Genomic DNA, 119,628 nt, shown 5'->3' with positions numbered 1-119,628 from the left:
GTTCTGTTGTTCATCACCCGTCAGGCTTGGTCAACTCATCGTCCAAAGTAGGACCCTTTCAAGCAAAAATATCAGCTTCCTGCAGTACTTAATGAGCTTTATATATCTCGCAAATGCCAAACATAATTAAGGGTAAATAGGCTAGCCTCGAATGTTACAAACTTAAGCAACATCAGGGGCCAAAAGCACCTTACCTGGTGGTGCTAAGAGATCTGTAATTGGAACCAATTTGGCCGCTTCTAACGATAACGCTAGGATAAATGGTAGGTGATGTTCTGATGCCTCCACCCTTAAAGGCAACCTCTCATCCACAAATTTCAGTTTTTGGTATTAAATGCGTCAGCCCTGACTGTTTGGTTGGATGGATGGTCCTTGTTTAGCACTTGTCATTTAAGTCAGTGCCTTGAGATTGCAATTGTGTGATCGGCTTTATGGATTATTAACAGTCTTTTGTTTCCATTTATGTTATGTGCCAAAAACTAGCTACATGCCTAAAATAGAAACAGAAGACCTTGAGAAGCAATCACCCAATACTTTGTTACAGCGTGAAAATTAAATAGTTTAATTAAACGTGCCAGTCAATGAATTTAATGACCTTATACCTGTTAATCAATAAAATTTCAAGACAAACAATTCTAACGAACACTTAACTTTGTGTGAGAAGTTAGAATAACAAGTTCTCATCGGCTTATCAATAAATAACATCTCGTTAGTTAAAAAAAGTATAGGTATTGTTATGGTCCTGGCGGCGTTGCAGTCCGCAAACTTGTACCTGGATCATAAGTTTTTAGTTCTTGGTAGATTGTCTTCATACGTGGCCACAACAACCCTTGGGAATAGGACCTTTCAGTAGACAACACTAACCTTGACCTTCATCCATATATGACCTTGACCTTCAATGTCAAAAGTCCAAATTTTGCTTGTTCTTGCTATTATTGGCTGTAACTTTATTTTTGAATGGATTGTCTTCAAACTTAAAAAAATAATAATCTTCAAGGATATCCCTTAAAAATAATCAGACAGATCATGACCTTTACTCATAAATGACCTTGGCTTTGAAGGTCAAAGTATTGAAATTTTCATTTTTTGGCTATTATGTTTAAAATGGAACATAGATTTAAGCATTCAGTGGGTACCACGTGAGCATAATCAGATAGCAGACGACATAAGTAAAATATATAGTTCAGATGAGTGGGAGGTTACTACCGAATTTTTCAATTTTATTGATCAAATGTGGGGTCCTCATGAAGTAGATAGGTTTGCCAGCTTCAAAAATCGCAAATTAAATCGGTTTAACTCTTTGTTTTATGAATATAAGTCTGAGGCAATCGATGCTTTTACACAGTATTGGTCAGACTGCAATAACTGGCTTGTGCCACCTATATATCTTGTTTCTAGAACTATATTTCACCTTCTAGCATGTAAAGGGAAAGGCACTCTGATAGTTCCTAAATGGCCCAGTTCGTCATTTTGGCCAATTTTGTTTAAAAACAATGGCGTCAAGCAAGATTTTATCAAAGATATTCTAGAGTTTAAAGCAGGTCAAAATATTTTCATGAACAAAAATTGCATTAACTGTATTTTTGATTCCAGAAGATTTAATAGTAAAGTTTTAGCTATTCGCTTAGAATAAGAAAACACGAAGTTTTGTTAGTTGTTGATCTATTTGCAAGTTAAACTGAATAAATCTATTTTGAACGAAGTTTTATTTTTGTAATAAGTATTTCAGATTAACAGCATTACATTTTTTCTCGTTTACTTATCATCATGTCCCCCTCCTTTAATACATGCATATATACTGGTGTACATTGGTGTACATAAATTCTGTACATGTCTGTCTTGCGTCGTAGACAGACAACATCGTACTTGAATGATAGCAGCGGGGTTTTTATTCTTCTTACACGACTGTTTTTGTTTTAATTAATACGTAGACGAAATTGTATTGTGTAAGTTGTTTAGTATGAATTGATGTACACTATTCTGTACATATCTGTCTGGCATCCTATGTAGACGAAGTATAGATCCGATCGATAAGAATGAGGTTTATGTACATAAATTCTGTACATGTCCGTCTAGCATCCTATGCAGACGAAGTATCGATCCGATCGATAAGAATGATGTTGATGTACACAAATTCTGTACATGTCCGTCTAGCATCCTATGTGGACGAAGTATCGAGAGGTTTATGTACATAAATTCTGTACATGTCCGTCTAGCATCCTATGCAGACGAAGTATCGATCCGATCGATAAGAATGATGTTGATGTACACAAATTCTGTACATGTCTGTATTTATATCTATTTATGTAGCAGAAGTCTCGGTCTGAATGATTTGCTGTTTGATATTGCCGTAAAGTGGACTGGGTTGTTATTATTGTTATGTTGCTTTAAATAGAAGTTTATTTTATACATTTCACAGACGTGTTAAAAGTTGGAGTATGGCGAAAGCTGGACCAGTTAAGATTACCACAACAATTACATGAAGAATATGTAAAGCTTAAAAAGTTCACATTAAAATCTAAAGCGGAAAATACGTTAAAGAAATATAAATGCTATTTTAAGTTGTTTTTGTACATGGTGTAAGAAATACAATTTCAGCTCTTTACCTGCGCTTGATGTACATGTAGCTTTATATTTGTCATCAGCTTTCACCTATGGTTCGTCAGAGTCAAAAAATAAACAGTATTTTGTATTCAATCTCTTGTGCTCATAAAATGGCCGGGTTAGAAGATCCGTGTTCTTCTGAATTTTGTGAAAAATATTAAATGTGGCATTTTAAGGGAGTGTGGTAAGCCGTCTAAGCCTAAAGAGCCTCTTTTGGCCGAAGATTTAGCTAAATTAGTTTTACATTTTAATTCAAATGTAAACTTAATGGATATGAGATTTATTACAATGTCTCTTCTTAGTTTTTCTGGATTCTTACGGTTTGCTGAAGTAATACAATTAAAACGATCTGATTTAGAAATTGATGATAGTCAGGTCAAAATAATGTTAGGATCTTCTAAAACAGATCAATTAAGGAAGGGAGCTACAGTAGTTATAGCAAGAACTAATAAGTTTACCTGTCCTGTTTACTGCCTTGGAGAAGTATTTAGAAATGGGGAAAATTAATATAGATTCGGGGAATACTTATTTAGGAAAGTAAGTTTTTGCAAGAAAAAAGGTGAATATGTTTTGAGAGGGGGTTCTCCTATTTCTTATACGCGTGCTAGAGAAATTCTCATAAAGAATTTAGCATCTATCGGTTTGAATACTAGAAATTTTGGTTTACATTCATTTAGATCAGGAGGTGCTACTTCGGCTAGTAATCAAGGAGTTTGTGAAAGATTGTTGCAAAAACATGGTAGATGGCAGTCTGAGACATCTAAAAATTTATACATTAGAGAAAGTGACGCAATTAAACGAAGTGTGTCTTTAAATCTGGGCATTTAGATCAATTATTCATCGACTTATGAAACGTATCCCGCTCTTTTTCTGTCGATAAAATTAAAGTGAACCTGTAGTAGCCACTCCTACATTGTCTTTCTTATTTATATTTTATCCTTGTAGGATATTAATTATGGAGTTAAATGATAAATTATTTATGTTTGGCTGAATGAAATGAAAGAAAAACATAAATTTATTTATCATTGGTCTTTAATATAATATATGTTTTTTCGGTCACTGTGGACAGCGCAGCTGTATTTCAGCTGTCCACCAAGCGTATCGATGCGTAAGACTGGTCAATATATAAGGTGTATGCACACGGGTATTTGACCATTCGAGGTACTATAGGTTCACTACACACAGACGCCCACCCACCCCGCCCTCGTTTTGAGATTACACTTAAGATTGTATATGTCATGCTGGACTTTGTAATGTCACAATAATGTTAAAAAAAAAAAAAATGTATACTCTAAGGTTTATCAATGGTATTGATTAATGTTTATTTAATATGGAAATTATCTTTGTTTTGTCTTTTTCAGAGTAGACAATTTTTTGTTGTCTTTTGATAACGTTGCAAGGATGGATGCTAAGTTTGAGTGAGTTTTGTGGTTCTGACTTTGAGGTAACACATTTGTGTGTATTAAGACATATTATTCCTCACAGTGCACTGGAATTACACGGAACCACAATTTTTGGAATGTTCGGATCGACGACATGGGACTTTTATATGAGCATATCATTGCATATGTTGTTATTGTTAAGTGCAGAGACACTCCTCACTAGTTTAAAGTGATTTTTTTTTTCAAGTGTCGTCGATGTGTATGAATGTATATTTATTTATTCGATAAAATTAAAGTGAACCTGTAGTAGCCACTCCTACATTGTCTTTCTTATTTATATTTTATCCTTGTAGGATATTAATTATGGAGTTAAATGATAAATTATTTATGTTTGGCTGAATGAAATGAAAGAAAACATAACTGTTAATCAATAAAATTTCAAGACAAACAATTCTAACGAACACTTAACTTTGTGTGAGAAGTTAGAATAACAAGTTCTCATCGGCTTATCAATAAATAACATCTCGTTAGTTAAAAAAAGTATAGGTATTGTTATGGTCCTGGCGGCGTTGCAGTCCGCAAACTTGTACCTGGATCATAACGTTTTTAGTTCTTGGTAGATTGTCTTCATACGTGGCCACAACAACCCTTGGGACAAGACCTTTCAGTAGACCACACTAACCTTGACATTCATCCATATATGACCTTGACCTTCAATGTCAAAAGTCCAAATTTTGCTTGTTCTTGCTATTATTGGCTGTAACTTTATTTTTGAATGGATTGTCTTCAAACTTAAAAAATAATAATCTTCAAGGATATCCCTTAAAAATAATCAGACAGATCATGACCTTAACTCATAAATGACCTTGACTTTGAAGGTCAAAGTATTGAAATTTTCATTTTTTGGCTATTATTGGCATGTAACTTTGTTATTTTTAAATGGATTGTCTTCAAATTTGAACATAATAATCTTCAAAGATAACCCTTAAAAAAAGCAGACAGACCTTGACCTTCACTCATAAATTTTCTTGACATTTTTGGCTGTAACTGGCTGTAACTTTGCTATTATTTTTTTTCCGTTAAACTTGTTTTAAGTCTTCAAGGTGCAGAAACTCTGATAAAATAAGCCTAGGACAAGTGCATATCGAGGAATCATATTTTCGTCTTTTCGAAAGTCCTAGTGTAGTCTTGCTAACAATTTGTTAAAATATCAAATAAAATAAAATTGTTACTTGTCTAAATAGTTTTGCCCAAAGTTTTGGCTCGTGTATTTTTTTCCAAATTTATTTGAAAGTGACATAAATATAATAAAATAATAGAATACGTTTGATAAATAAAAATAATTTTCTGTGCATGCATGATAGACCTTTAACATACTTATTTGAAACAGGTAGGAGAGTAAAGCATAAAATAAATAGCCAAAGTTCTCTCTACTTGAAAATTTGAAAATTGTAGATCCATCAATTCGGCATTGATTTGTCAAGTGATGTATTTAATAAAAAGATAAAACCAATTCTTTTATTTGGTTGTGATTTTTTTTTTTGCTCAAATAATCAAGTTTTTGAAAAAGAACAAATTTAATATCAATAACATCCTCGCCATCATACATGATATATATAGAGAAATAGGGATGAAAACACTACATATTTATGTTAATTCGAGAATAACTAAAATTTAGAGCACGTACTTACTTTTTAAGCGACGTATTATATTATAACTGGGTAGCATATTTCTACAAGGATTATGTATCGTATAGGGTGCGGGGAGGAGTAAATATGGTTGACCCCCTTCAACAAAGTCTAGATCACGTGCGATAACCGTTACATATACATGCATTTCTTGAAAATTGTATGGACAAAGGTTATGACACAATTTGTCTAAACCAATAACTCAGTCACAATCACATATTAAATTGCCGAGAACGCGGGTCATTGAAAGCCAAAAACACTGACCAAGCAAACGCCGAATTGGTAAAATTAGATCGCAATGTTATCAAAACAATTACAGTAAGACCAAGTGTTCTAGATACAATTTTACGAATTTGGCAAACTAGTTTTTATTACAGTAGATTATTCACAAGCTCAAGTGATCACCATATTCATACATTGTTACCCTCACAAATTCACGGAACTGATTCTTTATGATTATATCTGTATTTATGTGTCTTATGTTTGTGTATATATGAAAATGTGCAAACGGCATATATTGTCTGAAAAAAAAAAACTTGAAAAATAGCAAATTTGAACGAAACAATACAAAAAAAAACAACAAGCAAACAAAAATAAAAAATAAAACAGTTTATATATATATCATCGATGTCGCAAATCAAAAAATTGGTACAAAGTAAAACATTACAACACTACGTTTGATTATTGTTTTTTTTCCATACAGATATTCATTTTTTATAACAGACACGTTTTGTTACAGTATTTACATTTGATAAATATCCAAAGGTTTTGTTGACGAACCTAAAGCAAATCAGGACATCGCACTTTTGATTTTTGTTCTTCCGTGTAAAGTTTCCCAGATTATGGTATTTCAATTCATATGATAGTTAATAGATTATACAAATTGGCAACTAATTCAGACGTACCCTAATTTCCAATTGTTATAGTTTCACCATTTTAAGTGGGTTGGTCAACAAATTTTGCAATTATTTCTTTTCGTATTTCGAATATTGATAAAACAATTACAATGTATAGTGTAGACATTAGTATAAATCGTTCTGAAAAAAAAAGTTGATCGAGTTCTAAGAGCTTTTAGTAAAATAAAAATATATGATGAAAAATAATATCTAGTTATAGAGCAATTTATTATCATTATTATTATACATATATGATATCAGATAATGTATCTCAAGCTAACCGAAAACAATCATTATGATAACTAATTATTTCGTTGTTTATTGCCACATATTATACTTCATACTGTCAACAAAATTATCAATGGTTTGTTTAATCTTCAACAATGTACTATTTGACATTATATGATTGCCAACATTATGACTGTTATGAGATTTTATTAAATGGACTGATGGACAGCAAGTATAATTTATTGCCTGTACTTAAATTTCTGTTATCTCCCTTTGAACGTTTGTTCATGGTTTTCTGATTGAGGAACAAGTGTTCGCATTGAAAATCTACCATAAGGATCAACTTACAAAGCCCTAAAATTAGTAAATTAGTCAATTTTGACGATATCTAGAATTAAGCGCTGTCAACATGAAAATGTCAAAACAAGCGTTTAAAATATGGGGGTAAAGTAAAAATTCTAATTCTTTTTACACAAGTTAAATATTTTTACAAGATACAATCATTAAGCTCGATGAATGTAATGACAATTTAATTGAGAAAAGTGCAAATTTCGACAAAACCGTACACTAAATTTTGGTTAAGCCATAATTTAACAATGGTGTCATGTAGAACAAGTTTAAAAAACACAATTCGTCAATATCGATTAAATTGTTTATATTCTTATATTAACGTAGTCGGAAGCGTCCGTATTTAATTTCTTGGTATCTTTCAACTCCATGTATGTAGTTGGCCCAAGTGTTGCTGTATCAAGCCGTTCATATGCGCTGACAGTTGGTACATGAAGCTTATCATATACATTTATATCTCTCTTACTTGCATCGAAATCTGTGTATTCTGGTGAGACGTGACTTTTGGTTGTCGATATAACATGGCGACTGTCAGTGACACCTAAATCAACAGGCATTTGTGTAAAAAACAAACACATACTAATATATATGTATATTTAACAAAAATGGATAACATTCTAGATAAATTGTGCAAGTAATGTGGGTATCAATAGAATCAACGTTTCCCAAACATGTATTATAATGATTTAAAGAAAGCTTAGATAAAAAGATAAAAACAAGAAGCCCCAAACTAAACATAAAAACAAATACTTAACAAGTTATCGTATTATGTTAGAGCATTGATTTAAAACACATATGCACTTTTATTTTTCAATGTTATTTACCTGATGTATGACTTTTGCTACGAGAAAACACAAATTTCCTGAAATCAACCGTGTATAATTTGTTTTTAAGATTGTAAATTAGAATGACACAATGCAAACTAAACATCATAGTTACACCTTATTTTTTATGAGTAATAAAGGTGCTCAATAGGGCACGAAGTTTACTTATATGAATATATATTTAGAAAAGTGTTAGGAAACAAACAATCCTTTGAAATAATAAAATAGAAAACATTGAAATCGACCAAAAACTACAACATTTAAAATGTTGCAAGCTCGGTTTGATTGGATCAGTTAATGAAAGTCGGGTGTGGGGGGAGGGTGGGGTTGTAAGTGCAATCTACCGTCAGCGACCTTCAACATTCGCAGAAGTATTAACACGGTAATATTCACACAGCATATAAAATACCATGTTCGCGTCATTCCGTACAATGACTACATATCCTATAGCTTATAAACATGCCAGTACAATTAATGAAATACGAAACACACAATTATAATTTGTCACACAAATACGAAACCACAACAAAACGCCTTGTACGGTATTAACATATTTTCGCTGCTAGCTATTTCATAAAACAGGTTGAAGAAAAGGTATGCAGATATTTCAAAAAGATTGGTACATTTAAGAAACCTTATTTTTACCTTCTCTGAAGGAACAACACACCACCGACTATTACAACAACTATAACAACAGCAGATATACTCCCTGCTATAATACCACTTCTGTCTCCCGACTGTAATGTTGCTTCTGATGTGAAAGCTTCTGAAAAAGAAAATCAATTTGATTTAAAGAACCTCTTTACTTTAATAATTACAGAAGAACATTTAATATACATATGCTTTGTTTCCAAATAACATTAATTTTTAATTGTTTTTGAAAGAATTATTTATCTTTAACAAACGAAGCCTTAATTGTGAATTATTACACGTTTAATTGTAACATTCGTTGTGATCGAAATTAATTTTACAGTATTGAATCAGACATGTACCAAAGGTCAAAGATGAGCTGTATTTGTATTCAAATACACCTCTAAAGAATTCCATTTTATCTTTGTCACCAAGAAACGCTTATCTCTGATCATCCTCATTAAAATATGCATTTATCATGATATTCTTTAAAATATTTCATACACTTTTTCCTTTGAAATGTACCGATTTAGCATTGATATGTATTAGTGCGTGGACAAAACAAACAAAACAAACCATTTGTTCAAAAATGATTTGCAACTGTCCTATGCATAATGAAAATATAACAATTATGAATAGAATGGAGTTATAGATAAAAAGTACCTTGTTGCAATTAGCATATTCTAAATTAATATAAATTGTCATAATTATATTCCTATTTTTAATAACTTTGAATAAAATATAAATGTCTAACTTAACAGCTATGAGAATTATACTTGAATATATTAATTAATTCAAATGGCCTTTTTATTGTTTATATTTATGAAAAAGACAAAAACAAATTCCTAATTAATTTAATATATTTAACCGTTCTTTTTACATGTAAGAATGTGCATGTGTATGCTTGCGCGCGTGTATGACATAAAGTTCTGTAAAACTACTCTCACGATTATGTTCCCTTTAATATAATTATATCACACTTGCCTTTAGTTTTAAACCGAAGACGCTCTGTAAGATTTGAATATCCTTCCATGTTCTTTGAAAACATTTCAATTTCATACTCTGTCGAGCTGGTCAAATGATATAAAGTATAGTTCATGCTTTTATCACCATTATCTTTGGTTGATTTGTCCAACCATATATTTGCATTCTTCTTTCTGTAGATTATAACAAATATTTGTTGAAATCCCCCATTAAAACCTGGACTCCATGTCAATGTTACAGACCTGTCTGTTAGTGAGTCGTTAATGACACGAAAGTCCCGCGGTGTCTCCGGCGTATCTGTAAAATGTACATTTTTATGTTAATATATCAAGTTTAAATGTTATTTAATTAGCATAGTCGCCGCAACAAACTATTATAGAACCTACATTTTAAAAAAACATACCTTGACTAGTTTCCTACAAGTTAATTTTGACATTAAGATATAAATGTATTTGTGACATTTACATTTCCAAATAGATAAAAATATATCATCTATTCAGTATTCATCTGAATACATCCTAACATAAATTATCCAAATGTTAACATAGCGCAAAATTCACCAACTACAAAATGAATTTACCTGTTGCTTTCAGTTCATAAAAGTGAGTATACGTTCCTACTGAGTTTTGAACGTTTAATTTATAAAGCCCTAAATCTTGTTGAGTTGTGTTCCTAATTGTAATATTTGTTTGTAGTTCATTTGAATGAACCATGTATTTACTGTCGTTGTCGGGTATTGATACATTTTCCTTAAACCAACTGAAAACTGTTTCATTTGGTTTGTCAAGATAATTCCAAGCTACAAATTGTAGTTTTGCATCAATGAACAAAGCTGTGGACACTTTCTGAACGCTTGTGTCGTCAGAAGACGGTCTTGGCTGAGCTGCAAATTGAAATAATATTTCTAATGTGCATTTCTGTTATCAATAAACAGTACAAATATAACAAAAAGGTTCAAATTATCAAGTTTTACATTCGACAGCAGTTTTTTTTAATCCATTTATTATCACTTGAACGATATAAAGCAAAAAAATGCACCGTAAAACATTCAAATGTTAATTGAACTTATTATTTGATTACTTTTAAAGTCTTACTTCTAACGATAAGAATCAGCTTTGAACTTGTTGGTTGGCCACTTGTATAGTTGTTCCTTCCAGTGCATATATACTCTCCCGCATTTATATATGAAGCATTATGTATTGTATGGTGTGCAGTATTTTGCTTTGATACATCTGAAATTATATCACCCGCTGGGTCTTTAATAGACAAGTCCGACGGAGGATTTGCTACAGCAATACAGATAAATGATGTATTTTCTGTTCTGTTAATCACAACAATTTTCACCGAACTTGTTGTTGATACGGAAAACTTTATTATCTCAGATTGAACTGAAAGTAGAACGGTGAAAATAAGTTTATTTGCTTTTTCTGTGTTTTACTACGATTTTTAAACATATCTTGGTGGTCAGATACCGGTGATCAAGCCACATAACAGATTTTCATTGATAACAAACAAGTAATAGCCAATATCTACGCAAGTGACCGGCTAATGATCCTACCTGATTTCTAAATCAACGATCATTTGACTCAATGGACTAGATCAACGAATAATTACGCCTCGCCCGAGAATCAAACAAGTTGCCAATAAATTACTTTTTCTATGTTTGTCCATTTGAGCTTAGCGGGTGGACATGGACATTAAGTAAACGGTTGAAAATAATCCGTTATAAACTCAATAATTTGCCAATGTTCAATTTAAGAAATATTTTGCTCTTTATGTAACAAAGTGTCACTTAAAGTACAGACATATGTAGCTTAAAACTAGCTTAAAACTTTTTCTACAGTAATTATTATCTTATCTCATTTCAGCTGGCCTGGAGAAGTATCCTTCTTTTTTCAACTGCATATGTGTAATTTAAACGAAATGAACGTGTTATCAATGTGTTTTTAGACAGTTCTTTTTTCTAAAATATGACTAATATTACTTTCAACGCAATATGGAATTTCAACATTCAGTGAAGTTAAGGGATAATGCGTAAGATTTCCGATTTCAGCAATTCTTACCCGATAAAGTCCTGTTTAAGTTTCGTTCATATTGTAAACATTTCAGTCTAGTTTGAGACACTAACATTTTCTTACGTTACAAATGTTTACAATAGTCTTGAGAAACATGACATTATTGTAACAGTATCAAAATTTTGCAAACGTAATATTTGAATAAAAACTACTGACGAAATAAAAATAATACCACAGGAAGGGTAAAAATAGTTTAAATATGCATATATGTTGAAAGACGCGTTCCAACATATCTAACATTTTTGTTACGTTTAGCAGGCAAGTATTTGTGTTATGAAAATAACAAAATACAGGAATGTTATTTCCACTACATATCTTTCGTCAGTTGGTTTCCTATTTTAATTAACAAGAACAAATTAAATATATGCCAAGCATTGCTTTGTTACTGAAAAACTAATATGTTATGTTTCAGTGTTCCTAACATATTGTTTCAAAAACAAAAACAAAATATGCTCTCTCTCAATCAAAAGTTTCGAGAAAATGATTAAACAGGCGCTGACAAAGTAATAATTTACAATGATCCATAATATTCCGCATTACCCCATAAATGTAGCCTTACAGAAAACATTAAGATGAAACGAATTTTTTCTTTCAACTCTCAAAGGACTCCCGATGGTAGGAAACATCTCCGTTATTACACTACAACTGTAGACAGTGTCGTCTGCTCGTGAAACATTCTGAATATATAATGTTTGGTTCCATAATCTTTGATCGGTGCGTCTGGACCAAGTTGTGAAGTTTGGAGGATTCCCGTTTATAACAGGGCATGACAAAGACAACTGCGATCCCTCGGCAATACTTCTGTCTCCAGTAGGCATAATGATTGCTGGATCTAGACAAATATTTGTTTATTTATTTTCATTTTAACTTTTAAGTACATACAAACATACAATCGAATGTTATATATATATAAATGAAAAAGGTTTTAAAATCGAATATATGTTTACATCTATACTTCGTATTAACTGCTTGCTTTAATGTTACATAAGTGCTGAACATATGAGTTCTTATAGCTTCATATGCATTTAATAGTATTCTTACATAATACGTTTAAATGTATCGTTGACTTGTTTTTCCCTTCATCAATTTTGCCAAATGATCTCCTCATAACATTTCCTACTTTACATGTATACGACCCAGTTTCGTTTCGGGATATGTTCTGAAATGCCAATATATTCGTCGCATGTGTATTATCTGATCGATCACCCTCCCATGAGAATGTAGGTAATGGTTTGCTCTTCGAAAAACATGTCAAATGTATTCTGTCCGATTCAATAACAGTGACAATTGGTTCGTGAACTTGAATGGTTTCGTCGTTATTGTTTGAAATATTTATTGACGGAATGCTAGGTGGGTCTGAAACGGAAAAGTTTTAAAGCCATGTAAATGAAGACATGGAAGCGATTACATACTTGATACATTTTTTCAAGAAATGTGTCAATTAAAGCTTATTGTATAAGTTTGTCATTTTGCATGTGCATAAATATAGCGCAATATATTGCATTAGGTTGCAGAATGTTTCCTTTCTATATGCATATTCGTTTATAATACTGATGATTTCAAAATGCATTGTTCAGTTAATTTTTTTTGTATAATTTTTTAAAAATAATTGTAAAGGTAATGACATACAAAATACTTCAATTAAAAGTGAATTCGTCGACATTGCCCTCATTTCCAGTTCACTTGCAGTTTCTCTCATCACGTTTGTTGCTGTACATGTTCTATTTATGTCCGAGTAAACTGAGGAAATGTCTAAATTAGGACCTTGGTGTCCTGTATCCCACGTTACGTTAGGAGTAGGATTTCCTTTAACATCACAGTATATTGAAAATGCATCATTTCTCACTACTTTTAAGTTATTTGCTTCAATAACCTGACCTTTCATGCCTTCAAACCTAAACGTTGGAGTTCCGGAAAAATCTGTAACAAAAATTACACTTATGTAGTCATATAATAGTCTGCAGAAAAGGTTATCATAACGTTAAGGATGGAAATAATTATATTCAAATTTAAGAAAAAGATACGGAAACATCATTATATACAACGTTTTATAGCAACTTTTGCAATGTCATTTTATTGTTCTAGTCGTGTATTATATTTTAGTAACATGAACTATAGATGTGATCGTTGCAATCCTATTGAAATATAATTTTCCTCACTTACATAGAGTAGTTAAATTAAATGATGATCCATTGCTTCCGACTATGTAAGAATTGTCCATTCTTTCCATCTTATTGGACGCCTGGCATTTATATTCACCCTGATCCAAGATATTAACGCTTGCTATGTCTAATGTATAACCGACTTTATCAGATGTGCCTGGACCAGTCCAAAAGTAGTTAGAAGATGGGTTACTCTTGCTTTCGCAGATCACACGCAACGATTTATACCTTATAACACGAACTTCTTCAACAATAATAACGTGTCCAATCTTTATCGTCGGTTTTGCTGGAGGATCTTAAATATAGTTTAATAATTAGAATATCATAACACATAATACACTATATTTTTAATTAACGTAACAAGTCATATGAATATTTAAGTAACAAGTTAAATATTTCATATAACGCTAAGATAATTTGCAAAAGCAATTGCATGATAAAAAGTGTGTAAGTCCGATTTGGTTCAATAAAACGTTTCCGTATCCAAGAATTATCATTTAACGTACGTCTTCTGTTATTATGAAGACCTTTACATGAAAAATAAAAAAGATAAAATGAAAAAAAAAAAAAAAAAAAAAAAAAAAAAAAAAAAGGGAAATTACACTGTACGTTGAAAGTAACGTTTATTATTCTTTTCCAGTTGTCTATATGTTCTGATATGCAAGAGCATTTATTCTGATAACGATTCGCCTTCCAATTTACTGTGCTTGTTACACGATTGTTTTCATGGATATCATATGTCATGTAAGTGCTTCCAAAACAGTTCCATCTCAAAGACGCAGGTGGATTTCCACCGGTTATAGAACAGATAAATGTACCCGACTCTGATTCAATTACTGGCAAAATGCTGTTGGTATCGATTCCTTGTATTATTGGAAGATTTTCAGGGGGATCTGGAATTATTTACAATGTATTAAATTTGATTAATTACTTTAATGCATGTTAAAGATATACTTTGCTCATCTTAGAGTTAAAAGGAAAATATCAATATCAATTAAAAATAACAAATTTGAGCATTATAAATTATATCTTTTAGTTATCGTACATATATACGATTGGAAAGCTCAGTGCTTTGATTTTAATCGAAAGTTGTTAGAAACCTAATTATATGAAATAAGAAAAATGTATCATTTAGTATGAAACTGTATCCAATATTTTACTAACTGGTGATAACGAGGTAATTTCCTAATCATTCATTGTGAATTTATAAAGCCTAAATATATTGTTTCTGATGCATTGTTTCATTATCTTACAAGGAAGAGTTGAAAACAACTTTATAGATTTACAATGTAAATGTCCTTTACTCTCCTATATCTAATTGTTTTTGAAAGCAAGAGGTTATGATGTTTGTGTTATTAGAGTGTAGAAGCTTTTTGTGCCAACCGACTTTTGACAGACAATATTATAATAAATTCTATTTCAATACGACATATACTAGGTACATGCATACTTGATAGTAAACATTTTTCAGTCAAATTTACGTGCACATTTTTTGGAGTATCATGTTTGTTGACATATTGCAACTATTTTGGAAAGTAAATGTCAAATGGAAATAAAGTATTTTCCCTCTTCTTTAAAACAGTAATTCGTATCAGAAATAGAAGAGACTCTTTATTTAAGCATCAATAAAAATCCTCGGCATATCATTATATTTTATGGATCATATCTATGATCATGTCGTGTATGAAATAGAAACGATAGCAAACTTACAGGACACATTAACAGTTATCTCTTTGCTAGTTATATCTGCTTCCGAAGTTCTAGTCCAAACTTCACAATAAAGGCGCCATTCATTTATCGTTCTATTTGGCTTGAAGTTCAAAGTACTCACGACAGCGTTAAGATCATGATCCCCTGGTATAATTGTGCTGCTTGAAAATTGTGTGAGTTGATATTTATTATTTTCTCTAGGATTGCGTAGATACCATTTTACAATCGGATCTGGCCGGCCAGCAGAAGAGTTGCACGTGATCACTTGATTTTCATTTTCCTGCATATACTCCTGGTAAGGTTCTTGTAAAGAGACAGTTTTAACGGGAACTGTAAAATGTAAATTTATTAGCAACTGTGATATCGAAAATCCACATAAATATTAATAAAGAAATCAAGCAAGATGTATTAATCGGTACATCCAAAAATGTTATTATTAAATAATTTGCGTTTGATAGGCTGAAGGAAAAACAAATTACTATAAAATCAGAATAAATAATTTTTTTTAGATTGATAACTTTTATTATAGAATTTTATAGTTACTTTTAAGGAAAAGTGATATTTTATACTTTTAAATTCAATCAAATCCACCCTAATGAAGAGTAATTTAAAAGCCACATGTAAGAATATATGATATCTATAAATCGTTTGAAACATAATATAAATTAGTTATGTGTTTATAAATAGAACGATTGATAACGTTTGACATCATCAAAAGCGTAACTGATAAATTTCCTTACTGAATGTCGCTTTATGGAATATGGTTATCAGTCGTTGTGTTTTGACAAGATTTCATTTGTTGGCGTTGTAATTCTATACCAGCCTCATAAAATGTTTTAACGTCATTAGTCCACTTTACTTAATAGGCTAGAACTAATCGTTTAATCGCCATTTATTTGTTTTGAACATTTTAGTAACAAGTGCACAAGCATCTAATTTACATAATTCATTTCAAAAATTGAATAGGAGCTTTAAATGCTTTTCACTGTTTTATGTATAATAGATGCTGTCAGTTGACATACATCATACCATTTTTGCATCATAATAAGGTCATTGCTTATGTAATCGTATGATATATTTTAATTCAGGAAATGTGTATTGAAAACGTTGTTACTCTGCTTTAAATTACATGGTTGGTTTGTGTCTGTCAGATACATTACTTTTTCATTGTTCTGTTAATTAAGTCTAATACGAATTGAGGTATATATAGAGGATATTTAAATAAAATTTCATCTTACACAACAAACAAACAAATTTTCTTTTTATTTCATGCTAAAAAACAAGTTTAAACGAAATTTCCATAATATTAACATAAATATTAAAATCTGTTTCCCCATTGAGAGCCTCATTTCGTGCGAATTTCTCATTAAAAACAAGAAGTCTTGAGCTAAAAAATAAGTCCGACAATCAACATTAAATGACAGTGATATTATTTATTTTGTTTAAAAAATATGAATGATCGCTTGTTTTAATAATAAAAACAAACAATTCGTGTAGGAGAAAATTCCAACCATCCATCCATATTTCTGTTACTTACTGCGAATTTATATTAGACCTGGCTTTGTTAAATGTAAGCGGCAGCCATTTTTTAAAGTTGTGTATTTCACAGGAGGAAAATAATTGTGTTTGATTCAGAGGGATATCATTTGGAATTGTAAGTCATACACCTTTTTAAAAGAAAGAAAACATATTTGAGGATTGAAACAGACAAAAAATAAGTGTTGACAGATGTGAAAACATGAAAAAAGCAGCTATGAAAATGGATGACTTGGAACTTGCTCGGAATGCTGGGTGGTTTACTTGTTCTACGAGCTGTAGCTGTCATTGCTTTTCAATTTTTCATAAAGCATACGGCAGTTATTACTCGTAGGATACTTTAATATGAACAAATGTCATCAAGAGCAGTTTGCATGTGGAAGGAATGTATTTTTCAGACTGTAAAAATGAAACAAAAAATTTAGAGACGAAATTTGGTGAATGGAATTTGAATGAATAGAAGTAAGTTTTCTTCTTTTTATTACTTTTGACGTTTAAGGTATTTATCAATTTCAGCTTTGCTTTTTCTTTAAACAGCCTGACATTGTCAGAATTGTCAGCAAAAATAAAATTGAGGTACCACATGGGGAAAATCTTAAAAAAGTAGTTTCGTCATTGAAAAAAGTGAAATTATATTTTGATAATTTTCACTGTGAAATTACCAAATATAATTTTCACGGATAAATCAGTAATCCACTGAAAAGCATAAAATAAAACGTGTTATCTGTTGTCGTTGATTAGGTATCGTTTCTTTATTCAAATAGTCAAAACTGATTAACCGATAAATGCTCACAGAAACATAAAATCGTTTATCCCAATTTGAAAATGGCAAAAGAAATTATTACCTTTTACATTGATTGTCACTCCATTACTTCTGTCAAATAAGCTTCCACATTGCCATACTTGACCGTTTTGACTAGCCTCAACACGTAATATTTCCAAAGTAAAACTTCCATTTCCAAAACAATAAAATGCGTATAAATGTTTGCCTTCTGAGAGAAAGCCTGTAAATAACTGATAACTTTTGTTATTGTAACATTCTATTCTGTTCCACACATTAGGAGTGTTAGACCATCGAAATGTTGTGCCAGGAAGTGATACACTGCATGTTAACTTTATACTTTCATTTTCAAACACATCAACATGCTCTGGAGATAGATCCGGCGTTGAAATGGACTCATGACCTTGAAATAAAATTCAAAATTCAATACAACCAGAAGCTTAAATGTAGTAAAATGGATAGCATGAATCAAGAAATCAGAATTAAAATAACAATTATAATTTATCCCTTGTATATACAAACACGCCTCCACTATATTTTACATCATCTGCTTTTAAACTTTAAATACTAAATTTCTTAAAAAAAGATGTGATTGTAACGGAATGAGTGTATGGGTCAACTGGTAAACAAATTGTAGTCACGTTCATTTCGTACGTTACAGGGTTATATTTTTACGAGTGTCGAATGTACCTATAATTATTACCTATTTTTGAAAGCATTTACCTATGTGTGCATTTATTCATTCCTTTTTTAATTACATATACTTATATGATATCATTACAGCATGATTTTTGACTGGTGCACAAACAATAATAGGGCTGAGGTATATCAAATACTTCGCAAGTGGTTATTTTGAAAGATACACACAAAATAGCCGTATCTCTTATATACTGGATGTAGCTTTCAATTAATTTGTTTTATCAGCAATTGGATATATATGTTTTTTGAGGCATAGCTATATAACAGACATTTTTACATCTTTGACCTCATTTATCCTTGTAATCAGTCACAAAACAGTATGCACCATTTATCAATATCTGTAAGATTATGAACCTATAACCATCTTTACGTTGTATCATTAAAATACGATGCATTACCGGTACTTCATTACTTATCATCTTCGAAGTCATTGTGCAAATACAACACCAGGTTTTTGCGCAATGATAGAGGTGATTTATTCATCCGTATGTAATTAGTGACATTTAAAAACGCACAGTTATTTTTTAACTAAGCAGATAGTATGCCTACTTTTTAAAACACAAATTGCCAAAACTGTCAATCTATACGTCATCGCTGTGTTCCTGAAATATACCTGAAATAACAATATTAGGAAACAATAGTTTAAAAATATACGACTTAGTGAATAAATTAAAGCTTTGTACAAGTTTGAAAACAATCTTCACAATACCTGTTTAAAAGATATATGTTTTTAAGTTTCCTTAAAAGCAAATTATGCATGCACAAAATCAATGCTAAACGGTTATTATCCTCTTTTGTAAAATGTATTTTGTCTACCTTTTACAGTTATCATAATAATAATTATGTTCTAAATAAAAGAGGCATTTTATGTTACATTTCCATCGAAAACTGCCAATTAGATTCCGGGACAGCATTTAACTGTTTATAAATTATAAAACAATAACTAATTGGAATAAACAGTGCATAGACACTTTGGGTGTGGAGCTCAACTAGCCTTTAATATCCAAATAAAATGTGCATTTGTCAATCCCAGCACATGTACTGATCATATATATTAAAAAATATTATCAACCGTTTTGAAAAAAAAATCGTATTTCAACGTCTATATTTCAAGGGGGAGAATCACGCCGTTCGTCCCCAAACAAACAAGATGGCGGATGCAGCCAAAAAATAGGGTTTTCCCTTTTTTCTCTGAAATTCGTGATGTTCTAACGTAATGGTACTTATAACAACCTTCTCCACAATTTTCCTGGCACACAGGATTTATTTCATGATGTTTCGTCCCGTACTTCATCTGAAATGCGCGTCACCACATTCGAAGCGAGAGAATTTTACACCGGTTTGATCGTGGTAACGTACGGCTTTTTCTCTCAAATTCACTGTTTCTTTTACATAAAGTTGTAATATGTTGTCAAGTTAGCAATCATGCCCACTCTGGCTAGATTTACTGCTGTAAATATTAATATCGGGGCATTTTCCGGAAATGATAAGGTATGGCGCATAAAAATGTCAATGATAACGTACGGTGCATTTTACTATTTGGTGGATTTCTATTTGTCCAATCAGCTGATAATGAATTATTTTGATGTAGGAAATGATAGATATCTGAAAAAAATGTTGGTCAGGTCAGAAATAATTAAATGAACAATGCTAAACCATCGGATAATTAATATCTTTCTAGCTGGTGGCATAATAGATATCCGTGGTTAATATACCAATTAAAACACACGTGTATAGTTTGAGAATATTTTGTATAAAATGCAGAATGGAAAGCAAAGCATCCACTTTCAGAAAACATTTGTGTAGTTTTGTCTACACATTAAATTTCGCCAGTGTTGTGCGATAATTATGGTCTTATTCCCGTATCAGAAAGAAGAAACGCATTCAGCAGAGCAAAAATGTCTAAAAGGTACGGAAGGCTTGGTATATTTTCTTTTCCAAAGAAAAAGTCTAAAATCATTCCTAATAAATCTCTGATATCTTAAACATTTACAAAACGAATTGCTTACACCCAAATGAGATGAGCCTGTGTTTATTCAATCTGGTCGCTCATTGAAAGAAAAAAATACATAACCGAGAATAATGAATGAGTGTAGGCTGTATATTGAATTTATTGAATGAGTTAGAAAATAATGTTATCCGAGAAACTTCAATGACTTTAGTAAATAAGAAATTTTCTGTTTAATTGACGGGCGGTTAATATTGAAACGCTTCCATTTAGCGTGACATTGTGCCACTATGACGTCAGATACTCGTATATTTACGCGACATAGCCTAACAGTTTTTTTTTATTATAGCAGATAGTAGACATTTTATTTTATTCCAATAGGCTTTAAGGCTGATGAGAGGACATAAAACATGCACAATAACGAACAGTTCATATAAACATAATAATTATCAAAAATCATGAAAAAAGTTTGGAGTTAGATCCAAGATCAATTTTGATTGATAAAGTAAATACCAGCCGAAATTTTCTTAAGTAGTTACATAATGAACATTTCCATATCAAAATTGATGTTTTAACCAATAACTTATAGGTCTTACATTCACACATAAACATGTACACACATACAAAAAAAAACATACATTACATGAACCAATAATGCAAAATTGTTGTATATTAATTGACTTTAATACATATGCGCATACCATATGTTTATACACATATCCTAAAAAAAAATTAAGGTCCCTTCGCATCAATTGCTGATTTCATAATTATAAATGAAAGGAACGTCATAATTTGATCAAAACAATCATCAGCAAAAATAGAGTGACATTGGAATTTGCTCTTTAATTTCTAGTGTTAAATATAAAGTTTAAAATCGGATTTGGATTTCGATGCCAGACCGATCATGCGCTAAGATGACGTCATTATCTTTATGAAAGAACGGTTTTAAAAACAATTATGCTACTCTTAAACTAGTGTTTACCATGTATATGTTAGTGTTCATCCGTGTTGTTCTACAGAAATTAGAAACTTCGACGGCGGAGAATATTTCTTATTTCTGTAAAACAGTTACGGATGAATACAAACATACTTTGTGTCAAGCTTTATTTGGCTTCATTAATATTAACTTTATTTCGTCACTATACCTGTCCATTTGCACAAACGCGGTTCTATGAAGCACCATGAAAAATAGGAGGCTCCTATGAACGGACTTTGATATATCATCGACTTTTGTTCTTCTATGAAAATTTACACAAAGAATTTTTAAGAAATACAGCGCTTTCACTGAATGACAAATAAAGCTGAACACTAATATTATTTGTTCCTTTATTTGTTTCTACACATCCTCTTATGTCTTGTAAACATAACTTTCCTATTATTAAGAAAATCATTTAATCAGAAAAAATGCGCCGTACGTTATCATTGATATTTTGTGCGCCATACGTTATCATTTCCAGAAAATGCCCCGATATTAATATTTTCAGTGGTTATTCTAGCCAGAATGGGTATGAATGCTTAAATGACGACACGTTACATCTTTTTAAAATCCGTGGTTTCAGTTGATATACATATATGTAAACGAATCAGTGAATTTGAGAAAAAAGCCGTACGTTACCACGATCAAACCGGTGGAAAATTCTCTCGCTTCGAATCTGGTAACGCGCATTTTAGATGAAGTACTGGACGAAACATCATTAAATAAAATCCCGTGTGCCAGGAAAATTGTGGAGAAGGTTGTTATATGTACTTTTACATTAGAACATCACGAATTTCAGAGAAAAAAGGGAAAAAACCTAATTTTTGGCTGCATCCGCCATGTTGTTTATTTGGGTAACGAACGGCGTGATTCTCCCCCGTGTATTTATACACAAGATTAAAAAATGATCGCCGGAAAAAATCCGCACACCTACCGTCAAAACCACCGTGTATTTTTATTTCATTTCCAATATTTTCACTTAATCCTTTTGCCCATCGTCACAAATGATATTATTTTTTACTATGATGGTTAATTATAAACTTCAACACCAATATCAACAACGCAACAGGCGAAATAAAAAACATCAAGATTTTCGCCGTTTTCAAAATCCGTCGGCACCTAAGCTTTGCCGTATGAAAATGCACGCGCTTTGAAGGTGAGAACCAACATATTACCGAATAACTCCGACTTTAGCCGACTGGTTCTCATCATTAAAGCGCGCGAATTTGCATACGACAAAGCGGTTATAAAATTTATCTTGTGTATTATTATAGACGTTGAAATATGATTTTTTTCTTTTCAAAACGACTTACATTAAATTTATTTGATATATGTATGATCAGTACATGTGCTGGGATTGACAAATATACATTTTATTTGGATTTTTAAGGCGTTTTGAGCTCCTTGCCCAAGTGTCTGTGAAACAGTATACCCATTTACAGATAATATATATTATGGTTCGAGTCAGGCGTAACAGGACAGAACATAAACAGTCCATTATCTCAGCACTCTCCTACGCAGTGATCTCCCCTTACAGGATTAGATCTCTGCTATCACAACATTTTCGTCAAGATTTTTGACGGTACGAAATTTCACAATGTTTATATTTATTTTAAAAAGCAAACACAGTTTTGCTAATGTTTCAAGACCGATAGGTGTTAGATGTGAACTAAAATAAAAAATAATTTTGGAAACATAAATATTAGATTCTATGAAAATAATTTTTAAAAATTTTAATACCGCACCGTTTATTTCAAAAACAATGACCCCTCTGGAAAGAAAAATCATTCAAGTAATCATTAATTTTGACTCTTTCGACATTTTTTTTCAATTATATCGACATATTTGAGACCAGAGTTCAAGTTTTAATGTCGCTGTTTATTACAGATAAAACATTTTTCAACGATTTCATTGGCGTATACGCCATTTTTACACAAGCATGTGATAAGACACGTGAATTGTGTGAAGGCAGTGGTGACTGGCCGTATCGTAACCCGTGCGCGGAGTTTGGTATCTTAGTTGTTAGAGATGCGGAAACCTATTACAAGGACACCGGATATGAGTCTATACAAGTTTGCTGATACTTTATATCGTCCAATTGGGAACGTGATTCGATATAACTCCGAGTCAATTCTTCTCTGTTCGTATAAAAAGAAGAGTTTATCACTGTTTTGAAATCTTCATTGACTTAAAAGTTAATGTGTAAAAGGCCAGGTAAAGAGCTGCGGGCCGGATCCACACAGTGCTCCAACTGTGAAGTTAATTATCAAATAATTTTTAATTAAATGGACATCGAACAAACTATAAATTATTACAAGTAATACTCCGTGTAAATCCTTATTTGATATTAATTAATATTTGTTTGGGTCTGCATACATTTAGTTGCAATGAGCATACAAATTACATTTACACCTATATCTAATATTTATATTCGGCTAACGCCAAGTCAACTCACATTTAAAACATGTGTACTCGTCTCATTCACTGATTGATGTACTAAACGATGATTAATAACCTCAACATATTTAATATGTATATGTAATTAAAAAAGAACTCTACTTACCTAAAACAGTATTGAAATTGCGTGCAAGCATAGTCCATTTATGTGTAACCTCGTATATAAATTTGACACAGGTAAATTGCCTTCATATATTATGTGCATTAGTTTGCAAAACTTCCTGGTTTAGACATTTTGTGTAAACAATATCCTACACGTTCATAAAATAAAAACTGATAAAGAAAAACATGTATAACAGTTTTCTCTATGTAAAGTATTTAAATAAAAATAAAATTGATTTTTAACGAGACTCCTACTATTATCGTAGCTATTGTAAAAGATTAACACCATATTTTATTTGCTGCATTAAAGATAACTTATTATAACACATTCATTTAACTTTATAAAATATTGGCCTGAATTACTTTATTTATTTACTTTATTTTTTATGCATATTAGCTTGTTATGTTATCTAGAATTTATAATGTGATTGCCTATCGAGTTCTGTCTGAATCTAAATGATATTACCATAGTGGAAGACGGTTTAAACAAAATCGGGTACGATATCAATATACATTTGTTTGTTTTTTGTTGGTTTGTTTCATTTTACGCCTTTTCCAGTCATATAGGCGGGTAGTTTCCTAACCATCGTTCCTGGAGATTTACACCAGTATTAGACTACCTTCCTCCGCGCTAAACTACCAAAGCATCTCCCGGGGATCGAACCGGAGTCAGAGAGGTAACTGGATTAGAAGTCATCGACTCTAACCCCTCGACCACGGAGGCGGTATCAATATACATACGCATCCATCGAGGGGGTTGACATTTAACGATATATTCAATTATTTAAACAGTATATTCAAATTTTGTAGAAATCATATCATGTATTTGGTCAAGTGAGCTCAGTATTATACTCATTGATACTGGTTCTGTTATTAATTCCCTTCCACGAAAAGTTGATTAGAAGAATGGCCTCCGTTTGTCGGTCCGTCCTAGCCTGGGTTCCAGTCTGTCGATTTTTATGTGTTTCTGTTCGGCAAATCGACAGCCTGGGGAAACACGATTTTCGATCGAAGCGCCACCTAGTATTCACCCCGAAAATTACGGGTGTTATTTAAAGAACGATAACTCATGCAACGACAAACTAGTTGCTAAAAATAGAAATGGAATTTCCACGAAGTGACCCGAAGCTCAACGAACAGTTACGGAGCATCGCTTTCAAAACACCATTTCCGATTAAAATAACACTCGTTGACAAAGTTTATTGCATGATGAGTTATTTCGATCAACAGGTTTGATAAGTTAAATTGGATAAAGTTTGTTAGCATCAGATAATTTTGCTGGACGCAATTTATAATAGTAAATGGCGTCAAATTTTAAACATTCATATTCTTCGCCTCGATTTCGATTTAATCAGGTAAATTTGTTGGTCACGTGCTAATCGGTCTATTAATAGGATTATCATTAGTCGATAATTACATGGGAAACCCCGCAGGTTTCCCCAGGCGTTGATACTATCAAAACCAGATATGTTGTACGTTATCTATCACGATCGAGTATGAAATAGCGCGTATGTTATAGATAAGCAAAAAGTATCAACGCCTAAATCCCAGGCTTGGTCCGTCCGTCTGTCTGTCCGTAACACTTTTGTGTCCGCTCCATAACTTTTAAACTGCTGATTTTTTTTAAAATAACTTGGCACAAGTGATTACCATAATAAGACGATGTGCAAAGCGCAAAAATTGGGTTGCTACCCAAAGGTCAAGGTCACACTTAAAGGTCAAATGTTAAAATGTCTTCAGTTCATAATAAAAGTCTACATTTCGCTTCCGCTCCATAACTTTTAAACTGCTGAATTGTTTTTAAATAACTTGGCACAAGTGATCACCATAATGAGACAATGTGCAGAGCGCAATAATTGGGTTTGCTATCCCACAGGTCAAGGTCACACATAAAGATAAAATGTTAGAAAGTCTACATTTCGTGTCCGCACCATACCTTTTTAACCGCTGAAGTTTTTGAAAAATAACTTGGCACAAGTGATCACCATTATAAGAACATGTGCATAGCGTAAAACTTTGGTTTACACCCCCAATGTCAAGGTCACACTTAAAGGTCAAATGTATAAAAGTCTACATTTCTTTAAACCTCTGTTTCTTTTAAATAGCTTGGCACATGTCATCATTATTATGAGAACATGTTAAGAGCGAAATAATTGGGTTACTTTCCCCAATGTCAAAGTCACACTTAAAGGTCAAGTGTTAAAAGGTATACAATTCGTGTCCGCTCCATTAAATTAAAGCTGCTGAAAAGTTAAGCGATCACCATTACGGCACGATGTGCAGAGCGCAATAATTGAATTGCTACTTCCAAGGTCAAGGTCACACTTAAGGTCAAATGTTAGATAGTTTACATTTCGTGTCTATCCATAACATTTAAACCGCTGCAATGTTTTTAAGATAACTTGGCAGAAATGATTACCATTATGACACCATTGGCAGAGCACAAAAATCAAGTCACAACCCTGAAGGTCAGGGTCACACTCAAAGGTCCAATTTAAAAAACATCTTTTTTTTCATGTCCTCTCTATAACTTATTGACAATTCAAAGGTTTTAAAATAACTTGGCACAAATGATCACCACAATGCCACAATGTGCAGATTTCAACGTCCAGGTTGCTACCCCCAAGGTCAAGGTTATATGTTCTCAATAACATTTTTTACTTTATGGAAGATTTTAAATAACATGGCACATATAATCACCATCATGAGACTATGAGCTTATGATATGCATGGTATAACATCAAGGTCGTAGCTGGTAAAAGGTTAAGAAGTACACATCCATGTTCACTGCGGAAGGGGATTTAGCTGTCCTTCAGACTGCCTTGTTCAGGTTTGTAATCTAACAACATAAAATAAGGCAGTTATGTTATATATAAAGACACATATTAACAAATACATGATTGTATATATATTCATAACAAAGTTCATCAATTCGAGACTTCAGCGGCGGTACATTCCAATTATTGACATTAAAAACAATAAATATTTCAATATATTTGAAACAAACAACATCATTTTAATTCTATCGACAAACATAATCGTAAAATAATAAACAATCCGGGTACTGTTTGTAACATTAGTTTTATTGTCATTACCAATGCAAAGATGATATCAAAAAAAGTTCCCTCACAGAGAATATCAACTAATTGTCCATATGTATCTTATCTCTACATAAGCGTGATAATGATATATTAAGTGCCTAGTGTCTATCATATAATTACATTTGTAAATGTTAATTGATTATTTAATGTTTTGGTGAAACTACGACTGCTCCTTCTTTATTTGCTCCTGTAAAATAAATTTCTGCTCCATGGTTTTCCTGTTGACACTTATATTTGCAGCACTTGTGGCAGATTCAAAACCTTTGTAGTTTTAAATGATCATGAGAGAGTTGGTTTAGTTTATCTGATAAGCGTTCCCATGAACACTCATAAACCATTTTACATTTGGCGTTGGGCTACTATATGATGATTTTTTTTTGCATTGAAACAATTTAAAATGATCCATACTATTGTCACAGTGGTTTTGTTTTCGCTTGGTGTGCTTATTTCAACTATGTCCACAGAAACTGGAGAAAAACTCTTCTTTTTTTCAGTTGGTGTTCCAAAACACATTACGAAATATAGTGCAATATTACTACGTACTTGTTACCAGAGGGAATGACGAAAGGAAGAAAAACTTACTAACATTTGTCGTTTTGATGATTACATAATGTTTTCCTTACAATTGGAACTGATTTTATTCAATTATTATTTCTATATATACCAATACCTTTATAATTGAAAAAAGAAATTGTACAAATATGTTTCATTAGAAAACTAGAACACAAGAGGAAAAGGGTTTATTAATAGACTTCATTCGACTTAACACATTCATTTTTATTGCTCAACATATATTTGATATTACAAGGGCTTATTTCTTTTATTTAACTTTAAGACAATGATTTATGTAATAGTACACTAGGATTTAGAACTTCCAAATGCTACCACACAGTGTATTAGAATGTGCATACAGTATGCAAATATTTACATATATAAACTGTGAATCTACTCGTTAAATTTACCCTTGATATTGACAACTACTACGTTACTGACTGTAATTTTTTCCCTGCATACCCAAGTTTAACCATGTTCTGCTCTACTTGTTTCATGCATTGTTAATGACAAACTACCATATCTATAACAGACAAGGACATATTTCAAAGTGTCGCTATGGAAACCTAATGCTTGACACGTACTCTCTCGAAATGTATATATACGCCCAGACAGCCAAATTATCAAAGCGCCATGCTGTTGCATTGCCCAGCACTGTGCTCGTTAGTTTTAAACCACATCTACAGTCAACGGTGAGCGCGTCACTTCCTTCGCACCTAAACCTATGAAATACCGTAATTATACGTATCATACATTTGGGAAAAAAATGAATAATTTCAATTGAAAAATTATTTGATATTACACAACGCTTTCAAAGGTCTAGTTGTAAACAATCACGTATAGTGGCTTCGAACGTATTATACATGGTTGATTGGATTACAGGGTAAATATACCACCGCAGTTAATTTGAAAATTTAAGATTTAAAACTATCTTGTGCGTTTTTGAAAAAGATAAATATGGTTGTTATGTTGGGATAGTTGGTTGGTCGTGCACGTGAAATCGAGAAAGGATTGTCATTCATTTTTTTTTCTATTTCGATGTTGAAAAAATATGTTGAATTAACATAAGCTTATTTCAGTTGTGTTGCTAATTTATCAACATTGTAAATGTCAACTAAAGCACGTGGCATACTCCTATTATATTGTGCTGAATTTAAATAACTGATCGCAGAAATAAGGGACGCAGAAATTTCAAACCCATATTTGAGCAAAAGTAAGTACATATAAAGCTTTAGAATAAATACTATAAATTTAATGCAATATGGTATAAAGTGTTTTTCATGAGGAAGTTTGTACCAAAGTAACATAATTTAACATTGGCAAATGAAAACATATCCAAAAAGAGAAAGAAGCATACAAATCCTTTTAAAAAATATAATTTTGTGTCAGTTTTTTTTACAAAGTCTTGAAACCAGTTATTTTTCTTCAGGTAACTACGAAACGCGGATTTTATCTGCAATGAAAATGAATTTTGCTAGTTGGGAAATATTTTTTTTTTCATTTAGAATTCATTACAATTTCAAACTTATTTATTGTTGGCCATTGGCAGAAATATGGTTTAAGCTAATTTTTTCGGAGTTCGCGGTAATAAGGACAGGCAAGTAAAAATGAAACTCATTTTCCACTACATTCATTGTGCATAATTTACAAATACGTCGTTTAGCGGCGTGTTTCGATTAACAAGTTGTGTGAGAAAATTTTGAGAGGGAATTTTTGTATTTTGGCTCTAAAGGTCAAATTAAATATGGTTCGACTTTAAAACTATGTTTGAAGATGCAGTAAAACAGTAAAACGCGTGGAATTGTATATCGCTATATACCAGCGTTGTAAGAATGCGTCAAAGAGATACGTAGCTTAATCATTTGGGATGGAATGTTCACTTTTTGCCTCAGGACACTTATCAAGGACTTTTTTACAATCACTTGGTACTTGACAAAAACCAAAAAGTATTTATTCATTGAACGCCATCTTTCATTCTTGATCCTGTTAATCATATTCCAATCTTTACAAGAAAGAATTGTGTAAATGAAAACGACACAAGAAAGGTTTATTATTATATACTTGTGTCATAATGTTTATACATACTTGGTAAATCTTACCATATCAAAGACATAAGTTCGTAAAACTTTTATTTGTACATTTTTTTATTTGTTAATGAATTAAATGTTGTATAATTTTTCAATAAATATGCACACAATAATTTTTGTTGGACATATGCTATGTTCTAAAAAGTACTGTCCTAAAAGACATTATAAAATGATGCTTTATACTAGACAAACTCTGCCGACTAATACGTTTACGTATTGAAGAAACTCCAATGATGTCCAAAAGTCTAAAATTCATAAAAATTGAATTTCTTATGTAGATCATCTGGAGCACGTAAAACATAAAGTTTACAATAATACTCATACATTAGGTAAAAATCGTATTTTTATGCTATCCTTTGCCTGATTTGAATGAAAATCATTTCCACGCTTCTCAGTTTTGGGTCATTTGAAATAATCTTTATAGAAAAACGGATTAGGCGAATGATCTGAAATTTTGAACACAAGTTATAAGTCTATACCTCGATCAAACAGAAAGTTAATCTCGAAAAATCATTTCCAGTCGGGTTATGTCATAAAACTTATGTGGAGTCCATTTATATAACAAATAAGTAATAACAAACAATAAACAAAGCAATAACAAAATAATAGAAAAATAAAACGCATTATACATTTAGCATTTTGCCAGCAAGAAACTATATGTTTACATAGATATAACATAGGACACTTGTTCGCGATTTGCACCTAAATCGCTATATTTGCAAAAGTGATCATTCTAAAATAGGCCTTTGTGAAGTATTTACTATTGTTAAGTTAATACCTTAACATTAATTTAATTATGATTATTTTTTTTCCCAGCCTGTGCTTTTGATCAGAAGGTTGAAAATGGTAAAATACAGATTAGTACGCCTGGAGAAAACAAGTTCCTCGGCGTAGCTCTAGTAAAATGTGACAACGGATATGTTCCTAGTCAAGAAAAGGTGAAATGTGAGGTTTAAGGAAAATGGCAGCCTGCAACGTGCATGAAAGAAAAATGTAACGTATTTAAATATTGCTGTTTTTTCTTGTCTTAATAGTTCATCTAAATTAGACATGACGGTAGAATAAAAGTTGCCATACTGGCGATATGGTATTTCAAAACATTTACTTTGACACCTTAAATGCTTATGCAAATAAATTAAAATTTTATTATCTGAATATTCTTATATATAAACAGAAAGACAGAGTATATATTGGATTATGTCTTTTAGACAATTACAAGTTTGTATACTGGTCAAGCTATTAGTATTGTTTTTTATTCTCAATTGTTGATAATGAAGGATAATATTTCAAAAACAAGCAGGTACATTGGGACAATGATTGCTTTAGAATTAATACAGTATCTTTCAAACGGCATATTATTTGTTCTTAAATATGATAATTATTATAAACATGAAATAACTTTTAATTTATTAGATGATAAATGTCTTTTGTTTGCATACTTAAGCATATATTTCTATTAACATTGTATTTTATACAATGTGTTATTGTAAAGAAATGAAATAATAGTCTTTGACGACAGTTTTCCTGCCGGGAGTTTTGCCTACTCAATTACCTTACCTTTTAATACATCTTTTTATAATTTACATCATTTAACATGTACGTATACACGTAGAAATTGGATGAAGCCGGAAATTAAAACAGAATATGCACATTTGTGTACACATTCGTTGCCCTTTACACAAGACTTGTTTGGAGACGATGTATCCAAAACAGCAAAGGAGATAGTGGATTGTGGGCGGATTGAGAGGACGACCAAGTTACAGATTGCCCTACAGAGGGAATTTTAGGGGTCGTAGCACTTACCCTAGAGGTGTTTGCCGTGGAATGTTCCGAACTCTACAACCTGTTGGTTCATATGATCCAAAATACTACTCCCGTCGGAGAGTGGGGAAGGCACGCAGGTAGATAAGGTAAAAATTAATATTTTTAAAGCAGGCATATTGAGGTACTTTGTAAATGAATGGAGTAAATTGACAAGTGATAAAATTGTTTTGGATATGGTTCAACATTGTCATATTCAATTTAAACCAGAATTTTATGAATATAAACAAGAACACTGTCCACAATATTCTTTTAACTTGGAAGAATCACATATATTAAATAGTATTATATAAATAAATAATATTACAAGAAATAGATACGTTGTTAGAACTAGGTGTTATCAAACAAGTGAACCACGAGACGGGGCAATTTTTATCCCCAATATTTCTTAGGAAAAAGAAAAGTGGTGACTATAGAATGATTCTGAATTTGAAAAAAATTGAATACCTTCATACAATATCATCATTTTAAAAAGGACACCTTTGAATAACATTACAACTGATAAGAAAAGATATGGTTATGGCATCATTGAATTTAATCCATGCATATTACAGTGTACCTCAAGAACAGCTGAAATATTTTAGGTTTTCATTTGATTCAGAAATATACGAGTATCAGGTGTTTCCAAATGGTTTGGCTCCTTGTCCAAGGTTACATATTTACAAAGCTGTTAAAGCCCGTTTACTCAAAGTTGAGAGGGCTAGGTTATATTAATTCTGGATTTATAGACGACAGCCTCCTTTGCGGGGAAACTAAAGAAGAATGCACAGAAAATTTTGATGTCACAAAGAACATGTTTTTCAGTTTAGGTTTCATGTTAAATATGGAAAAATCAGTGTTCCAGCCATCTAATTGTTTTCTTGGAAAATGTGATAGATTCTGAAAAAATGTTTGTTTGTTTAACACAAGAAAAATGCTTACAGTAGAGATAGAATGTAAAAAGCTTTATCAAGCTAAAAAGGTTAAAATTCGTAATGTTGCTAAAGTTGTCGGTATTATTGTGTCAACATTTTCTGCTGTAGAATACGGTAAATTGCACTATCGAAATTTAGAAAAAGCCAAAACTATCGCATTGAAGGTTTACAAGGGTCATTTTGATTCAGAAATGACTATTTCTGAAAGTATGAAAATTGAACTTCATTGTTGGTTTTCAAATATAAGACATCAAGTCAGGTATATTAGTCATGGAAATCCAGAATTAATAATACAAACAGTCGCACGTCTGCAAGGATGGGGTTTTGTTTGAGAAACCGTTAAAGGTGGGGGTCGTTGGACATTAGAAGACTCAAAATGGCATATTAATAAGTTAGAATTAATGGCTGTGTTACATTGTTTAAAAGCGAGCTTAGAAAAAAATTCTGGCAAACTTATAAAAATTTTGTCAGATAGCTCAACAGCAGTATGTTACATAAACAATATGGGCGGAAGTAAATCAAAAGATTGTGATTTCGTGAGTAGGAAAATCTGTGTATTGATCATGATATTTGGTTGTCATGTGCCCATAAACCTGGTACAAATAATCAAGCTGATACTCCATCGAGAAAGTTCAAGGATCATTTAGAGTGGGAGCTAGATGATACAATATTTACAAATATTTGCACAAGAACCAAATTTCCAGATAATGATCTTTTTGCTTCACGTTTGAATGCTAAAATATCAGATTTTTGCTCCTGGAAGCCTAATCCAGGAGCCAAGTATGTAGATGCACTAACATTAGAATGGAGTAGTTTTTCATGTTATATTTTCCCACTTTTCAGTTTACTGGACCGCTGTATTCAAAAGATGACCATAGATATGGCAAGTTGCATAGTAATTGCTCCACTGTGGCCAACACAGACATGGTTTACAACGCTGATGAAATTGTAAATACAGGAACCGTTGATTTTTCCATCACAGAAAAATCTTCTATCACTCCCAAAAGGGGACAAAGTACATTCATTATTGGGGAAAATGGTTTAAATAGCTTGTCTTGTGTCGGGAAAGTCTTCAGAAACCGTGGCTATTCTTCAGAAGCAACCCAAATTATCATGTCTTCATGGAAGACTTGTATTAAAAGACAATATCAAACATATATATCATGATGGCTACGGTATTGTTGTGAACGACACATTAGTTCAATTTGAGTTACTATAGTGGATGTTATCAAGTTTTTCACAGGTTTGTTGCAAAGCAGTTTGAGATATAGTGCATTAAATACAGCACGAGGCGCTTTATCAGCTTTAGGACTTGTCATCGTGTTGGATCACATCCAGATATTATAAGATTTATGAAGGGAGTTTTTAATATACGACCAACGAGGTCAAAGTACATCAATACTTGGGATATTAAAAACACTGTGTTAATATTTCTACGCAAGTTAAGTCCAGGCAACATTTGTCTTTGAAAGATCTTACTATGAAATTTGTCATGCTTATAGCAATTACGAATGCAGCTAGAGCTTAAGATTATAAATTTGTTATCAGTTAACAACATGAAAAAGTTCAGTTCATAGTTTGTTTTTAAATTTGATGCGTTATTAAAACAGAGTCGGCCGGGAGCTGATTTTTCAACTTTTGTTCTTAAAGCATATCCTCCAAATAGGAGGCTTTGTGTTTATACTGTGTTGAAAGAATACTTGTCAAGAACCAAACCTGTTCGCTGTTAAACTAATAAACTGCTTCTAAGTTATGTGAAACCATACGGACCAATATCACGTGACACTGTATCAAGGTGGATAAAAACCTTTTCCTTATAACATGCATTAGTATAAGTCATGTAGTTGAAAGCTTTATTTATCGGAAGATTAATAAAACTGAAGGAAATGATCATGTACTGTATACTTTCAAAAGTGTTTGCTTGGAAAGGAAGATAACATTACTTAGAAGTTGTAAGAGCTGGATATGGGTAGTCTCCCCTGTGTATATAAAAAAATGTCAGTCTGATATAGTCGTTATTCGCAGAGATTGGTTTGACTTCCTGTAAACTTCACACGGGAGAACTGTATTAAAGCCGTATTACAATATATATCGATATTTTCTAGAAGGGTATTGCCAATTTTCTTTATAGCAGATGTGACATGCATATGTTTTTTATTAGCTTGCAACGTTAATAAAAAAAAAAGAAAAAGAAAAAAAAGACAACGGTAAAATACAGGTAAATATGCGGAATGAAAATAAGTTCCTAGACATTGTTTCATATATATAAATGCAAGTACTGCAATAATGGTCGGAGAAGAAATTATCAGGCACACTTTTTAATATTAATTTCAAAACTATGTTTTAGTATCTAGTTATCTCTATCAATAATTAAGCAGTTAGTTGTTATCAAGTTATATTCTCTGGGCTCCTTGACGATGGTCCTGTGCTGCTATGTCATGTGGGGGTTGCGTTCATTGAACGCCGCCTTTCCTTGATGATCTTGTGTTTCATATTTTGTACTGTTTTGTAAAAATGGTAAATATAATTCATGTCTTTTTTTTGCCGTTCAGTACTTATTTGTACTGTTGTATAATAAGAAATGAATATAAAGTCTCGGAGGAAAGGCCTTTGAAGCTGACTGATACAAAAAAATAAACCAATAAACTTTTTGTTACCACTTTTGATATTGTAAAAAACATTGTCTGGGTTGATGCTAGACGTTTTACGCCTATCCTCATTACACTGTGACGATATTTAAGTAATGAGTTTTGAATATCTTCAAATGGATAGGAACCACGGCTATTGCCAAGTATTTAAATATTGATTTGCAAGTACGGTAATTATGAGGGTTGATCCGTTAATATCGGAAATATGTATATACATCTAAGCCATCATGTTGTCTTTCATAATTCATACAATTGGTCAATCAAATCATATAAATTACCTTTAAATTATTGCTATCAAAAAATTTGTTGGTTCACCCTGAATAACCATTGTAACTTTACAGGGGCACAGCCCATAAAATATATAGTTCGTTCATTATGATAACCACAACCCAAACTTTACTCCATACTAACATATTATGTCAATATAAAACTTGATTTAAGCGTCAGCAATTTCTAAGGTTAAACATTACAACGTTTATCTATCAAAAATTGCGTCATCAAAGCGTCTGAAAATGATATGATAGTATAACCCTAAAAAGACATGCATGCCTATGTGAATGCCTACAACAATGGATATTATATTAAATTCTGGTTAAATATACATTTACACTAATTATCTAACAATATCGCTCCTGTAATGATATCATATTCACCCAAGAGGAGGGAGGGGGTGTACACCGACGATGATGATAATGATGTATTTCTACAATGGCAATTATTTTATAATTTTAGGAGCGTTGTTTGGCGTCGACGCTTATGAATATGTAAGCGCAAATACCTATGCTTACTCAAATGTATTCTTGAAGGTCACCATTTGCTAAAATAGTTATAGTTCTTTATTGTTTTGTAATTCTGCATTGTTATAGCGATATCTATATGTACGAATACTAATACTATGAGTTTGTGGCGTTACACCAGGTATTTCAGGGTCACCCCTCCTATTTCATTTGTTCGGCATCATAAGGTATCTATTACCGTTACAGGAAATTCTTATAAATAATTACGAAGGCAAACAAAACATCTAATTTACCACATGTTATGACTACATATGTAAAAAAGGGAATGTTGTTCTTTGTTAGAGGCATACTGTTGGGAAAATAGATTGTATCATATCGGAAGTGAGCTAATTGAATGAAACGGATAATTAGCCATTCTATATTTGATGTCTGATATACTAATTGACTTTCTCATTTTCGTCTTCATAGTCCATCAAGTACTTTTAGTTTAAATGATAATGTTTTGTTTTAAATTAAATCTCTATAGGATTATCCTTTATTTATTATATTTTTATCGGTTGTGTTTTCTCAGGCCTGAAATACATACAAGAATTAGCTAAACAGGGTGCTTCTGAGGTTCGTCTAGACATAACAAATAAGAATAACCGTAAAGGGTATGAGACTTTTCAGGAATTCAAATTAACAGATGGAACAAGTTATAAACTCAACATTTGGCCACGTGAGAGATGCAGGTATGAAATAAAAAACGATATGTTCCGTACCATAATTAAAAATATATTTCCAATCAAAATATATATGAAAATAACAAGGGTTTTTAAAATTTAAATTATGCAAAAGAGAATTATGGTTTAAATAGCTGAAAAAGGAAACAGCATAATTATATAAGGAAATTTATGTTGATGCTGTTAATATTTTTTTACCCATGCCGGGTTATCAATATGTGAAAAAGAGTTCAAGTTCTAAGGCAAAACTGTATTTCCTACAAGGGAAATAATATATTCATGAAGTATCAATTTGAGAAAAACATCTCGAGTTGTACACTGAGAAAATATTTAATATGCAAAAATGCAATGACTGATTGTGCCGCGCCATGACAAATCCAACATAATGCGTTTGCAATCAGCATGGATCCAGACCAGCCTACCCATCTGCGCAGTCTGATCAGGATCCATGCTGTTCGCTATCAGTTTCTCTACTTGTAACAGGGTTTGTAAGCGAACAGCATGGATCCTGATCAGACTGTGCAGATGCGCAGGCTGGTCTAGATCCATGCTGGTCACAAACGCATTGTGTTGGTTTTGTCATGGCGCGGCTCATTTTATTGCATACAAACAAATTTAAAGTCTGTCTTGGTAATCTCTCACTTGGCAAAAATAGAAAATTGAAAATAAACTAGAACAAGACAAACAGAATATAATTTGTTTATAACTTTTACAATCTGTATTATAAAACAGATTCTGTATTGAAAGGTCATCAGACCTCAATAAAAATGTTTGAATTTTAAATATATTGTCTTCTTTTCAAGTCAGTAGAAGTCCGGATTTTATACTTTTTTTTAACAGTCATATGTTTAATCAGTATATTTGAAACTTGCATACTAACAAAAAGTCTTAATCAGCAATAATAAGATAAAGATAAAGATGTAGATTCTTTCAAATGTGCCGAGTATATACTTTATACTATTCGACAACTTAAATATACCCCGCACCATTTATTTTTGTCATGTCAATGTGTTTTGCTAAAATACCCTTTTAAGTTTATTTTGTATATAGTTCTGCCCTTTAGCTTTTCTAAATGTTGGTTATATGTTATTCATAGATGAAGAAACAGTTTCATATAAATTACATATCAAAAGATTCGAGGTGTAAAGTAAAATATGCCGTCGGTAAAATACATAAGCAATAAGAAAACCTATTGATACCTCTAATCTACCTTTCCGTTTTCTAAATGTAAATAAATAAAGTCGATGATTCATTTACTTATCTTCTACTGTTACAAACAAACGTCATTGGCATTTTATAAATAGGTCTTTGGACGCTATTTTGGGAGTAGTCAGAGGTTCTGCTGAGTTAACATCGATGCCTAGAACCTTACTAGTCTTGAGCATCTAGACTCTATCCGTTATCCTTTTCTTTGTGATATCTTCTGTCTTGACGTGTAACTCCTCGCTAAATCTTTCCATTTTACCATCTGGTTTTGATTTCACTCTACTGTTTTTGGACTTGATCGATTTAGATAAAGAGCCTCTATTTCAATATAGTGTTCTACCTAAATTTTATTTTATAAGGTCTTCACCTTTCTCTGCTGCTAGCCGGACCTCAGCGGCAGTTTGATAATAGTCATTGAACGTGTATATTCTAGTACTTCTTTTCTTGTCACATCTTTCTGCTTTATATTGTATTGCAACTGTATGACTCCTTTATGTTCTCTAGACCAAGATTGAAGAAGTCTATGTTTTGTCGTTATCTTTTCTTCTATCAGATTTTGTAATCTTATCAATTATCTTACTGCCACGTTAAAGTGTTAGTGCTTCCTTGACAATGTCCCATGTCTAGAGATGCATTATCTTGGTATTAAGATACAGTGGGTTAGTTAATGTAAATAAATACGTTCTGTAAAGAGCTGAATTAGTTCATTTGTTGTTTTTTGTAAGCTTTTTACTTGTGTTGTATGAAGAGCAGTTTTATGTTGTTCTGTCTTTAAAATCTATCACAAAAATAAATATTTGTAAAAAGGCAGATCATAATACTCGATTGTACATATTATTGATACACTATTTTTCTGTTATTCACTGACACTGATGCTTGCATTTAAATTGGATTTAATTTGTTGTGTCACTCACTATATTATAAAAATGTTTTGTGTAAACCAAAGTGGCGGAAATAACAAAACTGCTTCAATTATATTTTGAATACATTTTAACGTGTTTAATAATTTAGATACCGCTCTGTTATCATACGCAATATTTTTTAAGTCACAGGTCAGCAGTTAGATGCTTTCCCGATTTAGCCCACTTTTTGCCAAATGTTTTTCTTTGAACAATTCCGATCCAGTCAATATTTCCTGCGTATTTGGGAATGACATGATCTCTCAATCGAGCAATACAATTAAAATTTGATGGATCATCCTAGCGTCAAATGAGAATTGTTTGTTTTGCTACCATTCGTGCATATCTGAAATAATCCCTCGATTCCATGAAATAATCGTTTAAAACTGGCTTCAAGAAAATTCGAATATAACATTAGCAAACATGTAAATATATGTATACAGAATAGGCGTTTGGCAGTGGATGACAAACGTATTAATGTATGTATACAGAATAGATGACAAAAAAGAATGTGCTTATATAATAATTTGTATTTTCCAAGTGTATTCTACTTTATTTTGTGATTATGATGCAATAAATGTTTCATACTCACCGTTAACAAAGTATTCGACTTATTCTTCACCATTAATCTTTTGTAGGTATTTTAGTTAATTTTCATTTTTTAATTATCTCGTAGGTTTACATGATTTCCTATTCCGAATGGTTCTTTGTTGAGCGGATGAGGGTGGGTTGCCTGTGTGCCCTATCCTGTTTGGTGTCTTGCGACAGTAACTGTGTTGGTTCTTCGAATTCTGTGTTGATCTTGTTAGATAATGTTGATAATATGAATATTATAATGGTCATTGTCATTGTGTTTTGACATTATTTGTATCATGTTGTTCTTATAATTATGATTATTGATTATTACCATGGATGTCAGGTATGAGACAGTTGACCCTGACCATAAAATACAAAATTCTTTGTAAGTCAGCGGGATCATCGAACGAAATGGTTGGCTTCTTTTTTTTCTGTTTCTGGTCATCTCACTGTAAATGGTGGGGGCGATGAACAAAGCAGTTTTTTTAAACGGTTGATACAGCTTTAGTAGCCGGGTTAAAATTACTTTTCGTTTTAGCACATTTATATTCCATTTATTATTTGAATATCTATGAATTTGACAGAAAGCATTTAAAATAATGCATGAATATGAATAAAAAAATAACAATAACAAAAATCAATTACAAAAACATGATTATTTCGACCTTATTTTAGATAAAGAAGTAAAAATTACATGTTCCATAATATAATAAATTACTAAGAGTGCATTTATATTCAACACTGTTTCAGGAAAGCTATAGAATTTTACTACTATTGTTTTTTTATGTATATTTAGTCTGCATGACTACCAAAACACCAAACTATAGTCGGACGTTTCTAGTAATGACGACAAACAACAGCTGATATTATACACTATCTATATGACCTCTCCAGTGTCAGTTTCACTATAAACCCAATATAACCCCTAAAAATAAAGATAGTAAACAGTGAAATTACTGTTGATAATTTTTGTTTAGATCATAGGGATATTTTGAACCGATCCAGTAAGATTGTGACCGAGATGATCGGCTCGGTCGAGTTCTTAGAAGGACGTCATTTTGCCGTAATGAATGAAGTTGTAAATTCACTCGCTACTTTTAGACAAAGATCTAAATGAAACTATTTCTTTTCGTAATTTCTTTCAAAATCACGGTCAATATGTCATTTGCTTGAAAAAGAATCTAACAACGGTTGTAGTAACAGCCACAGAGATCTTGTTTGGGGGGAACTGTTTAGTGGAGCCTCGTAAACAGTTACAATTGAGGGAGATGTTCAAGTATGTACCAGCAGCCGGTGTGAGATCCAAATGCTTGTTATTTCTATACAAATACCATACAACTAGTGTTTTTTTTGTTTTGTTTTTCGTTTGCAGTTTTGTGTTACGAATTTTCAATATACAAGGGCCACATATCCAGGATGCTTTATCAATCCGGAATGACGTTAGGTTAAAAAAGGAAGAATTACAAATTTCGAAAAATACCTTGCAATCGGAAGTTTTGTATGCACAAATTTGATGCCTACACGTGTAACTATGTACATGTACAGCAATTTCTGACAATTGTGTCATTAAGTCGAATATTTTTCTCAATGATCTAGAATATTGACTTTCATTGTTTGAAAGGCAGTGTTTGTCAGTTAAAATTAATATCCGGGAAGGAAACTTTCTGAAAAATTGGCACATTCTGTCATAATATTGACAATAATTTGTTAGAATAAAGAGAATGATTTTTTTTTGAAAATGAGACACATTTACATGTAGTTTTACGTTTTTACTCCATTTTATCACAGTTTTAATAAATGAAGTTACCCCTTGTCTATATAGACTTAAGTCACCATGCTGTGTGACCACACCGATGTAACTGACGATAATAACTTGATGGCTGACAGCCGCGAAAATTTATGTTGGCGTCCCGATTGTGGCGTTATCTAAATTTACTTTTAACTTGGATGAAAATAATTTTGCTGCACGTTATTTATTTGTTTGGGTCGTCAGACCAAAATAATGGTAGCGAAATGTCAGACCCTGATATGTTTATTTGCATATTCAAATCAGAAAGTAGTCCATCATGAATTCCTCGAAGCGATAGCTATCCTTTATAAGTACACTAACGCCGAAAAATAAGGGGAGATCACTGCGTAAGGATTATCAAATGACAGGCGCATTAATTTTCAAACCTCTGAGGGAAGAATAGTTCCCGATTGATCGAAGATCTCTTATGTTGTGTAATGCTTTAACATTTCCACAAATTACCGGTAATAGATTCAAATAATTTTGTTAATTTTGTTAAGCGAATAAATATCATTTACATGAAAATGCTCGGCTATTTCCGTTATCTTCGGATTATTGTATTTAGGACAATTATATTTTTAAAAAGATTTTACTAAATACGTACAACGAAAACCTATAAATATGACTCAAAGGGCGAGGCTTATTTTGACTCTATGGCTTTTAATTGAACAATCTGTGTAGAGTTTCACTACACAATGTTTCATGACAAATAAGAAAAACCTCTAGCCTTTGTCAAATCAGAGGCTAATATTTCAAGTTTATACTTCATAAAAATAAGGAAAATCTAGGCGAGACCAATTTTGACCCCATGAGAAAAATGTGAACACTTTTGGTGAAGACCTACCAATAACTGCCTTATGGAAAGTATCTATGACATTAACTTTTTCCCTTTTTTTACTGAGATTACTTCTTTGATTCTGCAGTATGACGTCGTCGGGCAGGAACAAGGCGCCATTGCAAAGTTTCAACTGACAGGGTCACCTTACAAAAAGGAGCACTTGGCTTGTGATGGTATCGGATCCGAAGAGATCATTAAAAATTATTGCCAACAACAAAGCTAGGACTATAAGACTTTAATGAACAGTTTGAATCTCAAGAAGAAAGTTTTGTTGAGATGTTAATAAAATGGTGGTGTTTTATAAAGAAGTCATTATACATTGTTAAGTACTATACATGTTTAAGATTCTGTTTGACTCGTACACCTATTAGAGGCCTATGATTTATTCAATAATTGCTGACTTTAATATCTTGTTAATGATTTAAAACGCAATGGCCTGCGTGTTTGTTAAAGTTATGATTTGAGATTTTAAAACATCATAATGGTACGTTTATGAACATAAAGAAGTCAGTATCTATCGGTTGATTTGAATAGTTTATTAAATAACAACATGTAAATCTTCTTTATCATGAACTGGTTAAAAGTCAATGTACTGCCATACCATGGCACATAAAAGCATGTATCACAATAATTGACACCTTTGACAATTTTAAGTATGAAAGTTATCATATGTACGTATTTTTTTTGTACCTAAAACAACAAAATTAAATAAATTAGAAAACCAAGATCACAGCTTTTTCTTTATGACAGTCTTTATCATATCTTTGTAATGAAAGGTCCTGTATGTTATATTTCAGGTTGTTACCACACTTGAGTGAAATTTTACACAGTATATGTATATGATTATGCTACTAAAACAATTTACAATACAATATTGATATATCTTCATTTGAGCATTACATTTATGATAAAAACCATAAAATATTGACGTACAGGATCTTTAAAGGATATTAAAATAGTAACAATTCTACAAGAAGGAATTACAGACAGTACAATTCCCCGCCAAAAAGGCGGAAATACATTTCAAAGGGGAAGGAACCCATACATACATGTAAAAATCCAAGTTATGACACTCGTGAAAATTTATGAAAAGTTACAGCCCAGACAAAATAAATCATGACAAAAATAACACTCCCATAAAAAAGACAAAGAAACAACAAAGAAGCATTAAGTGAACACTTCTGGTACTAATGCTTTGCTATTCACTTCTATTAAACATGTTCAATATAAAATTTGAAGTTTATATCACACAATCCTTTAGAAGTATGTTCCTTGCAAACTAATCAATGTGAATACAATATAACAATAACTCTAAAACTTGAGAGTTATCATTTTTACTACAAAGAGCTATTATTCTTGTGTTTTCTTGAGTATTCCTCCTCACTGAGATATATCCACAGTTGGTATCTAAAATATTTGTTCCAGCTATGCCTTGCTAAGATGTCCTGCCACGTTCTTCCTTACATCGCAATGTGGTTTATACCTTTTCCCATTTATTTAGGTCCGAGTGAAATCGAATCCGAGTGGGAGCATTTTCCATTTTTTATAAAAAGAATTAAGAAAAACTGACTTGAATACAAATATTTGAAACCAATCTAGAATACTGGATAAACATGACTCGGTTTATGTTCCGGTTCGTTAATAATCAAGAAGTTGTTCAAGCTTATTTCTTATATGTTTAGGGAAAAGCTCGAGTGGGAGCATTCAGAGAAAAACACTTATCCCGTTTTCAGGCCTTAGCCAGACAATAAATCTATAAACGTTTTTTTACAATGATCTCAAGTACTATAGCCATTCTTTGGTGCGCTGCATGATTTTTTGATACTCTCACATTTTCTTATAATAAAATAGTATTTTACCTTCGAGTCGAGGGAATTTATACAAAAAAATGGTCCGAGTGGGAGCATTCAGCAGGTGCGCAATAACGTAGTATCCTACCATTGAATGACATGTTACTTTTTTTATGTAGACACGTTTAAGGTTTAAGAATATTTTATTGTATAAATATACACTCAATATACAATTTCATAATTTTACAGATATAATCAAGTGTACATACAAAAGAGTTGGGCGAAAAGTTCTAACAAAATTATCGTGGGCCCTTCCCATGAAGACACTAGAATAATAAATACCCGACGGTTTCCAAACAATTTTCTGATCAATTTTATTTTATAGGCTATCAAAGCACCAATTAAAAGTATGACATTTAAAATGATTAACAGTTTTAATTATATATAAATAATTTATATTTTGGAAAATGCAATACTCAAAAGACACTAAAGCTATCAACAAAATGAATAATCAATGAATAATTCTCTTGTGTAACCAATGGGACAGTGCTTTAGGAATTCAACACTAACGGTTCTCGAGCTCAGATGCAAATCCTCTATGGAAAATTGTAATATAAATTCCATATACAAATTTTTAATAAGGACAATTAATTGTTATAAATATCAAAAATGTGTTTATCAGGTCTTTGAACGCGAGCTAGCTAGAAGATCGACATTCAAAGGTAAATAAAAGATGAATTTCGAGCTGGAGATAAATTTCAAGCAAGCTCGAATAACCAAATTCAAAATTTTCAAAACGCGAATTTCGAGCTGGAGTTGAATTACGAGCCAGCTCAAAGATCGAAAATCAAAGTTTCCAGAGCCGAATTTTGAGCTGGAGTTTCATTTCGAGTCAGCACGAAAATCGGAAAATCAAAATTTGAAAAAAGTCGAATTTCGAGCTGGATTTGAATTTCCAGGCAGCTCAAAGATCGATATTCAAAATTTTTAACCGCAGATTTCGAACTGGAGTTAAATTTCGAGCCAGCTCGAAGATTGAAATTCAAAAGTATCAAAACCCGAATTTCCAGCGGGAATTATGTTTCGTTCTAACCAGCTCGAAGACCGAAATACAAAATTTAAAAAGAAGCCGAATTTCTAAGCTGAAGAGGAATCTCGGGCCACCTCGAAGACCGAAATTCAAGTTTTTTAAAAACAAAATTTCAAGATGAAACTGAATTTCGATCAAGTTTGGAGATCGAAATTCAAAATTTTCAAAAGCCAAATCAAGCTGGAAAGGTATTTCGAGCAAGCTCTTAGATCGAAATTCAAAATTCTCAAAACCCGAAATTCCAGCTGAAATTGAATTTCGATCTAACCAGCTCGAAGATCGAAATACAAAATTTGAAAAAAAAAGCGAATTTCTAGCTGGAGAGGAATTTCGAGCCACCTCGAAGACCGAAATTCATTTTTTTTTAAAAAACCAAATTTCAAGATGAAACTGAATATCGAATCAGTTCGAAGATCGAAATTCAAAATTTTCTAAAGCCGAATTTCGAGCTGGAAAGAAATTTCGAGCAAGCTCTAGGATCAAAATTCAAAATTTGTTAAACCTAAATTTCGAGCTAGAGTTGAATTTCGAGCCAGCTCCGAGAAAAAAAATCTAAATTTTTGAAACCCAAATTTCGAGTTGAATTTAAGACAGAAATATGAACATGTATATGATTATTATATATTTAAATTAGATGAGAGTTTTGTTACAGAAACATATGTCTTCCACAACTAGGTAAAGCAATGATCATTCTTGTGATACTTGGTCGTAACCCCGCTGTAGTTTGATCTCTGGTGGACATTTCGTGCAGCGATGGCGAAATGCACAATTAGGGATATAACTGATAATTCCTGTGAAGTTTTGGCAAAATCCTGTCAATATTGTTTGATCTGTGAAAGTCGGACACTATTTTTTCTATAAATCGCTTTGATGGCAATTTCGGGCAGCGAAGAGGAAAGTATGCTGGCGATATGCACAACCATGTATGGCACTGATCACTCCTGTGAAATTTATTGAAACACGCTAGCAATTTGATCTGTAAAAGCTTAATGCCGACGGATGGATGGACAGAAATGCAGACGTACAGGCCTGAGCACATATACGAGGGATGATCAAAAATAAACCGGACTGTGACTGGCAATTGAAGAATTTTCATCCTATCACTTATTGTTATATATCACACTTAATCGGAAAACAATACCTGTAAACTGATGCTATATCTAACCTGATATCGCAAGTAGCTTGTCCGTTACAGCGAATTCAAAAACCATGGTAACGCACACCCGGCGCAGTGCGTAAATTCGTCTTGACATGAGGCGCTTTATGCTGCGTGTATTTTACAATATGGCACATTTAGATTTCAAAATACGCCAAAACGTCATGTACCATATCTTTGACGTTGTCAGTAAAAATGACTTCATTTAAGCCATATTTATATTTACAATCACAATTCAAACGTCACATGTTAATGAAATACTCGCGTTAAAACTATGTCGTCGGAATGTCTCGAAAATCGATCAATAGGAAACATTTGTCAAATGTAAGACGAGAAACTGTTTAAAACGTAGAAAAAGATTATGGCTATCAAGGGAAAAGTTCCAGAAAGCCACAGCATATTTTTTGATTAGCTTAAAAGATTAAGAAAGGATAATAGAGAAATAGAAACAAGTAAGGGAGAGACAGAAAAAAGATATTTTCAAGGACGTTGGTGACGTCAATCGCCAGGACGTTAAAAAATGACGGTTGATTGACTGCGGACATTGTCAACGATGTTCGACAGTAACTACGGGACGGTGCAGTCAACTCTGAGGATCTTAAAATGATAATAGTTAATACATTAATTACATGTATTGTATTCTTGGTTTACAATTGTATCAATTATTTTCTTATTTTACGCAGTAGTCTTATGGAGAAATTGTGTCATCAATTTAACAGCCACTGTTCAAATTGGCTATGCGTTTAATTTATTTTCAAATAATGACAATTTTGATCATAGTTGTATTATTCTGTTATTTTTTCGTATGTATGATACATTATCATTCAGCAACATTACTTTACATTATTTGTAATACATAATATAGTTAATTGCATGTGCGATTTTTTCAACAATCAAGTTACAGAAGGAAATAACGAAAGTTTGCGTCATTACAGGAGCTCCTTATCACCATTCATTATATTACAATACAATATGATACCCACTTGTACAGAAATATATATAGGCAGGGGATCCGCAGCATCAATAACATGACTGTACCACATATTGGCCTACTCCGTGAATGAGTAAAAATCTGCTCTGTTAAGGACAATACGCTTGTGACGTCGTTAACGTCAATTTTAAAGTTATACCGTGCGCCGCATTGCTTTACATGTGCATGCCAATAATAACATATCTTTTTTCTTTGTTAATATTTCTTGTTGATATTTTTTGTATCATTTAGGGGATAGATTCCGATTTATTTTCCGTGTATTGTTATGTAAATTCATTTAACAGGTTAAGAATCATTTACAAAGTCCGGTTAATTTTTGATCATCCCTCGTACCTGAATGTAATACATTTTGAAAGTGTTCTTGGGGAGATAAATGAGTTACTAAATGCTGTCCATGTCATTTCCCATTTTCTTTTTATTTTTTCTATTTTCCAACGAATTTTAAAAATAATACTTTGCCATATAAATGAACTAACAAGAATTTGTTCGCAATAGAGCAGAAATAACATGTTTAAACCAAAACAAATCTTTATTGTCATCTCGTTGATGTACATACTGGCTACCATGGGGGTCATTCTTCGTTTGGAGAGGTCATGATATTTTATAATGTTACTTATAATAATATCAACAGGGAGTTTACATTGTTTGAAAAATGATGACCGTTTGCCATAAACATATGGGTGTTTTGCTACTTCGTTTCATCGATCTTTAGGTTTGATTTACAGCCAAATATCAATACATCAAGATAAGTTAGTTTGCAAACGTTCTGGACCAAACTTAGTTATTATGTATTTGATGAATTATGTAGTACTAGTATTAGATTGGACGATACACCAAAGATCAATAACAAGGGCGTGTGTTGTACATTTTATATGAGACTGCCTTACTCGTATATATAGTGCATATTTAATATACCATACAGAAGGGACTTTTCTGTGTTTTAAGATACGGTTGCCGCTTCATTTTATATATCTGTTGGCTTATAATAAGAATTATTTTAATTTTAATACAATGGCTTTGGCTGCTGGGATTATAATAATCAACGCTGTTTTATTCGGAACAGTTTACTCAAACAAATGCAATTTATTTGAAATAAGCAAGGAAAATATCAACAAAGTCTTGATCGGTCACTCTGTGCTAGAAGTTAATGATAAAAACCATCAAGACTGTGCGCGAACCTGTATGGCATTGTCCGTCTGTAAATCTCTCGACTTTGACAGAAACGAGAACACTTGTAAATTAAACGATGTTGACCTGTCGTCCGTTGATCCATTGGAGTTTGAAACAAAACGAGGCTCTATATTTTCTGATATCAGCGAATGGCCTAACGTAAGTATCTAAATTTATTTATAGTTACGATATGTACAACGTTTGGAAACGGAAATGACACATCTTTTATAACTTTCTTACATTTGAAAGTCACAAATGAATATTTTTCATGATAATGATATTTTCATGTCTAACATATTTTTGAAGATACTGTTTCGAGGAATAATCTCAGAAGTTCTCTTTCACTCATTGCCAATAGTATAAAATCATAGGTAGAGTTTACCTTATTGTGATATATTCAGAAAATTCACATTTTAATAGTTCTTGTACTTCAACAAAAGAATGAATGAGTGTTACTTATATTTTTCTTCTATTTATAGTCAATGGTTGGAAGTTGTGGCTCAAGGCCGTGTAAAGCGAACCAAAGATGTTACCAAAATGTTGCTTCACATGTGTGCAAAGACATAAGTATATATAAACTTTTATTTTTACACTTTTATTTGTTATTGAATTAAATGTTGTATTATTATTCAAGAAATATTTACGCAAACATGTTTGTTTGATAGATGCCATGTTCTAATAAGTATTGTCCTGGAAGACATGTGCAAAAGGATGCTCTATAGTAGATAGAGGACACTTCTTAAATCCACCCTTCTCAAACTTTTGCGTATTGAATGACTTTTACTGATTTCCTAAAATATAAATACGAACAAAATAAAATTTCAATTTCTTATGTAGATCATCTGGAGCACTTACAACATAAAGACATACAAATAAAAGTTGTCAATAATAATCAGAAATTAACTAAAAATCGTATTTTTTTGCTTTTCTTAGCCTGATTTGAACGAAAAGGATTGTAACGATTTTCAGTATAACAATAACATATAAAATTAACAAAACGAAGCAATAAACAAAATAATAGGACAATAAAACGTATTTTACATGTAGGACATTTGCCAGCAAAAAAAAACATTATGTTCACATTGATATAAAATAGAATACTTGATCACGATTTGCGCAATAAAAATCAAAATATATCATTTAGAAATTGGCCTTTTTTTGTAAAGTATAAACTACTGGTTAGACAATACCTTATAATTATTATTATTATTATTATTATTATTTATTATTATTATTATTATTATCATTATTATTTTTGTTATTATTGTTATTTCCAGCCTGTGCTTTAAATCAGAAAATTGAAAATGGTAAAATACAGATTATTACTCCTGACGAAAACAAGTTCCTCGACGTAGCTCAAGTAAAATGTGACGAAGGATTTGGTCCTAGTCAACAAGAGGTGAAATGTGAGGCTTCAGGACAATGGCAGACTGCAACGTGTACGACAGAAATAAAATGTAACGTATTTAAATATTGTTGTTCTTTTCTTGACTTAATACGTCATTCAAATTTGTCATGATGGTAGAATAAAAGTTACCATACTGGCGATATCGTCTTTCAAAACATTTTCTTTGGCACTTAAAATGCTTATGCAAGTAAATAAATATTATCTAAATGTTCTTATATATAAACAGAAAAACGAGGATATATTGGATGATGTCTTTTAGAAAGTTAAATAATCTTTAAATAAATCTATTGCTTTTGTTTTCCCCAATTGTTGATAATGAAAAACAGACACATTGCCGCTATGATTACTTTAGAATTAATACAGGATCTTACAAAAGGTATATTATTTTTTACAATATTATAATTATTATAAAAAAATAACATTATTAGATGATAACTTTTTCCCCCTTTATTGGCTCATTTTAGCATGATTTCTACTGACATTGTTGTTATAATCGTTTCAAAATGAAATGATAGTCTTTTATTGGGAGGTGAGTTTAAGAAGATCTTTAAAGGACCAACATGCCTCAGAAATGCTCTAAAAAGCTCTTTAATTTTTGGGTACATTAAATTCTTTAATAGTATCAAAATATTACCCATTTGCCAATTTCTTGAACCATCATTTTCATCTGCAAAAAGTATAGTTAAAATGAATAATTATTCTTTATGGAAGTCAAATTATAATTTGTTTACATTTAGCTACTTTTATGAAAAATCATTTCACATTTATCGTTGCTTTCTCCAGATAACAGGCATCTAAAATTCTGTAAAACTATCACTAAAACATTATAAAATTATGTTTTGTCCTTTTTTAAGCAGGAAAAATATATTGATTTCTGAGGCATACTATGCCTTTAATTACAATTATCTTCATTTGTTCAATTTTAAGCAAAATATCTTATTTTTGCCTACTCCATAACTCTACTTTCCAATTTGTTTATAACTTACATGTAAAGTTTGGAAGCAACTTTGAATCATGCATTTCACATTTACTCAAAAGTTTGATAGAGTGAAAGGAACATGGTTATAGAAAAAAATGGCAATGTCGCAATACTTGTCATAGAAAATAAGAATGATTTCACTGTTACATTACCTGCCTGGATAAAAGCAACTTGATCTTTGTACTGACATCGATATTACAAGAACTGTCTTATTACGTCATAAAAGATCTTAGGTATGGTAAGATTAACCAACCAGGTATAGACATTATGACAAATATATATAATCGATAAACGTCACTTTTGTTATTTTTATTTAAACAATTTATGAAATTATTGTAATTGAAAACACTTTCGTTAATCATTCATTCTTGTTGCAAATACTGTTTTGATCTTTGCCTAGTACCAATTGATTGTAAAGATGTCCTTGATAAGTTTCCTGAGGCGGAAAGTGGACAATATGAGATAGAACTTTGGATATCTGGTACAATTCTGACAGTGAATTGTGACATGGAAACCGATGGCGGTGGTTGGACGGTAGGTAGATTTGTTTTATTCGAATGTTTGATTAGCAAACTGTTCTTCCCTGATTCACAGACTCACATGATAACATCCATTTAACTCATGATGTGCTTGTTTGTTCAGTACGAATAACCAGTCAAATACAGCCAAATAGACGTCAATATCAACTTGCATTTTATTCCAATTTTCAGGCATACTTTCTCTGTAAAATTACACAGAGTTTATTTGTTGGTTTTAATACTCGTATAATTAAGAAATAATATAACCCAAACAGTAATTTTATGGCTCAATAACATCACTGTTTAAATAGGTGTTCGGATGCGAGGAATTATATAATAAGGATATAATGATGCGCATCCAAACGACAAAAATGATGTTATCAAGCGATAAAATAACAGATTCGGATGTATTATTTCGATTCTAACACGACATCAATAAATAAATGCTGTCGTACCTAATATTAAGCAAAGTTGCGCCTGATTTGTTTCCGTACCTATTTTCAGCGCGTCGGATTTTAAATGGTTACGTTTCAGGTATAATGATTACGTCACATATCGAAATATAGAACGTTAACAGTGATTTTATTGCTTGATAACACACACTTTCGGTTTTTCTATAATAGGGAAAAATGCGAGTCGTGTTAGAAATAACGAAATTTCCACATAATTATGATGCATTCCTTTCATCCGCATTCAATTACAGTCTGGCTGCTTGGTAAATTATATCTTATTATTTTACTGTGAAATGATTTCAGTATCTACAGAAAAGCATGTTATAAAATGTACAACCACGTATTGACCAAGTCAATGAGTTAATTGTTTTAGAATAGAATAGAAGTACAAAAGGTCTGTTCCTAACAGAAAATTAAGGACTTTTGTCCATCTTTGCATTTGAAGTGAAATATACTACTCAAAATTTGCTAAGAATTACTTTTTTACAGTGCGTTACTTTAATGTTTTTGTAATAAATGTGACAATTGATTAAAAGGAATAAAATATGATTAGTTAGGAATTGATTTTTATGAAAATAATGACAATGGAAGTGTTCCTTGACACGTGCCTGTTGCGGAAAGAGTGTGCTGGACGAAATTCAACATTTTGGAGATCACATAGAGGAATAAAAAAATGTTGCAAATCAGGAAATGGTTGGCTTATAGTGTTTAATACCGAGTATGGTGTCCGCAGGAATAAATTACGGCCTTGCATCGCCGCCGCATGCTGCTGATGAGCCTGCGGACCTTGTGATGAGGAATCTGGGCCCTTTCCTCTTTGATTGCATATCTTAGCTCCTGTACTGTTGAAAGTTTCACGTGGCGTAAAGAAATGGCTTTCTGCAGCATATCCCAATTATGCTCAATTGGATTTAAATCCGGGGACCTCGCTCGCCAATCCATGCAGACTACAGTTGCCTACTCAAGATATCGGTTTGTGATGTGGGCTCTGTGTGCACAGGCGTTGTCATCCATAAGAATGGAATCATGGCCGACAGCGCTGACGTACGTGCGTAGATGGACGTCTAAGATTTCATTGATGTACCTTACGGTCAATGTACCGTTTTCAATGATGTGTACGTCCGTTTTCCCCTGAGCGCTTATTCCCGCTCACACCATGACTGAACCCCTGGAAAAACGGTCGTGTTTTGCAACGCATACCGGAGCTAAGCGTTCATTTGGACTTCTCCAAACCCTAGCCCGTCTGTCCGTGAAGTCCATAAAACACCAAATTCCCATGGGTATGTTTTTCAACGTGCTTATCGTGCAAGTTCTTCATGACAAATTGATAACTTAAGTACACGATTATGAGGTCTTTGTACAGGTGTATCCTTAGCGGAAATATGATTTTGATATGATGATAATAGGACTGAAATATGCAATGTCAAAAGGTTAACAAATTTTGAGTTGTTTATAACCCTTAGCTATACAAAACTGACTATAAACAGACAAACACTTAATGTAATTTCAAGTAATAATTATATACATAATTCGTAAGCGCTCAACATGTTTCCATTTCTTGTAGATAATTCATAGGCGAATGGACGGGTCAGTTGACTTTTATCGCAACTTTGCAGAGTATGAGAATGGCTTTGGGAACGTTGATGGAGAGTTGTGGCTAGGTATGAAAAATATTTTATTCCTTGTAGCATTGACATTTTAAAACAAATGTAGTACAGTTATTGCGTAGTCACCGAAGTTACAACATCACCGCAATTCAATATAACATTAGCAGTTATTGCTAGCGTAACATAAAGCTGGGTTTCGTTACGATGGAACAAATATTTTGCTTACTGTAAACAAATAGTTGTTTAACGAATACACTTAGAACATTTCTTGTTGACTGTAATGAATTGCTTATATAAAATGTTGAAGTATACTGATAAACATATTAAGTTTTTGAAGTCTATTGATAAACACATGTTGTCGAAGTATTTTTATAAACATATGTTGTTGAAGTATATTTATCAGCAGTATAGTTGTTAACATAAGTTGTTTAAGGTTAATCCTTAAGAAAACCGAGCAGGAGTCAATGTCTATAAATAAAAGACAATGATATCATGATTGTAATAATTTTGTCATTTTGAAGTATGAAGTGTTAAAGACTGAATTCAACCAAATATCTTGGTAAATTTTTAGATATTAACATTTCATATATATTCGCAGGTTTAAAGTATATACAAGAACTAGCTGAACAAGGTTCTACAGAGATTCGTCTTGACATGACAAGTAGTGGGAATGTAACAGGACATGAAACTTGTCCAGACTTTAAGTTAACAGAAGGAACAAACTATACACTAAACATTGGGCCATGCACAGATGTTAAATTATTATGTAAGATATTAAGGCTGATATAACATTTCTCTTATTCCTTTTTTATATTTTGTTCATTTATATTTTATTTATTTAGCTAAATGAAAGCAAATCAGCTTTAAAACCAATACAAAGTAAACGGTTGACAGCAGTTACAGTATGAGGCAAAAACAAATTTAATTTGTCATAGAAAAATTTTGACTTGTAACAGAATTGTTTTCGACTATTTGATTTGCGATGTTATAAAGAATATACAGTTTTTAAGGCAAATTATGCATCGAAAATGTTTCTATTTTTGTGTCTCAAAAGCTTTTTATTTTTTTTTGTTTCCAAAATACGAGTCATTGGCTGATAACCTGAACCGTCTGTTTCATCTGTTGGTTTTGGCAATTACTACAGACATAGTGGTTTATATTTGTATTGAAGTCAGAATATATCTTGTTTACATTTTATGTCACTACGTCTTTGACAAATAATTTCACATTTGTCGCTACTTTCGTCAGGTAACAATTATCTTACATGTTTTAAAACCCTTATTCTTTACTAATTTATTCGTTTCGTTGGTGTACATTTTCTTTAAATTACACATGTTTTAAAAAAATGCAAGATGACATATAAAAATAACAAAAAAGTATTATAAACAACTCCTATTTTATTTATAGCAGAACCAATTCATGTCTGATATTTTAATGTTGCTCTAAATATAAAATTTCAAAGTTTGATATAAAGTCAGTTTAGAGATCGTCTTTGAGTGTTCGTTTATACATTATATTAGGATACTTTCAATGTATTTGTGGCATGCACCCCATCATGCCAATTGCAACGGTCCATGGCCTTAGCCTTGGATTCTCCAAATGGCATCCTTGTTTTGCGGAGCGATTTATCTAAGGTTCTGCGTCATATGCTTGTTAGTTTTCCTCTTCATTCAGTTGATGACTAATAAACTTGGTCTGTGATGCAGCAAAACGTCCCACTGACTGGTTAAGAAATCCAACAAGCTCAATGGCAAATACTTGTGGTTCTATTGACCTGATATTGGACCTGCTTTGCCATAATGTAAATACGTATGTTAATAATTGTATGATATCCGTGATGAACAGAATGTGAGGTGTTTGGTATGATTGTGGGGATAGTATCTTGTTGATTATGAAATTTGGTCTTGACGTAGTGTGACATTGACAGTGCTAGAACTGATTAAATCTGTCTTTTTATTCCTAGATCCAGAAGCTGGATTTGATTATAATAATCAAATGCCATTTTCAACGTACGACCGTGATCTTGATATGGAGATAGATAACTGCGCTGTGAGCCATCATGGAGCCTGGTGGTATAGTATGGGTACCTTTATCAATCTAAATGGACTTTATCAGAATGACACCATTGCTGGACACTATCATGAGGGGATTGATTTTGTAGGTTTATTGAGAACGTCATCAATGATGATACGAAGGTAATAAGTAGTCAGGTGCAGTGTTCATAAATTAAGAGAATTTAATGACCGTACTCAAAAGAACATTTTTGTAATTATTGGGGTTTGTTTTGGTATGAGAAATGGTATGACTTTTAGAAGTCTTATGTATGACTGAAGTCTGCTTTAGGACAATGATATTGTTATAGAAGCACTGACAACATATTACCGCGTATCAACATTAAACCACGTCACCGTATATAACAATGTGACATAAAATTAAATGATATCATATAGTCAGTTGAAATATTATAATCACTTGAAAATATTTTATCCTTTGTCAGAAAATAACAATTTTACAGCACGAATTTAAAAAAAATATTTTTTTTTTTTAAATCAAACATTTTTGTTTTTTAAATGTATTTATATTAACTGCAACAACCACCAAAAACTCAATTGAAGCTTGTATGGAGAAACAAGAAACAACCATGTATTTAGATTGATATTTGGGCTTTATTAAGCCATAAGTATAACATGAAAGAATGAGGTAGTTTTTCGAAATATCTGGCAGGGAAAACATATGTCTTGTCCTGTTATAATTTGTTTAAATCAATGTTATGTCCAATGAAAAGCTGGAGGCATTGTCATATTTTATAGTCAACATAAGTTTTTGTATTCTACAATTAATGCGTTTCATTTATAAACAAAACAGCTATTGTAAAAAAAAAAAAAAAAAAAAAAAAAAAAAAAAAAAAAAAAAAATAAAAAAAAAAATAAATAAATAAATGAATAAATAAAATCATGTCCATGTAGTCTTTAAGCTTACGACCCATAATAAAGATAGTGTCGGAAGTTAGAAAAGATGTAAGGTAGCCTAGAGAAGAAAAAAGGGATAAGACGCTTTGATCTGATAGTATCCCCTAAAGCTACCCCCCTCCCTCCAGCCCCTACTATAGATATATTTCATTATACCTCTATAGAATGAATTATACAAGGGTAACGGTTGGGGGTAATATCAGATCAAAGCGTCGTATCCCTATGAGGGAGACCTGAAATGCAGAAAAAGTTAGTACTTTATCCATTTAGATTTTATACTATATCTTAATTGGCTTTAGACATTTGACAAAAAGCTTTTCAATTACTTATATAAGCAGTGTGGAGGGTATGCATAAAATGAATTATCATACACCAGTCCATTCCATGTCTCATATTTTAACATATATTTATTGTTTTTTGTATGGTTCTACATTAAATGCATAGAAAATTAATACTTTCATAATTTATGAATATTGTTTGAAAATTGTAAAACAATGGTATATTGTATGGTTCTACCTTAAACGCAAAGAAAAATGTATACTTTCCTAGTTTTATGATTGGTATGTGTGAATTGTAAAAACAATTGTATATTGCATGGTTCTACGTTATTCGCCTAGACAAATACATGTATATAGTTTTATATTGAATGGTTGTTTTGTAAAAATTGTAAAAGAATTGTAATATGTATGGTTCTACATCAAATGTGCTGTCAAAAATATATACTTTCATCGTTCATTATGTATAAATAAGTATTGTGTAACAAAGGTAAAACAATTGTAACTATATTGTATTGTAGGTTTCGACTTTAAATGCTTTCAAATACATCGAGGATATTAAATGAGTGTAGTTTAATACTAAATTTATTGAACGAGTTGAATAAAATCATATTATGCGAGCATCTGACAAGTATAATATTGTTTTATTCAACGAGTTCAATAAATTTAGTATTGAATCTACACGAATATAATATTCTTTTTATCACATTTATAAAATAAGAACAGTAAACTGTTAAAATGAGTAGTTTTTCAATGTTAGCGCGCTTTAACGCTATGTTCCTATAAAGTGCAAATGACGCCACGTCTAAGTGTTATTACACTAGTGTAAAATCGTTTTTATTAGATGGTTTTATTACACTCCCGCGCCGCTGTTTATGTGATATATATTTTTATCATGAATAATTGTTGTGTGAAAAATGTAAAACAATTGAATATCAATATATTCCTCTGCATTTTATGCATAGAAAAGAACTATAACGTTACTTTCATAGTCTATGGTTAGTATGTGAAAACTGTAAAGCAATTGTATTTTGTATGGTTCTATAACAAATGTATCGACAAATATATACTTTCGTCGTTCATGGTGTACATGTATTGTGTGAAAACATTAAATCAATTGTATATTGTATGCTTCTTCATTAAACATCTAGAAAAATGTACTGTCTATGTCTTTGTATGATTGTTGTGTGGGAACTAATAGGGGGTATATATAAGTAGAGAATAAAACTCTGTTGAAAACGTGATGCATTGCCAAATTTTATTGTCAATTTTGGCATTGCAATTTCCCGGTAATTAATTAGATGTGGTGAATAATAATTTACAGAAGAAAACACCCTTTCCTTCTGCACAAAGTCAGCGGATTCTTTATAATATGTGTATATTTGTTTATGTTACATGATATCATAAAAACCTCTTCTACATTATCTTATTTATCTTATAATGGTGTACAGAAAGTTCTACATTTATTCCCAAGGCACAAAGCTTCAACTGGACAGATTGCAGGCGAAGAAATGAGTTAACATTATATAAATAACACAGGGGTTTGTGGGTAACAGTAAGAATATCATCCCGAGGAAAATACTGTTACCCGAGGCATCTAAAGATATCAAACAATCGAATAAAGAATGTGATATTATCTTAAGATATCAAACGATATAATTAGGACTGTGATAATGTAACCGTTTCGCTTAGTCCAATACCTCTATATAAATACTGTTTTAGCTTTTTGATACCAGCTACATTAGTATTCAAGTTTAAACCTGTTTTATTTGCCATGCTAATACCAAATTAAATGTTATTTTATTATAAGAAATACTTAAAATCTTGGTACAAAGACAACAAAAGCTTTTAAATTGATAACATTAACATAAAAAGAGAAGATAAATATTTAATGAGAGAGGTAGAAGTGGCTTAGCCCTTTAACAGGTAAAAGTTATCATTTTTCCGTGAACACAAGCAATAAGAGTCTTAAAATGAATTCACAAAACCTCATGCTAGAACACAGAGAAAGTAGGGGTTATTTAAAATTAATAAATTACTTCAATAAATAAGAAAAACCAAGAAAGCGTACCATATAATTATAATCATATTAACATAGAATAACCAAAAATTTAAGAGGACCAATTTGACACTTGAAAATTCATGTATTAAAGTGAATCTGAAATATTTTACTGTAAACAGAAGAAATTTAGAGATAAAAAACTTTAAAAAAAGAATAAAAGATAAATATAATTGTTATAGGAATAATCAAAATCTGACATATTCCACCTTCCCTGAAACAAAGTTAACAAATATCATATCAACTTTAAACTTTATAAACTTTTTAAACCAAGCAATTTAGTCCATTTCAAAACTTTTTAAAGTGATTGTCCTAGTTGATTTTATTTTCTTATCTCCTATTGTTGATGTCCACTGAAATGATACATTTTGATCTTTTAAAATCTTTCTCTGTCGTGGTTCCATCGCCAAGGAATTAATTACCACGTCCCTGCAATGGGCCCTTGAAGTTACTAAAGTGCATGCCGCTTCTATTTCTGTTGTATGTTTTCTTTTATTCGAAAGTCGAAGGCGGAAAGTAAGTAAAATGGTCTGACGTCTCCCGGATTCACAAGCTTCTCATCGAAAAAAGAAAAAAGTCGGTTTTTCTTCCGAAGATAACGCTTCAACTTGTTCTTCCTGAATAATCTTGTCCCAAAAGCCACTGGACACGTGTACAAGTTACAGTTAGATAATATGTTACATTTGTATTGTATTTGTATCTTATAATTGTTTAAATTGGTTACATTATGATTTATGATTTTTTTTGTCTTAAGTGATAACTTCATATGTAAAACTTGGCATTTTAGGTTTTGAGTTGTTTGCTTCGGGAATAAAATGCATCGTATAATAGACGAATTACATATTTTTTAAAGTTATTAATCATGGAAATTAAAAAAATTGATAGTCCATGATATTGTTTTAAATGTGTAACATGGTCATAACAGTTTGCTATAGAGTAAGTAAAACGGTATTAAGATTTCAATTCATGTTTCGAGTTATGGCTTCTGTGCAAGTTACTTTATATTTTTCTTAGTGCCCTGTACCTTTGCACAATCCTACATGTGTTATGTTTAACAATGTTGCATTATGAGATATAAACGACGCTTATAAAATTGGTGCATATCTAATCAAAGTCAACTTCTGCATCTTTCTTGCCCAATATATAAGTTTCAGTGAGGGTATATTGTTTAATATAAGGCCGCTTTCCCCCTTAAAATAGTTCCAGCTACTTATTATTACTAGAACTTTGAATCTTTACACTTTTCCTAAAATCTTAGTACATTTTTCTCAGGTTTGGTTTATTGAAATAGTTTCGCTCGTCTGGAGGCGTGCAGGCTCTTTATTACGCCCTTCGTCGTCCAACACGTGTCACGCCTCATATTTTATTCTTTATATTCATCCTATCATTACTATTTATAATATCTTTTATTCTACTATACAAAAGTGATTATTCTTCCTAGCCCTCCGTTATATTAATGACTTGACAGAAACTAACGAAAACACATTCTTCTTTTAAAAAATAACCTCTGACGATGCATTTACTCCACTAACACAGTTTAGCGGTTGGTATCTTGACATGGTTTGAAAATGCCTTTCTTCAAACAGACTAATCTATCATATCATCGCGTGCTATTGCATCAATATACCATCCAAATCACACGCACACAATTTTTGATGAAGAATCAATCTTCAATGTTGTATATACTCAAAAAGCGACAACAATTCTTATTAATTTGATTGTTGTTAAAAACTTAAAGATCCTGTATGTTTTGGTGATGATATTGTTACATCCCGTGCTGCTACTCTTTGTCTGAGACAGACCTTCTTCACGCGCTCTCTCTTCTACCTCCTCTATACTGGGCGCAGGCTTCCCCATACTCAGCCAGACACGTCCGGCCTCTATTACCGACTCGCGAACGCTACACTCTGACGCAGCGACTTCCACCTCCTCGCACCCCCCACGCCCTCGCCGCACTCCGCTCGCAGACCCCGCCACGCAGCCACCTCTCTCACTCCGCGATCGCTCCGCCACGACTCCTCCTACCGGCACATTCGCCTCCTTGAACACAAGGCTCGCACCAAAGAGGAAGGCTCCTTCCGGAGCCCACGCTCCTCTTTAGGGCACCACCCTTACGCCGCTTGGTTAGCGTCACCACCCAACGCTGATCTATCACGCCTCACCCACTCTCGCGCTCGTGATCCACTCGCCTCTCGAGCCGACGTGCCGCCACGCACATCGGCGAACTCCGCGCACACCCTCCTCTGCCACACAACCACACTCGCAACACACAACACATACTCACGCCTACTTCCACCTACACTACCCCCACACACCTACAAACAACTCTCTTCGCACTCACACCCTCACATTATCGCCACTCATCTCATCGCAACACTCACCTCTCGCCCATCACACACACTCCACCGCTCCATGTACATGCCATCATTCTCTACTGGAACTTGACTGACTATGTAGCCAACAAAACTCCACCACTCTCTACATTACCTCCCCTTTATTCTCACCACTGAACATCATTCACATTGGTAATACTCTTTTATTAAATACCATTTTATTGAAGCTTACAATATTGATAGATCGTAATTTGAGCATCATATTTATGAAATAAAACAATGAAAGAATTATGTTACAGGATCTTTAAGGGAGCTAACTGTAGCAATAATTATAGCAATACTTTGTAGAATTTACTTCCCTCTAAAATTATTATTTTACAAAGAAGCAAAAAAATACTTATTAACTTTACTTTATACAAGAAATTAAACTTTCCACAACTCAAAATTAATAAGAATGCTCAAGTTTTACTTCTCTACTTCTCAATTAAATGTTCACATCCTCCTTATGACATAGTCATAGCTCCACGATTGGAAGAAATCATTTTCATAAAGCACTAAGTCGAACATATTAATACATTCTTACATCTTTCAAGTCTTGCCTGTTGCTTATCCAATCAAAGTATCCATCCTGGCTCAGTCCCTCGCACGCGTTCTCTTCCTGCTTCGCCTCTCTCTCGCGCTTACGTCATAATACTAGGTATCTCGGGTATCTTCTTGCGTCTGCCGAACATACCTCTCCTCTCTACACATTCTTCGATCTTCTAACAAATTTAACATCCAACGCTACCTCTTTCACATGATCGCACACACACACACATCACCTCTCACTACTCCATCATCACTCACAACACCCGCTCTCACTCATTCCGCCCTCACCCCCACACACTCTCTCTACACTGCGCATCCCACACTCGCCACATCCCCGGTCCCTCACAACCACTTAAGCCTTCCACCGCGCGCGCACACCACACTCTCCTATAATCACCTCACCATCGCTCATCACTCTCGCTACCCCCACGAAAACACCATTCCTCAACGCACACCACCCCCCTCACTCAACACCGCTCCATACCCCCCACACACTGCACACACAAAACACTCGACCACCTACTCTTCAATTTTAAAAACGTTCGTTTGAATAAGGGAGATAACCCTACTTAGTTGAAGTTAAAGCTTGATATGAGTTAGTCTCCCCTGTATATTAAAAAAAGCCCTGGATATTAAAAAAAGATGGCATTCTGATAAAGTAGTTATTTTGCAAATCGAAAGGAAAGGAAACCTTTCAGCTTTATCGTTGCAAGAACAGACCCACAAATGGAGGATCATGACTGACGTCATCGAGCATTTCGCCACACGTACGATGCACGCAGTCTATCTCCACTCTCGCGCCACACAATCTCACGCCGCAACACACCGCCGTCACCTCTCTACGCACACTCCACACCCGACAATTCGTTAGATACAATTAATAGCTTCAACAATGGTAATATTAACAAACATGTGACTGTTGGACGTTCTCTTGAAGAGTATCCGTGTACACATGTAACCCGAACGCAGATTAAATTTTGAAAATTACATTTTTAAATAATTTAATGTAAACTTCTGCTATAAAAATGATACACTCCATCCACAAAAACGTTTTTTGTTTCTTAAATTTTAGGTTAATTCAGAAGGCAAGCAAAACAATGGAGCACGTAAGTAATATCTACGCTAACCAGATCTCGCACAACACTGCACATCTCACACAAACGCAAACTCGGCCTCTCATATCCACTTACACGGCGAACTCTCAAACTGTCCTACACACTTACCACCTTTTCCATCAACTGCACACACATGCATCCGCCTCTGCTTCGCTTCTCAGTTCAAACTACCATCCGACACTCAATGTAATCCCCACATCCATCACGCCTCTCACATTCTCCTCACTATACAAGTAAGGTCTGCATTATCAAAAATATACATTTAGCAAAAACCACTTACACTCACAACTCGCTCACTCCTCACGCAACTACTTTCACTACCACTAGCCGTGAGCGCCCGCACCACACCTCTGAACGCAACGTCTGCTTCCCTCCAACTTCTCTAACTACTCCCTACACGCCCCTAATCCTTCGCCCAAAGGCTCCTGTCACACGCACACCAACGCTACCCACTTACCACCTCTCTCTTTTCGACCACACCACCGAACCTCGCATCACACCTCCGCACCACTCCGCAATCCGCCAGCCACACCCGAGCCGCGTCACCAGCGCTCACTGCACGTCCTGCTCCTGCATCCTGGCCACACTCCAACATTCCTTCTCTCTCACTACACACAACGCGCACACACCCACACTCGCCACACCACCACTCTAAGCGCACACACCACTCTAATCCACTACTGCTCACCATCCCACTCCTCACTCTTTCTTAATCAATTTCAAAATCCCAAAATACTGCCTTAAACTACACTCCACCTCGCCACACTTCTCACTCACGCATCTATCACCAGCCTAACTCCCACTCTACGAACACCTCTCCACTCCGCCAACTTACCTCACTTATCTCCACCCACATCGCGATTAGCACTCTCTACTCACCGAAACACCTGCAAACTCTTATCACCACACACTCCACTTAATCACACACACAATGTAAATTCGGTAATATTAAATATCCTAACAAATAATGCTTTTTAGAACTTACAATATTGATAAATCTTCATTTGAGTATTATATTAATGGTATAAAAACATAAAAAAATTGAGTTACAGGATCTTAAACAAATAATACATTGAAGATTGGTCTTACTGAAGTTCTGATAACATGCAAATTCATTTTTTTGATAAAAGATGAGTTTTCGGAAAGAATATTAAACAATAATTATTTTCATGCAAAGGATATATGTTGTTATTCCATGTATGAAATTATAAGGTCATATCAATTATTATGTAAAAAGGTTGTAACTAAAACGGTACATATGTTATTAAAACCCCGAATATGTAACTATATAATCTAAAACGGTAATATAAGCTACTTAAACGGTACACCCATGTAGCTAAGCCGGTTCATATTTTTCAAAACTTGAAAAAAGAAAAATAAAAGTAAATGTACTAAATGAGCATATGTGTGACTAATCATGGAGTAGATACGCTGAAAGTGTATATTAACTAAAAACGAATTTACGTTATATAACAGCCCATATGTAATTAAAACACACAAATGTATCTAAAATACCGGTACATATTGTAAACTTAAACGGTACAAATGCAGCTAAAACGACAAAATTGTAACTAAAACGGTACATATGCCACTAAAATGGTACATATGTAGCAGAAACGACACAATTTTAACTCAAACGATACAAACGTAATTAAAAGGTACAAAGTTACCTATGTAATCAAAAGGTTCAAATATAAAATAAACGTTACATAAGTAATTTAAACGGTATTAAAATATTAACTTAAACGGCACACATGTAACTAAAGCAGCTCATATTTACTTAATGTGTAAATGTACGGGTTTAACAATAAAAAAATTTTAAAAAAGAACTTCTGTCGATGCATTCAATGGGTTTTCATCTATATGAAAGCCTGAATCAATTTAAATTTGGAATTTTATAGGAAATTAATCATAAATATTTTATCAAACTGATAATTGTATCGTATATACATGTAACTGGTTTATTCAAAGTTATATCATTATTACAGCCGACAACTTATATACCATGGGCTTGACTTTTCTAACAAAATGTCATGTAGAGACGTACAAATAATTGATAATAATTCATATCTTTACAATAATTATTTCAATGGTTGCCATCAAAATGTCTTTAAATTAGAAGGACGTGTGCTAAGCAATAACATTATTTAAATTAAAGTGACATTATGCCCATCTAACGGTATATAGTGAGTGAACGGGTGAACTCAAAATAAGTTTTTATTTTGTCATAATTCCTTTTAATTTTATAATAAAATGCACATAAACAATAAATAACTCACAGATCCAACCGAAATTTCTGTAAATATCCATTAGAATTTACCTATTACGCTTAGTTAACAAAACGAGATAGACAGTCTTTTTATATTTTACACAGATTTATGATATTTTCCTAATCATTTTCCAATATCAACTGTTTGTCAAAAACCATTTTGACATTCAATCTTCTGAAATATAAGGTCAATTCAGCTTAACCTGACTATGAAAATATGAGCATAATGCTACTTTAATATATTTCACAGTCGTTGAAAGCACTTTTAATAGTGGAGACACCAATGTTTTTCCACGCACCATTTACCAAATAAATAGCATCCAGGACACTTACAATGGTAGGATACTACGTCATCGCGCACCTGTTGAATGCTCCCACTTGGACCATTTTTTCGTCGACTCGAAGGTAAAATACAATTTTATTATAAGAAAACGTAAGAGCATTAAAAATCATGTAGCACACCAAAGAATGGCTATAGTACTTGAGATAATTGTGAAAGAAGTTTATAGTTTTATTGCCTGGTTTAGGCCTGAAAACGGGATAAGTGTTTTTCTCTGAATGCTCCAACTCGGACTTTTCCCGAAACATATAAGAACGTTTTCTTATAATAAAATTGTATTTTACCTTCGAGGTGCGCGATGACGTAGTATCCTACCATTGACTTATCTATCTGAGATTATTTCAGTCCTTTTCATTTGGCACAGAATATATTGTAGCTGACGGCTTCTATATATGAGCTTTAATGTCGGAATGATACCTTGGTCCATTGGCTGTGTTAGAAAGTTGTATTTGGTGGCAAGAAAGCTAACTTAATGTACTATAGTTTCACATCTCGTTGTGCTGATGCATTGTCTGAGAACAGTTAAATATGGCGTCCCTGTCATTTCATCTGTTTAACAACACATTTAAGCCATTCTGTCATTAATTCTGTCGTTCTGGACAATAATAGTTAATTTCTTCTATGTCCTTCTTGCCGACTTTCCCTTCACATAAAACGTTAACCCAAAATTCACATTCTTTCACAACACTAAATCCGCATACTTCCTTCTTTCTCCCGCCCTTTTCCAAGCAGATTTTGATTGAAATTTGGCATTTTGTAGGGAAATTTTGTTTTGTTTGAGGTCCTCGGGTTTGAGCCTTTGGGGAAATTTGGGTTAGCCCCTTCTCACGGTATCCTCTTTTTAATATAAAAGTAATATAATTTTTTAAAGATCCCCCTTTTTTAAAATTTGGGTGACCCAATAATAATTTTTTTAAAACATTATTCATAAAAATTTCAAGTAATTTTTAAAAATAGCAACAAAAAAATATTTAAAACTTTCTTTTTACATTTTTCCTTTTTTATATGAATGCTAAAAAAAAATAATTGTGGAAGTAAAAAGTAAAAAGATCCTCAAAATTAAAAAAATTTTTGTTTTTGCACCAAAATTTCCACACAAAAAATTATTGTAAAATTGTGGAAGCAAAAACATTTAAAAATGTTTTCTAAAAAAATTTTTAAATTTTACCAGTTGTATTTTTGAATTTTTTTCATCCTTCTGGTGTAAAAGTTTCGATAGCACTATCCACACTGTCTCGTCATTGAAGCATTAATGCTACCAAAGTTCTTTTGCTTAACATTTGAATCAGAAACAGCAGTTAATTACAGTTGTTTAATTCTTTGCATTGATACAAATACGATTTCCACTACGTAAAGAATGCTGAAAGTTTGTTTTCCAATTATAACTTGTAAATACTAATATTACTTAAAAAATATTAATAGTCGGTACGAAGGAGACATTGCTACATTTTTATGGTGAAGTTACAATAGCACTTGAAGAATCTACCAGGGCAGAAAATTCAGACACAGGTAAATAATATTCACATTTGTCTTTTCAACCTTTTGCATGCAGTTTCTCTTCTTGCTTTTGCATCACACACGTAGGTGTCTAAAACAGGAATACTGTGGTGCTTCTTAGCCCTGCACTTCTGCCCCTAATGTTCTTTCCAGGATTTTTTTCTGAAAAAAAATTTCACCCAAAATGCAAACAATTTTTGAAAAATGTACTCAACAACAATAGAAACCTGACACTTGTTTTCTATTAAATACTCTCTAATTTGTGATTAAAATCAAAACACGTGTAGTGAGTATTCATGTACTATAGATAAACTATACATGTTTTTGTACATTTACAAAAATCATTTGTAGAAATAAAAATGAATACTGTTTATTTATCTGACGTTAAAGAGTTTAAATGCGGGCCATAGCCTGTCTGGCTTACATGAAGGTCCGCCACTGAATTTTACAAAAACTTAAATCTAATTTATATTGTGGCATCACAAAGATAATTACCTTAACTTATATCAAATCTTAAACTTTCTATATTTAGATTGTTAAGTTCATTATCTTTGTGCATTCTTCACCTACATTGTCAACGATAAATTCGGGATTGGTATGTAATTTTAGTAAATACTTTATAATTAATATGAGGTTTTTAGAGGTTCAAAGATTTAAGTGAATATAAATGTACATATAAACACTATTCTGAAGAAAGAAACAAAACCTCTTACAACTTACTATTGCTCATGGTGGCACTGGTTTAAATATTTACACGAGTGTCGACCTTATTTGGGTTTGATTATTTGTATGACATTATTATTCAGCAAATTTAGGGCGAAGGTTCATACGATTTGTTTTTAAAATCTGCAACATGTTATTAAACATATCACGTTTTTAATTAGCAAATAAGGTAAGCAAAATATATTGGAGTTGTGTTGTGTAATAACTCTAAAAGATCTTTTTATTTCACGGTTTTTTCCTTTCAGAACTTGGAAATGCAGTTTGTCATCGTCCTCGCTTACATTACATATAACATCCTTGCACTAGATGTAGATGGAATGTTACAGGAACGTTCTCGTGAGATTCTTTCTCTTTCTTATGCAAAAATTGGCAACGGTATTAAAATCGTGACTTTTTACAAGAAGTCATAGAAAACTTTTTTGTGTATACATGTATACTTTTATTACTGCAAAAGCAGTTTTTATTAAACAAATACAGTTTTCAATTATTATATGTTGTCATGTGAAACTGACCTTTACAATCCTTAATGAAAGAAAATATGTAAATGAAACAAAGCCATGACTTTTTTGATAAAATTCATAAATACTATCGATTCGGAAAAGTTGGGACATTATTAAACAAATTTTTGGTTATGCATAAAAAAAATACATTTACTATACAGTAGGGGTGACCTTGACATAATAAAAAACCCATTGACGAGTAAACAAAAGAATAGCAGGGGCCCCAAAGTAAAACCCGATTGCCGGGTATTTTTTATGTTTTTTTCTCTTTTGTTGCATAGGCTAAAATAAAAACACGTTCCCTGTTGTCAAAATATGAAACGCCAGAAAAAATTATTGACCTTTCGTGGCTAATAATAGAGCCGTTTTAGGCGGAAGAAACATCCGTCCCATACAAGTTTTGCTCGTCGCCAACAAGTTACGTGGCAGGTCATGATCATGTAATCCTAAGTACCATGAACTATAAGTTGACCTGTCGTAACTATAACTTGAACGAATTGCCTTATAAAAATCGTTTGGAGGGAGGGAACACGTCTTGGTTTATGTTGTAATCTCCTTCAAAAATTAAGCGTAGAACGGGATTGCAGAAGCTGCAGTATAACAAGACGTCGCAAGTGATGAAGCAGACACTAGACCAGCTACTGCGCAGACGTTAAGGCCCATATGTGTTCGTCCTAGCGGCGTGCATACAAAAACTTAAGAAATAATTTTCCGTTTAGTACATTTCTCAGGTAGATGTGTGTTTAGAAATTTATTATGATTTGATTGCACAAATTCGTAAGCCCCATTTACAAGTTCCGGTTTGGCCTCCCGGTTTGCCACGGTTCACACCATCGGGATCAACCGTGGTAAACCGGCGTAGGGCCGTAAGATTCCGTAAAGTACCGGGACAGTCCTTGTTGAACCGGGACAAACCGGTAGATCGCCACGATTGTATTAAAATGTTTAATACAACCGGGGCTCATCGGCACCCACCGGGAACGAAGCCAAGAACCGTGTTCTATCGGCTTGGCATCGGGATTTTCGGGGACCACTGTAGCTATACCGCATCTATACCGTGACAAACCGTGATGCATGATAATCAATGTCATATCACGACAGAGCCCGGGTGATTACACGATATCGCCACGATAAAAACAGGCAGCGCTACACTAGAGCCAGAGTAAATTGCGGTTATTGGCGACAACGCTCCGGTTGAACCCGGTAATGTCCTAGATATTGCCGGCAAGTCCCAGTTAAACAACGGTGATAGGCGGTGGCGTCTCGACCTCATGCCGATGTCAGATAATTTTAAGAACAGGTATATAAACACTTGAAGTGATACTATGGATAATTGTGATAAGTGAATACGAAGAAGGGCCATTCTTTGCTATTTCTTCTGAGGCGAGCATTTCTTACTGTCCTTCACAGAGTCGTTTCCAAAGGTACCACAATCTCTGTAGACGTTGTAAGAACAGTTTTTCCAACATTGTTCCCTTTTCCTTCTGCTATCTTTTTACCAAATGACGGTTGGTGGTCACGCAGTTTTATTCTCATAAACTTGAACCGGGAAGCATCGGCGCACTACAGGGCCTCATCGGGACAGTATCGGCAACCCCCTGTAGCTTAACCGTCGGGAAATCGGCGATAGTCGAAATGGACCGTGATGAAACTGTGTCTAGTCGGGTCTCCATCGGGATCAACCGGGACTTTGCCTGGTTAACATCGGCACTTACTGTATATATCTGGTGCTTTATCGGGTACTAAACCAGCAATACACTTGGGCTCTGTTGGGGATGTGTAAACGCTATTTGATTTTTCAGAAAAACACCACGGAACAATTCGGTTCACCGATTAAAGACACCGTAGCGATACTATGGCCATTGCCTTGACTGTGTAAATGGGGCTTTACTTAAAGCGGTCTTCTGGTTTTCTAAAGGTTTAATATGTTATTTTCAGATAAAATGCTTCACAAAAGAATTAAGGTGGAAAAGAAAAAATGCAGAAGATAGAATACTTAACATCTAATCTACCGACCTGCTCCCTATATTTGAATAACTGAAGCTGGCGATTCGTTTCAAGATTTCCGATGTTTAGAAACGAACATAACTGACGTTTTGAATTACTGAAGCGGAAGATTCGTTTCCAGATTTTCTATTTTTAGAAACGAACATCACTGACGCGCATTACATAGCTCCCTAGACGCTTGGTTTGAAGATGGCTTATCGGTCTTAACAGTGATATGATGAACTTTTCTAAGATAAAATTAATGGAATACTTAGTTCGGAACAACAGCAAAAAACAAAAGCTGAAGGCTGCTTTAAGTGACAAAAGAATGATTTGAATATATTTATGTCTGCATTAGTGTATCACATTTATATTTCTGTATTATTTTTGTTGTAGATTTGTCAGAGAGATTTTTGGTTGACATTTTCATTCCGTCTAAATTAAAAAAAGAGGAATGTATGTTATGTAAGTGTTACAAGGAATGTCATGCTAGCCAGTACGTGATATTCGACGGTGAGTTGATTCTTATTTTAATCATTTGGCTTTTCATATTTTTAAATTTGTTTTGAAATGTTGTATTACATGTTTTAGCATCTTTTGCATGTTACAAAAACTCCAGACAATATGATGTGTTGCCTCCTTTGAAGGATGATAAAAACATATAACGAAAACCCAAAAGTAGATACTGTGGTCATTAATTCTTTACAGGCTTATTATCTTGTATGGACATATCAACCTTTCAATCTGAACAAAACCATTTATCATTTTAAGGAAAAATAACAAAATATGTACTGACTGAATAGTTAACATTGCAAACTACGATTTCGCGGCAAAGGATATCTTTGTCTGCAGAAGTCGCATAGGTAGAATCAATTGCCGCTAGCAGACATCGGTTTAATAGGTCGGGACTTCGATCCCTGCTTCTCCAACATAATTAAGAAACATATCAGAAACTTCAAACTTGGTCCATTTTAATAGTTTTGCATGTCTTTTTCTCCTTGAATGATGCTATGTCCGTAATCGATCTGGATCGATTTGCTCATATAGCTTTTCGCTGCCAACTTTAAATACAAGTATAACACTCATTTTGTAAGTAATCAGAAAACACCAAATGTTTAAAACGAACAATGCATTAAATATATATATATAAAGTAATTCTCGTTTTGTTTTTACGTTCCAGAGAATTCCATATGTAAACCGTATTGGGACTCCATATCGTGTCAAGGTAATAACTTTCTGAAAATATATAATTATGTATCGCCATTGAGGTGCATTTGAGCATACAATTTAAAAAAGTGCTTTTATACGCACAACATTTTAATTTACGACTAAAAATGGACCAATTAATATTTATTAAGAATACATGATTGCAAATTGTAAACATCATAGGCCAATAAAGAGTGAAAGTATATTATTATCCCCCGCCGATGGAATCGGGAGGGGGATATTGTTTTGATGTTGTCCGTCCGTCCGTCCGAATTTCGTTTCTGCGCTAGTTCTCTACAACAACTTCTCAACGAAACTTCATGTGAACCTTTAAAACCATGCGCATATCGTCGGCTTGAAACATTAAAATCTTTTAATTCAGAGTTATGACCCTTGATTAGTTATGCATCATGTATATTGAGCAAAAATCGTTTCCGCGCTACTTCTTTGCAACTACTGGCTGGAATTCAACAAAACTTTATGGGAACCTTCAATACCAAGAAGAGATGCGCTTATCCTCGGCTTGTTACAGTCAGACTCTTTTAACTCAGAGTTATGGCCCTTGATTTGTTATGCATTATGCATATAGAGCAAAAATCGTTTCCGCGCTTCTTCTCTACAACTACTGGCTTTAATTCAACAAAACTTTATTGGAACTTTCAATACCAAGAGGAGATGCGCATGTCGTCGCCTTGTTTCGGTCATACCCTTCAACTCATAGTTATGGCCCTTGATTAGTTATGCCGTATCGATATAGAGCATTAATCGTTTCCGCGCTACTTCTCTGCAACTATACTGGCTGGAATTCAATCAAACTTTATGGGAATCATTAATACCAAAAGGAGATGTGCATAATTTGTTGCATTGTTCAGACCAGTTACTCTTCATTACAGAGTTATGACCCTTGATTAGTTATGTTGTATGCATATACAACAATATTGCTATTTCTTTGCAACTGCTGTATTGATTTCAACAAAACTTTATGGGAACCATCGATACAAAAAGGAAATTTACATCTCATTGGCATGTCCAGATATTACTATCTAACAAGGAGTAATAGCTCTGTTATTGCCCTGAATGTTTATCATGAGCAAAGAATATTACTGTGTACGCTATGATAAATATATAATAATAAAACCTTATGTCTTCAGTTGTTGTGTTAGTAATAACCAGTACTCGGCGAGGCGGGGGATATAAATTCAACGTAATTCCTTGTTAGTTTTAGAATGATCTTTTTTCGGCACTGTACAAACGGATGATATGGTTTGTGTCAAATATTAAAACAACAGGGTCATGATGGCCCTGAGTCGCTCACCAGAAACAACTGCTTTTCAGTGTTGGAATGTCAATATATTCTATATTAAATTTGAGCATATGTTTAAACAATAATTTGAAGAAATGCCATGATCTTCGGCATTTAAGCTTTAGCTTAGACGTGGCTAATTAAATTAGTATGAGCGAACTTGATAAAAGACTACCTAAGAAAACTACAAAGTTTGGTGATCAATTATTTCAGTAGGAAATGATGTTCGAAGGCTTTTCTATGTTAAGCTTTAGTGGCCCCTAAAGGAGACCAATCAAATTAATATTAGAAAACTTGAAAAAAGAGTACCCAAGAATGCTACAGGCAAAGTTTGGTGAGCATCCATCAATTGGTTCTGAACTAGAAGGTGTTTAAAGGCTTTTCTGTTTTTAGCTTTAGCGGCACCTAAAAGGGGCCAATCAAATAAATACGTGTATAAGCAAACTTGATAAAAGATTACCAAACAATGCTACAGACAAAGTTTGGTGATCACCCATTAATTAGTTCTGTAGGAGAAAATGTTTAACGTATTTCTATTTTTAATTTTAGCGGCCCCTAAAAGGGGCTAATCAAAATAATAAGAGCAAGGTTTGGTGATCATCCATCAATTAGTTCTGTAGGTGAAGATGTTTAAAGTTTATTCTATTTTTAGCCCTAGAGACCCCTAAAAAGGGCCAATCAAAATAATATTAGCAAACTTGATAAAAGACTACCCAAGAATGCTACAGACAAAGTTTGGTGATCATATATCAATAAGTTCTGTAGAAATAGACGTTTAAGGTTTTTCTATTTTTAGCTTTAGTGGCCCCTTAAAGGGGCCAATCAAATTCATATGACCAAACTTGATAAAAGACTACCCAAGAATGCTACAGACAAAGTTTGGTGATCATCCATCCATTAGTTCTGTAGAAGAAGATATTTAAAGTTTTTTCTATTTTTAGCCCTAGAGACCACTAAAAATGGCCAATCAAAAATAATATGAGCAAACTTGATAAAAGACTACCCAAGAATGCTACAGACAAAGTTTTGTGATCATCCATTAGTTCTGTAGAAGAAGATGTTTAAAGGTTTTTTTATTTTTAGCTCTGCTGACCCCTAAAAGGGGCCAATTAGAATGACATGAGCAAATTCAAGTGTGACTGTCACAAGGATGCTACAGACCAAATTTGAAGTAAATCTGCTAGGTAGTTTCAGAGAAAAAGACAATTGTTGACGCATGACGACGGACGCCGGAGCATCCCCCTTTGATACTAATGCTCACATTGAGCTTTCGGCTCTGGTGAGCTGGTGAGCTAAAAAACGAGACAAAAAAAATATAGGCAATGTGAATGTTGAAAATATGAAATAGATAAAAATAAGTCTATGAGTCTATGTTTGTGGTAAATGTCTCAACGACGCTTAATGTCGCACTTGCCGCTCAGTGTCGCAAAATGTTTTTCCGGTAAATATCGCAATACTAACGTTAAATGCCACATTAATGTAAATAGTCGCAATGTGTAAATTTATGTTAAAAAAGGTATTATTGGCGTCCGTGCCGAAGCGCGACGCCTCTTTTGGAATGAAATCAGATTTTGTGAAAGGGCGGACTTCTCGGACCTTTTCGTCGGTCATAATAGCCGATCATTCCGATTGGTATGAGGGCATTTGATTATCAAAAATGAAATGTCGCGAACAATGAATAGCAACTGGAGAATTTCGCAATGCAAACATATTCAAACGAAATAATTATCTTTTCCGTCAATTAATTGCGCTCTTCGTTTTTTTTTTTATAAATCATTTTGTAGTACACAGTGGATTATTATGGTTTGTTATTGTAAAAGCTGTAAATAGAGTGATGACCTTAACATTATGAAAGTCCGAAAATCTATTTATAGAGCAATGTCCTTTTTGTCGGTCTCCTATCGGTAATTCCCGGTCTCTCCCGGTCTAATTTGACCGGGATTTACTCGAGATCGGCAAATAGTATCACACGTTAATTGTACGGTCTCTCCCGGTTTTGGAGTAGATGTTTAATATCGTTACAGACAAATAATTTTCTTATCCAAAAAAACTGTTTGTCACTTAGTTTGGTTACAATAATTAATTAAGACAGATCAACTCTCAAAATTGATTATTATTTTACATAAGCATACAATTCGAAAAAGCAATAAGTAATATTGCTTTTTTTCGAATTGTCCGCTCATTCATAAGTGATATACAATTCTGGTAAAAACCAATTAACCATTGAAAAGTTTATAAGAATATCTTGTCATGATATGTCTACTAGTCCATCTTCACTTGCTGCTTTTCTTGCTTGGACGTCCTTTGATGCTTTGCATTAATGCTTTTCTTGTAATGTATTTGTTATCATTTCGCCACAGTCTGATTACAGTTTAATAAATTCCATTGATACAATCGTCACTTAAGGTCACGTATGCAAAATATCAACCCAATTTGTCTTTTCTTGAGAATGTTATAGGCGTCCAAAGTGGAAATACTGCTTTTGTAGGCAGAAATGTATTTTTGATGCTGTCCATGACTGAAAATGCTCTGACACTGTGTAGAGACACATATACATCCTGTCATTGCAAAAAAATGATACAAGTTTAATTGTGTAAGCTTACAATAAATCATACAGTGATAGAAAGTAAAAGGAGCTTATACCCACAAAAACATGTACACATTTCATTGTATCAGCGTACAGTAAATGACAAATGGTTTTCATTTTTACAAATTAAGTAACGACCATTAAGTAAATTGTAACAAAGAATGGTCGCACAGGTAATATATCAAAGACAACAAAGAATGCAAAAAAGTTTACTTTTTCGCAATTTAAAATCTAAGCAGAATACTTTTATTTGTCATTGCTCTGTCTATTTTTAGATATAGATCGTTGCTCGTGCTGCAGAGATCTTGCGCTCTATCCGGCTTGTCAAAATGGAGGTCAATGCATAAATACCGGACATGGAACCTATACGTGCAAATGTCAACCGGGGTCCTACGGTCAGAAATGTGAACATATAGGTAAATGAGTAATATAAAACTTGTCTCGAAATTATAACAACTTTTTTCTGTGTTATGTCTTAAATCTCAGGATTTTCTTTGATCAGTGTACATTCCGTGGCAGTTTCTGACCAATTAAATACCTATCATGTTTGTGTGAGCTGAGAAAATATCTTTATAAGTTTGTTACCTTGTTGAGCTTCATTAGCTTCATTTATGTCGTTTATATGGCCGTTTACTAGCGTTTTTGCCATATAAGCGTCTTTTATGATCTTTCAACCGTTTTTCTTGACCATAAAACCTGTAAATATTCTTTAAACTTTAAAGCCTTCTTATTACAAATGTTTAAGATTAAACGTTGAAAGTGAGTTAGTATATAATAGGAGGTCTTTAATACATTAATAATTACGATGATAATATTTAGTTTCAGACATAACCACAAAAAACTATGTATTGGGTGTTGTTGGCAATTGTGCGACACATTTTCTTCAAGAATGTTAATTTAAGAATATCCAAATGATACATTCCTATTGTTTATCAACATTCGAACTTATGAAAAAATGTGCCCAGTGTGGACCTTCCACTCTGTAATATTAAATTAGATTAAATACTCTTGTTGCTTTTTAAAATACAAATGATATACTTCTTATTTTCAAAGTAATTTGAAAGTCAAAAGCTGTCGTCGAGTTGATTACTGACCTTACAATAGCAGGTGTCAAGTGCCGTGTGGCAGCTGTAAAAAGTTGCCCCGTACTTTACATCAGGGTTGTTATATTTTTCTGGTACTTCAGGATCATTGAGTGTTGAACATTTAGTACCGCTCAAGCCGATGTTAGAGGGCGTGAGGGATTTTGCACTATTTCATTATCCCTTGTGTACAGACTCATTTCAACCGAGTCTGTTATTTTCATGCTTTATTGCTATTTTTCATGCTTCCGATGGATTATTTTATAGTCCCCTACCGGTTTACTGGAGGGGACTTTAGGTTTACCCTCCGTACGTCTGTCTGTCTGTCTGTCCGTCCGTCAGTCAGTCCGTCCGTCCACAAAACTGGATCCCGCGATAACGCAAAAAGTACTGAAAATATTTTTATGAAACTTGATATATAGATAGATGGCAGTATGGAGATTATGCACGTTCTTTTTTTTCTTCCTGTGTTGAAAATTCTGGTTGCTATGGCAACAAATAGACTGAAAATATGGCAAATTTTACACATAACCTGGATCCAGTGATAACGCAAAAAGTACTGAAAACATTTTTATGAAACTTGACATATGGATAGATGGCAGTATTGAGATTTTGCAAGTTTTTTTCTTTTCTTCCTTTGTTGAAAATCCTGGTTGCTATGGCAACAAATAGACTGAAAATATGGCAAATTTTACTCATAACCTGGATCTAGTGATAACGCATAAAGTACTGAAAATATTTTTATGAAACTTGAAATATCAGTAGATGACAGTCTGGAGATTATGCACATTCTTTTCTTTTCTTCCTATATTGAAAATACTGGTTGCTATGGCAACAAATAGACTGAATTTTCAAGATTTCTGATTCTAGTTTTAACGTTTTTTCACTAAAAAGTTCTTATTTCTTAAGATATTTTCTTCAAACTTTAAATATAAGTTTCTGGTCATCAAGCCACATCATATATGTGACAAGGTTTTCAACTCTAGCATAAAATTTATCAGAATTTCATCCCTTGAACTTCGAATTTCATGAAAAATATTGTTTTTTTTTTAATAAACTTTTTTTTTCTGAATGTATCTACTTCAAACTTCATATCTATGTTTCTTATTATCACTCAACATTTGTGAAAAAGTTCAATACTCTAGCAAGACTATTTCCAGATTATGCCCCTTTTGAACTTACACTTTTTTTCGAGAAATTGGTTAATTTAACTCTAACTTTTTCAATCATTATAGGATTTTCTTCAAACTCCCACATCATAATAATATGACAAGGTTTATAAATCTAGCATCCATATTTCCAGAATTATCTCCTCTTTAAACTTTGAATTTTCTCATTCATTCTTTTCACTTTATTTAACTTCAAATAAAAAAAACCCATTCATTATCAAACACCTTCATTAATAATTGTTCTTTGTTACACTAACATCAATTCATGTATGACGTCTTGCATCTTTATTTCAAGAGTTATCTCCTTTTTAAGAATTTTGCTTTTAAAAATGTTATATTTTGATAACAGGAATGCTTAAAGAAATAACTTTAGAGTGTCCTTCAGTCCGTCTGTCTGTACATAAAAAACTGTGTCCTGTGATCACTTTTAAAGAACCTTTTCAACAAGTTTAAGAAACATAAGTGAATGACCCTTCAGAATGTTGCTGGGGTTCTAACCGGTAGGGGACTTATGGATTGCTTGCAATACTATGATAATTGCTTGTTTTCTAGATATAGAGATATATCTATATAAATAACACAGACGACCCGTGCATGCCTACTTACCCGTGTCAAAACGGTGCAACGTCCGCAATTTTCATGTAATTTTTCTGTGATTAATGCCTCCGAGGGATCTATAATGATATACATGTATGTTCAGTCACTTTAAACTAACACAATCAAGGACATTAGATTTATATAATTAATACAAACATATATATAGGATATTACTTTGTGCTGTGTTAAGCATTTAAGTGTTTTTATAAATGAGCAAAGCTGTATACAAGCAATTGCCCATTGAAGAGAAAAGGCACTCATTTTTATTATTATTATCACATTTTTAAATGAAAGGATGCAGAATTAATTGATTAATACCATGTCACCTTTTCATCTTTTATTTAGGAGTACAACCAGTAACTCAGGCGATTAATTATTGCTCAAGTTCCCCGTGCTTAAATGGCGCCACGTGTACAAATAAAGCTAATACATACAACTGTTCATGTCAAACTGGGTGGACAGGAACAAACTGTGAAAAGGGTACTGTTAAACAAATGTTTCCTATATAAGGAATTGCAGAAAGCACAATTTAATATAAATATTTAATATATCTTGCTTTATCAAATATGGCATAAAGCTTTTTTTATCATGTTCGCTTACGGATGAAGGAAGAATCTTACTACAAAACTCGGAAATCGTCTGTATAATTGTTAAACAAGTGTTTGGCCTTAGGTCTTTTTGTGAAGGCATATTTCTAATTCATTTGCTAGTGACATAGAAACTTTTATATACCATGAGTAGAGGATATTAAATGAGCGTATATTCAATACTAAATTTATTGAACGAGTTGTATATAATTATATTATGTAAGCCTCTGGCGAGTATAATATTAGTGTATTCAACGAGTTCAGTAAATTTAGTATAGAATCTACTTGTGTGTGTTTAGTTTTGTTTATACTCGGCGCCGGCTTTCCCATATGTCCCAGACTATCGGCATCTGTAACGTCGCTGGTCGGTCGTAGAGCCTGCAACGGTGGACTTAGTTCGCCTGCAACGTTGCCGATCGTAGAGCCGCAAAGGAGATCTTCTCATGCCGTCTTTCGTCGTAGATCTTCTCTAGGACCAAGTTTCTCGCTTCCTGAACGCAGTAGACAATATAGAGGAAAGGCACCTCTTCCGGGAGAAGCAGCTCTCTTTAGGGCCACACTCTTCGCCGTTGGTTAGGTCACACCAGCTAAGTGACCTAACTAGGTCACCCATCTGGTGTGATCTATGCCTTCCGAGCGACGTACACGCCGCGAAGGGACGTCGGAAGATTGAATCTACACGAATATAATGTTCTTTTTATCCGACCACCAACATATGAAAGTAATCCTTTTTTATGTTATTGACGCGCCTATAGTGTATACGTCACGCTAACATTTAGTATGTCTTTACCCTCAGAGGCTCGCATATTATAGATTTATTCAACTCGTTCGATAAATTCAGTACTGAACTTTCGTTGATTCAATATCCTCTGTTTATTTTCATTTTGAGCAAATCAATTTTGGATAAATTTTTCATATGTTTTCGTTTTAAGTGTCAAATTTGACATACGTCGGATTTTCTTAGCTTTCGACATTTTGTCTTGACAAATATTACAAATGACGCAACATCCGTTTAAATATATTTGTTAAAATGAATTATATTATACAAAGGAATACAACCAGTAAGTCAAGCGATGGATTATTGCTCAAATTCTCCGTGCTTAAATGGCGCCACGTGTAAAAATGGAACAAATACGTACAACTGTTTATGTCAAAAAGGATGGACAGGAATTAACTGTGACCAAGGTATTGAGTTTATAAATGTTTGATTAATATTGTTTATAAGATATTGCAGAAAAGCAAGTATAAAATAGTTTTTTAATTTTTTCGTAATATTCCTAGCTTTTATCGTATATGTATGGTGGCTGGTTTCTGCCATTTCGTGTCTTCGCCCCTTAAAGGTTGTAGGCAAAGACACTAAGACATGTAGACATGATATGCTCTCTTATCGCCCTTTGAGGTACAGAGACGACGACACGACAAATATAGGGCGAAGACACAAAGATTTCAAACCACAGCACGATACTTTTATAGAAAAAGATCTCGTGTCTCCGCCTATTAATTTATCGTTATTTCGCCTAAAATATATCGTGTCTTCTTGTCGACGCCTTCAAAAGTCGAAGGCGAAGACACGATAAGTGAACATATTATCGTGTCTTCCATTCAATGCCTTCGCCTTTTGAAGGGCGAAGACACGAAATGACCAAAATCAGCCACCATATAATATTATATGCCATACAGTTATTTTTCATTACACTAAAGGTTGTCCGTAAACAACAGAATATCGTATCCTTGTTTGTTAAAAAAAGTACTTTGTCCCAGATTTGTTGTGAGGGCACTTTAACAAATGGTGATACAGTTCACTGTACGTAGTATTTTGAAAGACATTTCTTCAAAACACAAATGAAGCATTTCGGATTGCAACCATTAAAAAACAGTCAATAACCAACAATCAAACTTTTGTTTAACAGTGTACGATTTGCTTTGAGCAAATCACTCTCCACATTAAAGACCCACTATGCTTCAGAAATTATATCATGTTTATTTCTCAAAAAAAAAAAAAAAAAAAAAAAAAAAAAAAAAAAAAAAAAAACCTTCTGTTTTTGGTATCTTGTTACAGTTTCAGAAAAATACTAGTTTACCATTTATGGCAGTTGGTATAATTATTGTGAATTAGTATTTTGTATGGAATTCAAAATACTATTTTGTGTACACTTTGAAACCTTTACGACACATAACCGCACATTTAGCAATATTTTCTTCATCTAACATGCTCTAAATCAATTACATGTATTAAAACATTATTTAAGAAATGCTTGACATTTCTATAGAATTAAATAAATATGAATTTCCGAGGCATAATGTGCTTGTAAATGTTCAGAAATGATAAAATATCCAATGAATAATGCATTAAAGATTGCAGATTAAAATGAACACCAAAATTTCATTTCATTCTTATTTCTTTGTAGAAGTTATACTATATTTATTTTCGTAATAAGTTCATTTCGACATCTATTTGTTTTTAAATTTCTGTTTTAGTTCCACATCCCCTCTTTGGATGTTGCCCGCCCAAATTTCAAACATTGCATATTCAGGACCTAAACAACTATAGATAGTGACTGTCTCTTTAACTCCCCCATGAGATATGGTTACACTCTCTTTCCGCCCTTCGTTCCCACTTTTTTGTCCGATCGTAATTCTTAAAGTATTTAAAATGTCATATTAAAACTAAATAAGTTGGATAGATCTCATGCAAGAGGAGTGCAGTGCACACGAAGGATAAATTAATATATCTACCTTTAGTACAAGTGTTTTTTGTTATTTCCTTTTGAAATATAGTTATAAACATATCAACTTAACTTTCTAATCGCCCATTCCAAATGTCCAACGGTACAAATTCATTAAACTAATTCTGCAGGTTAATCGTTGATTTGATCTTTAAACTAGATATCAACGAATGCAATGGCTCTCCATGCAACAACGACCAAGTTTGTGTTAACACAATAGGTGGATTTCAGTGCAAGCAAACGGGGTTTTTGAACAGTCAAAATTTCACCGCAGGTTGTAACATATAGATCTATTGTATTCGAGAATTATAAATAGAATATGTCTAAGTAACTTAAGAAAAAATTATAAAATTGTAATGAGAGTTGATATATTGTATATGATGCATTACATGTATATTATTTTCCGTGTAAATGCCCGTTTTTTTATTGAGGCATCAATACCTAATTTCATGTCAAATGTTTATATTGTCTGTTTTAGTTCTTACAATACGTCATACTAAATTTCTAGAATTCATATAAAGTTTTCTTTTACTGTGAAACTATTCTAGGTACTTTAGGTGTTTGCGATCATGCATGTACCATAGAAACTGTCGCTAAGTTAAGACCGGTTGAAAGCAACATTACAGATATTTGTCCAGGAACCACCAACAAAGCCACCAACGAAGCCTTACTTATAGAATGCTGTTACCTTGGTCGCTCAATTACTTGGTACAAAGGAATACAGGTATTTTATATCCTTTATTTACATTTGTTGCTGAGAGGTGTGGCATCAAATTTGCCGCCATCGTTTAACTATGCGTAATCACAAGAAGCAGCGACTAAATGGGTCCGAATAACTGGAATCTATGCACCTCTTAGCTCCAGAAATTGAGGTGATTTGTCCCCTGGTGTTGCTTTGAGTTTGTAACATCCGATATAATTTTCTGTTTCGGCGCCGTATGACCTAAAATATGTTGATGCGACGTAAAGCCAAACAAACAAAAAACAAACTGAATCCTTACCCTGCTGAACTTGCAAATTACAATTAACAATGTTTGAAATATGATCAGTTCAATAAAAGTGTAATGGAATTCAATTTCTTCACATGTACTTAACAGTGGCTTTTCAATTTTTGGTGCTCTGTTTAAAGGAGAGTCCTCGCCAATTCCGTTCTAGAGCTCTCAGTCCAAACGAAGCTGAAGCAAGTAAACACAGTTTCCAAAAATATCCGATTTAACAGAACATTGTCCTAAAATCAGAGGATTCTAGAACATTTTCCTGATCATCTGGGATCCAATGCCGATACGAAATACCCCAAACTGTTGTTGAAGAGCAGTGTTTAGTAGGGGTATTCTTGTGACGTTTTTTGAGAATCATTATGCTGTATAAACTCGGGCTACCATTTGCCCAAGTAACACAAGAACATCTTGTACTTTACTGTAAAAATTGTTGAAAATTACTTTTATGTAAACAGTTAATGATTTGATAATCATATGCTTTAATTACTAGAGTATAATTGAAGGTATTGTCGCATTGTAAAAATAACACTATTGCCTCTTACACACCGATTGCTGCCGTGATCAATGGACAAGTTGTGCCAGACACAGCGGGAGTCCTTACATCGTGTAGTAATGACGGTTCTGGGTTCCAGGTAAGTATACTTTTATGTGCTATAAACGTTTAAATCTACATTTCCATATCCTTTACGGTATTTATGACATTAAATACAATACACTTTCATAAATTTATACCTACTTTTATGATCCCGAAGGGAGAGCATAAAGTCGCCGCTTTGTCCGTTTGTCCGTCCGTTGTGCTTGTCCGGAGCATAACTTGAAAACTCTTGGACATAATTTGTTTTAAATGCACACCATGGTAGAGGGCATTTAGGCGAAGTGCAGTGCCAAAGAACCATTACTCTGCCCGTTTTTGAATTATTTCCACTTTTAGAAAATTTTGTTCAGGACATAACTCTAAAACTACAAGAGATATTAATATTAAACTTTGTTGGCAGATAGATCTCATTGTGTAAATGTGTAATGCACAAAAACCGTAATACTGCCTTGCCTAATTTTGGAGTTATTGCCCTTTGTTTATATTTACATAATTAACTTTGTCCAGGACATAGCTCGGTAAGTATAATAGATATGAATAAGACACTTAGTGGGTAGATATAACTCATTTGGTACATGTGCAGTGCAAAAAAAACCAACATAACTCTGCCTTGCCTAATTTTGGAGTTATTGTCCTTTTTCCATTTTTTCACTTTGAACTTTGTCCGAGACATAGCTCTCAACTATAAGAGACATCAACAATAAACTTTGTATGTAGATAAATGCCATTAAATAGAAGTACAGTGCAAAAGAACCGTAACTCTGCTTTCCTAAATTTTGGGGTTATTCCCTTACACTTTTAACTTTGTCCAGGACATAACTCTGACACTGTAAGAGAGATGAACCAGAAACGTTGTAAGTAGATAGATCCCGTAAGGTATATGATCAGTGCAAAAGAACCGTAACTATGCCTTGTCTAATTTTTTGAGTTATTGCCCTTTGTTCCTTTCTTCATTTTGAACTTTATCCAGAACAAAACTACAAGAGATATTAACACAAAACTCTGTAGGTACATAGATTTCATGAAATAAAAGTGCATTGCAAACCTCATTTTTGGAGTTTTTGCCCCTTTTCAAATTTAACACTGTGAACTTTGTCCGGGAAATTACTGTAAAAATTCAAGAGGTATCAACAAGAAACTAAGTCGGTAGATAGATCTCATTGAGTAAAAGAGCAGTGCAAAGTACAGTAATTCTGCCATGCCTTATTTTGGAATAATTGCACTTTGAACTTTGGACACAACTACAAGAGGTAAACTTTCCTAAGTCCAAAACCTATTCGGGGAGCATCAACCGGTTCAAACCGTCAAACTTTATTCGACAATTTCATTGCTCATCTTTTTCAAATCCAAAATATAGAGAATGGTTTAAATTTAATAAATATTACATTATGACTATCCTAGGGTATATAGTGAGTAAACAGATTAAAGAATGAAAGTCAAAATATGTTAACGTTTCAAAAATTCAATTTAATGTTATAATATACTTTTCATGACCGACAATTTACATGACCTGAGGAAACTTCTATAAATATCCACCGAAACTTACCTGTGACTGTCAATATATAAACAAGGCAGGGGCAGTCTTTTTAAATTTATCGCAAATCCTTTATTAACTGTTGGTCAATCATCATTATAACAATCAATCTTTTGTAAAATATTGTAAGTTCAGCTGAACTTGACAATGGAAAACTGACCATAAGGTCATGCTGGTATCGACATATTTGTATAACAAACATTCATTCTTTCAGATGATTCAACAGAGGTGCAGTGCGTCGCCACAGGTTCTTACAGTGGATGGTACGATCGGAGTTGATCCAAACAGCTATTATGTTATGTTTAAGATATGAGCTCATATCACAATTTTGAATGAATTAAGCTGTTAAACAAATACAATTAAGAAAAACTAAAACAGTTTCATGTTTAATTGCCTTATCATGTATTTAGTTGTTGTTCGATTCTTAACTATTTGATCATCGAGGGGGATGCCCGGGCCCAGATAGTAAAGATCGTTAAATTCAAACCTCTTGCTCCTCACCGATGTGGGTTCACCTATGTGTGGGTTCGATTACCGACAGGGACTTTTGATTCTTTCACGTGAGCAAACTATTTAGCTACCTGAGATCTTCCTCCACCAGTAAAGCTTGAAAGCTTGTGAGAGGTAAACCCAAACATAAATAAAATAATAAAAAAATCAACATGAACATTTGAATACATCATGTCAGTGTCCGAACATAATTCAGAAAGTTTTGGAGTTTACCTATTTTTATCTGGGACAAAATATATCAGTTTCTTTGTTTTAGTACAGTTTTCCCTATGATTTCTTTTTGTTAAAGTTGTCAATTAAGTAAAATGAGTTTAGAAATATGAAAGGTATCACTGTAAGGCTCGATATACTTGTCTAACTATCATGGCAAGGCACAGTTGTTTCGCAATGGCCATTATTTTAAAAGCTATATTTTTTTGATTTAGGCTCAATTTGAAGGATAGAAAAATATCAACATAAAGGCATAAATACATTATAATCATGACAATAGACAGACGTAAAGTGTGCTTTAAAAATCAATATTTTTTAGAGCTGTCACACATTGACACTTTTATTTTTTTCATAAATTTGGTAATTGATCACACCCGTTTAACTCACAACGAGTGAAAAATGTCAATCGGTTAAAAATGTTGTGAGCAACTTCCGTTCCTCGTTGTGAGCACCCATCTTTGACGTAAGACACGATAAACAAAGTGAGTTTTTTTTATAATTTTTGAAGATTACAGACATTAATGTAAAATATCGAAATGCAGTTAGATAGCGATGTGTTTTCTGAGTATGCACATGTAAAGATATTGCCTGTTGATGGACAATTTGATGGAAATACCGTACGACGCAGTCACTCGGGTTAGCAGGAAAACTGGAGACAACTTCTCTTTGGGCCTTATTGAACATTGAAAACGTCGATTCTTTTGACGTTTTGTGCATTCTAACCTAAAACAGATGCCCACAAGTCTTCAGCGAAAATTATGATCTGAAAGTTTTCATAAAAACGATGATATACCCTTTTTTGCTTTAATCCTCGTTGTGAGCACCATAACCTCATTTAACCAATACCGCTTATGTATCGTACAAAAATCAAAAGGACTACACAAGATAAAGATTCAAAATATCTTGAAAAAACTCTTATCAGCATACGACACCAATTAAACTAGTCAAATCATTACGCCATACAAAAGAGTATTATATGCAAATACTGTCAAATGTAGGTTTTGTACAATACTAATACAATATTAGTAATCTAATAATCTCAATATTACATGATTCAGGGTTTTATATTGCATATAAGAGGACATTATTTACCTTTTGCAAATGCATATAAATTTGCGAGTTATGAAGATGAAAGGCCGTTTTATTTCAACAACGTACAGTACATGATTAGACACTAAAATTATCTCAAAGCTGATAAAACTTCAACCTTTGCTTGATAAAAAATCATTTTTAAACTTTAAAAGTGAAGGTACGTAGTATATTTAATCAGATTTAGTTTGAAATAAAATAAGATTTGTATATTTAATTATTAAGACATTGCATTTATTACGCTTCATTATTTAATCTTACTGAAAGTTATTCCCAGTTTGTTAAAAGATAATGAACTTGTAATTTCAGTTAAATTTGATTAAATGAAAGCAGCATACATTTAATGAAAAATGGCTAATGCCCTTTAGCGGTGCATTAACATTTGCAGAAACCAGAGGACGAATTTAAAGTAATTTAGACGTAATTTGATTTCAGAAGTTATTTTCTGTCACTTAACATCAGATGTATGAATAGATATAGAGTACATGTATTTAGTCGTTACAATCCCATTTAGGAAGTTATAATATCATAAACTATCAAATATATTCAAATATTTTTTAAATATCAAATTATATATTGCTCTCGTTTGAGTTAATAGTCTATCACACTTAAAGATATACTATATGGCTCAAATTTGATATCAGAAAATTTTATGATTGCTACACAGTCTCTTTATAAATATGAAATAAACATGTTTCGACTTCAAACAAAGTTAATAAGTCATGTTCAAAACTCTACACACATAGGTCGTCACAATATGATTATATAGTGTCATTAAAAAACTGGCAGTTTTTTTTATGAAAAGTTCAACTTTACTTGTCCTGTATTAGACAACGTGACTTCCAAAGTATTTTGTTATTCATTTTTAGTTATAAATTCAGTAAGAATTTTATAGGTTTTAATAAATTTCTTCGATTGAAATATTTTACTCAAAGATGAGCATAGTATATCTAGTATATAAAATTTTCTAACATGTGGGTACGAAGAATTAATGATATAATGTGGGTTATCTTTTTGTCGTAGCTCAATGGATTACATATGGATTACAGTTGCTGTTTTTCTTGTGTCGACAGCAGGTGCAGCAACCGGGGAAACAAATGGCATGTACCATTTATTACTGCACCTTTGTAACGTCTCTTTTCATTGGATAATCGTGACGTTTATATAGTTTTATATACATGGCTGCTATTAATTGACGATGAAATCTTCTTTTTTTCTATAAAAAGGAGGTTTGATGTATTATGAATTAGTGATAAATATTCCTCCGTATATATGACGACTCAGGCTATATTTCAAAACAACCGTTTATATATGCCTCATATAATCTGTTAAAAATATTTATAACTAATACTAAATATGCACTGTCTTCATTATTTTGTTTTACAATCTTTCTTTATTCATTACTGGTTATACATCTATACAAACTATACAAAGTAGCGAGTTTTTACCAATTTTACTATGGTAAACATATAATAAATAACATAGAGGATATTGAATGAGTGTAGGTTTAATACTAAATTTATTGAACGAATTTAATAAAATCATATTATGTGAGCCTCTGACGAGCGTAATATTGTTGTATTCAACTCGTTCAACAAATTAAGTAATTAATCTACACGAATGAAATATTCTGTTGATCACATATATTAAACGAACGGTAAAATTGTTAACAAGAGTCATTTCTCTATTTCGCCTATAGTATAACGCTAACATTAGCAAACTTTAACGCTAAGTTTTTAGTGCAAATGACGTCACGTCAAAGTGGTATTACACTATGAGTGGGCAATCTTAATGAAGCTGCTGGGAACCCGACAAATCGCCCGATTCCTTAAAAATTGTTACTACACACTATCAATGGATTTTTTTTCAAAAATGTCAATCGAACTGTCAGTCATACGTTTAGATTTTTTCACAAAATTTATAAAAAGTTTCTTACTTGTTTGGCGCCAACTAGTTAACTGTTAAAGCCTGATTAAAAAAAATCATCTCCATTTTGAGAGTTACAAATACATGCAAAGCTACCCAAAAATGTTTAGTGTCGTATAACGGAGAAAGAACTCACGGATGTAACATACTTTTAATATACAAATACAAACACACAAGTGTACGAGTGGAATACCAAAGCCAAACTGCTCGACTGAATCTCTAGCCCAAAATATATAGTGACAGTTTACACATAAAATGTTATGAAATCTAGCCGACTTACAAATACGTTATCTACCATTTGACATAAGCTCAGTTTGTATGTATCTTGCACTATAATACACATAAATCATGTCATGTTCCAGAGATCACATTATGAAATAAAAACCCTAATATATGTATATACATGTTGACTTGTCATTCTTTTTGAATATAGCATGTATGACTAATTAGCCTGTGCAATCAACAATACGACATTAGTTTCGGGTAAAAAACCAAAGATACTGCTCATTTCCCAAATAAAAAAAAACAAGAAAGAATTACAATGACAGAGAAATATCAAAAGTTTTCAGCAATTTCAAAACTATAATACATTTTATTGGGGCCATTGTTCAAATATGTCCCCTTACCCCCCTAAATGGTGTTTCTGATTTGTCAACCACTTGATAAGCGCTTGAACGTAAGAACCAGCTGCACTTTGTTTATGTATAACTCTTCTAATGCATTTATCTTTTCTTTGAAATGTATTTAAAGATGCTTTGAATACTGTCAACTACATTGAATCTTAGGGTCGGGGATTAAAACCAAGTAACGTCAATTTATCTTCTTTCATATACTTTTAACATTATTTATATATAATATATAAATAATGTTATTACATGTATCAGGAAAAAAGTGTTTAATTTTTTAACCCACACGAATGCTGATCCAAGGATTCCAACATGTTTACCACCGTGTCACTGATAGTTGTGTCACTAATTGTTTATATAATAATAATCATTTAATTTTACCCATGAAATATGGTGCTATATCAGTCAAATATATTTCATATTTTTTAAAAATAAATATGAAATATAAATATGAAAGAAGGCGGAGTTAAAAGTCATATTTATTTTAAGGGACTTCTTTCGCCATTTTGTTTGAAAAATCTGATAAATACAAAACAACTTTCTGTTGAATTTTGCTTTGAAAACTATCTAGAATGATAGAAATAGTCTAACTAAGAAAATAAATCCGAATTCAGTTATTAACGCTGTACAGACGTTTAAACAGTTGTTTAAGTGACGTCACAATGTAGCGCCAAATATCGCGTGCAAAACAAGACGCAATTATATATTACTGTGCGCTGTACAATTGCAATTGCGTAGCAAGCAAAGGGATTCATAACAATCTTCGTTGATAATGAAATTAAATAAAAAGGTTATTTTTCGTTTTTCGTCCGGCTCGTGAAAATATGTGGTATTTAGTCATGTTTCGTGAAAATATATTCCATATTTCACTCAAACGAAAAAATATCCTCATAATATTTCTTCATGGTTAATTATTTTACATTTCAGCTAAATTCAGTAGATTTCTTACTGATTACAACAAAGTGGGTATGATTTATCAAAATATTTTTAGTATTTTAGTATAGCAAACAAACAAGTGTATATTATTTTCATCTGTACACGTCTTTTACATCCTTGTACTTATGTTAAGTGTACGCTTTAGAAATACAACAATTACCTTGAAATGTCTATAGTTGATTTTATCAAACAATACAATAACAATTCTGAAAAAAGGACAAAACAAAACTGTTAGGAAGACTTTTCAAAGAATATTAATTCGAGTCCACTTCCTGGAACAAACCAGTACTAGTGTCTTATAAGGAAAATGATTAATATAATTTGCAAGAACTTGTTTCGCCTTTCTTAACTTGTTCTTGCAGAATTTATAGATTGCACTAAATTATATGTAGTATAGATATACTGATATGCTATCTCTTTATTTAGACCATTGTTCAAGAAATCCGTGTCAACACGGGGGCACTTGCGAAAATCACCATTCGCACACGGAATGTAGGTGCACAGATGCTTACACAGGGATTTTTTGTGAAACATGTATGTCATCTTTTAATCTTGTTTTATTAGCATGTAATAATTATTACTCACTATTATAATGCTATTGTAGCTAGAAAATGACAATATAAAGATTCTATTTGTAGTCACTTTTTTAACAATTAAAAGGCCTTACAAGAATAAACACACAAAAACCTACAAAATAAAAAAAGCAAACAAACAAAAATACCATAGACAGAATAACGCACTGCGCTGGATTCTAGTTTTTAATAGAAAAATCCATTTTTACGTAAGAATCGTTCCATATGTTTCATTCAAGTAAAACAAAACTGTTCCTCCCCTTTTAACGAATGAGGACTTAAAATAATTTTCGCCCCCTCTTTGTATGTGTTGTGTATATGTGAAAAATGAAAGTGTACGTAAATTATACAGTACAAACAAATCTTTGCTTATAAGGGACCGAGAAATTTACAAGACAATTTAGTTCATACTCATTTCAATGCCAAATTCATGGTTGGTTCAGTATCTCAATGCTGTCGACCTCGTTGTATTCATTGTAATAATATTGTTGAATCCAATAATTTTTCAAGTACTACTTTACCTAAAGAATTTCCAATAAAACGTTATTTTTTATGTATATCATATATAAAGTGCATAAACGATCAATAGAAAGATGCATGATGATGAAACATAATGAATAACATTAATTACCTGTGAAGGACATAAAATACGCCTTGATAATTAAATAAATAAGACAAACAATTTCTGGCGCAAACCTAGAAAAATATTTATATCAAAGTGCACATGCGTAAGGTGGTTTTTTTCGGGAAGTTTGTAAAAACTGAGGCCTGGCATGCAAATTATGTCGAAATGAAAAATAAGTAATTAGTTGTTATGATGAAAAGATGTTGAAATGGAATAATAAAGGAATGTGGGATAATGGATTGTTTATCAGACTGTAGAGAAACATAGATAACAGACAAATACACAAGATATATATATACAGATACAAGCACAAAACGATACATAAAAACGATATTCGTAACTGTAGTATGCGCTGCTGTCAGTTATGATAAGCCCCGCCTCCTATGTATAATGCATGCATGCTCTGCCTCTCTGATACTTGTAGTTAGTTCTTATAATACACTTGTACAGTAAACATTAAAAGCTAGAAACTATCCTTCGGGTCTTTGTTATCAAACAATCCCTTTTTAGGGTCTGGTTCTATTTAGAACATTTAGAACATTACAGTAACTAATAACGAAACACTAATATCGATCACATGACACTGAGTTAGTTAGTTAGTAAGTTAGTTAGTTAGTTAGTTAGTTAGTTAGTTAGTTAGTTAGTTAGTTAGTTAGTTACTGACTTGTTATGTTATTAAATATGTTATTTCCCTTTTAATATCTCAGTAAAAGATCACTGTGCAAGTCATCCCTGTCAACATGGTGGAACATGTCACAATGAGAAGTCTTATCACCTTTTATCAGGGTCTGAATACAGTTATAGATGCGATTGTCAAGCAGGCTGGATGGGTCATAGTTGTGAAATCGGTACTATTTTATTTCTGTATAAATTTTCTAACGGTGGCATAGAGGTGACATTTGCAGTATTTTTTCTATCTTGAGGTCACATGCTCCGCGCCCACAGGCGTGGAGCTATTTGTGTGAACAGTGCATTCAATAAGTAAAATTATGCAAAAAAAACCCCCCAAAAAACAAAACAAAACATCCGGAATAATGTACAATAGTATTTTATCTGAATAGAGCATGACCTCTGTGTGTGAGTGTTTTGGTACGGTAACTGTGATGAGCGCATCTTTTTTGCGCGGAGCATCTAAGTTGCTGCTGTATTGCAACAACATTTGTACTTGCTATCTTTACACTTCAAGATGTTGTCTTATGGCTACAACTTAATAAGTTGTGGCCACAGTATAAAATGATACTGCAAATATCACCTCTTCGCCATCGTATTTTCTAGGATATTTGCTGTTTCTGTTTAGTTGAATGCTAGCGGTTAAACGTCATTTCAAAATGCTTATGCGGCGATTGTTTTGAAAAAGTCAACATATTTGCATTACAATTCATTTTCGACTTGCATTTCAATGACGAGTTTTTTCTGTCACGATTTTATTTCACTTGGAAATGATGTTAGAACATTTAAACAAAAGACAGTGCTTCATAGAATTCTAAAGGTCATTCGAAAACAACTATAATCAAAAAGATTTTGTTTCAATTTTTTGTCTTTTTTTTCTTTTCTTTATTTTTCTTTTACTTGATTGGTCAGATATCAGCGGTCAACCTACCTTACCCGCCTTCTTGTTAAACTTATCAGTGGTAATCAATTTCTACGCGAGTGACTGACTAATTATGACATTAACAAATCAAATGCAGTAGAAAAGAAAGGTATCACCTGAATTTGGCAATAATATTTAACGCTTATTAATTAATTCAATGTAAATAACATTTGTCACATTCTTTGTTTTAATCATCGATAGTTGATCCCTGTTCAAACAATCCATGCCAAAATAGCGGTACATGCCATCATTCTTTTCATCACCCACACGGATATTACTGCGCATGCGCGACCGGATATGTTGGAGATTATTGTGAAACAGGTATTTATATATCCCTTCTTTGACTTCTTTTTAAAAAATATGTTGTGGTGTATCCATTAATCTGGTACCTAGAATGAGACCAGTCAAGGATCAAATTTCAAATAATTAAAAAAATATATATCATAAGATAGAATTTCGCTATCGTTTATTCTTGAGGCGTTAATGTCTAGTAATGTCTAGATCGTTTAACTATTATTCAACAGAACTCACATTTCTAGACTTATTTGGCTAAGTGAATAATGTGAGTATGTGAGAAGTTCGCAGTTAACGGTGAGCTAAGGAAAAAGGCATTACGATTTATATAGGGAATTCAATGATCTGCTGTTATGCTCAGCTGGGTAAGCAATCTAGCAGAGCATTCCAAAATAAAGTATAGAAATGCTCTGCTGGTATGCACAGCTGGCTAGGCAATCTAGCGGAGCGTTCCAAAATATAGCGTAAAAATGCTTTGCTGTAATGCTCAGCTGGCTAAGCAATCTAGCGGGCCGTTCTAAAATATAGCGTAAAAATGCTCTGCTGGTATGCTCAGCTGGCTAAGCAATCAAGCGGGGCATTCCAAAATATAGTGCGAAAAATGCTCTGCTGGTATGCTCAGCTGGCTAAGCAATCAAGCGGGGCATTCCAAAATATAGTGTAAAAATGATCTGCTGGTATGCTCAGCTGGCTAGGCAATCTAGCAGGGCATTCCTACATATAGTGTAAAAATGCTCTGCTGTTATGCTCAGCTAGCTAAGAAATCTAGCGGGCCATTCCAAAATATAGTGCGAAAAATGCTCTGCTGGTATGCTCAGCTGGCTAAGCAATTAAGCGGGGCATTCCAAAATATAGTGTAAAAATGATCTGCTGGTATGCTCAACTGGCTAGACAATCTAGGAGGGCATTCCTACATATAGTGTGAAAAATGCTCTGCTGTTATGCTCAGCTGGCTAAGCAATCTAGCGGGGCAATCCAAAATATAGTGTAAAATGCTCCGTTGTTATGCTCAGCTGGCTAAGCAATCAAGCGAGGCATTCCTAAATATATTGTTAAAATGATGTGCTGGTATGCACAGCTGGCTAGGCAATCTAGCAGGGCATTCCTATATATAGTGTAAAAATGCTCTGCTGTTATGCTCAGCTGGCTAAGCAATCTAGCAGGGCATTCCTTAATATAGTGTTAAAAATGCTCAGATGGCTAGGCAATCCAGCAGAGCATTCTAAAAATTAGTGTAAAAATGTTCTGCCGGAATGCTGAGCTGTTTAGGCAAACTAGCAGGGCATTCTTAAATAAAGTATTTTTTTTTCTGCTGAAATGCCGAGCTGGCAGGGCATTCTTAAATACAGAGTAAATATTTTTCTCTTTTACTCCTTATGCATCCACTTGTAATCCTTAAGCCTCTGACAATTTTATTTTTTGTTGCGAGCTCTTTTTCCCTGGTCTTTGTCTGCGCCTTTGACTGACATCCTCGAAGACTTCCAGGATTTTGGTAAAAATGGATTGATAGCTTATTTTGGGTTCTAGTAACCCTCAGGAGTTTATTTCGTTTGTCTGCAAATGATTATTTGGCACCCGTAGATTTTCTGAAATATTTAGTGCCAATGCAGATAATGACATTTTTTACGTCTACGGGACCCTTAAGTGTCTATTTCTTTGGTCTGCGACTGATTATGGTACAATCGCAGACTTTCAGGAATTTTCGATGTTAATGCAGATATTGACATTTGTGAATTCTAAGGACCATCTAGAGTCCATTTCGTTGGTCTTCGACTGTTTCTAGAACACTCGAAGACTTTGAGATATTTTAGGTGCCAATGGGGATAATGACATTTTTACTTCAAAAGGACCCTCCTGAGTCTATTTCGTTGGTCTGCGACTGATTCTGAGTCATTCGTAGACTTTCAGGAACTTTGGTGTCAATGCAGATAATGATATTTCTGACTTATTGGGACTTTCCAGAGTCCATTTTTTTGGGGCCTGCGACTGATTCTGAGGCACTCACAGATTTTCAGGAATTTTTGATGTCAAGGCAGATAATAACATTTTTTACTTCTAGGGACCATCCAAGGTCCATTTTTTCGGTCTGCAACTTATTCTTGGACAGTCGCAAACTTTCAGCACTTTTTGGTGCCAATAGAGATAATTACAATTTTGACATCTTTTGTCCATCCAGAGACTATTTCGTCGGTCTGCGACTGATTATTGGTCACTTTCAAACTTTCAGGAATTTAAGGGCTAATGCAGATAATGACATTTTATTGTAAAAATGCTCTGCTTCTGACTAACGGGGTTCTTAAAATTAAAAAATGTCATGATCTGGAATGGCACCAAACATCCTGAAAGTCTGCGAGTCTCAAAGAATAAGTCGCAGACCAAAGAAATGAACTCTGGTGGGTCACTAGAAGTCAAAAATGTCATTATCTCCATTGGCACCACTGATTTCTGAAAGTCAGCGAGTGTGCCAGAATCAGTCGCAGACAAGAAAAATAGACTCTGGCGGGTCCCTTGATGTAAAACTTGCCATCATCTCTATTGGCACCAAACTTTCCTAAAAGTATGCGAGTGTCCAACAATACGCCGCAGGCCAAGAAACTGGACTCTTAAAGGTCCCTTGAAGTAAAAAATATGATTATTTCTATTGGCACCAACCATTCCTGAAAGTCTGCGAGTGTCCCAGAATCAGTCGCAGACCAACAAAATGATGGAATCTTGAATGTCCCTAGAAGTCTAAATTGTCAATATCAGCACTGGCATGAAAGAATTCTGAAAGTCTGCAAGTGTCCCAAAATCATTTGCAGATCAGTGAATTGAACGTGGTGGGTCGCTAGAAGTCAAAAATGTCATTATTTCTATTTGCACCACTGATTCCTGAAAGTCTGCAAGTGTCCAAGAATCAGTCGAAGACAAGAAAAATCGACTCGGACGGGTCCCTTGAAGTAAAAGTTACCATCATCTCTATTGGCACCAAACTTTCCTGAAAGTCTGCGAGTGTCCAACAATACGCCACAGGCCAAGGAAATGGACTCTTTAAGGTTCCTAGAAGTCAAAATATGATTATTTTCATTGGCACCAACCATTCCTGAAAGTCTGCGAGTGTCCCAGAATCAGTCGCAGACCAACAAAATGGACTATTGAATGTCCCTAGAAGTCTAACTTGTCAATATCAGCATTGGCACCAAAATTTCTGAAAGTCTGCGAGTGTCCATCAAAATGTCGAAGGACAATGAAGTTGTCTCTTTAAGGTCCCTAGAAGTTAAAAAATATCATTACTTCTATTGGCACCAAAAATTCGTCTGCGAGTGCCTCAGAAGTGCCTACAAGTCGAAACTGTCAATAAAACGTTGGCAACAATAAGTCCTGGAACTCAGAATCAGCCTGCCATCTGACCATTTTAGCAGAGCATGTTAATACTATAATGCAGAATGCACCGCAAGATTCCTTATCAAAAACAGCATTTTCACACTATTTTTTAGAATGTTCTGCTAGGTTGCCTAGCCAGCTCGGAATATAACGCAAATTTAATAATATATTTATGAATGTCCCGCTATATTGCTTTGCCAGCTAAGAATTCCAGCAAGCATTTTACACTATATTAGGGAATGTCCTGCTAGATTGCCAAGACAGCTGGGTATTATAGAACAGCATTTTAACACTATATTTATGAATACACTGCTAGATTGCCTAGCCAGCTTAGCATTCCACCAGAGCATTTTTTCACTATATTGAGGAATGCCCTGCTAGATTGCCTAGTCAGCTAAGCATTCCATTATGCCAGTTTTACACTATATTTTGGAATACCCTGCTAGATTTCCTAACCAACTGAGCATTCCACCAGAGCATTTTTACACTATATTTAGGAATGCCCTGCTAGATTGCCTAGCCAGCTTAGCATTCCAGCAGAGCATTTTTACACTATATTTAGTAATGCCCTGCTAGATTGCCTATCTAGCTAAGCATTCCACAAGAGCATTTTTCTACTATATTTATGAATGCTCTGCTATATTGCCTAGCCAATTTAGCATTCCAGCGGAGCATTTTAATACTATATTTAGTAATGCACTGCTAGATTGCCTAGCCAGCTAAGCATTACAGCAGAGCATTTAAACACTATATTTAGTAATGCACTGCTAGATTGCCTATACAGCTTAGCATTCCTGCAGAACATTTTTACACTATATTTGGTGACGCCCTGCTAGACTGCCTAGCCAGCTTAGCATTCCAGCAGAGCATTTTGCACTATATTTAGTAATGCACTGCTAGATTGCCTAGCCAGTTTAGCATCCCAGCAGAGCATTTTAACACTATATTTAGTAATGCACTGCTAGATTGCCTATCAAGCTTAGCATTCCAGCAGAGCAGTTAAACACAATATTTAGTAATGCACTGCTAGATTGCCTAGCCAGCTTAGCATTCCAGCAGAGCATTTTTACACTATATTTAGTAACGCCCTGCTAGATTGCCTAGCAAGCTTAGCATTGCAGCAGAGCCCTGCTTGATTGCCTAGCCAGCTTAGCATTCCAGCACAGCATTTTTACACTATATTAAGGAATGTCCTGCTAGATTGCCTAGCCAGCTTTACATTCCACCAGAGCATTTTTTCTCTTTATTAAGGAATGCTCTGCTGTATTGCCTAGCAAGCTTAGCATTCAAGCAGAGCATTTTTCACTATATTTTGTAACGCCTTGCTAAGATTGCCTAGCCAGGCTGAAGCAAATTTCAGTAGAGCATTTTTTACACTTATATTTAGTAATGCCCTGCTAGATTGCCTTGCCAGCTCAGCATTCCACTATATTTAGTAATGCCCGACTTAGCTTTCCAGCAGAGCATTTATACGCTATATTAAGTAATGCCCTGCTACATTTTCTAGCCAGCTTAGCATTCCAGCAGAGCATTCTAACACTATATTTAGTAATGCACTGCTAGATCACGTAACCAGCTGAGCATTCCAGCAGAGCATTTTTTCACTATTGCTAGGAATGCTCCGCTAGATTGCCAACACAGCTGAGTATTGCAGCAGAGCATGTTTACACTTTGTTTCGGAATGCCCTGCTAGATGCCCAAAACAGCTGAGCATTACAGCAGATCATTGACTTCCCTATATCAATTGAAATGCCTTTTTGCTTAGCTCACTGTTCACTGCTAACTTCTCATACATAATTTGAATGTTATCTGACAACTGGCTACGTTATAATGTTCGAATATTTGTCAAAATCAATCCGTTGTCGCAAAAGAACTTATTTAACTTCATTATCTTAAGAACTGTTTGTTTCCAATAAATACTATGCCGGAATGCTGAGCTGTTTAGGCAAACTAGCAGGGCATTCTTAAATAAAGTATAATTTTTTTCTCTGCTGAAATGCCGAGCTGGCAGGGCATTCTTAAATACAGAGTAAATATTTTTCCTCTTTTACTCCTTATGCATCCACTTGTAATCCTTAAGCCTCTGACAATTTTATTTTTTGTTGCGTGCTCTTTTTCACTGGTCTTTGTCTGCGCCTTTGACTGACATCCTCGAAGACTTCTAGGATTTTGGTAAAAATGGATTGATAGCTTATTTTGGGTTCTAGTAACCCTCAGGAGTTTATTTCGTTTGTCTGCAAATGATTATTTGGCACCCGTAGATTTTCTGAAATATTTAGTTCCAATGCAGATAATGACATATTTTACGTCTACGGGACCATTAAGTGTCTATTTCTTTGGTCTGCGACTGATTATGGTACAATCGCAGACTTTCAGGAATTTTTGATGTTAATGCAGATATTGACATTTGTGAATTCTAAGGACCACCCAGAGTCCATTTTGTTGGTCTTCGACTGTTTCTAGAACACTCGAAGACTTTGAGATATTTTAGGTGCCAATGGGGATAATGACATTTTTACTTCACAAGGACCCTCCTGAGTCTATTTCGTTGGTCTGCGACTGATTCTGAGTCATTCGGAGACTTTCAGGAATTTTGGTGTCAATGCAGATAATGATATTTCTGACTTATTGGGACTTTCCAGAGTCCATTTTTTTGGTCTGCGACTGATTCTGAGGCACTCACAGATTTTCAGGTATTTTTTGATGTCAAGGCAGATAATAACATTTTTTACTTCTATGGATCATCCAATGTCCATTTTTTCGGTCTGCGACTTATTCTTGGACAGTCGCAAACTTTCAGCACTTTTTGGTGCCAATAGAGATAATTACAATTTTGACATATTTAGTCCATCCAGAGACTATTTCGTTGGTCTGCGACTGATTATTGGTCACTTTCAGACTTTCAGGAATTTAAGGGCTAATGCAGATAATGACATTTTATTGTAAAAATGCTCTGCTTCTGACTAACGGGGTTCTTAAAATTAAAAAATGTCATGATCTGGAATGGCACCAAACATCCTGAAAGTCTGCGAGTCTCAAAGAATAAGTCGCAGACCAAAGAAATGAACTCTGGTGGGTCACTAGAAGTCAAAAATGTCATTATCTCCATTGGCACCACTGATTTCTGAAAGTCAGCGAGTGTCCCAGAATCAGTCGCAGACAAAAAAAATGGACTCTGGCGGGTCCCTTGAAGTAAAACTTGCAATTATCTCTATTGGCACAAAACTTTCCTGAAAGTATGCGAGTGTCCAACAATACGCCATAGGCCAAGAAACTGGACTCTTAAAGGTCCCTTGAAGTAAAAAATATGATTATTTCTATTGGCACCAACCATTCCTGAAAGTCTGCGAGTGTCCCAGAATCAGTCACAGATCCGTGAATTGAACTCTGGTGGGTCGCTAGAAGTTCAAAAATGGCCATTATTTCTATTTGCACCCCTGATTCCTGAAAGTCTGCAAGTGTCCAGAATCAGTCCGAAGACAAGAAAATTCGACTCGGACCGGACCTTGAAGTAAAATTACCATCATCTCTATTGGCACCAAACTTTCCTGAAAGTCTGCGAAGTGTCCCAACAATAACCCACAGGGCCAAGAAAATGACTCTTTAAGGTCCCTAGAAGTCAAAAATATGATTATTTCCATTGGCACCAACCATTTCCTTAAAGTCTGTCGAATGTCCCAGAATCAGTCGGCAGACCAACAAAATGGACTATTGAATGTCCCTAGAAAGTCTAACTTGTCAATATCAGCATTGGCACCAAAATTCCTGAAAGTCTGCGGAGTGTCAATCAAAAATGTCGCAGTTACAATGAAGTTGTCTCTTTAAGGTCCCTAGAAGTTTAAAAAATATCATTACTTCTATTTGGCACCAAAAATTTCGTTCTGCGCAGTGCCTCAGAAATGCGTACCAAGTCGAAAACTGTCCAATAAAAAAAACGTTGGCAACAATAAGTCCTGGAACTCAAATTTCAGCCGCCATCTGACCATTTTTAGCAGAGCATGTATAATACATATAATGCAGAATGCACCGCAAGATTCCTTATCAAAAACAGCATTTTCACACTATTTTTTAGAATGTTTCTGCTAGGTTGCCTAGCCAGCTCGGAATATAACGCAAATTTAATAATATATTTATGAATGTCCCGCTATATTGCGTTTGCCAGCTAAGAATTCCAGCCAAGCATTTTACACTATATTAGGGAATGTCCTGCTAGATTGCCAAGACAGCTGGGTATTATAGAACAGCATTTTAACACTATATTTATGAATACACTGCTAGATTGCCTAGCCAGCTTAGCATTCCACCAGAGCATTTTTTCACTATTATTTGAGGAATGCCCTGCTAGATTGCCTAGTCAGCTAAGCATTCCATTATGCCAGTTTTACACTATATTTTGGAATACCCTGCTAAATTTCCTAACCAAACTGAGCATTCCACCAGAGCATTTTTACACTATTATTTTAGGAATTGCCCTGCTATTTATTGCCTAGCCAGCTTAGCATTCCAGCAGAGCATTTTTAGATTATATTTTAGTAATGCCCCTAGATTGCATATCTAGCTAAGCATACCACAAGAGCATTTTTCTACTATATTTAGGAATGCTCTGCTATATTGCCCTAGCCAATTTAGCATTCCAGCGGGAGCATTTTAATACATATTTAGTAATGCACTGCTAGATTGCCTAGCCAGCTAAGCATTACAGGCAAAAAGGGGGGTGAGCATTTTTTAAACCCCCCACTTATTATTTTTTTTTTTTAGAGTAATTGCCCCCCACTGCTAGGATGGGCCTATACAAGCCTAAGCATTCCTGCAGAACATTTTTACAACTATATTTGTGACGTCCTGCTAGACTGCCTAGCCAGCTTAGCATTCTTCCAGCAGAGCATTTTGCACTTATATTTAGTAATGCACTGCTAGATTCCTAGCCAGTTTAGCCCATCCCCAGCAGAGCATTTTAACACTATATTAGTAATGCACTGCTAGATTGCCTATCAAGCTTAGCATTCCAGCAGAGAAGTTTAACACTATATTTAGTAATGCACTGCTAGATTGCCTAGCCAGCTTAGCATTCCAGCAGAGCCCTGCTTGATTGCCTAGCCAGCTTAGCATTCCAGCAGAGCATTTTTACACTATATTTAGGAATGCCCTGCTAGATTGCCTAGCCAGCTTAGCATTCCAGCAGAGCATTTTTTCACTATATTAAGGAATGTCCTGCTAGATTGCCTAGCCAGCTTTACATTCCACCCGAGCATTTTTTCTCTTTATTAAGGAATGCTCTGCTGTATTGCCTAGCAAACTTAGCATTCAAGCAGAGCATTTTTCACTATATTTTGTAGCGCCTTGCTAGATCGCCTTGCCAGCTGAGCATTTCAGTAGAGCATTTTTACACTATATTTAGTAATGCCCTGCTAGATTGCCTAGCCAGCTCAGCATTCCACTATATTTAGTAATGCCCGACTTAGCATTCCAGCAGAGCATTTATTACGCTATATTTAGTAATGCCTGCTACATTTTCTAGCCAGCTTCGCATTCCGGCCAGAGCATTCTTACACTATATTTAGTAATGCACTGCTAGATCACGTAACCAGCTGAGCATTCCAGCAGAGCATTTTTTTCACTATGCTAGGAATGCTCCGCTAAGATTGCCAACACAGACTGAGTATTGCAGCAGAGCATGTTTACACTTTGTTTCGGAATGCCCTGCTAGATGCCCAAAACAGCTGAGCATTACAGCAGATCATTGACTTCCCTATATAAATTGAAATGCCTTTTTGCTTAGCTCACTGTTCACTGCTAACTTCTCACATACATAATTTGAATGTTTTCTGACAACTGGCTACGTTATAATGTTCGAATATTTGTCAAAATCAATCCGTTGTCGCAAAAGAACTTATTTAACTGCATTATCTAAAGAACTGTTTGTTTCCAATAAATACAATGCGGAATGCTGAGCTGTTTAGGCAAACTAACAGGGCATTCTTAAATAAAGTATTTTTTTTCTGCTGAATGCCGAGCTGGCAGGGCATTCTTAAATACAGAGTAAATATTTTTCCTCTTTTACTCCTTATGCATCCACTTGTAATCCTTAAGCCTCTGACAATTTTATTTTTTGTTGCGTGCTCTTTTTCACTAGTCTTTGTCTGCGCCTTTAACTGACATCCTCGAAGACTTCCAGGATTTTGGTAAAAATGGATTGATAGCTTATTTTGGGTTCTAGTAACCCTCAGGAGTTTATTTCGTTTGTCTGCAAATGATTATTTGGCACCCGTAGAAATTCTGAAATATTTAGTGCCAATGCAGATAATGACATTTTTTACGTCTACGGGACCCTTAAGTGTCGATTTCTTTGGTCTGCGATTGATTATGGTACAATCGCAGACTTTTAGGAATTTTTGATGTTAATGCAGATATTGACATTTGTGAATTCTAAGGACCACCCAGAGTCCATTTCGTTGGTCTTCGACTGTTTCTAGAACACTCGAAGACTTTAAGATATTTTAGGTGCCAATGGGGATAATGACATTTTTACTTCATAAGGACCCTCCTGAGTCTATTTCGTTGGTCTGCGACTGATTCTGAGTCATTCGGAGACTTTCAGGAAATTTGGTGTCAATGCAGATTATGATATTTCTGACTTATTGGGACTTTCCAGAGTCCATTTTTTTGGTCTGCGACTGATTCTGAGGCACTCACAGATTTTCAGGAATTTTTGATGTAAAGGCAGATAATAACATTTTTTACTTCTAGGGACCATCCAAGGTCCATTTTTTTGGTCTGCGACTTATTCTTGGACAGTCGCAAACTTTCAGCACTTTTTGGTGCCAATAGAGATAATTACAATTTTGACATCTTTTGTCCATCCAGAGACTATTTCGTTGGTCTGCGACTGATTATTGGTCACTTTCAGACTTTCAGGAATTTAAGGGCTAATGCAGATAATGACATTTTATTGTAAAAATGCTTTGCTTCTGACTAACGGGGTTCTTAAAATTAAAAAATGTTATGATCTGGAATGGCACCAAACATCCTGAAAGTCTACGAGTCTCAAAGAATAAGTCGCAGACCAAAGAAATGAACTCTGGTGGGTCACTAGAAGTCAAAAATGTCATTATCTCCATTGGCACCACTGATTTCTGAAAGTCAGCGAGTGTCCCAGAATCAGTCGAAGACAAGAAAAATGGACTCTGGCGGGTCCCTTGAAGTAAAACTTGCCATCATCTTTATTGGCACCAAACTTTCCTGAAAGTATGCGAGTGTCCAACAATACGCCGCAGGCCAAGAAACTGGACTCTTAAAGGTCCCTAGAAGTAAAAAATATGATTATTTCTATTGGCACCAACCATTCCTGAAAGTCTGCGAGTGTCCCAGAATCAGTCGCAGACCAACAAAATGATGGAATTTTGAATGTCCCTAGAAGTCTAAATTGTCAATATCAGCACTGGCATGAAAAAATTCTGAAAGTCTGCACGTGTCCCAAAATCATTCGCAGATCAGTGAATTGAACTCTGGTTGGTCGCTAGAAGTCAAAAATGTCATTATTTCTATTTGCACCACTGATTCCTGAAAGTCTGCAAGTGTCCCAGAATCAGTCGAAGACAAGAAAATCGACTCGGACGGGTCCCTTGAAGTAAAAGTTACCATCATCTCTATTGGCACCAAACTTTCCTAAAAGTCTACGAGTGTCCAACAATGCGCCACAGGCCAAGGAAATGGACTCTTTAAGGTCCCTAGAAGTCAAAATATGATTATTTCCATTGGCACCAACCATTCCTGCGAGTGTCCCAGAATCAGTCGCAGACCAACACAATGGACTATTGAATGTCCCAAGAAGTCTAACTTGTCAATATCAGCATTGGCACCAAAATTCCTGAAAGTCTGCGAGTGTCCATCAAAATGTCGCAGGACAATGAAGTTGTCTCTTTAAGGTCCCTAGAAGTTAAAAAATATCATTACTTCTATTGGCACCAAAAATTCGTCTGCGAGTGCCTCAGAAGTGCCTACAAGTCGAAACTGTCAATAAAACGTTGGCAACAATAAGTCCTGGAACTCAGAATCAGCCTGCCATCTGACCATTTTAGCAGAGCATATTAATACTATAATGCAGAATGCACCGCAAGATTCCTTATCAAAAACAGCATTATCACACTATTTTTGAGAATGTTCTGCTAGGCTGCCTAGCCAACTCGGAATATAACGCAAATTTAATAATATATTTATGAATGTCCCGCTATATTGCTTTGCCAGCTAAGAATTCCAGCAAGCATTTTACACTATATTAGGGAATGTCCTGCTAGATTGCCAAGACAGCTGGGTATTACAGAACAGCATTTTAACACTATATTTATGAATACACTGCTAGATTGCCTAGCCAGCTTAGCATTCCACCAGAGCATTTTTTCACTATATTGAGGAATGCCCTGCTAGATTGCCTAGTCAGCTAAGCATTCCATCAGAGCAGTTTTACACTATATTTAGGAATACCCTGCTAGATTTCCTAACCAACTGAGCATTCCACCAGAGCATTTTTACACTATATTTAGGAATGCCCTGCTAGATTGCCTAGCCAGCTTAGCATTTCCAGCAGAGCATTTTTACACTATATTTAGTAATGCCCTGCTAGATTGCCTATCTAGCTAAGCATTCCACAAGAGCATTTTTCTACTATATTTAGGAATGCTCTGCTATATTGCCTAGCCAATTTAGCATTCCAGCGGAGCATTTTAATACTATATTTAGTAATGCACTGCTAGATTGCCTAGCCAGCTAAGCATTCTAGCAGAGCATTTAAACACTATATTTAGTAATGCACTGCTAGATTGCCTATACAGCTTAGCATTCCTGCAGAACATTTTTACACTATATTTGGTGACGCCCTGCTAGACTGCCTAGCCAGCTAAGCATTCCAGCAGAGCATTTAACACTATATTTAGTAATGCACTGCTAGATTGCCTAGCCAGTTTTGCATCCCAGCAGAGCATTTTAACACTATATTTAGTAATGCACTGCTAGATTCCCTATCAAGCTTAGCATTCCAGCAGAGCAGTTTAACACTATATTTAGTAATGCACTGCTAGATTTCCCTAGCCAGCTTAGCATTCCAGCAATGCATTTTTACACTATATTTAGGAATGCCCTGCTAGATTGCCTAGCCAGCTTAGCATTCCAGCAGAGCATTTTTTCACTATATTAAAGAATGTCCTGCTAGATTGCCTAGCCAGCTTTACATTCCACCAGAGTATTTTTTCTCTTTATTAAGGAATGCTCTGCTGTATTGCCTAGCAAGCTTAGCATTCAAGCAGAGCATTTTTCACTATATTTTGTAACGCCTTGCTAGATTGCCTAGCCAGCTGAGCATTTCAGTAGAGCATTTTTACACTATATTTAGTAATGCCCTGCTAGATTGCCTAGCCAGCTCAGCATTCCACTATATTTAGTAATGCCCGACTTAGCATTCCAGCAGAGCATTTATACGCTATATTTAGTAATGCCCTGCTACATTTTCTAGCCAGCTTCGCATTCCGGCAGAGCATTCTTACACTATATTTAGTAATGCACTGCTAGATCACGTAACCAGCTGAGCATTCCAGCAGAGCATTTTTTCACTATTGCTAGGAATGCTCCGCTAGATTGCCAACACAGCTGTGTATTGCAGCATAGCATTTTTACACTTTGTTTCGGAATGTCCTGCTAGATGCCCAAAACAGCTGAGCATTACAGCAGATCATTGACTTCCCTATATAAATTGAAATGCCATTTTGCTTAGCTCACTGTTCACTGCTAACTTCTCACATACATAATTTGAATGTTATCTGACAACTGGCTACGTTAAAATGTTCGAATATTTGTCAAAATCAATCCGTTGTCGCATAAAAACTTATTTAACTGCATTATCTAAAGAACTGTTTGTTTCCAATAAATATTATATACATTTACTTTGCTTTTTGAATAAAATATTATCGATAAACTTATTTTACTTTATAATCATTACACTTATTTTAATACATCATCAATACAATCATTTTAATACATTATTTAAGCGCAGTATTCACACTTTACGACCTAGATGTAAGTGCTTTGTCAGATCCCTGTAGAAACCAACCATGCAAAAATGGAGGTGAATGTAAAAGCACAGGAGGTAGTTATGTCTGCACGTGCACTGCTAATTGGTCAGGCACTCGGTGTGATAAAGGTCAGTAACTTATCAAATTCATGGTAACTTCACCACGAAATAGCTTTCGCAATGAAATCATTTATCACTTATTATCATGATGAAATGAATAATGCAGCCCAACTTTCACATACATGTACCAACATATCTTGGAAACGCACATTGTAGCTTTTGCTGAAAGAAGTGACCGTAATAAGTATTTTATTAATTTTTTTCTTGGTATTTTACAGAGGTTATTGTGTACAAAGAACCGCTCTGTAGAGGTTGAATTGTAATTGTAATGTAGAATATTTTGGAATTGTAAAAAATTAAAACAATTTATTTCATATTGACAGAGTTAAAGATTATTTCAAGCTATTTGCATCTACTAACAAAATCGCTATAATTGACTAAAGCGAGGCAAGTGCAATAGTTTTGCTGATAGATGTAAAGTCATGGCAAAAACGAGCACCACGACCAGTAGTACAATGACAAATACATGTATATCTAAAATAAATTAAATTGAAAAAAAAAATGTTTGCTGAAAAACCCATATATTTTATACCGCATTACAAACTTTCACGGACGTGTTTGCATTTAAGAAGTAGAAATATTTGTAATGGAGGTTAAAATATAATGTCCTAGCAGTCCTTATTCTTTCCATTTAGCCATTTTTATTGTAAATTGTATTGGTCCCTTTCCCCCAATTGAGATTACTTGCAGTTTTGCTCGTTTGCGCCAGTGATTTGGACATACTTTAAGTTACTTTTGAGTAATTCATAATTCATATATTATTCCGTAGTTGTATAAAACACACAGATGGACAAAAATATTCATGTCTTTTTTACCCTACAAATGTAGTAGGGGTATATATGAGTCAGCTTGTCGGTCGGTCCACCTCATGGTTTCTTGACGATAACTAGAGTTTGGAATCAATTATTGTAATAAAACTTGGTATATAGAGAGTTAGAAATGAGATATAATTGTAATCAAATTTGTTATATATAAAGCTTATAGGCATACCCTGGTTGGGACTGATTTTAGACCTGCTGGAGTCAAGGTTAAGGTCACTGGTACTGGAAATAAAATAGAAAAATGGTTTCCGGGCAATAGCAAAACTTCGAAATCAGAAATTGTTATCAAGCTTAAGATATAGCTAGCCTATAAGAAGACTCTGGTTGGGATTGCATTTGGACCCGGGGGTCAAGGTAGGTCAAGGACACTGTCACTAAAATAGAAAAAAAAGATTTTGGACTCCACTGGGTTAAGGTCAATGTCACTGTTACTAATTTATATATCCTCTTATTTTAAGTTTAATTTGTATTTGTCAGATATAAATGAGTGTGACAACACTGATCAGTGTAAAAATGGCGGGACATGTACAAATACAGACGGGGCCTTCAGTTGTAACTGCAAAGCTGGCTGGACAGGAACAGTGTGTGACAACGGTAAGTAAACTTTAATTTAACTGATGCTTTCCACACATGTTGAATTCTTTCTATGAAGACTGATAAACTTAGAAATAAATTTGCGACTGATGTCGGTGTCATTTCATCATATGTAACAGAATTCACATTCATGTACTCAACTTTCATAGCATCAAATTTTATAGATATCTGATGATTAGTTTTTAACAATGTAACTTTATTATATTTCACTTAAATTTTATGATAGATCAATGACGTTTCAGATAATCAAATTTATGTATGGTAATACAGTTGGGACTAGTCTGTGTCTGTCGGTCCTCGGTCCTGGTTGAATATAAATCATGTGGTCCAAGATAAATTTCCTTTCAGTCTATTCTCGTGTCCGAATAAAATTTAAAGAAGTTAAACATATTAATGACTTGTTTGATAAGAAGTTACCGGTGACGCAAAGAAAATTTGCTAAAGAGGACAAAGTAAAAAATCCCAAGAAGGGTTTTTGTCACAAAAACATATGTCTCCCAAAACTATGCATGGTCACTCATGTGAAGTTTCATTGAAATCCCACCAGTAGCTAGACCTGTAAAAGCCGGACAAGATTTTTCTATTTATAGCTTTGACGGCCATTTTGTGGAGCGAAGCGGAACGTGTCAGTATTCTGCACAACCAAGGATGATACTGATCACTCCTGTAAAGTTTGGTTAAAATCCCATCAGTATTTTGACTTGTAAAGGCCGGAAAAGATTTTTCTATTTTAAGCTCTGGCGGCAATTTTGTGCAGGGAAGCGGAACATGCCGGTGATGTGCACAACAATGGTTGGTACTGATCACTCCTGTAAAGTTTAATTGAAATCCCATAAGTAGTTTGACCTGTGAAGGCCGGACAAATTTTTATATTTTAGCTCTGGTGGCCATTTCGTACAGCGAGGCGGAACATGCCGGTGATGTGCAAAATAGGGATGGTACTGATCACTCCTGAAAGTTTGGTTGAAATCCCACCAGTAGTTTGACATGTGAAGACCGTACAAATGCCTTTTCTATATTTAGCTCTGGCGGCCATTTTATGCAGCAAAGCGGAACGTGTCCGTGATGTACACAACTACGGATGGTAGTGATCACTACTGCAAAGTTTGCTTGAAATCCCACCAGTAGTTTGACCTGTGAAGGCCAGACAAGATTAAGCAGCGAAGCCACACGTGCCGGTGATGTGCACAACAAGGGATGGTAGTAAAGTTTGCCTGTGAAGGGCGGACAAGCTTAATGCGGACGGACAGACAACCGGACGGACAGACGGCGAAGGCAAAAATAATATGTCTCTCAAACATTTTGGGAGATATAATGAATTACTAACCTGATAATTATCTGTATTAGAAAAAAGCCTTTAACTTAACAGAAGAACGTCTGGTCAGTTCGAAGTCAGGGATAGAATAGAGAGAGAGAGCCAGTGCAAAAAATCATGGGGAAAAAAATGCCAACAATGACATGTTCAAAACGGTGTCTCATAAAAACACTTACCGTGAGAATCAAGCTTTAGATTGAATGCCACTGTAACACTGGCAATAAAAAAATCATGCACTTTGATATAAACATACCTCTCTTTGCTACTGTTTAAGCACCAAAAATTAGTAGTTGCCTTTATAACAAGGAAAACAGAAATATAATGTTAACATGAATGAAAGAATATCAAGAACATATATTTCATTTTCACTAGTTTACCATTATAATCAACGTCATCATCATCTCTACCACCACCAACAAAATCATCAACTTCAAGAAAAAGTGCTGTGTAACTTTGATTTTCTTTGTAGATATTGACGAATGCACAATGTACCACATTTGTCAAAACAGTGCCACGTGTTTAAATTTACCAGGTACCTTTCACTGTACATGCGCAACAGGATTCAGTGGTGTACAGTGTGCTCATGGTAATTTGTTTATATTTGTCTTGATTTTACATTTCTCTCTGTTGAGAAAAGCATTTCTGATAAATTTAGCTTTTTCAGTCACATTTATTTTTATTGGACACCGAATTAATATATATTGCTGGGAAGGGCTTAATCTAATGCTGTAAGAACTTGTTGCCCAACCCATTTGCATTTTATATATACTCATTATTTGAATGATATGGTTGTAAACATGTATTGCCTTTCCTTGTTGATCTTGTTTATCATATTTAATGCAATTAAATATGTTTAAACTAACTAATACATATTGCAATAAAATGAAGAGAATGGATTTTTTTACCTCTTTCTAGTTTGAAAATATAAAACTGATAAACTTTGAATCGAATACATATTTTGAATATTAAAGTCTATCTAACATTTGAGTAAAATATTTGGGACTATTTCTTATAGATGTACTCCTTGGCATATTACTGCGCGCGGAATGAAATCGAGAGTTTCTGAACAGTTTTGTTTTTTTTTCATTCGAAATTCAAAGAAAGAGACGAATATTAAAATTGAAAACATGATAAATAGAATATCAAACAAGTATCTGATATTATAAAATATTATCAGGCACTAGCATGGTATTCTCTATATATAATAAGTTCAAGCAACTAAACGCTTTTCTTTAGCTTTCGACGTGTTTTCTTCGTCAGAAAGTGGCGTTTGTAAAATAACAAAAGACGCAACTGGAACGTGACGTTAACGCGAAAATAACAATGTTGTCAAATAAAAACAGAATCTTTCATACATAAATACACATGACCCCTATTGATTTTAGGGTCAAAATATTAAAGGTCAGGGTCAAAATGACCTTAACACTGAAAATTGTGGTTTCTGGAGCTTGACACAAGTTCCATTTGGCTTACAGTGTTCAAACTTAATAGGATGATTGCCTATATTGAAAAAAAAGATCATATCTATATTGTCACAAGGTCAAAGGTCAATATCAAATGACCTTAATATTTTTACAACTGTCAAACTTCATAGGATGATCACTTATATTGAGTCCATTAATTATATTATGCCCTAATATATTTGCTTATGTTATACCCCTGGCGTCTTTCCCACCATCCGTCATATATATATATATATATGAAGGTTCTTCAGCTCTAAAGGAGGATTGCTTTTTAAAGGAGCATTCTGAATGGTATATATTATCTCAACTTCGTTTTCCACAATCATTCATAAAATGGTATTCATATAAAATATTTCCATGTGTATGTTTCTCAGTTAATTAGATTCACTAGAGCTTGTAGCAGCGTAAAGGATTTCAGCGAGCGGAATATTTTCATTACCAGCAAGCTTCTAAAACAGGGCAACCGCTATCATAAATTACGGAAATATTTTACAAAATTTTACAATCGTAATTTTGATTTATTTCAAAATTCAATAGTGATTTAAAAAGTCTCTTGCGACAAGGGATTAGCCAGTCGGTTTTTATGGCGATGTGATTTACAAACTTCGTATAATTTTGGGTCATGGTAATTTTTCTGCTGTTTTTACTAAAATCATTAAACGTTTTATTAAAAGAGCTTATGATCCCACTATTTTAAGACATTAACCCTTTTACAGTTGGACGCTTTCCTCTTTTGATTACATCTGACGGACGAAGTGGGAGACTCTATGATGGACAGTTCTTACAGCCCTTTGGGACTGAATTGCCTTAATGTTCGTCTTCTGCCTTGCTTCATCGGGTCCTTGTAGCTGATTTTCTTGTTGCTCTGTCTTCCTTTAGGACATTGAGTTCTTTTGTTATGGTCATTGGGATTACTTTTATATGTTTCTACATGATCGTTTTGGTGTTTTACTTATTTAACCTTTTGTAACCATAACAACTGTTAGAATTTCACTCGGCGGGGATTCATTTTATTTACACTATCTCGTTTTAAGGAACATGGTGGGGCTAAGAGTGAGGTTTGGTGCACCATTAACCGGTTTTAACTCCCCAGCAGTACTTGTGCTGCTGACCGTTCCAAGGCGGCGCCCCTCTGTGTTCCTCAGATGCATGTCTATGTTGTTTCATACTGATTTGGTGACACTTTTGCTTGTGTCCCTTGTTGTTTTCTCGTCTACAGTAAGTATCTTCCCCTTTGCCCCTAGTTTTTATTTCTTTAATTTTACCCCCCCCCAACTGCCCGGTTTCCTGTACCCTTCCCCTGTGTCCTTTGACTTTATGGGCCTCTTATTCAATCATTTATATTTGTTTCCTTTGAATTCCTTATCAGTTAAAAATTATTTTCTATTATTCAGTCATTTAATAATATTTGTTTTCTTTGAATTCCTTATCAGTTACAAATTATTTCCTATTATTCAATCATTTATTTGTTTTCTTTGAATTCCTTATTAGTTACAAATTATTTATCATTTTATTGATTAGCCTGTCCGTGCTCTGTCTGGTGTCCTGTCCTGTTTTTGTTTTGGGTCCGCCTGAGCTCCTTGCTACCGGTTCATGTTGCTGGGTCATGTGGGGGCTGCGTTCATTGAACGCCGCCTTTCCTTGTTGATTTTGTTTATCATATCTTATAACTTCTTCATCCTTACTAAAAAAACAACACTTTTCGGGCATATAATACTCCGCCTAGCGGTGCTTTTGTTTTTTGTAATTTGTCAGAAGACACGTTTTAGAGGCAAGAGTATATTTTCTGTAAAAAAAGCAGGTATGTTTTATAATGTTGTAATAATGGATTAAGAAGTTCTAAAAAGCTAACTTTCTCAAGGCAATACCCCGCAAACTAAAACAATTTGTAATAAAGAAAACAACATACAAGATACTTTACTATTATAACTGTAATGTTGGGCAAAATTGACCTCTTATATTTTGGAAGCTGCAATACTTACTGGAGAATTTGGATCTCTTAGCTCCAGCAGGCTTTTAACTACTGGTGTTGTTAAATTTGTCACACCCAAGATAAGCCAGAATCATCTTTCCTGTTTCGGCGCAATATGACCTAAATTGTGTTAGTGCGCCAAATAGAACTATCATAACATGTACACTAAAATTGAAAAAAGAACAACACAATTTTTGAACAATGAAAATAGTCTTAAAAGCTACATTATACATAAGAAACAAATTTATATAATAATTGTTTAGAAAAGACAATTATGTAATTCATTATGTTGTAATAATGAATTTAAATCATGTTAGTTGTGTATCATCGGGATAGAGTACACGTGTTTTTAGCGCTAGAAGTAAAGTGATTTGTCTTGTCATAATGGTAACAAAATGTAAACAAAAAGGTATTTTGACTTCTATACAAAATACTCAAATCATTTTAGCCATGAGAAATGCATATATTAACCGGATATTTGTCTTTGAAGCACATGCGTCACTAAAAAAAAACTGCAATCACAGTTCCGGTTATTTTATTATACAAAAAGTAACCACACTGAATATAGAATCAAACATACACTTTTTGATTAAGCGCGGAAGAACGTCGCTTCAAAAGCGGCATCAGTGTCTTTGATTTTCCTTTTCGGTATCTGATAGTGTCGCTGATACTTGGAACTGATATGGTATAGGCGGAGCTTTCCGTTGTAAAGGCTTGATAAGACCCAAAATTTAAATTTATGCATCATGACAAACATGTTCAATACATGTAGTCTATAAAACTCAAAATTCTTTTAATCGCACCTTTTTTTTCGTGGAAGCAAGAGTATACACATGACAAAAGATGACCTAACTATACGGAAAATTGAAATTCTATTTAAAACTGTAAAAGGGCACAGGGCACCAAAAACAAAATATTATTGAAATGATATATATGATTAAAAAGCCTATGTGACAGTCAATTTTAACTGTTCTCTGGCCGATGTTCTGCTGTGATTTATAACTATTATACGCGATTGACCATATTTAGATTTAACATATATAGTATGTATATATGTACTTTAATCTGCTTTGAGTATCAAAATGTTCTTGTTTAAATGTGTTTTAATGATTATTGATTGAAGTTTTCATAATCACCACCGTAAAACAACATTACAATCCTATTTTTTTTCTCGAAACGATAACGAATTTAAGGAACAAGACACCTTTGTAACCAATGATACATTTTGATGAAAAAATTAAATAACATTTATGATATTTAATATTTGAAATTATATATAGCATTTGTTTGACCATATTCAATTTAGGAAAAGACTTCAATAATAGATGCAATATACATTGTAAGTAAATATATACCTTTTTCTTATCACTGTGGGCCTAATCGAAACAAAGACCGTGTTTCATCATGGCTAGTACTAGAAGCATAAAAGAAGCGTAAAACGGATTCGAAAAGATATAAAAGACATAAATAAGTTACAAACATTTATTTCAACAAGCATTGAATGTTTAAAGGAACTCCACATTATGTGATTGGGAATATTTTTCCAATATGTGTGTATCATTTGATAAAGGTATTAATTAATAAAAACGAGAATAAAGATCATCAAGTCAAAGGCAACGTTCAGAGGATGTAGCATAGACACACCCAGGCCACCACAGCAGGGCACCCAGAATGCACCAAACCAAAACCAGGAGTGGGCATAAGGGCGGCGAAAGGAGATGGACACGTTATGTGTGTGCACATTTTCAGACCATTCCTTCATCACGGTTTTCAGAATATCATTGAAAACTTTACCAAACATGAAAGTGTTATAACGCTTTTCATTCAAATTGAGCTAAGCTCGTCTCGTACAAAAAGACGATATAAGATTAAATTAAATTCGTTTTTAAACTCTTTAACTACAGTTGAGCTCCATTTGAGTAAGTATATATATCCACATATATCACTCCAAAACCAAAATAATAATCTAATTACCCTTCTCCTGCCGAGTAATAAGATTTTATAAACAAAATTAATGCTGTTTCAAATGAAAGGTCAAAATAAGATTCACTTTAGGGTACCCCTTCACCGCAAAATGGCGACACAGGAACTCATAATCTGCATGAAGTATTTGCTTTCTTACCTAACGAATGTAAACAAGAGAAAATGAGTAGTCTGATGTAGACATTTTGTTTGTAATTAATATCAATATTTGATGAGGTCATATTTGTTTCAAATACTCATGAGAAAAATATCATAACTCTATTTTGGTAAATATTTTTTATTTGACATTTAGAAAGTTCTTGTATATTGGAATTTACACTGCGCATCATTGAACCGTGTGCGTATTGTCTTTACAACGTAGGGCACCCTTAGGGGAAATATAATGTGTATATTACCCGCCTGACTCGGTTATTTAAATTTCTTTCGGCAGATCAGCATCAAATCAAAAAACGGAAAAAATGGAAGTATAATAAATATATATTTTATCCATGCAGGTCAACCAACTACATGTAGCCGTACTTGCATTCTGCGGTCCTTGGCTTTTCAAAACTCTGTCAAGAGTGCCAACGCAACCACGTGTCCTAATTCATCTTCATTTGGTTCGAACGAGGCGCTACCTATGCAATGTTGTCAAACACAGACATCAAGCACTTGGATCAAGGGCCAGCACGTAATGATTATTTCTTAACACATCTCAAATTACACAATTACTTAACTTAAAATGTAAAAGGTTTCCCTATATAAGATTTCAATGTTGTTAAACTATCTGGTCTACAGGATCATTCAATCCATTGTACATGTAATTGGAATAAGTATTAAAACGGTGCTACGGGGCTATGTTTCATTATCCCTCATAAAGAAACTCATTCATACCGAGTTTGTACGTTTCATGTACAATTTTCTACTATAGAACTTAGAGACAACATAGATACAACACAAAGACCACATTTTAGTTGCCGACACTTTTAGATTATTTGTTTCGTTGTTTCTTTATTATGTTCTTTTACAGATTATAAATTAATGTCTAAAGATGTTTTTCAACGTCCATTTATATTTGAGATTCATCAAAGCATTTCATTTAATTGTGCAATAATCATCAGTAATATTTATAGGTCATGACGCAATGTAACAGTGGAACTATGACACCGTATACTACTGTAGCAATATTCAGATCCGATGGCTCGGTCGAACCGAACACAGCTGGTATTCTTACAGAATGCCTCAGTGGTGGCGCAGGATTTTCGGTATTTGTCTAAAAATTATCCTTCCATATCTATTTCTAAAGAATCGCGCCTCCGAATATATATTGTGACATTGTGATGGTTCATGCTTCTATGTATATCGGTGTAATTATCACGTTACCCTACGCTTCTCAAAATATAGATAAAAACAGAATCCCTAAAGAAAGCCCAACACGGCAAAATTGAAAATGTTGCAGGCTCGGTTTGATTGAGCCTGTTCATGGACGGTACTGGAAAGTGCAAGTTACCGTCCACGCCCCCTAGCACCGGCTTAAGCAGAATTCAACATTTAAACATGAAATGGTAAATTTTTGAATTTAGAAACATCCGGTGACATTTATTTTTAGCCAACGCGATTCATCAACCATAGAAAGAAAAGAGTTTGCGTCTTCGTCTGAATTATCACAATGGGCGGGGATAATTTCTCTAGAGTTGTAGAGATGGTAGCGTTATTATTCGAACAAGGCTGATATTTAAAGTTCACACCGTACAATCAAATTGGTAGGCAACTGTTCAACGCGTCGACAGCTGTACTTATATTAATGTCTCTGTTTTGTTCTAAAATCTTTCATGATGATAGTAGACTGATATAATTCGCCGTCGAATCACGGCCGACGCGAGTACATCAAATTCTAATATTAAACCATAACCCCTCAAATTCCTTATATATTTTAAAGTCACCTAACCATTAAGACAAATAACATGAAGCATAATAACTTACCCTCATTAAATATCCTGTTTATGTGTTTTGTGATATTAATGTCTGCTTTTGCAGTATTCACATATATCACCATATTTGTACTACGTGACTAACACTTTAAGTATATTTTTGCATACCTTAACCACTTTTTTGGTAAATTAAGCAAACTGACTAAAGGTCAGGTCTACTTATGTTATTTCTTGCATGTTTATCCAAATGCCGCCGTATTAAGCCTTCATTGTGATTCAGATTTCCCGAGAAAACTTGTTTTATCATGCAATCAAGCCGTTCTTTACAGGTAGGGATTAGACAAAGTTTCAAAATATCACTGTCCGTTGAAGTAAATCAAATTGATGACTTTTTTGTTAAAATAAAAATATTTGAAGATAACATTCTCAGTTTTAATAACAAATATAACGATAGATTTAGTTTTAAATGTGCTGATCAGGGCAACTTCAATGTCACACTACCGTACCACTCTAAAATGTAAACAAGATTATTTGTAAAAGACTAAGGACAATAAACCAGGAATTTGTAAATAAAATAATGTGAATTAAATTGTTTTGCCAGATTACCAGCCGGGTATATGAACAATGCCATTTTTGTTCTTGAAATCGAGAAAACTACTCAGTATTATTTTTTCCAGCTGTTCAAACTGCATTGCTTTCAAAGATAAAATGCTGTTTAAAAGTCACAAGAATGTGATCGTCAAATTATAATGCGTAGCGTACATGATTTTAATCAGTTGGAAAATAACATGGATTGCAAGAGCTATTTGCAATGTGTAGATTAATGTCTTTGTTCGCCACACAATGTTTTAATTAAAATACATGCTCAAAATGTTGTTAAAATTAAGCATGATTCTGGAGGCATGTTGCTTCAATTATAAAATACATGATACGTTGTCTACAGAGGTGTTTTTGTTAACGAAACTACATCAGATTACTTTTGTTTTAGATTGTTCGCCAAGATTGCGCGTCCTTCCCAACCGTAATACATGTAAATGGAACAGCTGTTGGTCAAGTTGATAACAAGCCGGACCATTACTCCATCGTGTTGTGAAACAATTTTCATCTAACACGTGTTGTAAAGTGTTTGACTTCACTTTAGAATAAATTCTTTCCCGAATGATTTGTCTTACTATTTTTGTCCCCCGCCTTTCCGAAGAAAAAAGGGGGTATAGAAATAGGCTCCGTCCGTCTGCCAGTCCGTCCGTCTTACTTTCGTGTCTGGTCAATAACTTTGTCAATTTTAAATAACTTGGCACAAATGTTTGTTATAATAAGACAATGTGTCATGCGCAACAACCAGACCCCTACCTCCAGGGTCAAGGTCGCACTTAATCATTCAATGTCAACATTGTCTATTTGAGGGTGTATGTCGTGTCCGGTCTATTACTTTTTTATCTTTGAAGGGATTTTGTAAATACATGCCACAATTGTTCACAATAATGAGACGATGTGCGCAACAACTGGTCACCTTCCTCCAAGATCAAGGTCACACTTGGAGGTCAAAGATTAACATAGTCTATTATGGGTATATTTTGTGTCTGGTCCATAACTTTTTGAAAAAACTTGGCACAAATAGTCACTATAATGAGACGATATCTCATGCGAAATACCTGCATCCCTACCTCCAAGGTCAATGTCACAATCAAAAATTATCATAGTCTGTTAAAGGGTATATATTGTGTCCGATCTAGAACTTCTTCATAGTTCAAGGGATTTTTAATATAACTTGGCACATTAATAAGACGATATGTCAAGTACAACACCTGTACTCCTACCTCCAAGGTCAAGGTTATACTTAGAGGTCAAAAGTTAACAGAGTCTGTTATATGCTATATTTTGTTTTCCGTCCATAACTTCTTCATAGATCAAGGGATTTTGAAAATACTTTGCACAAATATTCACAATCATAAGATGATATGACATGCGTTACTCCATTGTCCCTACCTCCAAGGTCAAGGTCACATGTAGAGGTCAAAGATTCACATAGTCAGTTATAGGGTATGTTTTGTGTCCCGTCTATAACTTTTTAATAGGTCAAGGGATTTTAAAAATACTTTGCACAAATAATCACAATAATAAGACGATATGTCCGGCCTAAAACATGGGTCCCTACCTCCAAGGTCACACTAAGAGGTCAAAGATAAACATAGTCTGTTATATGGTATATTTTGGGTCCCATCTATAACTTCTTCATAGTTCAAGGGATTTTGAAAATACTTGGTAAAAATAATTACAATAATAAGACAGTATGTCACTTGCACCCCTACGTACAAGGTCAAGGTCACACTTAGAAATCAAAGCTTAACATTCATTTATTTCTTTAATACATTTATTGTTGGATTTGCAGATCTAGCATTGATCATAATTTTGGACTGAAAGTCCTTAGATCCATACCTCAATCTTTTGAAATAGCACAATTTTATACTTCATATAAAACTTCCCCGAGGCGGGGGACGTTGGTTACGTCCAAATTCTTGTACGTAAATACATGAAACTTTAGTGTGCACAAAACTATGTATATTGTATATAGTGTTCTAGCGTGGAATATATGTATTAGGCGTGGGTCAAAGACCATAATGACGTCCCCTCCAATTTCCCACCGTGGACATGCTACAACCCTGTTATAACAATTCAATACGATGTTTAAACTTTACAGAATAACTACATTATTAATTTAAGATAAAACATTGATGGCTATGTAAATTGACAAGGTATGTAACGCCATATGCTAAAAACACACAAATAATACTCGTAGCGGAAAAGTCACATGGCAGTCCAAGGTCAAATTATTCTTAGTACTATGAATGATCATTGGACCTGTCGTGACTATAACTAAGGAGGATTAACATACAAGAAGCCGTTTGAAATCACTTTTGAAACTATCTATATTCAACGTTTCGTGGTGTTAACCCTCTTTATCAAGGAGTGTATTGTTTAGTTCATAAATCATATATTTATATTGTTATCTTACACTTGTTCATGAAAACAGGAAATGACGTCGTTGACTGCAACAATAAAAGTTTTGCATAACCTGATAATGACGGTTTCCGTCAAAAATGTTCTGCTGCAAAGGGGAGACGGTTAAAATTATTGTTCACTTTCATTTTCAAAAGTGCTAGACGGTATTTTATGCACTGCTTCCGTTTATTCTGGTTCCCTGGCCTATTTTGGTTCCAATAAAAGTGCGAAGGGGACCAACCCATGCATCCGTTTTCAATCAGAACTTCTCGGCTTTGATCGTTTTCTTGTAAGTCGAAAAGTTGCGATTGGTCTATGTCGTTAAGCATTGCGTTGCGGCACCTAACAAGAAATGATATTGAAACTTTTGGTATAGAATTCCATATTTTTTATGCAACCACCACATCTGCGATGCGGTGGCATATAGCAGTTCACCTGTGTGTGTGTTTGTGTTCTATAGATTATATAGTGAACTTAAAAAATCTTCTTGTGAAAAACCACAACTCCAATTTCAACCAAACTTGGCAGG

The 119,628-nt window shown here is 33.8% G+C and overlaps 5 protein-coding genes and 2 long non-coding RNA genes across 10 annotated transcripts; 4 read left to right on the top strand and 3 right to left on the bottom strand.

The window, feature by feature from the left end:
* Nucleotides 1–6,270: 6,270 nt before the first annotated feature.
* On the bottom strand, nucleotides 6,271–13,007 carry LOC132760420 (neural cell adhesion molecule 1-like). 3 transcript variants are annotated; one of them, XM_060752395.1, is made up of 8 exons: nucleotides 12,701–13,007; nucleotides 12,219–12,491; nucleotides 10,679–10,972; nucleotides 10,165–10,467; nucleotides 9,585–9,881; nucleotides 8,616–8,736; nucleotides 7,971–8,008; nucleotides 6,271–7,687 (listed from the first exon to the last, which is right to left on the bottom strand). In XM_060752395.1, the coding sequence occupies exons 1-8, from the start codon at nucleotides 12,765–12,767 to the stop codon at nucleotides 7,452–7,454; spliced, it is 1,629 nt and encodes a 542-aa protein (XP_060608378.1). In that variant the 5' UTR covers nucleotides 12,768–13,007; the 3' UTR covers nucleotides 6,271–7,451. The 3 variants fall into 3 exon arrangements, with proteins under 3 accessions (XP_060608378.1, XP_060608381.1, XP_060608379.1); XM_060752398.1 differs by lacking the exon at nucleotides 9,585–9,881; XM_060752396.1 differs by lacking the exon at nucleotides 7,971–8,008 and having other exon boundaries at nucleotides 7,546–7,687.
* Nucleotides 13,008–13,217: 210 nt separating this feature from the next.
* Nucleotides 13,218–15,917, bottom strand: LOC132760421 (carcinoembryonic antigen-related cell adhesion molecule 5-like). The gene is made up of 4 exons (XM_060752399.1): nucleotides 15,532–15,917; nucleotides 14,424–14,714; nucleotides 13,823–14,116; nucleotides 13,218–13,579 (listed from the first exon to the last, which is right to left on the bottom strand). The coding sequence occupies exons 1-4, from the start codon at nucleotides 15,815–15,817 to the stop codon at nucleotides 13,233–13,235; spliced, it is 1,218 nt and encodes a 405-aa protein (XP_060608382.1). The 5' UTR covers nucleotides 15,818–15,917; the 3' UTR covers nucleotides 13,218–13,232.
* A 1,972-nt stretch (nucleotides 15,918–17,889) lies between these two features.
* On the bottom strand, nucleotides 17,890–24,123 carry LOC132760419 (uncharacterized). The gene is made up of 3 exons (XR_009629850.1): nucleotides 24,035–24,123; nucleotides 19,097–19,160; nucleotides 17,890–18,251 (listed from the first exon to the last, which is right to left on the bottom strand). It is a non-coding gene; the product is annotated as an uncharacterized LOC132760419 (long non-coding RNA).
* A 28,880-nt stretch (nucleotides 24,124–53,003) lies between these two features.
* LOC132760424 (ficolin-1-B-like) lies at nucleotides 53,004–55,885 on the top strand. The gene is made up of 3 exons (XM_060752403.1): nucleotides 53,004–53,135; nucleotides 53,680–53,847; nucleotides 55,045–55,885. The coding sequence occupies exons 1-3, from the start codon at nucleotides 53,054–53,056 to the stop codon at nucleotides 55,278–55,280; spliced, it is 486 nt and encodes a 161-aa protein (XP_060608386.1). The 5' UTR covers nucleotides 53,004–53,053; the 3' UTR covers nucleotides 55,281–55,885.
* An 11,156-nt stretch (nucleotides 55,886–67,041) lies between these two features.
* LOC132760418 (uncharacterized) lies at nucleotides 67,042–70,963 on the top strand. Its single transcript, XR_009629849.1, has 4 exons — nucleotides 67,042–67,121; nucleotides 67,495–67,585; nucleotides 70,132–70,248; nucleotides 70,916–70,963. It is a non-coding gene; the product is annotated as an uncharacterized LOC132760418 (long non-coding RNA).
* A 4,123-nt stretch (nucleotides 70,964–75,086) lies between these two features.
* LOC132760416 (fibropellin-1-like) lies at nucleotides 75,087–84,494 on the top strand. Its single transcript, XM_060752394.1, has 7 exons — nucleotides 75,087–75,247; nucleotides 78,025–78,159; nucleotides 79,317–79,451; nucleotides 81,153–81,266; nucleotides 81,541–81,716; nucleotides 82,494–82,622; nucleotides 84,334–84,494. Exons 3-7 carry the CDS (start codon nucleotides 79,340–79,342, stop codon nucleotides 84,430–84,432), a joined length of 630 nt encoding a protein of 209 aa, XP_060608377.1. The 5' UTR covers nucleotides 75,087–75,247; nucleotides 78,025–78,159; nucleotides 79,317–79,339; the 3' UTR covers nucleotides 84,433–84,494.
* Nucleotides 84,495–86,951: 2,457 nt separating this feature from the next.
* On the top strand, nucleotides 86,952–117,255 carry LOC132760415 (neurogenic locus protein delta-like). 2 transcript variants are annotated; one of them, XM_060752392.1, is made up of 11 exons: nucleotides 86,952–87,028; nucleotides 89,408–89,446; nucleotides 89,843–89,950; nucleotides 91,321–91,461; nucleotides 92,406–92,525; nucleotides 105,925–106,050; nucleotides 107,340–107,456; nucleotides 109,241–109,357; nucleotides 114,684–114,859; nucleotides 115,302–115,433; nucleotides 117,088–117,255. In XM_060752392.1, exons 1-11 carry the CDS (start codon nucleotides 86,956–86,958, stop codon nucleotides 117,190–117,192), a joined length of 1,254 nt encoding a protein of 417 aa, XP_060608375.1. In that variant the 5' UTR covers nucleotides 86,952–86,955; the 3' UTR covers nucleotides 117,193–117,255. The 2 variants fall into 2 exon arrangements, with proteins under 2 accessions (XP_060608375.1, XP_060608376.1); XM_060752393.1 differs by lacking the exon at nucleotides 107,340–107,456.
* The last annotated feature ends 2,373 nt before the right edge of the window (nucleotides 117,256–119,628 follow it).

This window comes from Ruditapes philippinarum, unplaced genomic scaffold, assembly GCF_026571515.1.
Source record: "Ruditapes philippinarum isolate M1 unplaced genomic scaffold, ASM2657151v2 ctg2415_1_1_1_1, whole genome shotgun sequence".
NCBI classification, from domain to species: Eukaryota; Metazoa; Mollusca; class Bivalvia; order Venerida; family Veneridae; genus Ruditapes; species Ruditapes philippinarum.
Note: the sequence above shows the minus strand (reverse complement) of the source record. Positions and strands in the feature narration are given on the sequence as shown.

Excerpts from the sequence above, each read along its gene's own strand:
- LOC132760420 (XM_060752395.1), bottom strand. The coding sequence starts at position 12,767 with ATGAGGAGATCATTTGGCAAAATTGATGAAGGGAAAAACAAGTCAACG. Across the intron at positions 10,468-10,678 it reads GCTGATTCTTATCGTTAGAA|CTCAGCCAAGACCGTCTTCT; the intron begins GTAAGACTTTAA and ends TTCAATTTGCAG. Across the intron at positions 9,882-10,164 it reads TTATGAACTGAAAGCAACAG|ATACGCCGGAGACACCGCGG; the intron begins GTAAATTCATTT and ends TACATTTTACAG.
- LOC132760415 (XM_060752392.1), top strand. The coding sequence starts at position 86,956 with ATGGATTACATATGGATTACAGTTGCTGTTTTTCTTGTGTCGACAGCA. Across the intron at positions 106,051-107,339 it reads AGGCACTCGGTGTGATAAAG|ATATAAATGAGTGTGACAAC; the intron begins GTCAGTAACTTA and ends TGTATTTGTCAG. Across the intron at positions 114,860-115,301 it reads CTTGGATCAAGGGCCAGCAC|GTCATGACGCAATGTAACAG; the intron begins GTAATGATTATT and ends TAATATTTATAG.
- LOC132760421 (XM_060752399.1), bottom strand. The coding sequence starts at position 15,817 with ATGCAGGAAAATGAAAATCAAGTGATCACGTGCAACTCTTCTGCTGGC. Across the intron at positions 14,715-15,531 it reads GATAACTGTTAATGTGTCCT|ATCCCCCTGAAAATCTTCCA; the intron begins GTAAGTTTGCTA and ends AAATAATTCCAG. Across the intron at positions 13,580-13,822 it reads ATTTAATTTAACTACTCTAT|ATTTTTCCGGAACTCCAACG; the intron begins GTAAGTGAGGAA and ends TTTTTGTTACAG.
- LOC132760416 (XM_060752394.1), top strand. The coding sequence starts at position 79,340 with ATGGATTATTGCTCAAATTCTCCGTGCTTAAATGGCGCCACGTGTAAA. Across the intron at positions 81,717-82,493 it reads CTTGGTACAAAGGAATACAG|GTATTGTCGCATTGTAAAAA; the intron begins GTATTTTATATC and ends GTATAATTGAAG. Across the intron at positions 82,623-84,333 it reads ATGACGGTTCTGGGTTCCAG|ATGATTCAACAGAGGTGCAG; the intron begins GTAAGTATACTT and ends TCATTCTTTCAG.
- LOC132760424 (XM_060752403.1), top strand. The coding sequence starts at position 53,054 with ATGGACGGGTCAGTTGACTTTTATCGCAACTTTGCAGAGTATGAGAAT. Across the intron at positions 53,136-53,679 it reads TGATGGAGAGTTGTGGCTAG|GTTTAAAGTATATACAAGAA; the intron begins GTATGAAAAATA and ends ATATATTCGCAG. Across the intron at positions 53,848-55,044 it reads CACAGATGTTAAATTATTAT|ATCCAGAAGCTGGATTTGAT; the intron begins GTAAGATATTAA and ends TTTTATTCCTAG.